Here is a 102,450-nt window from a genome sequence, read left to right as displayed (position 1 = left end):
GTAGTTAGTTAAGATTTTATAAATGTGCATGATTTAACGTTATCTCCATTAGCAATTTAACTGCTTTCTGTTTCATTGAAATGCCTTTACTTTCATCAATATGACTTGGGTATTTAAGCATCGTGTGCTAAGGTAAATTACACATGTATGTAGATAACAGGAGAGCACATTCTACACAGGGCTTAGATAGTGATCATGTGGAAAAGTGCTGGCTTCCTGAAATTTCCGTATTTTGTTTCCTGTGGCCACTGTCCTGCTTTGAACCCGTTCTGTCTCACACCAGCTTCATAGCACTGATGAACAAGCCACCAAATGACCTCACTACCACCAAGATGGGAGCCAACCAGGCAGCCTCACACCAGTGCAAGCTGCTGGGAAAGGCAAGCAGAGAGCACCACATTCTACAGATCAGCAGCCAGCTGAGCACAGCCATGAGCTTGGTAGGTGTTGGTTGAGCACTGCCAACAGCACCACCACACCAGGGCAGGCTGCTGGGATAGGGCCAGGACAACCACTGTGGGTGGCCAGAACATCCCATACCATCCAAGACACCACAGCCTTCCTGGAGACAGTCTGTTCCCCTACTCTGTGAGCAGCAAACTTACAGCAGCCAGAGAGGGAGCAGCACCCTCATGGCTGAGGACTCAGTCCAACAAGAAGTCTCCTATGTGCAAGAGCCAGCATGCCCTTCTTCCAGCTCCCAGGGACTCCTTCCATGTCTCCCCTCCTCCTGCAACCAGGGTGTCTCCTACCACACAGACTCAGCACCATTGTCCCCCACACTATTCCTACTTTGCAGGACTAGCTCTTCTTCTGAGAGCTTAATCACAGGTCTTACCTCAGCATCGCTTCGCTCATAAAAGATGACTCTCCAGGATGTAGCTGTTCAGAGGAGGTAGGAGGAGAAGGCTACTGGTTTAAATACTGCTCTGCCCGTGGGCACACCCTGAAGAGGCACAAGAAGGCACAGGTGTTTCCTTTCACTTAGCTTGGAGCTGCAGCAGAACAACGAGGCAACAGGTAAGTTGCTTCTATGGTGTATCTGCTGTATTATTTGCCTTATAAAAACTGTTCCTAAAGCCTAGCCTGTTAAAGAAGCAGTTGAGTTTGTACTGACAGGCTGTCACTTTGTGAGTAGGAGGTGCACAGGATTTACTGGTGCTTGGTTTTACAGAAAGGCCACGTTTGGGTTGGTAACCCTGAACCATTGCAGCATTTTTGGGAAGGCCTGAGGCATCCTCTCTGCCCAGGGGAGTAGCACTTGGGGGCTGCAGGAGGCTACAGATATGTCGTTGGGTGCAGTATCTGGAGAAGATGGCCCAGCGTGTAAGCAGCGCACGTCTGGCAAGAACCAGGAATCGCCCAACATGATGCGTCTGTTCCTGCTGGTGTCCAAACCTAAACACTGCTGCAGAGTCCAGGTACGCCGAGAGAGGGAGTCCTCCCCACTGAGTTTTAAAAGGCTGTCCAGCATCCAGCTGTGCTTGAAGAGCAGCACTTAAGAGGTGGGTGAATTTTACTGGCATGAGTTCTCAGTAGTCACCTGTGTGTTGGCAGTGGCACAGGGCCAAAGTGTACATCCAGTTGTAGCATTAGGAGTCACTGGTATAGAATGTGGACAAGAGCTTAATGATTGGCAATCCACAGATTTAGGAGCTTACAGTTACAGTGGGACCTGGAATTCTTGTGTGAGAGATTTACTTAAAATGCCCTTGGGGAGCATGTTGGTTTGAAGTCACTGCACAGAGTGATGATACAACATGCAGCCTACATAGGGAAAGACTGTGTGTTTTGGAACAAGGTGTAAATAACTGAAGTTTACAATCAAACTGGCTTAATAATTGGATAGATGTGCTTGTGCTGTGGCATACCAAGGGCTGTGATTTTGTGTATAATGCATTTTTTTCATTACAGTGTAGATACTGTTTATAAATTGTACTGTTCCAAAGCCTAACAATGCTAACAAACACCTATTGGCATGAAACTGGTTCATATAAAATAGACATTAGGAGGCCAACAGGGACTGCACATCACACTGACATGGTCATAAAACAGAATTGGAATGAAGAGGGAGAATGCCATTAACTGGCTGTTGCCTTGGGTGGTTATTCACTGCAACCAGTCATAAATGAATTTGTGCATGTTGTCAGGGTCGTGCTGCACCTGCAGTCATGTGTGTTTGTTGTCATGATGTTGTCATGTTGTCCTGTCAGTGATGTACTAGATGAAGCAAGTGAAGTTTGAAATTCAAGAGTGGTAAACAAAGGAGAATGGCTAGATACCTCCTGTGTTAATCTGTGGTGACTGGGATTGGCTTCCATGTTTGTTACCAAGAAAGAATTCAGCTCCAGTTAGTGGCAGCCCAGCAGGCAGCGAGTGGGGGAGACACGCCATGTCAGTGCCTGCTCTGACTAAGAGGGACATGACTGTCAGAGGGCTTCCAGGAGAGATGTGTATGCCCAACAGCTCCTTTTGACACCTTTCTCCATCCAAACAAGTGGTAGCTGCGTGTGTGTGACTTCAGGCTTCTTAGGCAGGAATGGCATGTTTTTGAAAGAATGCAGAAGGGAACATAACAGCAAAGAAAATTCCAAGCTCAAAGAAAAATCAGGAAAGGTGATGTAAGATAATAAGGAAACTGAAGATCTCTGAACAGCTGGAGATGAAGTTTCATAGACCTATCTCCAAGGTCCTAAGGCTCTAAGAGCATCTGACCAAAGGATAGATGAGAGCATATTATGCATCACTGCTTGGTTTCTGTACCAGTGTATATAGATTACGGGAACTTTTGTCTGCTAGTTGCTGTGTTGCTAACAGCTCAGGTGTCCTCTAGCCAGATTTGCCACTTTGGTGATACATGCTTTTAGGTGACCACTATGCCCAGGTCGTGCTACTCTAAGTGAAGCACAGCTGGCAACTTATTTGAGCTGAAAGTGTTTTTCTGTCATTACTTGCTTTGGTGGTGCTGAAGAGAAGGAATGGAGCTGATCCTATAGGCTGGGCCTTTGGAGAGGATTAATTCCTTACTCTGCTTTCATCATAGTAACTGTCTCAGAACCAACCACTTGAACTGGCACAGATGATATCGCCCACTGACACAAGGTGCAACCCAGCCCCAGAGTGAGTGTCAGAAACTGGAAACAAACCTTCCCCATTGTAGTGGAAAATTATTGTCTATAATTCACCACAAATGCAAAATGTACTTTCAGGAGAAAAGGCTGTTGTGTTCTCAAACCGTTGATACCTAATTATAACTTACAAGTTCTGAGTGTTAGGTATCTGAGTAAACATCTTAACAAGAGCACACAATGTCTGTGACCAAATACAGCCTGTGCAATCCAATAATTTATTAAACTTTCATCTTGTAAAGCCAGTTACAAATTAAAAAAGACAGCAGAAGGAAATCTGTAATAGAAATGAGCAAAATTACAACAAATACTAATGGGAGTTACATTCCCAGCTGGGTTCAAGCTGCCTGCAGCAACCCAAGAGCCAGAACACAGAGCTAGTGCAGAGTTAGGACAGGGATCATCAAGGCTGTTCTGATACATACAGAGATGCAGTCAGTGTACTGACCAATAACAACTTGCTGCTTCTCAGTTTGCCTTTGCATTCCTGTTCTCTCTCACTTGTGACCTGCTCAGCTTTTTATTCTTTGTGACAAAAACAGGGTGGTTGTAGAATCCTTCGGTAAAGCTATTTAAGGCAAAACTCCAGTTGAATCTATGATACACAGTAGTGGCTACTCTCTTAGGCTGCTTATGTGGCAAGTGCACAGAGTGTTTGCACATGCTGCAGTGCAGTGGAAATGAGAGAAAAGCACAGATTATGTACAGTGTTTTTTCTTGTACTGTCAACCTCTAAACTACAGTGTTCTGCAACACAGTATTAGTGTCATGGCACAACTTGACAATGAACCGGAACTGAACCTGTTGCATACTGACTCCTAGTTTTCTTCCCTATGAAATTTCTATTATTTTGCAGCTCACAGGCCATAGCTGCCACTTCTTCAGAAGTGAAAACATCCAATGTTACACCTGGAACAAGGCCCACATTACATATAGCTTGTCAGTTTCATTAAGCAACTGAATAGGCTTTTGTACTCTGGGTTCCCAAGACTAGACAAGGGTCACAGAAAATGGCTAGCCACTAGGTTTCTGATTGCTAATGCAACCAATTTATGGTGTGCCTGATAGTAAATATTGTTCTAGACAATGAAATCGAGTTTATGAAGTCAAGAGACTGAAGATGACTGTCATCTTTCACTAAGAAGAAAAAAAATTATTCTTCTTCAATTTGCAAGTAGCTATAAAAGCCTCTAAGAAGCTAGAAGAACATCCAAGTTGTTTTGGCAAAACTGCATTGTTTTCAGATTTTGCTGATGACTAGGGACCTAGGGGAGAGAGGAAGGGGATTTGGGGATTCAGTGATGGGAACAGTTCCAACTAGAATTTGGAGGATGAAGAGTTTGGCATCTGCTTACAGTAGTACAGAGGAAGTGAAATTCTTGCCTATGACCATTTATCTAGGCACTCAGTAGGAAACAGCTCACTTAAAACTGAAGTTCAGGGACCCCCAGTCATCCTAAAATCCCATATAGACAGAAGAACTTAATGCAGGCAGGCTGCTCCCCATAAAAACCCCTGACCTCCATCTAACACCTGGAGTTTGAGAGGAATGGCTCTTCTGGCAATGCAACTTAATCAATCTCATCTGCTGGGCTGTATAGGTGAAAGGCAGTCATTAATTTTTAGGCAACAGGTGCTGCTTGGAATGTACCCAAAATGGCACCTGATTATCTATTTCAGTGGTGCCAAAGATATTCCGTCCCAAAGATTTTCTCCAATGTCGAAGTATTTAGAATTTTAACTGAAACTGCTGCTTTTTACAGTCACGTACCTGTGAACTTCTATTGGAAGGTAAAGAATCACCTCACATGGTTTTCTTTGTTGTTTAATGCTCTCTCATGTAGGGTTTGACCTCTTAGTTGGACCACTTGGCTTCAATTATACAAAGGCATTTTCTTTTAAGACCAGATCAGATCATTAGTATATCCTGAAAAAAAATCCAGTGACTTACATTTTAGAGCCACTTGCAAAATAAATAATAAACAAATACTCTTTTTAGAAGACCATGCTGTGATCTCATGATCCTAGATGTTTGCATGTTGAAAATTGCTAAGGAAGCTTAAGTTTGTCTCCTGTAGTGCAGAAATTATTCCTGTGATTTTTTTCTGCCATTATGACAGGTAATGGTGAAAGCAGCAGAGAGGACAGGCAGAAGGAGGATGCTTCCAACATTGCTTCTTCAAGGTACTTTGTTCATCAAATGAGCAAGGGGAAAACAAAGTTTTGGGCCATTGCCATTTAACACCAGTTGTTGCTGTTTAGTGTCTTTGGGCAGAGGTGCAAATCCTATAGTGCTGTAGATGACACTGCAGTTTTTAAATACAGTAGTCAGTCAAGTGGAGTTCTTAAAAAATATCTTTGCTACACTTGTGCTGGCACGTTGCAAATACCAATCATTAAACAATGGCCTCTATCTCGTGGCAGTTCATTCATATCACCTAGTCCAGATGCTTGCATGACTGTCCACACTGGTGGCTGATTTGACACTGCAGCGTTTCTTCACAATCATGTTGATGTATGCTTTCATGATCTTTATTATCTCACCCACCTAGAGGGAGAACACAGTAACAGAGGGTAAGCACATTAAAAACCCGATTTCATTCAGGCATACAAGACATTTTGCAGGAAAAGATTCCCCTTGTCCAAAGTTATGGGACTATAAATTTTGAATGTCATACTAAATGTGCACGTAACAGGTAAAGAATGCTTGACAGGTTTGTGCTCTGTTGTAGCAACACGTAAAGAGCTTGTAGCTCAAAAAAAGCAACTTCAATGCTACTAAACTTTTTTTTTTCCTTTGGAAGTTTGTGAACTCCTCATTCCTACACTGGAAGAAAATAAAAAAAAAATAGCACACCCTTGAGCACCCAAAATTTGAAATTCCCAGTGCATTGGAAGACCATTCAACCTCCTTCCCTTTCTAACCAGCAACTGTTACTTTTCCTGTTCATCCCTGTATTTAAGAAGAGGCTCAGTGGCACTTTTGGGTTAAGCACCCTTAATCTTTTTCCTTGGCTGTCCCATCTGCTCAGCAGGAGCTCTCACATATAAACTTGTCTAGTCCATGGAAATTAGAGCTTTATTGAAGTGCTAGTAAAACTGCATATAGAAGAAGTCTTGTGTTTTCGTGTACCTGGGATGTTTCAAAGAACATTTCTCTCTCATCCACTGTAATTTTGAAGGTGTTAGGCTGTGGTGCTCCAAAGAAAACAATGTGTTCATACTGAAAAGTTTCTAGTGGTTTAGGATCCCCTCGTTTGTAGATGGACACATTCTCTGTGCTGACTCCAAGCCAAAGATCATTTGGAAATCCACCCTCTTTGCACTGCAGGAAGAGAAATATGAGTTTTTGTGTTAATGCAGTGGAGGATCAAACCATCTTTGATTCAAGAAAAGCCCTCCATTTCTGGCTCCTACAGGGTATTTCAACTCTTCACCCCAATAGAACATCTGCAGAAGGAATCTTGTAAGCACTCCTGCTGCAAAGATTTGGAAGTGACATTGCTGTGAGTCAAATTCGAGTTCGGTAATAAATAATTGTAACACCTAACAGTTCTCATCAGGTTTTAAAGTGATTTAGGAAGTCAATATTCCACTTATTGTTTAATAGATAATACAGGGAGTGCAAGCAACTTCCCATGGTAGTCTACGTAGGCAGCAACAGAACTGATAAAACTGGAACTGTGGATTCCTGCTCTAGCAGGCAAAGCACAGTGGTCTGAGTGGTTTCTTTTGCACTGCTACCAAACAGGATTGTACTTTTTGTTGTTGGGGACAACAGAGCTTTATCTTACTTTCATTTCCACTCACTACAATCAGAAAAGCCGAGAAAAAAATCCAAAAATCCTATTGCTCTTCTAATGAAGTGGGAATCCATCATCTCCCTCCAGTTACTGGGACAGACCATTTTGTTTGCTCTGTGCTCTCTGCATAACACCTCCTTAGGTACGGAGAACTGCAGGCAGCCAGTTCCTGAAATTCCCTTCTGTTACTGGGCAATATAATACACACAGCTTTTTCTGTTCTCCAGACTGACACTTGTCCTTGGCAGTATCTACATGAGTTCATACGCTGCTTACCTCAACATCAAAGAGGGTTGACCCATAACCCGGCCACTCCTTTACAATGGACATGTATTTCACCATGGCCTGATGCTGAGAGAGTCCCTGCAGCTTGGTCCATTTCTGTGCTATGCTTGCCCGAGCAGCTGAAAGCTCTTCCTTCACCCACATCTCCATCATCTGCTCCTCTTCTACCTTCTGCTTCTTTACAGAGCCTGTCTTGAAGCTACGTTTCAACGTCCCTTCAAGGAAGCTGGTCCGTCTCCTCTCCAGAGTGTGACTGGTAGTGCCACTGCTCTTTGTTGACTGCAGTATTTTGGATTTCAGTCTGTTAACTGGGTAGATTCCATCCAGGGTCCAACTTATTTTAGAATAATTTCCATGCAGGTACTGCAGCCGCAGAGCTGCTAAGCGTTGCAGAGTGTCCTCTGGCGCAGGAAAATGACCATCTATGAGGCTTTCGTGAGCCTACAAACAAATAAAAAGTCCCCCAACTCATTAGAAAGCAGAAGCACACTTTAGTCACAGCTGGGTCCAAGTACAGATTCCTATGGCATCTGCCCATCCCAGCAGGAAAGTCAACCCCAGCAGAAAAGACATAATTCAGGAGGTCAGAGAAGACATTACAATAGGGAAGTCCAAGTCTGGTCGATGTGATAGGAACACCTCTTTCTGCAAGTGTGGACAGGACAGAGATCTCTGAGGGGCCCTATCCTGTAGTGAAAGTCTTACAATGAGGACTTCTTAGGTCTGGAACACATGGGAGAGACTGCAGTTGAGGCAATTTGTTTTGTGCTGTGCCAGCTACAGCTCCTATGGGGAGATTAATTATTCAGCACCAGAGAGTTAGATGTAATAAACTCAAGACTCTCAGTCTTGTTGCACACCAGCATGTCCCACCTCCTCCTCTTTCATCTGTTATCTGCCCCAATCTTATTGCTTCCCTTTCTCTGTTTTTTTGTAAAAATTATTTTGGGGGGGTTTTGCTACATCCAATGTCTGGACTACACCTCCTCTCCTACTGTTACTTCTCTACCACCACTCCCTGCTAGAGAAAGCTGACTGAAAGCCTTGTCAGCAACGACTTTGGTACAATTGAGTTTCCCAAGAATACCTCAATGTCTTGTTCCTGTCTGTTTCCTAGACATTCCATAGCTAACAATAATTAATCTTCATTTTGAGAAAGCCCTCTCAGGGAACCATTGTCTGTATATGCCATCCATTTGACAGCCAGTGAATTTCAGTCTTCAGAACACTGACCCCCTTTAACACATGTTAATTAATTTTCAACAGCTAAAATTTTCTTCAGCAAGCTCAAATTGTTCGTTAGAAGTAAGAGAGATGGGACAAATCACAAAGCTAGGTACTCCAGTCAGCTCAGTTATGCATCCCTAATTACAAGGTTATTTCACAGCAGTGTGATCTCTGGTCTAGCCAGCACCATTGCATGGAGTAGAGTGACATAAAAAAAGACTACATGGCAGATAAATATTATCAATTACTTTCTCTTTTCCTTTTTCTCTAATACTCTTCTAGTACCTCTTTGTTAATCAAAAGAAACTGCCCAAAATATGGGGTTTTAGTCAATTCCCGTAACACCTCAAGCCTATGCTTTTCTTATAAGCTGATTCACAGATAGCAAGATTTTCCAGTTTTCTTTACACCTGTGTTCTGCAAGCAGCTAATTTTAATGATTCCTCTTAAATCATTATCCAAATTTCTGTATCTTTTATACAAGATAAATTTTAAAAGTATTTCATTGTTATTCGTCTTCCATTTTTTTAAGCTTTTGTTCATTTTTCTTGCTTTTGTTCTAATACTCCTATTCCATAGAGAACTTCACAGTGTATCTGCTTGGTAGATTCCAGGCAAAAATCGAACACAGTCAATTCTTCTGTTCAAACCAGCATTCCTACTTCTACTACTAAGGTAATCCAGTTTTCTGTACAGTCCTGTGTGCTTCTGCCACCCTGTAAACCAGTCGCTCTCCCAGAGCCAGCTTACCTGCTCAAACATGAAGGCAAACTCCACTCCATCTTTGGGAACGTTCTCTATATCCAAGAAGCAATAAAGCTTAAAATACAGCTGCCACTGTCCTTCCTCCTCTTCTTCTTCAGAGCCAGCAAGTCTGTAAGATAGGAAAGAGAATGAGAGGGGGAAAAAACAGTAACCAGAAGCACAATGGTACTGGGACGTTAAAAGTGCAGCTCACAGTATGAAGATACCCCTGGATTTCTGCAACAGGGCATACAGAGCAACCTAATTTACCAGGATAATCTCAGGGCATGAGGCTTTTCTGGTGACTTCCATTTTTTCCTCTGAGTCACATGAAATTTTGATTCAGCGGGACTCAAAGTTCTCATCAGATATACTTGATCAAAAAATCAGATCAACAGTTCTAGATAAATGCAAGAACTGGGAGCAGGACACAAAGTATTCCCCATTTTCAAGACTGTTTCCATGTAATCTTGTGACTCTGAAAAGCATCAGCCTTGCCATCATTTTGAACAACTTTATTTTTGTCTTCAATAAAAGAGACTCTTCTTTCATAATTTTTTACTTTCTTTGTGTGTCTGGCCATAAAATCACAGTCCACAATAAATAATTAGAACTGCATTTCCATGCCCAAACCTTTGCTCTCTCTTCTGATAAAGCTATTATGATGTAAATCGACAAGATCATTTTGAGACTTAAGCAAACCTTCACTGAGCTCTGCTAGTACATCATGAGTGTTTGGTAAAGGCACCACTGACTTTGTCCTGACCAGCCTGATAAAGAATGCCCCTTTGTCACTGAAATAGATGTTAACATGGTTTTCCACACACTGAGAAAGAGCACTTGAACCTCACCAAAGAGAAGTTCAAACCAAAGTGAACAGCTGAAACACCAAGGCTGCTTTGGATAAAACTACCTGACACTTAAACTGGTGTTACATCCAACTAGGAGTTAAAGATTTTATGAAACATCCTTCTACCTTTCAAACTTGGCCAAGATATCAGCCACAATTACTCGACTCTCAACAGCACGGTCCACCTGCTGATTGTGTTCAAAGAGTGCAAACATGTTACGGCTGTCCTCCATTGCCAGACCTCGGATCAGCTTTTCAACCACCTGCAACGCCAGAGACAGATCACAGAGTAGCTATTAAAACACAGACTTTCACAATGAAGAATCAGTACCTCCTCAGGACACCCATAATTTCTTATACCTCCACTACATTTCTCCCTTGGTTATCTCTTTTCAGATTAAAGAATTCTAACCTTAAAAGATCACTTCCTGCAAGGAAGACATTACTTATATTTTATGATCCTCGCTCTTCTTCTCTGAAGCTTTTCAATCTCCACTACCCTTTTGGAGATGGGGCAGTTAGAACTCTGCACAAGATGGAGGAACAGAATGGATTCATATGTCATGGTGCTATTAGCAGTTCCCCTAGTAACAATTCCCCTCCTCACTACTATTTTTACTCCTGTTTAGCACTACTGTTTCCACAAACATGCTTACTACAACCTGCAGTCTTGCTTCTGACCTGCTATCCATTAAGTTACAGGTAGAATATTACTTCCAGAGGGATTACATTATTAACTGGAATTTCAACTTGCCCAGAGAACTCTGTTTAGCAAGTCTTCAGACTTTCCAGTGGGCGGAACACCAAAAGTGTTTTGATTTTGCAACACAATTGTTAAGTGATATTCTACAACCCAGGCATAGGACTTGTATAATTCTGAACCCATAGAGTAAGTTGAGCTTTCTCTCAAGACTTAGAGATAGACAGATAGATAGATAGATAGATAGATAGATAGATAGATAGATAGATAGATCTAAAAAATTGTAATTAAGAGAAATTGGAAAAGAATGGGAAAAAGGAGTCCCTTCAACAGACCCCGTGCCAAGAGACAGAGGTGTGCTTGCAAATGGTTAATGCAACTAATCTCTTACCTCTCCAGCACTTGTGTGGGAATTGATGGTTATTTTACAGGAGCCACCACCATGGCAGTACACTGTTGTGGTCATTTCTTCACGGGTAAGAAGAGCCTGTATTTCCTCTTGGGAGGGCACAAACTCCCTTGTCTTTGTTCTCTTCAGGGAATCACTTATGAATTGCGCGTATCTGTCTATTTCTGAGCCTGGAAAGAGGTCTTTTACCCTAATTGTAGTGAGAAGCAAAACCAAAACAAACCCACATTACACAGAGAACCAGAAAGCACACACATTAGAATATAACTTGGACTACTTTATGTAGGGATAGAGATGTCAAGAGTAACCACAGAAATAATGAGCCTGCTCATTTCCTAAACCATACAACCTGCTTTTACTAGACAGTCTGAAGTCACTTCAGTGGCATTTCTCAGCAATGTTTGAAACAAGCAGTTCAGACTTTCAGGAGTTTAGTACCAGCTGATGATAGCAGGACTTACTATCTCAATTTAGAAAATTGAGACTAAAATCTATGAAATCAAATGTTAACTTTTTTCATTCATTCTTAAGTGAGTTTTAATTTGCTGGCTGTGCTTGAGACACTTTTATAATGTTTTTCAGAATCAAGAAGGTAGAAAATAGATGTTTATGTGTGGTTCTCCTCCTTCCAGGGCCAACAGTTCTATGTATAACATGATCTGCAACTCCAGTGACAAAACCATGAAATGGCAAAATGGAGTATTCCTCAGCACCTCTTAGAACCAGGCCTTGGATGTAGTTATTTGGTGTACTGGCATAAATTTCACCTCATTACTGCCTAGCTTGGAAGGACTTAAATTGGTTTTATTTATCTTTCTCATAATTAATAAAGAGTGAGATTACAAGGCTGCAGCTCAGCCCTGATGCAGACTGCTTTGGAAAGCTGCATTAGATCCTGAACATGAATTGGAAATGTAAATTATTTAGTTCATGAAAATTGGAGGTTAAAGCAGATTAGAGATAAAAAATGTAAGCATTATGTGCTTAGTTAAACAAACAAATATTGAAAAATTACAAATTGGAATTACAGTATATCTACTACTCCACAGTACACATTCTGACTGTGGCAACTGCAGGGTAATACATATTTCAATTAATATGAAAGTGCAGTCCTCACCTTTCCTGCAAGTTAAGCATGTTTCTAGGGGAATTAGTAAAAGCAGGAGACAGGCTGTAAATCCACTTTTAACACAGTTTCACAGCATTCTGTTTGGGTAGCCTTAACTTTCCACATCCTTTCAATGCAACAGATGGATGGCAAGGGGGGAGTTTGAATACAACAGGACAAGTGGTAGCAAGAATTGTGCATGAAGGCTGCGATACCACAGGAGAAGGGCAAGAGAGAAAATTACAACAGGCAGTGGAAGATAAGCAGAGGGAAAGGAAACAGGCAAACAAAAAGGATGTTTACCTTCTAAGGTGGAACTTGAGGTAGCGCAGGATCCCTCGACTGGGCAGGAAAGTGCAGCTCATGCATGACATCAGCTGCCAGTGGTGCAGGTTCCCAGCACTGTTGGGATGTGGCATGTGATTTGTTTGTTTGATGAGCTGGCAGTAGACTTCATCACGAAGGGGCTTTAAATCATGGCAGGTCTGTAGAATGCCTTGGATAATAGGTATGGGGTCAGACACTGTCTCAATTTCCTGAAGGGAGTTAAAGATCTTCACCGCTTCATCCTGTAAGCTGCTGTAACCCTTCTCTTGTTGCACTGAGAAATGATCACAAAAGTGACAAGAGGTGAGACTTTCCCTCATTTTCTACCGGCCCAGCAACACAACAAGCAACTGTACTAGTCTGTCACAGAAAAAACAGCAACCTGAGCATTAGCTCTCATCTCCTGAACTTAAACTCAAAATTAATACATGCTTCACCTTTAAATGTGCAAATACAGCTTTAATTAGTATTTGCCAACATCTAACTTGTCCCCACGGCAAACCCATTTTTTGAGATACTGTGCAGAAAAGCACAGTGATGTTTTTAAGGGAAACTAGCACTGAAATCTAGCATAAGCTTCTGTGCCTATAGATGAGGTGCCAAGAGACAGCTTTTTGCACCACATCTGTGGGCACAGGTGAAGGGGAGGCAGAAAGTCATCTCTCTGTAAATTGCCTCCTCAACTGAGCAGCTATAAAGCAGAGGGTCACTAATGCAGTTAAGGCTTTAAATCCTTAAATGCCTGCATGCAGACATGGAAGCCTGGCTTATGTACTTCATTGTGCCTGTATTAGCTTTGACCCCTGAGCCAACACAGAATTTTGCCAAACTGCTGTACCACAGATGAAGCTTTTACCTATTGTAAAATGCCTATGCCAACATCAGTTACATTTTTTAAGCACCTAAATGCCTGCTTTGCATAGCTCAGAAGTATGTGATACTCCCATGCTGCTGCAGGTTGCATTCTTCTTTGCACATCTCTGGGGGTGTAGGCCCTTCTGAATCTCTGACAGCTGTTGCTTCCCCAGTGGCCATGCATTAGTTGTATAATACAAATACACAGCCCTGTAGCAATACACAGTGTAAATACTTGCTCTGTAATTTTTCTGTATTTCAGAATTTTTCTGTGCTTTTATTCTGCCACTTTTTGAAGCTGAAGAGTCCTGCTCTGTTTACTCTCTTAATTGTAGGCAATTATTTCTATGCCTTTGATGATCTTTGGGTAGGTTTTTCCTTCTCCTGTATCCTTATTAAGATGTTGAAGGCCAAATTGCATCCTGTATTCAAGATGCAGATGTGTGATACATCAATACAGCAACACAAAAACTTTCCTTTTCTAAGCTTTCCAAACCTTGCATTAGCTGTTTTGTTTCCATGCTCAGCACGAGAGTTCACATTTTCATAAAGTTATGTACATTTGTGTTCACTTTTTCTATGCAGAACTAGATCCCTCAGCCTCATTCACTGCCTATGTGGCAGACTGTTTTTCCCAAATGCATTGCTTTGCTTATCCAGATTGAAATTGATTTCTGAGAAGATTTTGTGGCCCAGTCACTCTGCATTAGAGATTCTCCTATAGGTGCCCAGCAGCAACTTTCAGCTTTAGTATGCCAAATAATCTGGAACCACCAGCAAATTACTTCAGTTTCCCAGTGGCCTATCAAACAGCCTAGCTCTTTCATGTTCCTGAGGCCTCTGAAGAAAGGGCTAATTTAGGGGTTTTTTTGTTTGTTTTACAGCAGCTTTCGTATGAATACTATTCCACTGTCATTTGCATGATGCGCTTGTTGTAGGATTTGCACTGAAGCCATTCGCAATTCAGTTGTAGCCCAAGGATGAGAGGCTGCACGTCCCCTGGATGGATGATAAACTATCTGCCCCCCACTCACAGTGTTCCTAAGATACAAGGTAGCAGACACAGAGTTCATTCCAGGTAGGGGAAGGGACTGCTCACTCTCTCTGAACACTGTGTTCTACTTTATGCCAAATGGACTTCACCTGCATAGACAGAGCTTACAGACCACTTCTGTGGTGCTCAGGCTCCACACTGATCCTCAAAATGTGAGCAGATTCAGTCACATGGGTAAAATACTTACAGTTGACACTAACATCTCCATATGGTAGTGGGAGCAATGGGGAATGCAAAGGGTGCTGGGTATATCGCAGGATTGGGTTCCTCCTGTACGTCTGTTCCACTACTTCAAAGTTTGTGCTGTTTTCCTGGAATAAAAAAAAAAAAAAAAAAGGCAAGATGTCCTTTCAGGTTCAAGCACAACCAACTTTATGTTTCTGGAGGTCCATAGAAGTACTAGGTGACCAAAGCATAATTCACATATGAAAATTACTCTTTACATTATTTCTGAAAATTGAATATAAGAATAGCCATACTGGGTCATACCAAAGGTTACCAAGAACAGGATCTTGACTTCTAATGTGGTTTGTGGCTGATACCTAATGCAGGCATGTCCTAAGTATTTTTGGCATGACTCCTCCCCAGCATATCCTTCAAACTTTCAACAGTAAATGGTTAATGGACTTTCTGACCATAGATCCGCCATGTTTAGTATGTAGTAATGAGCCTGTTCTCCTTGAATCTGTCTGGTTGTACATGTCTACCTGTCTTTATAGAACAGACAACCAAAAATCACATGGTATTCAAAATCTGGGCCTATCACTATCATACACACTGGCACCCCATTCTCCCACATTTTGTCCTATATTCCTTCCCTAACAATACTGTTTGTTCCATTTTTCCTTGAACCCTGAGCTGAACTTTTCCAAGATTCTCCACAAACACAACCAGCTTTCTTCCTGAATAGCTGCTACCTAATTGCATCTAGTTTAGAACTCACAACAATGTAATGTTTACACACATATTTCTTCTGTAACATGCGTTAGTCTGTCTTCTAATATGATTCTGAATTTATTTCACCAGGGTTTTTGTAAAGAAACTTTCAAAAATTACTCCTGCTACAGTGGCACAGTGGCTTTTTTAAAGGATATTTTCTTTCCACCGTTTACTTCACTATTTAACCACACAAGCCTAAAGCACAAAGAGGACTTTAGAGTACAGCAAAGTCACATGGCTTGTAGGAATGGAAATTTTTGTACTTGTGTCCAGAGGATGCTTAGGAAAAGGAAAGGATGCAACAGTGATTTGCAAATGCTTAATCATGTAATCCTGCACATGATTTGTAATTACACAGAAGTTGTAGCCTAAACTTACACACATCAGTTAACATGCTAGTTCAAACTAAATTTCACATCAAGATTTGATTATTTAGATTTCTACGGAATAGTTAATTTTTCTTTTTTTTTTTCTTTTTTTTTTTCCTCCACTAAGACAGCAACTCGATTTCTTGGGAATTCACAGGATGCCACCTACCCTGATGTCACGAATGAGCTGCTGTGTAGGTGTTTCTATGGGAACCTTGCTGTCGATGACACCCTGAATGGCAGAGGCCCAGCGCATGGCTTCATTCAGCAGCTTGGTGTACAGCCTGTAGGAGTGCTTTCGCCCATGGACAATGATGTTCCAGTAGCCTGTGGAGACGTAAAAGCTGAACATGAAACTTCCTTTTTTGTTATCTTCTCTTTTTGTCTGTAGCACGTGGCTGAGGAAAACTTGCTGCTTTGATAGCAGCATATGGTGCGTTTGGTTAAAATTGATGTCCTCCTTTCCCAGAACCTACTTATCAGCAGGATGGTCTCAATCTAGGTTGTCTCACAAAGACAGCTGTCCAAGATACAAGTATCTCACAGCATTAATGTGAATACCTCCCCACCAACCAGGCAGCTGACTTTCATTTACAGGGCTACACTGTGGTATTAATTACTCGGAAAATGACCAGTCTACACTGGTCCCAGTCACGTTGCCAAATCAATTCTTGTAACTTTAAAACACAATATATTTGACATAAACTGAGAACAGGTCAAGATTATGACAATTCATTCTGATAAGGTTACCTGAGACATCCATTGAGATAAAAGAAGTGGAGAATTTCTTGTGAATGAGCAGAATAAATTTCCCCTCATCTGTCTTTACTACAAGCTTCCAGCTTTCTTCCATCCCTTTTTTTAAATATCCCAAGTAACTCCAGTATTCAAATGGCCAGTATTTCACATCTTGTTCTAAGCTTCATTGTCGTTACCAACAGGATTCACCCCTCACCTTTTAATCCTAGTTCTATCCCAAACTCATTAAGTAAGCAATGGAGGATCATGCCACATCCTGCCTTCCCAGAACTGTGTCATGCTGAAGAGAAAACCAGCTTAGGCCCTTGTCATATTTTGGTTCTAACAAGTTTAGTGATGCTACAAAAAACACTTACAGTGCTTGCCATTGCTGTTAGGTAAGAGAGTAACATTGACAAATGCAGGTTATTCTACAAAGTGACAGTTATTTATGGAGCCGTACTGATAATTACCATGTTAATTAGTATTTACATTTCAACTTTAAGAACTCAACCCTTTCCCAAATTTAGGAAACACTTAAACAGTCACCCTACTCAGTGAAAAAACATCAACACTGTGCATCTGTGGTGGTTGTGAGGGAATTAGCGTCCCTGGCACACTGTTCTCTGGCCCTCTGCAAGTCTCTGACTGTTTCTGTGGGGAAAGATGTTTGCAGTCAGAGTCTTAGATGACATCAAGACCACCTCTAAACATGACACCCCATTACATTCCTGCACCATCCCCTCTTCAGGCAACTGCCCACATAGACAGTCTGCTCATTACCACTTGCCTCCCCCTACCTGTGTCTTTGAAGACCCTCTCATCCGGCTGCACCACAGAGCAGAGGCTGTTAAGCACCAGGGTGCCAAGTTTGGCAGCTGTACGCTCAGATGACTTGTAGTAATCAAGGGCAGTGTTTGTCAGAACAAACCAGCGTTTCTTCATCTTCAGAGAGGACATCTTGTTGCTGCTCTGAACCTCTTTATGAAGCCAGCCTAGCAGAAGAAAACAAACTTGTCAGTGGTTTCAGCACTACAGCAATCCTGTCTCTTGCCTGGTGGCTCTCTAGTTCTGGGACCACAGCTCCACCTCTCTGGAAAAGGCCCATTCTGAGACCTACCAGCTCTGCTTTACTGGCTGTAGCAGTATCCTGCACAGTCACTGTACGAGATTGGCCCAGATTTTCCGCAAAGATGTTATATCCTTCAGCCCTTCAGCCTTTTTATCAATGATCTGTGGTTGAGTTTGCCATTGTCATGAGGGTATCCTCTATTCAGGATGCTTCCCTCAGAAATCACAAATATCTGAATAAGTAATTTACAATTCATCCTTCTGAAGTGATGCCAAATGCCTATCCAAACCTTGACGGAAGAGGCTTGGTGATACATGTCTCCTAGTAGAGAGGTCTTTAAGCATTACATGCATCTCTTCCTCTTATGTTCAGGAAAAATATTTTCTCTCTCATTTTAGAGTACTCACAAAAAAAAGAAAAAAGAAAATTCAATACTATATATAAAAAAGACAATCTGTGTTGCTAAAGCTGTCAAAAAGACAATTTTGTATAAAAAGCTGTAAAAATCAGTGTCCCCCCACAAGGCAAAAAGCTCAAAGAATGGGGGAATGAGCCCAGAGGTTCCATACGAAGAAAAGATAGACGGATCTTCCCGAATATATGCCTTTGTGGCTGTACCACTGTCACACAGCTATCTCAGTGACAATACAGAGCCTACATTGACTTGAAAACCTGGAGTGTTTTCTTCTTCTTTAACAAACGGACATCATGAGATAAAAGGAACTGTTGCCTCACAAGTATATTGAATTTAAGGTTGTCTGATAGTGCTTTATATCACTCAATCTCCTTGTAATGTTTAAGACTAGGATGGAAGGCTTATTCTACTTTTTGGTGACTCTTTTCTTCCTGTCCTCCTGCCTTGCCATGACCACACTTAAGATTTTTATTCCCTCATAGATGCTTTCTGGAAGACATAAGGCAATTTGCTCACACACTTGCTTTCCACAGATTGGATGAGGAATGTCTCACACATCTAAGACCATATGATGAGCTGAAAGTACCAAGAAAATTTTAAAATATTTGAGACAAATGGAGGAGTATTTTGTAATATGTGTGTGATCACTATTCATGCATCAGCTCCTCCAACTCCAACTAGGCACTAACCAGAGACATAATTTACATCTTTTGCTCAGCCTCAGAGAATTATTCTCACCTCACTATGTCTACCATAATCAGGTTAATTTGTTTAGCTGAGGACAGCAGCAATCCCACAAAGCTCTCTCTCTCTCTGTCCCTCTCTACATGACAGGTGTCAGAAGGACCAGAGCTTTCTGAAAACAAAAGCTGCAGTGTCATGTTATAGTCAGTTTAAGCCAGCTGCTCCTAAACAGCAGCCATGCTCCCTCCTATTCCCTGATGGCATTTGCTGGACATGATGAAAAAGGCTATGGAACTAACATGAGGAAAACAAACATATAAAGAAGTACTTATTTTTTTCCAGCTTCAACTTTCTGAATCCACCTGTTAGGGATGAGCCAGCACTAGCACAACGCAGGAAGTGGACAGAAGGTGGAGAGGGACAGAGAACGATTTTTTGGGGGGAGCAGCTAAACCCTAGGTTGGATTAGCTACAATCAAACCTTACTTTCAGATGACAAATCAAAGGTGAGTTTCACATGTCATAATTGCATCTTTTTACCTCTCACAAGGAATTCCTGGCCATCAACTTTCGATTCGCCTTTCGGCTTCTGCAGCAGGGAGATCCAGTGATGCATCTCCTCAGGGGTGTCGCTGTTGCAGTGGATCACCCGATTTGCTGTGATGATCACAAAAGAATTTGGTCTGCCAGAAAATAAAAGCATTAAAATTGGCTGTAACTACACAAATATCTCAACTCACAGCAACCCCAAGCCATGTCCTCTGCCTCCCCATAAACAATGCAGATTTTCTGAATACAAACTACAGAGAAACACTTTAGAGCATCTCCTGTGCAGCTGGTCTGCAAACTGATGAACGCAGAGACCAGATAAATGGAATTAAACATCTATTTCCAAAGCCTAGAAAATATTAATTAGCTAATGAGCAGCTGTAAAATGTCCTGGGTTCATAAACAAAGGACTTTGTTCTGCCTTCTGACTGGACTGAGCTAGTGGAAGTAGTACTGGGCTGAGATAGTACAGCCTTCTGGTACTTATTAAAACCAGTGATGCAGTAGCAAATGTAGGTTGCACCAGGGTCAGTTAAAATGGGTTTGAGATTGGTTTTAAACAGGATTAGCTGATTCTGACAAAACAGGAAAAACTGTCATGTTGCTCCTAGATGACTTTGTCCTTCTCTTGCAATGGAAAAATGTGTCTTTCCAAAAGAGTATTCACAATTCTGCACAGACGTGATGCTTTACAGGAAAATGGAAAAATTAAAATATGACCAGTTCCAAGAGGATAGACTCAAAAAGCTTTGAAAGCTAACACAGATTTCGATGAGAAAATTCGAGAGAAATCAAAAAGTAACATGAAAGTATGAAGTGAAAGGTAAGAGGTGTGAATCAGAACTGTCTGGCCATTGTCTAAATCTATGGAAGATAAAAATGAGTTGCATAAAATCCTTGGTTGAAAACCAAGCATTCTCTTCAGAATTTGTTTAACGCTGATTCAAACACTGATAATCCAGGAGAGCATGTCCCAGCAGATGCATGAACAAATTTTGACTGTTCAGCTAACAGTTTGTGCCTAGTCTTTTACTGGTACACTGATCAAGTATGAGGAGCCCAGGCTGAGAACTGGCTAAAACATTTTGATCAATGAAATCTTACTTCGCTAGTGAGATACACATTTTCTAAACTAGTAACTCCAAAGTCCTGGCAATCTGTGTAAGGGGAAAAAAAAACAAAACACAACAGACCACAGAGGTAAATAACTTAATAGCTAATATTTTACTTCAGCTCTGTAGTAAGAATCTTTGCCCTGGCTGAATCTGTTAACACTGTAGGAAATAATTAAATTTCATGTAAAGTGATATGAACTGTCCCATAATCTATTCTTTGAAACTAACCAATCTGTGGACTAAAGGTCTGTGGTCTGTTGAATTGCAAAGATTTCAAGAGGGGTATAAATTTATAAAATCATCCATTATTCTTCCACAATGCTGTTTCTTTCCCCTAAATTAAACAAAAATACTTCAAAATTACTGTGCTAAAAAACTGAAGTACTGCTTTTGCTGGACATTCTCATTCAGTGTTAATTATAGGTGAGACTATAATTTATAGACATTGAGATTATGCTGTTTCCAAATTTAAGAGGGAATGGAGAAATCTTCACTCAAAGAAAATACGTGTGAATTGCACGCCTGTGAAGTGACACAGCTTGAAAGAAGCCAAAGACTTCAGTTATGCCTCTTTGTTTGTAGTTAAATTCTTGTGAATTAAAACAAATGCAAACCCCAAAAAAAACCTGGACCTACCTGCAAAGATAAGTTAGATCTAAGTGATGGTTAGGTTGCTGTACCTACCTATCAGGATTGTCAGAGGCACAGACAGAGTCAATAAGCCCAACATCCAGGGTTCCCTGTACAGTGAGAAAGACACAGATAACAGGAATTGCTTGCAACTTAAATGACAGAGATTCTCCTTTGAGAAAACAATTGGAAGTGAAAACATTCTAGTGAATTCCAATAGTTTGAGTAGAATTTGACATATGAGAAAGGCATAAATTAGTCAACTTTGCTGCCTAAACAGCATGCAAGCTGGTGCAAGGGCTCCACACAACTGGAGCAAAAAGAGCTACAAGTTTCCAAAGATCCTTGTGAAAGTCTGAAATAACCTTTGCTAGCATCTCAGTACGAGCAAAATACATTGTTCTTCCCAACTGCATATTTTCTGTCTGGAATAAGTATGACCCAGACTAGTTCCATAATCTCATCCAAAGACATTTTATTTGTATGAGGCAGCCCCCTCCTTCCCCTCAAACCAAGGAGAGGTCTCAGTAATCAAGCCAAGCCACCCACCACAACCACCATGTTCCTCACTGCTTTCCCTCTTTTCTATCAGCTTTGCTCTTTCTTTATAACAATAGTTCAATTTTCTTATATGGCTCATGAACTACGTAACTGCAAGTGCTGGAACAATACACACAAGAGTTAAACAGAGGGCTGTAAGCATGCCCACAGAGTGGTTGCACAGTAACTCACCACAGCATTCTTTGGATTGGCCTGTTCATCTTGCATTTCCCTCAGCTGCTGCGCTGTAGCGCTGTGTACTCGGCTCAGCACATTGAACCAACCACTGCCAATAGAAACAGATTCCAAGTTAAGATTTGTGTAGTGAGGCTAGCTCTAGAATATGATCAAGGAACCTGGAAAGCTGCCTGTGGGAAAATTTCTTCATTCACAATTTCCTGAGGACTCTGCTACAAAATATCTCTTGGGCTGATCACACCAGACTCTTAATGTCTTCCTTCCTCCTTATTTACCCATGAAAATTCTGTGCACGTTCTCCAACCCACTAACAGCTGTTCCTGCAAAACCCAGTTTTCTTCTTGCTATTCAAGGCACTGTAAGCAGGCAGTGGCCTTACCAGGGAGCGCACAGCAGCAGACTGAGAAAAGCATACAGCAGTTGTAAAGACAGGGTCAGCTGGGAATCCTCCTGGACTAGAGTCCTAGAGACACCTGGGAGCCTTCTTGACTAGTCTCTCTCTGATCTGCTCATGGACTTGAAAGTCATATGGCTGTCAAATAATCATGGGTTTTTTAATAAGTTAATTTGTAGTTACTTGTCTGTGAAAGGGCTTTTCATTACAGACATATCTGGAGGCTAATCTCTGTTGCAGAACAAGCAGATTCTTATCTGCAGCTTACAGTGAGATCAGAAAACAGCTAGACTTCATGGAAGATTCTAAAATTGGTAACCTACAACAACTGCTAATCTGCCCTTTGCTAATGTTAAGTAAGTGTTGGTGCTTTCTTCTCCTTCAGAGCAGAGACTGGTACGGCCACACTTGATTTACACTTGCCCTAGCAATTCTGCAATGTTATCTTAGGGCATGCCTATTCCAGTTGTGGGAGTTCTGGGTTAAGAAGTTACTGTTTCTTCAGTTACTGTCCCCTTGAATTTACCCATTTCTTGTTCATGTGGCTGCTCTTTAGTCTATTTCTGTTCATTTATTTGTGACCAAACACTTTCTCCCTTCTTCTCTCTACACTCAAATGAAGTAAGAGAAGCCTTGGTAAGAGTGGGAAAGTGGGAACACATGAGGAGTTAAGGACAGTAACTTCTAAACTGGGCTTTGCATAGCCAGAACAGGTTGTCCAACCTGCCCTTAAACAACCGATTCCCATTGCTTGGCCAGGACACCAAGAAGGAAGGACATGACTCATTTGTTTGCTTTGCACTGGGAAGATTTTATCAGATGACACTACAGATTCTGATAAGCTGCGGCCTTTTTTCTGTCTCCTGGATAAAACCCAGCTGCTCTCACAATCATTTACAGACAACATGAATAGACTTTTTGTTTGATTCAAGATTCCATTTAATAAATAAATCAGCTATTAGATGTTCCAGTTTATACTAAGGTTTAAGTGTCTCCTGAAGTAACCCTTGAATTCAGCAATGCTCACAGCCACATACAGTCCCTGTGACTGACCCACAAGCTGAACCACCATCTCGGTAGCTGCAACAGAGTGTCTCCACAGGAGGTGTGGTACCTCCCAGTAAGCACAAAATTACACTCTGGAATTAATCCCCTCTTTTCTCCAGCAAAAGGGAAGTAATTATATTTCCCAGGCTCTCCCATGAGGAGCTGGATCAGACCCGCACTGAATGAACAAACCTAACAAAACTCCCTCTTATACCTGGCATCTTCTGGTGACTCTGCGACAATGTGATAAACTCTGTCTTCTGTCACAATGTCCAAGGCATTCTCCTTTTCATGAATGTCCACAATCTCCCTGGAAGACAGTAAATCACAAGAGCCAAAGCTGAAAAGTTTTCACAGGCATAAATTCCATCTGGCCTACTTTTTCACATCAATACCATTCACCATACAGCAGGGAAATCACTGGTTCAACTGGCTAGTAACTCTGAGAGAGTAAATAATTCCTCTAATACACATGAAGACTTTTACAGTCCCTTTAAAAAGATGTGTACAGTTAATTGACTACAATTCAAAGCCTAAGATGTTAATGGATTTTCTTCAAGACACCAGCTGGGTAGATTGGAGAAGAGGTAACAGGGAGGTTAATTTAGAGGCCTATTTACAAAGTTGGGCATGCCACTCTCTTTGGCACTTTACAGACTGAAATAAACCTAATAGGTGACTAGTCTGTCTTACAGCAGGAGTTGAGGAATTGGCTATGGCAGCAAAAAGAGCATCCAGGGCTCAGGAACAGGCACAGTGCATGCTGCCAAATTCAAGTCCTGCTGTGTGCTTCATGCCAGCTCTGTGAAATGCCCGGAGAAGCCAGGAAACAGATGGAGTCAGGGTAGGGGAAAATGCATGGGGTATGTACTTAATTAGCCCCTCCTGATCTGGCTCCATCCATGGCTCAGAAAAAATTGCTGAATTATGAAATGCTGGAAAAAGACAACTGGAGAAAGAACTATCAAGTAATTACAGACTCCCTCCAGAGTAAAACTAGAAGCTCTGATTGTCTTTCCATTCCCTTACATTTCTGATTCTCCTAGCCCTATAGGAGATACACAGGCTTCTGAACTGGCAGCACCAGACATTTCATTACTGATTTAGAGAATTAATACTAAGGATCAAAAGGATTTATTTCTTCACTCACTTTGCCCTTCTGATATCAATTGTCCCTTTCAGCTTTTCCTCGCTATCATTCTCAAAGTACATCAGTTTGGATTCTCGAAGCACAAACCAACGGCGTTTCCAGTTGCGGCGTGAAAGTGTAGACATGCCTCCACCTTTTTTGTAGAGCCAGCCTGACTTTAGTGCCTCTTGTTTGGTGCGGAACCACATGAAGGCCTCGTTCTTCAGAACACACCAGCGCCGCCTCCATGGGTTCATGAGACCTCCTGCAAAGTGAGGGAGCAAGATTTCATCAGACATGCAACAAGATTGGTGTTTCCATACTGATTCTGCTTCCTGGACAACTTACTTGCCACAGTTCCTACATGGAACAAAGGAACTGAGGGAGAGAAACCAGGTTATGTTTCAGTTTGGATGGAGAAAAAACAGAACAAACTAGTGGAACAAACACAAAATATGGAAACATGCACTACTCAAATATTTTGTATTGTCTGTAGTTTCATAGCTCAGAATGAGTCATTTAAACCCATACCAAGTGGGCACAATGAGGTCTCAGTGGAAAGATATCCAGTCAAATTCCCTGACATCCACCTCCTAGCTCTTCGTTTTAAATAAAAGAAGAAGAAAAAAATGAGAATAAACAGAGAACTAAGAGCAGGTGAAGAAGATCACTCTGGAGAAACAGAAGAGGAAAGTGAATTTCCTGGATTCCATCCTTCCATGGTTTTGGCTAACATTGCTTACCCTTCATGTAGAGATAGCTGTGAAAATAGGGTGGTCCTGAGCCATTGAAGATAGTGACTCGTCCATTACAAAACTCTTCATCTGTATCAATGTAAACATCCACTTCTTCTTCACTGTCCAGAAACTAAAAGGAAAATAAAAAATTGGGGCTTTAAGCAGCCTGATCTAGTGGGAGGTCTCCCTGACCATGCAGGGGGGTTGGAACTAGATGATATTTAAGGTCCCTTCGAACTCAAACCATTCTATGAAATATAGGCTACTTAAGTTCTTCTGGTTGCAGGACTGGAGCAAAGTAACAAGCTTGAGAAGTCCCATAATCAGGAGGTGCAAAACTACACCTACTCCCGTTACAAAAAAAAGCAATACAGTAAAACTAGAGGCTTGACAGCTTATCCATTAATGCCTAAAGCAAGAGTCTCCAGAGCATGGAATTTTCATACCAGAAAGCAGAGTGACATTCAGCAGTGGCCATGGCTAGAAAACTCCAGTTCCCTGCAGTAACAAACTTTCCTGTTCCAAGGCAGAGGCCACAGTCCAAAATCTGATTTAATGGGATTAAGAGAGAATTTTTCATTTTGGAGGAGTTTTCTGATTTTTTTTTTTGGCAGACATGCCATGATTCTGGACAAGATGGAGCGCTAATCTAACTCCAGCAAGGAAATGCCTTGCATTGAATTGATTAGAAAAAAAAACACATTCAAGAATAACTGCACCCTAAAAACAAAGATTTAAATTACTGAAATAATAGCACAGTATTTAGTCATCCCTATTCTCCAACTAGATAATAGCCCACAGCCATAAGAAAGTACTTCACACATTAAATCCCAAATTACCCTGTCATTTCCTTTACCTTAAATACAACTTCAATCCATCAGCTTCATTGATTTAATACTAATTGGATATTAGGAAGAATTTCTGCACTGAAAGATAGTCAGGCACTGGAACAGCCTTGTCCAGCGAGGTGGCTGAGTCACCATCCTTGGAGGTATCCAAGAAACATGTGGATGTGGCACTTCATAACACAGGGCATGCTGTGGTGGCTGAGGTTGTAGGGGTTGGTTTTTTTGGGAGGTGTTTTTTGGTGGAGTGTGTGTGGTTGTTTGTATTTGTTTAGGGTTTTTTTTTGTGTTGATGGTTTGATTCAGTGATGTCAAGAGGTCCTCTCCAACCATGATGATTCTGTGATTCTGTTTTCATTAAGTTTCAAAAAGCAGGTTACTCTTGCATCAGCAGCTGCTGATGGGATATTGACACAACTGCAGTTGCCTCTTACTGTGGCTCATATCATGATGTAGTATCAACCAGACTTTTCATGAGTCTTGCTCACCGAGAAGCCAAATAAAATCCTCCACTTCTGTTTACATTTTAAGAAGAATGGTACAAACTGGCCTAGGCTGTGACAGAATGATTAATGACTTGAAAACTACCTGACAGTGATCTGTGAGTACCTGCCCACAGAGAAGGGACCTTTACTCAAGCAGATCACATCATAAAATATTCTGATGGCTGGCAGCTGACAGTAGGGAAGTGCAAGCAAAAAAAACTATGCAGCTTTTTAAGAAGGATCATAATATGCCATTGGAAAAGAATAGCAAAGGTAGTAAAATTAATTCCTTTAAAAAAAAAAAAAAAAGATCAGTCCTTTTCTAAAAGATATTTTCTAGTTCAACTCTCTACTCTCAGGGACATAATTTATGTGAAGTATTTTTATTGCTGTAATTGGCTTCACACCTGAACTTCTCACCATCTTATGTGGGCTTATCTGACATCCAGTCCTGCAAGCAGATTTATTGTTTCATTATTAAGCAACTACCCTGAGGGCACTCAGGAAATTCAGAGCCTAGTGAGGAATGTAAACTGAGGTGCTTCAAGTGTGAGACTTAATAGCCCAGCTTTACTTCCCAGTCATTGTCCCTGCGGTAGGAATGAAAAGGTTCAGTGGTCTTGGTCGTGTGCACCAGGACCCAGCCTGGATCCGTACAGTAATTTCGTCAAGCCTTCAAACAGCTTAATTTGTACACAGCACCTGAAAATAAACCCTTGCCTCTGAACAGTGACAGGACTAGAACAAGAGAAGTTTTAATGATGGAACCAAATCAAATCCCAGCCTTTCCCCTTTCCTCTTGTCATTGTCCACTAGAAACTCAGGCTACTTTTGTGAAATCTCTCTGAGGTAGAACACACACCTGCAACATACTAGTTGCCTGCTTTCAGTCTTCCTACTGGGTGCTGCATTAATATATGGTGATGGAATCAATCTAAAATAGCCTAGGTACAAATGTGCTAGCTTCTGCACCAGTAACACTTGACAGTCACAAGCCCTCTGGCCTTCCGCCTATCTATGCCTCTTCCCTTTTTATCAAGCTGATTATTGATGTAACAGACAGTTATATATTAGTAACAATACCCAGAGCAAGCAGGCACGCAGTAAGAAAACAAGGATGTTATAAATATCAACAAAGTCAGACTAATGTCTGGAAAGGTGAAGAGAGAGATTCTTACTGAGTCCAGGCTGCCACGGTTGGAGTCCAAGCTGGTCCCATGGGAGTGTCTCAGACCTTCCTCGCCATTCAGGGGCTCAGCAGAGGCGCTACCTGCATCTCCACAGCCATCAAACTCCTCATGGTCATAGTCAGACTCCACATCAGGGGGAGAAGCGTAGATTGGCTCTCCCACCTCTCCGCTGTTACTCCTCTGTGTATCTGAGACAGCATTGTAAATGCTTTCTGCTGGGTCAGAGAGGGCTCTCTGCTCCTTGGGGCTAGTGGTTCTTTCCACAGCTTGTCCTGGAGCAGGGACAGCCTCTCCCGCTTCCATCTGGACAAGTGAAAGTCTTGTGTCCACACCCTTCTCTGAGTAGTTACCACTGTTTCTTGTGCTGTGCTGATTCAAGACCACTGAACTGGAAGTTGGCCGTCCTTCGTCATCAGCATGGAAACCCTCATCCACTTCTTCTTCAGCTAGTGGTGCCACCAGGCTGCAGTCAATGTTGAGCGTCCCCTCACTAGAAAGTGAGCGCTCTAAATTCTGCACACTTTCATCCAGATTGCCAAAATCCAACAGCTCCAAGAACTCCTGGGCAACCCTAGATGCCTCCTTTTCCAGCCTTTGGATCTCCTCTTCTCGCTGCCGATTGATTTCATTCCTGGTGCTTTCACAGATTATAGACATGTGATCCTCTTTCTGTTGCTGCAGCTTCTCAATCTCTTTCTCCAGTCTTAAGATCTCCTCCATCTGACGTCTCTCTTCTTCTTGCAAGGGAATATCTACTTCCTCAGTCTTTACTGCTTCCACCTTAAAAAAAATTGTAATAGTGTTAAAGCACTTTCTTCAACCTGTACACAGTTCCTTGCCTGGAACTTTCAATCTTGCCACCTCCTGTGCTTGCCTTGTACTTCCCAACTGCAAAAATACAACTCTATGCATCCTCTCCTTTTCTGATCAGCATCTGCACTCATCCGTGGTGTAAAAGCTAAAAGTAGAACTATGGAGTCTTTAGGTGCCTCCTTACTTCAGCAGCCTATCTCCTTTTGGAATTATATAAAGTACCTGACTGGGATCAGGATCCATCTGAGTGGATTTTTAGAAGAGCATGTCTCTCTGCTGCTCATGTTACAGCCCTTTGTACACTACAATTTCTCTAAAAGCATTCTGAAAGTTTGTCCTCTCTTTTTTAACTATCTCACACACATATAGAAGAAAGGAATATATACAGGTATATATATGCATAGCCTGCTTAAGCTGAAATTTCCCCAGAAATTCATTAAAACATTTGAGGATTTTGTTGCTTCCCAAGTTGGGGGTCTGACCATCAGAATCTAGGTCTGGTGGGGATATTTGCCATGAAGCAGGACTGTATCCACTCCAACCCCACCAAAACTCCACCCAGAATTTCCTGGCATTCTTTAGCATCACTGGATGGATGATAAGTTGGCTGGGTGATAAAAAGGCACTGTCTTTCTCTATTCTCCCCACTGAAGCAACAGGAGATTTCTAGCAAGTACACAATAATAAGAAGACAGAAGATACTGGTAACTTTCACTGATGTTTAGCTATAAGATAAAGCACCCTCCCCTCCACGGAGGATGTTGAAAACATGCACACACAAGAAAAAGCAAAAATAAATTCCAAAAGGATTTAATGTACTTCCTGATAAGAGTATGCCAATGAACGGGTCCACTTACGCCACAATCCTTGTTTTCTTTACAGTTACCCCATTGCTTTTTCTCTACTTGACTCTTGCGGACAATTGCATTTTCATACTCTAATCTGTCATCTCTCCTGAAATGAGGTGGCCTGAAACTGGGTAACAAGTGGCTTGGGAAGAGAAATAAGAAGACAGACAGCTGTTTTCACACACCTCAGGGTAGGTGGTCTGTTCTTTGATATATCAAGTACCAACAAACAATAAGATCAGTTACAAGGGGTTTATTTTAGTCATGGTAGCAGCCGTCTGCACTCTTATTTTTGCTGTTACAGGCAACAATCCAGCAAAACAGACTGTGTCACAGAGTAGCACAACACAAGGTCATGTAATAATAGAGATAAAAAAGGATGTGGCATGTTCAATACAAAAATTTTCAAATAGGAACTATGCAAGCTGGTACATGAGCCTTAAAAGAAAAACAACCAACCACATCTATGCACCTCTGCCAAAGCCAAACATCTGCAGGTTTTGAGTGAACAAAGTCAATTTTTAAATAGTGTTGCCACAATAACAATATGAGTTCAAGACGAAGCTTAGGCAATGAAGGACCCTTCACAGATATTCAGAGAAGACATATGAAAAGAATAATTATTAAACTTACCTGAGCCACCTGGTGCAGTGCATTCAGTTGCTCCTTTTCTCTGTTAAAAACCAAGACATGATAATCAGGCAAACCCAGCTCACCTACATGGGGCTTTCAGAATTACATGGACACATCATCCCTCTATGGATAAGGTTAAAATAAGGTACCTGTTGTAAGACTGATTTGAAAGCTTTTGTCATTTAGTGAAAAACCAATTAACTGTTTGTTGGCATGACCTTTGTGGATACAATAGATTTCCCCACGCACTTAACTTTCAGATCAATCAGGAAATGGGATTAGCTGGAACATACTAGGAAGGACACTGAAAACAGTGACAGAAAGGCAGATCAGTTAGACTCATGATGAATTTAAACAGAATCTTCTGAAGAACTTTACATCCATTGATCTTAAATGAGTTTGTACATGCATAATTGCACATGTCGCGAAACTGTGTTTGTTGGTTTGTTTTTTTCAAACAGACCAGAATTATTGCAATACCAGCATCTACACTGTGTTTTGCTTTGCTTTTACTGTATCAAAGCCCCCAAAAAGTTACCAAATTTTTGTACTTTGTTAAATGACAAAGCTGAGGACTCTCTATTCTGAAGACCTGGGTACTCCAGCTTGCAAAACTTCCCAGTGGCATGCAAAATTTAGTTTACTAATAAAGGCTGTAAGAGACACAGTTTGTTAGTAAACACGAGTAAAGGACAAAATCTATCCCACAGTGCTGCATCTCCACTTGGATCAAAAAGGTTGTACTCCAAGGGAAAGCTTGGGAGTCACTGTGGCTAGTTTCTCCATAGCAAGCAGGGTACAAATAATTGAGCCAGGAGACAGGGATAGGAAGTGGCTGGATGGAAGAGTAGCAACCGCTGTGCAGCTAAATTCAGACTGGCAGTGGTAACTTTCAAATTTATGATTCAAACTCAAGCAGAAGGGCAACAATATTTATTTCCCAGGCCCTGCAGCTTTTCCCAGCCAAATTCCAAATAGCAGTTGCAAGTCACAAAGTCCTTACAGCTCTCCCTTGCACATGCTCTGTCTCTCAAAAACAGTAATAATAATAAAAAAATCCAGGAAATGTTTGTAAATGAAAGCTGATGTAAGTGAGATCCAGATGGTTCAAATTCTACTGAAAGATCTCTACTAGGAGTAATGAATTAACTGCCTTAAAAGATAGGAGGATTCAAGAAGAAAAGCTGTTTTACAACAAATCAGGAATACCACCTACAATATGCACACTAATCCCTGTAACTGTTCCTCACAGATTTTAGACCTCTGATATTTCTTGCTGCTTTACATCTATCTCCAACTCATCCACACTCTTTCTGAAACATGATACTCCAAACTAGGGACAGTACTCCAACTCAAGCCTTACCAGTGCCAAGCAGAACAGAAGAATCACTCCACATCTCACAGAAACAATCTTTTTTACAGATGGCATTTGATTTCTCTCACACAGCATGACACTAGTGACTAATACTCAACTTAGCCTCCAGACCTCTTTCCTGCTGTTGAAGTAGGCATTCCTCCTTCTCCCTCCATGCATTTGATTATTCCTAACCGTAGGTCTGCATTTGTCTGTATTGAATGCTACCCTATGTTTTTCAGACCATTTCTTTAATTTACCAAAATTATTTAAACTGTAATCCTGTCCAGCTATATACTTACAGCCCCTCACCAAATGGTGGAACCATTCAGTGTTGTTCAATGACCTCCTTGACCAAACTTCTCATCATCGGTGTCCCTGACTCCATGTCTTCTCCCCGCTGATACACAACATGAGGAGTCTGCATGAGGAGCAGGATTCTCAATAGGCATACTGTCACTGCTCAAGGATTGCCTTTTTTTGTCATACTCTTCCTTTCTGCTCCTGATCTCTCAACACATCTGTATCCCTGCTGAGAGACTGACAGGAGCAGGAACAGGGAGTGGACATGTATTCTCATGAGTGTAAGAACTGCAGTGGCAGCACAGGTGTGATGCCTGTCTTACTTTCTGACCCAGCTTACTGGACACACCAAGACCCTGAACTCCAGTAACTTCTCACACTGCTGTTCCCTCCAGATTTTGGAGGACTGCATAGAACGTCCTTTTACCAGGACAAAGGCAAGGAGGAAATTATGCATCTCTGCCTCCTATCATGTCCATTGCAAAGCAGAAAAACACTAAACAGAGGTAAAAATACACCAGAATTAGCTTTCCTAAAAGAAGCAGGACAATTCTTTTCCACTCTGCTTTCAATTCTGAGCTGCCCACAGCCCACCCCAATTCTGCAACCTGACACTGGGACACTGTCGCATGCAACAGCTGCTCCAGCGTGACCATCACACCAGTGCCCCAGGCCCACTTTTCCACCTCAGCAGCTTTGGTGCTAGGGAGCTATGAGCGCAAGATACCATCTTGTACCTTTCCTTCACCTCTTCCTCTTCCCGCTTCCGCCTACGCTCCTCCTCTTCTTGCCATTGTCTTTCCTCTTCCTCTCTTCTGATCTGTTCTTCCTCTTCTTGCCTCCTTCTCTCCTCCACTTCCTGCTGCCGCCGGAGTTCCTGCTGCAGCAGGTGCTGGTAGAGGCTGCGAGCCAGGCGGCCACGCCAGTGCTTCTGCAGGGTGACTGCAGAGGCCTTCAGTCGCAGCAGGCTCTTCTTCCAGAAGTATGCTCGGTAGTTCTTTTGGATGATAACAACACTGGCTAGCACCTTTTGATACTTCTTCCTAAAAACAGAACCAGACACTTTATGCACTACATGCTTTGCGTTTCCCACGCCCTGGTATATTGACCCGTCTTACCACATCCACACAGAAATTAATTTGGAAAAATATTGCTCAGAAACAACACAATCCGTGTTCCTGTACTGCCACTACCCATAAATAATTTTCTCCTCATTGTTCTCACTCCTACATCTGTCACTGGTTTGCTTCTGTGGCCATCCACTGTTGTGATGACTTTCCAAGGCTGAATGACAGATATTTGCCACATGGAAAGTGAAGGTCCACGGGCCCGAGGTCTCCTTGCACTGCACGTACACATAGCCACTGTGCAATTACCATAATCACTCATTGTGGATTTATTATAATAAAAACATACAAACAGACTTACTGTATGAGAACCAAGTTGCATATTGTCCCATCTTTTTAGTGGCAAAATGCTAATTACTCCCAGAAAAGCAAAAACAGGGCAAGAACAGATCTGGTGACATTAATCTCTCATTGTTTGGGAGAAAACAGTGATACTACAACACTGACTGCCATATGTAACATTGTAACAGGCTGCCATAAACATTTACTGCTATTGCACAAGGTTTTGCTTAAATACTACTGATATCAAAATAAAAACTTTGCCATACTTTAAAACCAAAAAACATGGTAGGGCCCCAAAATAAAAGAATCATCATTCAGTCTTTCTGTAGTGCAGTGAAGTTCTAGAAAAGTCAATTCTTGCCTCTGCAATACAGAATATTTTTATCAAAGACCTGAAAAAAAGTCACTGGTACATGATGCACAAACTGGGCATATAACAAAACAGTTACTATTACACAATAATCTGGATCAATTTGTAAACTAGATTCAAACAAATGTTAAACAATTCAAAGAAGCCAAACCTAAGGCCTTCTGTTGAGGAACCAAAGGCCAAACAAACCTGATGTGGGACTATGTTAGGAAGGAGGAAGTCAAAAAAGAATTTAGGAGCCACAGGGATCATCTGGTGAAGACGAACTCCCCACAAAATACTATGGAAAAAAATGCTAGTGGGATTCTTACACCTGCAAGCAGAAATACTGCACTGGTACTTTTATCCTGTGTCCAGTGTCAGCACCTTCATTGCAAGAACAATGTTAGACCCTCAGGTGATTCCTGAGGAAGCAGGTTTGGAACCAGAAATCCTGGCTAACAGACAGCGTTTTCTCTTTAACCTTAAGCAAGAGAAGGCTAGGAAAAGGCTCAATCCCAGTCAAAGTTCCTGTGGTTTTGGGTGGCATCTCTATTTATCCAACAGAGGACATAAAGATGAAGTCTGTCCGGACTGGAAATAAATGGACATTTTCAAAAGTAATTTAATATATTCAGATGCCTTAATATCTTGCTGTAGGAAAATTAGCATTAGTAGTATTTAAATCAAAGCCTTCTTTACTCCAAACTAGAATTTGCAGAGGGAAATGTTATGGGGCTGTTACACAGGATCTTCAGCCAGCAGGCTACAGTAGCCCTGTGAGGTCTTACAGTCCTAGAAAGCATGCTGGAAATAGCCCAGTATTCTTACATATCCTTCCCACAGACCTTCTGCAACCCCCTGAGGAAAAAGCACACCTCAAAATCCCCTTCCTGGCAATCAAATCCCCTTCAAAGGGCAACAGGGACCCATGCTGACAGCTTGTCACCTCCCTGAACATTAGATACGTCAGCCTGGTCAAAAAAATCAAGAGAGGGATGCTAATAGTGGTGTGCAGAGGTCACACTCTTTTCCGTAAGTATTAAGTCAAAGAGAGGAAGCAGAGAGAAAAGAGGAGGAAAGGGAAGAGGTGATAAGAAGTGGGAGGTTTTAAACCAATTGCTCCTTGGCTGCAGTTCCCTCACCCCTGCTCCCTCTGTCCTGCACAGGGGGTGTGAACAGCTGCACACACCCCTCTGCTAAGGCAGATACAAGTGCATCAAAAAGGGCACTCTGACTTTTACAAAATTCAGCTGCCAGAAACTCTCTCAAGTGCAACATGTGCCAAGCCCTGCCCAGCTACAGGGCAGGCTCTGCCTGCTAATCTGCCAGGCTGAAGTGCCCCCTCATTCCTCATGACCACAGCCAAGCCTGCAGACGCCCTTCAGCTGGAATTGCTGGACACAGGCTGCGAGTTGCATTCCCGTTGTTCAGCGTTCCACTCACCCTCTTGCACTGGCCAAATAAATTCGACCTGCAGCCCATGCTGAGGAGCTGGGAGACAGCCTGGCCATGTATCAAAAAAGAAGGCGGGGTGGCTGCAAGGCTCCAGTGCTGCATTTGGAATTGAATTAATTATTCTGTCCATGAGCTGTAGTTAGCAGTCATGCCTCTACAAACTAGAGAACACAGGACTATGGAGTAATTTCCTATTGTCTTCTTCCCCTGAGCAATAAGGAAGGTCCTGCAGAATCCAGGGACACAGCCAAATTTGTATATGGATCCTGCAAGCCTGCAAACAGTTATGCCTATTTTAGTTGGTGAAGCTGTTACCTGCAGCTCAGAATTCCACAGATTAGCTATGAAAAATAGGGTCATTTGAATGAGCTTGACTTTCTTGTCTCACATTTTAGTGATTAGTCAGATACTAGGCTGTAAGGAGTGAGAGCAAAGAAAATGTTCTCACCCTTAGGACTGGTTCTCCATGCTTACAGAACAAGTTCACAATGGGGCAGAAGCCAGCAATATCCTTCCTGGGGCATATATACCCTTCTTTGCCAACCTATTTTGCATGAGACCAAATTATTTTAAGTACACTTGTCCCTTCAAACCTAACAGAAATGGTATCAAGCTGAAGGCAGCACGAAGTGGTACTCCTGACCTCTGCCCAACTCTGCACAGTCCATTCACCATTTGACCAGATGAAGTCCCTCTTGCTGGACCTTCTACAAGTGCAGTGCAACTGGAAATTCTTCCCAGAAAAGTTTTCTAGTCTCCCTCCCTAGCTGTTTCCTCACTCCCTGCCTTCCTCCCCTGCAAAGCCAGTTACCTCCAGCTGCTTGTGAAGATTTCCACTCTGGCTGCAGAAGCACAGCTTGTTGCTCAGAAGGGCAACATGTGGGATGAGGAATTCAGATCTGTGGAGACCAGAATACCACAAAATTTCCAGCCAAGAGGAACACTACTGCAACACTGTCTCCATCACAGCCCTTCAGGGAAGCAGCTACCTTCCCAGGAACTCAGAAAAGCAGTAATTCAGTTTGCCTGCAGTGATGTTTCCCAGAAAAATCAATTTTCCTGTGCTAATCCCTAACCCTCTCTCCAAATGCTAGACAGAAAATAGAGCAGAGGCCCTGACACAAAGAACTTGCAATCTCATAGACAAACAACAGAGCTAGTTCATTTGTCTTCCCAGAGGGAAACAAATAAATGAGTAAAAGCCCCCAGGACCAAATGCGTATTTTGCTGATATTCCACACTGGCAAGGCAGGGTCCAACCCATGCATACATTTCCCAACACAAAATGAGCTACCTGGTGTAACTGGAGCTCTAAGAAGAGTGTCTGCTGGAACAGCTCTGCTGGCTAAGGATTCCACCTCCTCACAGCCCTGACTGACAGGTGTCTGGAGCACAGACCAGCCAGGAAAGAGCATCTTATTGGGATTAAGTGTGCATGCCACAGCCATTAAGGAGTCAGCTGTTAAACTGACTGAGAGGGGCAGAGGAGGGGTGGTTTGTCTGCAGTTGGTTCTCCCAACCCTCCCCTGGTCAGGTGCAAAAGGGAGCGGCAAGAGATTACTGGTGCAAAGCTGGCCAAAACCCAATTCTGAAGAGTTAATTAAAAGGAGAGGGAGATCACGAGGCAAACAGGCAGGGCGAGGAAAGAGGGTGAGCAAAAGCAGAGCTGCAAGTGAGGAACAGTTTGCAGGGGGAGCAGAAGAAAGAGTTTACAGGCATAAGGAAAAGGAGGGGATCCAAAGCTTATGTGGAGCCCAGCCAGGAGCGCCCTGAAGGCAAGGAAAAGGTGTCATCAGCGGCAAGCCATGGGTACAGAAATCCCTGCAGAAGCCTGCTGAGCAGCGTCGAGGGAGGGTGCAAGCGTGCACAGAAGTGAAGAAGAGGTGGCAAAGGTGCTGAAAGGTTTCAGCAGGAGTGATTCCGGCAGGGAGGGCAGCCACTGCAGCTCCCCCTTAGAATACATGAGGGGAAGAAAGGAGGGATGCCAGGGGACTGGAGAGCAAAGCGGGGGTTCGGGGCAACCCAGGCACGCAAGCACAGGGATGGTGGGGCAGCCCCCAGCACTGACCTTGCCATGTAGCCCAAGACGTGGGCCCGGATGACTACAGCTGCTTTCCTCAACTCCTCTTCCCGATCCTTCTCCAGCTTCTGCTCAAGAGCTTCCTTCAGGAAAACCTGACGCCACGGGGAGGAGTTTCAATAAACACAAAGAGAGGAAAGAAGTCAGTCCCCGGGAGAGCCGGGAGATTTCATCCCCGGGTGACCAGCACAGAGCGCACTCTGTGCCCGGCGCCGCAGCCGCTCCAGCGCCAGCCCCGGCGCCTGCCCCGGAGTGACCGAGCTCACGGCACCAGGAAAAAGTTTTGCAGCGACATGAGCCAAACTCCGTGCCCAACCCCCGCCTCCCTCACTCTGTGGTCAAGACTTAAAAGAGAGAGAGGGAGGGAGCAGAGGAAGGAGGCAGAGGAGGGAGGAGGAGAGCCTGTGCTTGCGCCTGTGTTAACTCTTTCCCGACTGACAGCTTTTCCCTGCACGATCCAGTACCTCCTTGCAGCAAGCACTGATATCTACTTGGGTGATTAAATATTTTGCAAGGAAACCCCTCCACATTTCAGGGAAAGGGAGGAACATGTAAGTTTCCATACTCCAAGGAGTCCGAACAGCAATCCTAGCAACGGAAGGCAGACGAAAGCTAAAAGCCCCGCCGAGGTGCAAAGCTGAACACACAGTCCACCGGCTCTGGGTGGAAGCTGAAGCCTTCCACCAGGCTCCAGAAACTCTGAGGTGGAGATGTTTCCTGGCTGAAAAGGTTCAGCAGTGCAGCATGCACCATGAGGAACTGAGCCCTGATGGGAGAGGTCTCCAAATATTACCGAGTACACTTCAATGTCCAGTATTTTAATTCTCAAGCATCTTCCATCACCTGAATTTCACACCTCAGCTCAGTGCCTGTGTGAGGCATGATGGTGCTATCTTACAGTCAAAAGGCCTGAGATGCAAGCAGGATAAGGGCATGTTTACAGGAATTTTGATGACATATCTGAGCTACTTTAAATCAGCTGGCTTGCATCATCTTAGTACAGAGCTCAGCACAAATTGCTGAAATACATGCTGTTCTTTTTCACAGGGACTGCAGCCTGTATGGAGCTCTGTGGTACTGTGGGTACACAGCTAGCAGCACCCAGCCTAGTTGGCCAAGGTATGTCCATACAAGCTGCAGTCACAGCAGTGGCTGCCATATGGCCATGCTGGTGTGACCTGCTTCCTGACAGTAGCCAAATCAGTGCCAGGGCCTGAACCAGAATGGACTGCACTGGGGAAGTGCTGCTCCATGTATTGCAGCACTGCCATGGGCACAGACTGTGAGCTGACATTCACCAACCTGCAGAACTACATTAATCAGTAAAAACTCCTTACAAATGTATTGGATCCATGTGGCTAGCTGAGAGGTCAGTGAGATATTCAGAGATTTGAACACTTGCTTAGTCGTGTGCTGCACAAACTCTCCCCCTCCCCACTAACTTCCCCTTATGTCAGTTACCTTCCTTCCAATTGCTGGTTTTGGCCTCATCACTTACTTATGTTCTTTTTTTTTTCCCTCTGCAATGACCACCATGTACTTAAACCTCTCCCTGAGTTAGTACTCATTGCCAGTGGCTTCCTTGGACTCAAATTTCTCCTGGGGAGCCATTTCCATTAAGATGGCCTTAAGAAATTAGCTGTTTTGTAATGCCTAAGTAACCATGAGTAGCCTTAAGAGAAGATTTATTTTCAAGGCACTGCCAATCATGAAGCTGGCATCCTTCCCTGCAAGTTGTACATCTACTCCCTCTGTCAACTCAACAATCTTTTAAAGACTTCATTGAGGCAGGGACTGCTCTTTCCATTACATTCCAGAACCAAGCAGCAGTAATCCATTTCAAGAATGCAGCCAGCAAAATGCTGTCTCAGACCTTTATCTTCATCAAATTGCAAAAATATTCAGTCCATCAGTGTTTCACTAGCAAGCGTAGACTTTGCTGTGCCAGGAAGGAGGAGGGAAAAAGCTAAATTGCAAGCATGCAGAGTTCAAGAAGACCCAGCCCTAATCCTACAGGATTTTATATATATGCTTAAGAGTGATGGGTTAATCTCAAATGGCATAACAATATCTAGTTATAAGCTACTGACATTTTGATGGGTTTTTTTAGACTCCTGTAGATGACAAGGAACAGTAAAATGTCTTCAATTCCAGAAATATTTTTGATGCCTTGTGGAAATAATTTGGAAGGTGGCCATTTGTCATAATTCATGGGCACTTTCTGAAAACTGGAGATGACTTCCATCTGGTGAAGGACTGATGAAACAAAACATAGGAGGTTATTTCTATCATATCTGCTCCTATTAGAGACTGGGCAAGTTTTAAACCACAGTGCTCCTCACACAACCTCAATGCCTACAAGCACTCTCAGTGCAACAGTGAACATGTTAAGGTTACATGTAGATCAGCAGATACAAATGTACCTACATGTGCACCCATGTGTACATAAATGGGATCATATGATTCTTGGGGACAACACTTGGAAAGCAGGAAGTGGGTCACTGTGACCTGGATGTCAAATTGTCTACAGAAACCTCCTCTGTCACATAGGCCCTGCAAATCAGCAAGTTGAAATGTGGAAATTAAACCAGCAAGGATTACTGTGTTAAGCATCCTTAGGGAATCTGTGCTGTAGGTATGGCCAAGTATGGCAGAAGGTCCAAGTGGACTGAGGAAAGGGGACAGAAGCTGCTGCTCCATCCCAGCACATCCCCAATGAAGACAAGGGCACCTTAGCACAAGCTTTTCCATCATCACACTGCTTGTTTGCATCCAAGCCCCCATCTCTGCCATGCCACCAGATAAAACCTGCCTTATATACATTAATACCTTTTATAAACATTAATTTGACAATTGTCAGCACAGCAGCTGCTCTATTCTTAATGAAAAACACAAAGATCATCCTGCCCTTCCTCCCCCATTTCCTTTCCCAAGCTTCACAATCCCTTGCACTATTTCACAGAGTGTTTTCCTTCCTCCTCCAAACAATTGCTAGGGATATAATTATCCTTCCATTCATTCTGCAGGAAGTATTCCCCCTTCTGTAAGCCCTGGTCTTCAACCACCCCTTATACTTCTTTCTAGGTTACATCCCCATTGGCCTGTCACACCTTTTTCAATAGCTACTCCTGACTCCATAAACCAAGGTTAGTGCTGGGAATCAGCAGATGGGTACCCAGAGCTGCACCTGTAGCAGCAAAAGTGGCAGCAAGGGCACACAGGGGACTTCATCTCCAGTACAACGACCTACTCTATGGGCTGGTAGCTTCACTTCACCCTTACCTGAAGGCCTCTGGAAAAATCAGGGCTTTTGTCTTCACTAAGCCAAGTATTGCAGGCCTGTGTTGCCTACCACCAGCTAAAACATACAATCCAAACCCAAGACACAAGAGCTGGGTACAGGCAGCCGGAAAGGGCCTACCAGGTAGCACCACTGCTCTGCACAGCCTCACCTTGCCATATTCTTTCCTAGGGGCACTGTCACACAAACCACAGTTGCAAGAGGGGTCTCCAAGGGAGCAATGAAATGGCTTTACTGCCATCTGAGTGTGGGAAAGAATGTCAAGCAATTCATCTGAAGAATGAAATGGCAGGGCAATGGCAACAGCACCTCTGAGCAGCCAGGGGTTTGCTAGCCATTCAGCATGGCAGCAAGGGTGGAACAGGGCAGGACAGCCTTGAAGTGACATATTCTTTAGAATAAATAGAACTGCTCCCCTGTATCAGGACATACATCTCTAATCCAAACTGTGCCAAACATAAAATAACTTCTACAACCCAACAAGATGGCTCAGCTGCTTCCCCACGCCTTTCACTTTTGCTTCTCAGTCACAAAGAAATAGATATGAAGATTGCCATTTTTGGTAATTTCTTTCTTCCCACACTATTCAGACCCGGCAGCAGCCAGTGCCCGAGCAGAGACTGCTGTTTACCAACAGGCTGCATACAGCTCTTCAGCCAAGTTTTAGTTTATAGGACACAATCATTAAAAATAAATTGCATTACAGTACGTCAAGTGTTTTGGCAAGATACAAACACATTTTGTTTGCCACAATTTGCCACCTATATTGTTTTTCCAAATTAATTTGCTTGTGCAGTTCAAGGAGAGTAAACAGACAGATGGTCTCAGTCCTTCTGGATGCACAACGGGAACTGAAGAGAAATGGGATCCTACTGCCATCAGGGGCTCAAAGAAGCCTGGACTTCCTGCTTGTCTTCAGTCTGTCACAGTCCCTGGACTTCAGCTATATAGCTTAGAACATTTTATACTCTAAAAGATGAGTATGTGCTTGTGAGTTTGGTCCTAACATGCATTTCCCTGCTGCACTTTCTGCAGCCCAGCAATCTTCCATCTCTTGTCATGATAGAAAGTAAGTTCAAATTCCATGTTTGTGAGCTCTAACCACCACTTTCCTAAAAGTTTCCCATGCACAAGAAGCTCTGAAACATACACACACTCCACACAGACTTTTAACACTAAAATGCTGTGAGACTGACAGCCAACCAAGCAGTGTGGATTATCTAAGGACAAGAATTAATTAAATAGTTCCTGGTTTGCAGAGACCAGTGAGGAGACACCAGATCCCCAAATCAAAGATGTGGAACACCTTAGTCACAGAGTGGAAATACAGCTAAGGGATAAAACCTTTTTTGAACATCAGTGGAGGAATGTGAAGGAAAGCCTTAGAAACTTGAGGTTAATACATCTCCTTCCCATAGCAATAGCCAGTGGTTTGCTTGGTTGTCACACAGATTTCACAACTCAGACTACCCACTGGGCTACCACCACTCATCTAAGAAGGGGAAAAAAGGATCTCACTCTCTGACAAACATTAGAGTCTATCTACTCATTAAGAAATGTTTGCTCAAAGCAATAAATATAATTATCTGATCTCCTGGACAAACTAAATGTAAATATTCACTAGAATCACTTTATCATAGAATCATGGAATGCTTAAGGTTGGAAGAGACCTTAAAGATCATCAGATTCCAACCTCCCTGCCTTGAGCAGGGACACCTCACACTAGACCAGGCTGCACAAAGCCTCATCCAACCTGGCCTTGGACACCTCCAGGAAGAGGGCATCCACAACCCACCGTGCACTTGGCCTTGTTGAACTTGAGGCTGGCATTGGCCCACCTCTCCAGCCTGTCAGGGTTCTGAACTCCTTTTTTAAAGGCTTAAGGGCAAAAAATGCAAGATAGTTGCTTTGATGGACAACCATTGGCTCTGCATATGGACTGCATACCCACTACTTAGAAATGCTGTCTGCACTGGACATCATCCATCTTGAAATATTACTTGAATAATTTACTTGAATGTGTGGAAAGTTGTGATAGAGACAGCTTCTCACTCCCAGATTTCTATACTATTATACCTCACAACACTCACATCTATTTCTGTGTGAAGCTGTCTCAAACCTTGAAAAAACACCCAGAGTAAAACATCCAGCTCCCTCCCCATTAAATGAAAGATAATGGTACATTTTCAACTGGATGTCTGGAGAAAAACAAATAAACAAAACAACAACAACAAAAAACCACAAAAAAACCCCAAAAAAACCCACAAAAAACCCAAAACAACAACAAAAAATAACAAAACAAAAAAACAAACAAACAAAAAACACCCAAAAAACCCACAAAAAAAACCCCCACAAACAAACAAAAAAAACCCCAAACATCACAAAAAAAAAACCCAAACACCAAAACACAAAAAAACCACCCCAAAATCCAGACTGTACCAGGCAAGAGAGAAGTATTAAACATTCACTGAAACAGAAGGAAAATCTGAATTATGCAAGTGGGGAGAAGTATTTGGATACCTTTTCCTAGAAAATGTATGGTGGCATCTGGGCTAACTATACCAACCACCATCTGAGCTTCCACAGTAGAAAGCTGTCACACATCTGGTGATCCAGCTACCTATTCACAGTTTAGATATATACCAAGCAGCAGCTCACTGCCTCCTGCAAGAATTTTGATTAGGCAAGCAGAGTAAAATATCTGGCACAAGGGGCAAGAGTTAGTGGCACATATTTCAATTGCATAAAATGAGACCCATGCTTGTTCTCTTTAAATTGGATCAGAGACAATAAAATCAATCTGGCTTGGTCAATAAGAAGTTTAGACAAAATCAAAGTGCCTTCTACATCTCTAGGTACATAATATAGGAAATATTTGGGATGCTACAGATCAGTGGGATAGTCCAGTGTATTTAAAGGGTCACCACTACTTTGCCCTTTCTACTGGCTTCAATCTCACCAGATACAATCACATCCCCTTGCAGCTGGAGCAAAGCCGTACCCTGCCCCACACTGGTGAAGTACCTTGGTTTTACCCAACTGCCATTCTTTCCTGCTGCTGTCATAGGTCTGCAGAAAGTCTGCACATACAGCTTTGCTGTTGTCTGAGAAACTTGGCCCCTTCACCAGCATCTTGTACCTAAGAACCAAAAAAAACCTCATGAGATCATGTATGACAGTAACCTGCCCCCACCCCCCAATCTTGTATGTCTAATTATCCTCCTCCCATTAGTCCTTCTTCCTCTGAGACCTCTCTTCTTCATGTTTGCCTTCCAATTTGGAAATTTTCATCCCCTAACCTTTATCTGTTCCTACCACCCTGGCAATTATTGTTGCAATCCTAGTAAGAAAATACAAACTCAACAGCATTTTTCAGTAAGGAACAACTGTCTTTCTGAAGCATGTGCTTTCATCAGACACAAGTTATTTTGTTCAGTATAGGGGTGGCATTTGATACTCCAAGAGACAAAGCAAGCAATGTTCAATGGTCCCTTCTAGCCTTAAACTTCAAGAAATCCTTTCAATGTGGCTAATTAAAAGAATACCATTCTTTCCCATATTAATCATCAACTATACTGTCCATTAAATTTTGCTTCAGATTAAAAGTTTCAACTATGATATTTTCTTTTTTACGTATTACGACCAGCAGGGTTTCACAGCATCACACAAGCAAATCTGTGGCAAAGCTACATAACAGAAAATAAATTAAAAAACGGACCATCTGGCTATTTTTTCATTCTGACTTGTACCCTAAAGGCAAGTCTCCAAAAGGACTTCCAAATCAGTGCATGATACAGGCAATAAGGGCACAGTTAGAAAAACATCTCGCAAATGATCCATATCAGTAACAGCAGTTATGGAGGGAACAAATATATAGAAGTGTATACCTTGGGGCTGTTAGAGCATGCAGTACAGTGAGAGCAATTACCTGCCAAGGAAGTCCTGGAAAAGGCGCCGTATGGGGAAACCTGCTCTCCGAACTTTCACTGTCTCCAGCATCCCTGAGTACCGGAGCTGATTTAGCACCACATCTGGATTGAAGAGATTTGGTGCCTACATAATGATCCAGATTCAAAAACAAACAAGAAGTGAGCCAGAGTAAGTGTTGCCCTTGGTATTACTTCTTTTCTGACATGAACAGTGACTGTTGCTCTGAGCACAGTCACAGGCTGCGTATCCATTACTCTGTAGAAAGACAACCCTGCATATTTGGACATGCCAGGTGAAAAGGGGAAAGTTTGGGTCAAGGGGAAAGCAACCCCACAATACTCCATGGTGCAGAAAAAGATGAAATGGAGCTGGGCAGATCTTGGAACAAAACAGTCTGCAGGCTGCTGTCATAGTCCGATCATGGCAGTAAAGCAATGACATAATAACACATTAACACATACAAAATGCAGAACTCTGACTCAGTTCTCTTTGCAGTCTCTCTCCAGTCAAACTGGAGACAAACTGCAGAATACTTTTCTGGAATAAAACCCCCAGCAGGCTTTTCTCTGCCATATTGCTCATAGCTTCAAAACACACAAAGAAAATGATCAGTTCAGAGCTCCCCACACAATCTAGTTAACAGCATATCCTCCTGTCACAGTTTAAAATACAAGTTAGAGCCAGCCTGTCTCTAAGCACTGTGACTTGCTCATGAAGAGTCCACATCCCCTGTGTCAGAGCCAGGGATCTGCAGGACATGCTTCCTACTGCACAAGCCCTGCATTCCAGAACAAATTGTCTATAGACACCACAACAGGAGTTGTGAAGCCTGGTTCATCTTCCAGGCTTCAGAAGAACAGAAAGAGGTGGGAATGGCTGTATCACATCATACTCAGCATGCAGTTTTTTCTTCTGATTACCAGGAGGGTGTATTTTTCTGCAACTATAAAAGAGCTAGAAGGAAGGAGGGATGGTGAGGGGGAACTGCTCTTTTCCTCAGTTTGGAGCGTGACAGGGGCACCTGTGAGGCATTTGTGCAAGTGAGCAGCTCATGAAGGCCTGTGTGGCACGCACACATCCTGCTGGCAGACAGACTTGCCTTTTCGGTATTTGGTTTGATGCAACGGATGAAGAATGGATTGGAAGTACTAAGCGTGGCCATCAGGGAATGGAGGGAGTCCTAAAAACAAGCAAGACAAAACCCAAAGGATCAGTCAGTACAGGAGAGAAAGGGGCAACATTTGATACAATAGGTTCTTCATGCAGCCCTCCCATTGCTAATGTCTTTCAGCTCTACCTACCTAAACTTGAATAAGCCAGGAGGTGCCCTTCTGCCCATAGCATACCTCCAGAATTAGTTGCTCTAACACTCTTTGCATGGCCATCTTGTTCTCAGAGCTCTATAGCTGGTGCGAGTTATTTTTACAAGTCTCTCAAATTTTAAGTTAGGAAACTAAAACTGAGAAAGTAACAGAGGGTTTGCAGACAATCTAGGGGGATGAGATTCATTCCTGCAAGGTCCCCTCCATAAAGTTTTATTGGAATTGCCACTGTATCTCTAAAAGATGTGGCCTAAAAGGACACATGGACTTAGCTGAAACACCAACCAATGTGAAAGATCAAAGAACCTCAAGAACTTGATATACTTAGCAAAGCATTCTTTTCCTCTGCCACCCTGCCGAGTCTTATCATCTTGCATTTACACCAGACAGAAATCCTTGGGACAGTGGCACTGTGGTTTTTTTTTTTAGCACTGCAACATTCCTGCACATTTTCAGTGCTGGACACAAAACAAGGATGAATGACTCCTCTTGGCTGCAGGCGTTGCTTTACCCATCTGCTCCTAGAAGCCTGCTGCTCTCTTGGAAAACAACCTACCCTGAACTGGGAACTGACAGTCGGTCTGCGCCTCTGGGTGCCCATCTTCAGTGTCTCTTCACTGCAACGACTGCAGACTCTTTCGAAAAGGTCATAAATGAAGTCCAGCCTAAGGGAGAAGAATTAAAGAAGATGCAGGACACTCACCACCTGTGAGAAGATGGCTCTTATTCTCAGATGTTGCCCTGTCCTAGTGTGAAACACCTAATTTTTATTCCTGCTATGCTGCAGAAGACAGTTCAGCTGGGCATTTCAGTGAGGAAATTAATATTTCGCATGTGACTGCCCAGACCCTGTAGGGTTGCCCTGAATGCCACACTTGGCTGCAAAGCGAAAAAAACCATCTCATACTATGAAGCAGATTATTACACAAAGGAAGATCTCCATTCTGCACTGGCTAGGACACCTCATGCCCCTCCCAACCCAGCTCTCATGGCCAGCACCCATGACATGCTCATTGCAACCACAGCCCTTCTGTGGTTGGAGGATTTCAAGAGCTACCCTCCGTGCAGGTCAGCTCTGGGAAATCTTACACTATTCTGCCACTCCTTATACAGTGGTGTTGGTTCTTACAAAGTGGCACAAAGTTCTCCAGCACTTCTTGTGCCAGTTTATTGTTATGAGTGCTTCTAGCAGAAATCCCCTTTCTGGCTTATTGAAAAACCCTGTGTCCTTCTATTATGCTGGACAATGATGCCCATAATTCTGGCTTCAAGCCTCCTGTAAAATGTTCACCAGATGCCACTGCCCAAGTAAGGCAGCTCATACTCTCAGCTTCTTCAGGTTGCTTCTTACAGAGCAAACTCTACAGCAGTCTTCAGAGAAGATGCAATTTTGAAACAGTATCATCAGGCTGGAGCCCAAAGGCAATACATGGACTGTGGTGAGAGGCACGTGGTAGATTTGCTACTCAAAAACTTCTAGGGTCTGCCATGCTATTAAATGCCTCTCTTCTTCTACTGAGGCCCCACTCTGTCTTCCAGACCTTGCTCAAGGCCAAAGTCAGCTCATTTCTCTAGGGTCATGTTGCAGCACTGGAATATAATATTAGTGGCCATGCCTGGTCCCACAGCAAGGGTTCAGTCTGGCTCAGGATAAGGACGGAAGCTTTCCACTAACAAGCAGCCTGGAAAACAAGCAACCTCTGTGCAAAGGCTGGCACTTGGCAGCATGGCAAAGAGCCTTGACCCATTCAGGGGCAAATGGGCAAATTTGCCATTGTTGGGACAGGGAGGTAAGAGGAAGAAAGGGAAAGGGAGAAGAGAGGAGAGAGAAAATCAGCATTGCCTGGAGACATTTCTGTCATGCTTTTATAGCTCGTTTTAAAATTGGGACAACAAGACTACTGATGAAATCTGTGTCTTATCTGACTTCTCCAGCTCTCCTTTATTTTGCCAGGACACTTAAACACAAAGAGAAGAATGATAAAGAATGATGCCTGTTGCTCAGACAAAAGCAATTGCTTTCCTCGGTCTGGTTATTATATGAATGTGGCTTAGTCCAGCCCAATAGATGTGACCTCCTCAAAAGCATATGGGGGGTGTGGGGAGGTGCATACCTGCTGTCTTTCAGCATGTTTAGAATGTCATCTCGAAAGGTGTCTCTGTTCTTCTCCAGAAAGCCTCTCACATCATATAGCACCTGCAACAGACAGAGCCCCTACAACAGTGCAGTACAAGTAATTAAGCACGCCTACATGAACATGCCAAGGTACAAGACCTCCAGCAGGGCGACACAGTTACACTGCAGGCAGGTGCCAAGATCCTAACTTTCAGAGTCAAAGAGCTCCAGAGCTCTGCACTTGCCAGCAAGAAAGTGGCTTTTTGCGGTCAATAAAAAACCCAATTAACCAACCAACCAACAAAAAACCAACAAAAACAAATGAAAACCAGGAGCCAAGTGAAACAGCTGCAGAGATTTGCCTGGGGGGTGTGTGTGGAAATCCTCTGCAAGGTGTGAGGTGCTCCATTCTCTTCAGGAAATACTAACTATGCCACCCTGACCTCCCAACCTCTAGAGCTCAGCAGATGAGATTCTAGAAGGGGGTTAGCTCTTCTTTAGTGTGCAGGTGCTCTCCTTTGGCACACCTTCATATGCTCCATATCTCTCCGCAACAAAGAGCAGATTTAGCCTTGAAGGCTTGGAGATCTTTTCCTTTTTGCAATGGGTATTTAGCCTTTCTTCATCCTCTCCTAAAGTCAATTTTTCCTTGTGACTTTTGCTTTGGGTTTTGTTTGTATGTGAATGCCCAAGAAAAGACAACATGAGTAAAAAAAGTAAGATGGAGTTTATATCCCAAACCAAAAAGTTACCAAAGGAACTCAAAAGTCCCAGCAAAAAATCAGTGAATATAATACTCAATAATGACATGCTATTCTAAGCCCATTGCAGCTCCTGCACTCTAGGACAGGGCACTCACTAACTGTGCAGAAACACACAGTCCTAAGAGATATTACTGACTTTTATAATCTTGATTTTTGTAATCTAAACAAGCCCAAGAGACAACAAACATCTCACATGAACACCTACCTCCCCAGCATAATGTTTTATGCCAAACTGATTGTCTGTTACGCGAGGCTTCATGTAGTAATGGTTGCTCTGAAATGAAAGGGAAAAACGGCTTCTTATAATGGCAGAATAAATAGGCTTAGTCAGGAACTCTGCCATGACTATGACAATGCTGGGATGGGCAAGGACCTTAGCTGTTGCAGAGCCTGACCCCATCTGCTGCAATCATCTGCATCTACATTACAAATACATTATTCTAATAAGATGGAAAAAATCCAGCCCTTCAAGGCATGTCTCATGTGAGTAAGGGCTTGCAGAATCAAGGTTGGGCAAGCATGCCATGGATGAAATGTTAATTCCAGTGTGTCTGACACCTGAGGGAACTAGGCTCCCCACAAACCATGTGGTGCAGGACACAGGATCAGGATGGAGGGAAGATGGCAGCTTTGCAGAACACCTACAGATATTTTCTTTGTCAAAGGAAGTATGATACCAATTCTGTCTTTCTCTAGATATGATCTTTCTTTGCATCTCTGTTCCCCTTTTTCAATACTATATTTTCCTTTCTCTTCCTAGCTGTTATACTCTCTTGTTTGTCCCCTCCTTTCTTTGTTCTATGAAAACTGTTAACTGTGTAAGAACTGCCATGCCACTCGAGGCCAATGGTCCATCCAGCTGAATACTCTGCCTCCAGCAGTGGCTACGCAGGGTAGAGTAAGAACGAGGCAAGTAAATGACACTTTCATCCTATTACTCCCTTAGATTCTGACTGTTTTCATGAGATCTTCCTAACTAGTAACCCCAAGTGGACTTCTCTTTGAAATATTTGCCCATTCCACATCTGAACCCGTGCAGATTTTTTGTATTCAGAGTGTCTTTTAACATAGTTTTCCATAACACTGAAGCTGTCCCACCAGTGGTGTACACTGTTCAAAGTGCAGGTGATGCATGGATTATGCAGTACCATAACCATGTTTTCTGGTTTTATTTTTCTTCTTTCTTAGGAGTTCCTAAAATCTGATCTGGGTTTTTTTATTACTGCTGAGCACTGTGCTGGTGCTTCCATGGAACTTTGCATCACAGATTCTGTCTGGGTCTTGCTTCTGAAGAGCAGCAATTGGCTCAGGGCCCATCATTTCAAATGTGAAACTGGGACTGTTTTCCTTCAGGGTCACCATTTTACATTTAACTACACTACCTTTCATCTTCATTTTACAATTCAGTCAGTCTTACAAGGCCCTCACAGTCCAGCCTTTCCTCATAAATCATAAGAAAACTGCCACCTTGATGCTCATATGGGACAGTGTGTTACAGGACTCCCTCCACTGAGGTAACTGACCATTTACACTCTGTGAATTTATCCCATAGTAAAATAAGGATTACAGGCCTATAATTTCCTGGGATACTTTCTAACAATTAAAAGATTTTCTCAGTTTCTGAGAAAAAAGAACTAAGAAAATTTTAAGTAAGATGTTGCACAATATTAGTAATTCAGCTCTTTCATCTTCAAGTTATCGTAGCAGTACTGGGTGGCAGTAATTACTTAACGCTATTGAAAACTTTCTCCTTGCCTTTTTTTCTTTTCATATTGACCCAATTTCTCTGCTCTTCTCTCAATTCTGTCACCTTTCTCCAACCACAAACTTCCCTCTCTTCCAAGCCAAACGTGACTGTTAATGATTCTCTCGTGTCGATTGGCACCCTCCCCTCCCTCTCTACCAAGTCCATATATCTCATCCACGTCTACAGCACTTCTGGTTTCTTCTCCCATCTCCCCTACTCCTGCTCTCCCCAGCTGTCTCAGAGGTCATATTCTCTTAAATCCCAGCCCTTTGCTTTTCCTCCCTAAGCAATCCACAGGAAACAGGGCTTGTTCTCTTATAAGGTCCTTCAGGCTTTCCAGCAACACTGGCTGGGTGCCTGCCAGTGCTCTTCCAGGCAGCACTAGAAACTTTAACTGATATAAGAAATACTTTTGCCTTCAAAAAATGCAAACTCTAGGGAACTATCTACTCCATCATTCCTCCCTGAGCTCCAGCTCCTCAGCCTCTTCTGTCTCTTGTAAGCTTGCTAGGGTTCCACGTTAACTGCTATCCCCTCAAAGCAGACAGAGGTGACACTATGAACAGCTTAATGAAAAGGCTACTCAATGCACAGAAATCACCAAAATAGCAACCAAAATGTTGTGGGACATAAAGGAATGCAAAATAATACTGAGTCTCATGCTGCTGTACAATAAACCACAGTTACGTTCTTACCAAGGGAACTGCATTCTGGTCTGATTATTTATCTCAGAAAAGAATAGAGAAAAGATGTAGAGGAATTCAGAGACAAACAACAGAATGGAAGAGGAGAGTTGAAATTTCTCCATTTGGAGAAAAACTGAAGGGGTTAGGACAGTTCAGAAAGATTCAAAAGAAGTGATGTATCAAAAGTATCCATATGTTCTACATTAAAAGGTAACAAAATACCAACAACATACTCACATACCTTGACCTATAACACAAGGCCACAGCAGACTAATACATGTAAAATATAAATTTAAGTCTAAAGAAGGAAAATACTTCCACAAAACTATGTATAAATAGCCAGAGAGAACTCATTACTCTTGTGTCCAATTTGTAGTCATGAGTATTACTAGCAGAGTTAGATGCAAATATGAAAAATAAGAACATCTCCATCTATGCCAATTAAAAATAAAGCTGGATAAAAGATACAAATTTCTACATTATCAGACTTAGATGAAGCCTGATTCAGAGGACTAAGAAAGGTATTAGCTGACAATGTTCTTACTAAAGTAGTAGATTATTCCATAAACCCTTGCTACAGGGTTTAATTTGCTTTGTTTTCAGTCTATTTACTATTAGGAAGAACAGAGTGTTGGCTGTACCAGAGACAGGGCAAGAGCATGCTACAGTGCTCTTACTGTGGTTTGCGTCCCCCGTTTAACTTTTTGACCTGCATGAAAAATCCCTTCTACTCCCATGTCCAAAATACAAGAGGAGGAAAGAATTTAATTAATTAGGAACAATAAGAGAGCTTTCATTAAAAGTCATGAGGCAAAAGCTGTCCCCAGCCCCAGGAGACAGAGATTTGATGTGCTCTGGAGCAGACTGCTGTGAGTCAGCTGGCAGGAGAAAGCCACGCACGCTGCGCAGCCACATCCTGTGCCTGGGGTGCTGCCCTGTGTCCTGTAGCAGACCAGCAGAACCCGACCTCCATCCCATGCTACAATTCAAATCTCCTTCGCCTATAGCCTGTGGAATGCACACTCCCTCTCTCTGTGTGAGCAAGAGGCCACTTGCAGGTTTCTTCACATATCACTTTTGTTCCGTGCAGCTTTATTAAATACTCGCAGGTTCGTGCCTGAAGCATTTTAAATTTCCTGCACAAAGCACATACTTTACATAAACAAAACCTTCACTTTCAGTTTTGAAATGCTGATGGGGCTAACATACTGATCATTTGCCTGCTGGGTTATTCTCTTACTTACCATATGCTGGCTGTGAAGTTTTTCCAGAAGGGTGTTGTCTGTGCCTTTGGGGAATCGACTCTCTTCATTCACCAAAGCCAGCAAACCCAGTTTCTACAGCCAAACAAGAGACAGGCTTTTACAGTCAGCAAAAGCTCTTAACTACACAGCACCAAGCCAAGAACTGGAGATTTGGACAGCACATTGATCAGTAACCCCTGAAATACACCCAGCAAAGCTTAAGATGAAAGCAGAATTCTGCCCAGTCAATGCATTCTGTAAGCAGAGCATAAGTGGAGATTATTTATAAAAAATTCACATTAAGGCTTTACTTAAATGCTGCTCCCTAAGATCACTCTCAACAATGAGACTCAGAAATACACATTCTTGAGCTGGGACTACAGCTAGAATAGCTCACACTTTTGCCAGGTCATGATGGGAAGAGGATCTAAGAAACTACCTGTTTTTAAAACCAGGAACTCCCAGGGAAGGTCTCAAGACAATCAGTAGTCCCTGCTCTGACCCCTGGGAACTGTCACAGATAACTGCTCACCTTCTCAATAAGGTCCAGGCACTCTGCATTATCCATCCAGTCAATGGCTTCCCAGCTTATCCCTTCCCTGAAAGTCAAGAACAAACATAACAAAGACATGAAATGTAAGATCCAATGTCCTGAGGTGCAGGAGAAGAGAAGTAGCTGAGCACAGCAGCTGTTCCAGGGCTCAAGACAATTGGCAGGAATTAGGCTTTGCCATTGCTGAGGAAAAAGGACACACAATGCACTGCTAACAAAAGGAGATGGAAGTAGGATACAGCATTTTTTATCCATCCCAGCAATTTAGACTGATGCTCATCTTGTAGTCATTGAGCAAATTCCACTCCAAGCACTAAGAAATTATAGTTGCTCTCAGTTTCTCTTTCAGGAGTTATGAGCATCAGCTCAAGGGGTGATGATGATGATCAGGTTGCTACACAGCTTCAAGTGTCAACTGCTGACTCACCAATCTGGAAAGCAGGCCTAAAGCACACCTGCCAGAAGACTGAGTCACAATTCATAGGTCCACCAAGAAGAAACAGGAGTAACTTTTCAGGGAGACTTTTGAAGAGGATGACACACAAGCTTTAGCCTGATGTGCAGGGGACCTACAGGGTGGCCCTGCAACTTTCAGAATGGGAGCTGATGTAGATACAGTGGTGTGGTAAGTGTGCTTTGAAAATCATCCACGGAATTCTGTCAATCTGTGCTGAATGTGTTTTCCCCCCTCTTAACACCTTCTCATACTCCCACAATATGGGCTGTTTTCAGAATTCAGAGAAGTCTGGGAATAACTTGCTCAGAAATCCAAGGAAGACTACAGGCTGTGTGTGAAGCTACTGACTGACATTCTGATACAGACATCTTTCAGGTGAAGGCTAACATTTGGAAGACAGTGAAGCTGTTGTCTACAAACTTTTCAGCCCAGGCTTCATACTTTCAGGTTCAAAGCATTCAGAAACCTGTGGGCAACAGCTGGAAGCAACAAACTGGTATAACTTCTGAAGAATGGAAAGAGTTATCTGTCCCCCACAGGAAACAGAATATCTTAATGACAAAAAATATCAGTTTGCAGTGTTTCAGATTTTGCAACAATGGATGTCAGAAAAGCCATAAATTTTTACAAAAAGACCTCTTGGATTCCTTCTACAAAGAAGAAGACCTTCCAGAATTGAAGGGAGCAGAGTTTTCTGAAACAAATCAAATCACAAATGAACCACAGACTCCTCATCTAATTGAATGATGAAATACATGGAGGTACTTAGTAAACCTGAGGAAGTAGAGCTGATGCTGTGAAAGATGAGCTTTAATCACATCACCCTAGAATAATCTGATGAGTAGTCAATAATAAAATTCTTTTGTTCTTTCCAAAGTTCAGCCACAGAACTTAAACTCCTATATAATCATCAGGAAAAAGTCTTTTGTTATGATGATACCATTCTTAGGACAAGTTTCCTGCAATGGTGGAATTGGCCTGAGAAGTGAGTGCATAAATATCCTTGCAGTTCTGTAACCTTTAGAATTTCATGAATCGCCTATTCAACTGCCTCCCTTTACAAGGCTGCTTTCATTTGCCCTCACTGACCCTATTCAATTGCTTCATTCACAAACACAAAAGCTTCTGTTTCAGAGCAAGAACTGAAGGATTTGTCTAGCAGCCTTCTCTAGAAGCAGAAACACTCTAGAACATCCCAGGTACTTCACAAAATACAATCCATATGAAGCCTGCAGAAGAGAAACAGCTGTGCAGAAGGCCTCATGCTCTTTAAACTCAGGAAACAGCCTTGCTGAGGAAAATAGCCCTCTTCACAGCATAGGAATCTCTAGGACAGAAAGAGCTGTTGGATATCTATCCATCTTTAGGGTTGCTACTTTTTGCACACCAAGATTCCACCTGCATAACAACACCACTACCTTAGGTAAATCATTACTGCAGTCAGTAATAAGGCCAGTGACCACATGTTCTAATGGTTTAAAGCCCATGATCTTCCCATTCAGCTGAAATATAGAAAGGGACCTGGACTTCCTAATGCTACAGAGGAGAAAGCTTTTGCTTAAAAACAAGTGACCTGTGCTGGCAAAGCACATGGACAGTGCTTACAGAGACACATCCACAGCCAGGGATGCACTACGGTCCAGTTCCCTCTCCTGCCTTAGCAGTAGGGACTGCAGAGCACAAAGGAGGAATTACATCCTCCACTCTACCATGAAAGCAACAGGGGGCCATTCTTTCCATTTGTTACCTGTTGTACTCCAGCTGCTCCAAAGAGAAGATATGTTTGTTGAAATACTCCTGGAGTTTCTCATTTGCATAGTTAATGTTAAACTGCTCAAAACGATTCACCTTTAAGAAGAAACAGAGATTATAAAAGTTAACATTCTTGTCCCTGGGCTCTAAAAGAGTGTAAAACAGCAATGGGGAAGGTGCCAGGCCTGAAATAAAGCCAGAGATCACAAAGGTGAGGGGAGTCTGATGGACATGAGGAAAACAGTATGGAGAGGTCCACTAGGAGAACATCTTTTGTAGCTCATGCAAAGTTAACTCAGTAAGCCTCAATGGTAGTAAAGGATACTAATGATAATAATATTCCTCTTCTTCTTAGGAAGAAAGAAATAGAATTCCCTAAGTGTTAGGTCACTGGGCTTTCTCTTCTGTGAAATGTTTGAAAAGTCACTATACGGCTGCTCAACACACATCCCTCATCAAATGCAATCAGAAGCACTACACACAGGTTTCTCAACACAAGACAAAACAGATGTAAACAAATAATGTGCACATAGGAGTTAGATATTTAATCTCTATACAAGTAAAAAATCCAGTATTATGCATCACAGCACATATGCTTAGGGTCCGTGTCACAAACCAGACCTTCAGCATCAGCCTACATGAATACAGGTGGCAGAAATGGACAGCTAAATGCATCTTGCTGCTCCCAGAGGGAAGTGGCAGTGGAGAAATCCTAGAACGCCCTGTGCTAACCTAAACAGGATACAAATCAACCAAAATTCCTTCCTATATGCACTACATGTTCTAAACCAACCCACCCTGAAAAGAGAAAATCCTTACCTGAAAGTTCTCAAAACCAAAGATATCCAGGATGCCCACAGACTTAAAGTTTTCTTTGCCTTTGATTTTTGTGTTAATCTTGCTAATGAGCCACGAAAAACACTGGGAATACAGTGCCATGGCGAGGGAGTCCCTGGAGTCAGCTGCCTGTAAATGCAGAGAGAAAAAAGAATCAGAGGGAGAAGAGAAGGCATAAGGGACACCACAGATCTGTATGGGACTTCAGGGTCCTCCACTCCTCTTTAGATGCCTCAACTTCTGTACTGGTTGTGCATGGTGCAGTATTTATAAGAAAAGTCAATATTCAAGTTGGCAAAGAGTCCAGTCACATGTAGATGTACCATGTCTGACCTTTGGGTAACTGAACTTGAGAGACTGAAGGAAGCAGCAAAATCCTTGACATGTTTTGGAACAACTGTTGGGGCAGGGAGCATCACAAAATACCTCCTGACTAAGCCTGTATCAGTCATTTGCATCACATGACCCAATATTTGCCACGACAGGCAAGGTACCTTGGTTCAGTACTCCTGACAGTAGAGCTGTCAAATGGGTGTCCACTCAGTTTTTTAAAAACTGGTAGGGCAGGATTTAATAGAGTATTCTGTCACCAAGTTAGCCTCAAAAATGCCCTCTCCAAAACTTCCCCGCAAACAGCATTATCTTACTGGAAGACAGGGTAGGCTTGCCAACAGCCAGGACAAATACCCCAGAAGAGCATGGGTTGAGAGACCTTTCTGGAGCTGACCCAACATCCTGTGCAGTGATCATAATCAAGTGTCAGAGGTGGAAAAAATGACTTAAATTGTGATCACTAACAGGGAGTAGATAATTTGGTGTATGCAAATGTGTGGATGAATGTCCAAAATTGAACATTTGTAAAATCTCAAGCAAATGCCTGCTACTTGATAGCTGTAACAGAAATGGGTTGTCTCTATGTTTTGATAATACTTGGACTAAACAAAAGTGGCATGACCCAGATCCTCCAATGAATAAAAAGACATGAGACAGAACCACATATCAAGGGGCTGGTCACATGTTGTCCTGTACATACACTAGACTGAGAAACCAAGGTTTCTCAGAAAGGGGTTCTGGAAAGAAGAGGAGGCGAAAAAGAAGAGCTCTCAAAAAGAAGACATGACCCCAAAGAGTAGAAAAAGAGGCCAGGGTAGAAGGCAGCAAAGATCTTAATGAGAAGAAAGATGCTGGAGATCAGAGACATGTCAAGACAAATGTCAGGGTACAAGTCTGAGTAACACAACCTCTTCTGTTCTGCTTTGCAAATGGCACAGGCCAACTGCCTCTGAATTCTCCAAGCCCCTCTCGGCAAGCTTCTGGAGCCCATCCTGCAAGTTCCTTCTTTCCACCCAGTCTCACTGTTTTTCTCCTCCTTTCTCTTCCTGGGTACTATCTCCTCTCCAGTAGCCCAAGGCCTAGGGCACATGGCAACTTCCCTTCTCTACAGAAGAGAACATTTCAAAGCATGGGCACACATGCCTTTTCTGGGTTTTTCTTCTTAACATCAGATGGTCTGTCTTATTAGTTGGGACTGAGAATGCCCTCAAGGCCATGCCTCTGTAGTGTCTCTGGCTACACAGTAAGTTGGACTCATTTTCCCCATCCAGCTGTAGGCAAAGCTGCTTTCCCCCAGTATGGCTTAAATGAGATTCTTAAAGGCTCCTTTCATCCTCTGAGCTTTGCCTGCCTCCAGGCCAGTTCATCTCTTCCCACTGAAATGTCAAAACTCAGATGAGCAACAACCCTGTTACACCCTGAGAAATCCCTGGCAGCTTTATCAAAGCCGTCCTGGAAGAACAAATGGGAATAGGTGGGCACAGGACATGAGGGTTTAAGCAGGAAGAGTCTTCACAGGCCTTGTGTTCAGTGCAACAGGCTCATCTAGTGAAGACAGCTAAGCAGCAGCATCCACTTCCTTAGAACAATTTTTGTGGTGTCTTACTACTTCACTTGGCTGCATGAATTAAGTGTGGGATCCAACATGCACAAATGCTAGGAATAGCTGGGGAAAGCTCTCTTCAGGGAGACTCTTGTAAACCCTGCCACTGCAGACTGTTGCTCTGGACTGCATCAAGTGTCTCTGGCATCATTTGTTATCCATCCTTGTGCACTGCGATGTGGCTTATTTAGGTCAGACAACTGAGAAGAGAAACTGTGCCACTGGATACTGAGGATATCTACTACAGATTATAGGCTGAAAAATAATTTTCAAACAATTTCCTTCAAAGATATGTCACAGACTATGAAAAACTACAGTTTCTTGAAGGCAAAGCTTAGTTTGTGATATATTAGCAGGTGTGTTCACAGCAAGAAAAGAAGTGACTACCCTGCTGCAATGAGCTCTGCTGAGACTTCAGCCTGAATATGGTGTCCAGTTACAGGCACTGCACTTCTTGAAAGATGTGGGAAAACAGAGACAGGAGAAGAAGAGATTTAGAAAACTACTTACAAGGAAACATTGAAGGAACTGGATTGTTTAGCTTAGAAAAGAGAACAACACATGAAAAACTTCACAGAAGCAGAAGCTTATAAGGTAGACAGCTAGGATGTCAAAGCTAATTCTAAATAGGAGGAAAATCTTTTCAGGTCCAGACTCCACTGCAGCTGAAGCAGCATACTTAAAGAGACTGTGAAATTGCTTCCATGGGAAATCTGAAGGAAAGTTAGACAGACACCTATCAGAGACAGCCTAGTAAATCTGGTTTCTCTGTCAGTGTAGGGTTGGATTGATAACCCTCTGCAGTCCGTGCTGGCACAAGATTTCAATTACAGATGTTCATTTTGCTATAACGTGATGCTTCTTCCTTCCTAGCAATATTAATCCTTGTTTCCCAGTGTCCTGCATTTCATCAATGACAGAAGATTTTCTACAGTTATCTGTGCAGGGACCTAAAACATCAAGAGTGCCCTCAAGCGATCAGCAACACCACAAGTTAAAGTTTGTAGGCACAATGGTTATGAACCACAGAGAACTGCAACAGATAAGCAGGACTGGTTCCAATACACAGTACAGGCTCAGAAGATGAGAATTACATATCATTTTATTTGGTCCTCCTTTGTGGTTGGATGGACACAAAAAGCTACTGCGGGGTAACAACCTTCCATCTGCTGGATGTTTTGTGGTAACTGTGCAAACTTTTATCTTCCAGTAAATGCAGCGTAACTTGGGAGTTCTGCAAAGTAAAAGCATGTACACATGCATTGTCACAAAGTATCTGATGTACCTTCTGCATGACACAAGCATGACCAATTCCTGGTGAGTGAAGGTGACTTAAAACCAGTATTGGGCATTGCCATTTGCAAGTGAACTTCCCTGTAAAGCCTAAAAAGCAGAGTCAACATTGGGACCTGAACTACCAGTAAGGGCAAAACACTTGAGGACACAGCTGAGCATATAGGGGATGTAAAAGGAAACCCTAAGTTTGAATGAGTTATACAGGAGGGAGACAGAGGGCCTGGAAATGCTGAAGTGGCAGAAGCAGTAGCATATATTAGGACACTTACCTGCTCCACAGTGAGAGGGGAGCTGATCTCTTCCCCCCGCAGAATCATGGACCTCTGCGTCAGTACTTCAGAAAGCTGGAAGGTGTCTAAGCCCAGGAGGTCACTGGCAATGTTGAGCACTAACAACAAAGGAGGACACACATTTTTTTCCTGCATGGATCCCCATGACTCAAGGGGATCCATATTCTGCAACTCAGCGATGCAATCCCAGGGACTCCTACAAGGTAAGTGACTAAGCCCCTTTACTTAATTCTCTTTGTCATACCCAAAGCTGTAAGCTCATGTACCCAGTCTGAGGCGGCAGCAGCACTCATTATGGGGCACAGCCAAACAACATGTAAGTCAGCCTTTCTGCTGACAACAGGAAGAGCAAAGCACTGGGTAAAGCTCAGCACCAGCAAAACATTTATTGAATGAGATTTGTTTTCCTAAAGGCACAATAATGCAGTCTGAGCGTGGGATTGCTATACTTGGATGTCAAGAAAAGTGGCAATTAACTCAAAACTTGAAGCACTTGTGATATATAATTATTGCTTCTGTCTGTTTAGGGCTTCACTTCAGCAGACCAGCTCAGACTGGATGACTGTACCAGAGTGAACAGTAGCAGGTGCTTCAAAGGAAGATGTGGACAAGTCTGTAACAGGCTGCTTATATCTGAAACTCCTCCCTGTTCCTATTTCTTCCTGCTCTTTCAACACAGAAGAGAATCTCTGAGACTGTGGACACAGCCTGACAGTATCCGGGACAGCAAACAGATCACAGGGCCACAGCCCAACTAAATCAAATTGGAGCTCTGGAGCTATGCACCCTGTGGCAATACCTTTGCAGAGTTGCACTGCAGGGCATCTACTGGCAAAGGGACTGCAGACCAGCATAGAAGAGGGAGAAAGGACAATGGAGTGAGCTTTGTTGGGGGTCTTATGGGCCTTTCCATGGTGTACCAAGTTGCTAGGGTCTTGCTTACCTGCTTTTGTTGTAACTTGGGCCCCACCAGCTGTCATGAATTCAATGTTTCCCAGATGAAGTGTGCCAGATAGAAGTTTGAAGATGTCTCTGATTTCTTCAGTGCTGAAGTCCACCACCTTCATGGCAGTCTATGCAAAACCATATAGCTAATGTTGGCTGTACATCCAGTCACAGTACAGTGCAATGACCACACTCATGCCCAGCCTATGTAAGATGTAAAACTCAGAATTATAGTCATCATGAATCAAAATGAAACTGGGGATGACACAGCACCTCTCTCAGCTATACATCTGTAAATGTCTCCTGTTCTCTCCTTCATTTACCCTGTATTCTCAAACAAATACAGGTGGGCATTTATGCTATCCTTAAGTTGAATTTTGCTGCTGCCATTGCCTGTCATGGGAAGCAAGTGTTTGTCTGGGCCTGAGTGAGGAATTCCTTCCCTGAACACTGGCAGTACAGGTTACAGATGTCACTGGAGTACTTCCACTTTCTGCCCTGTTGTCTTCCCTGAAGGACAGATCCATATGATATACTTAATTTACTCCAATCCATGTAACCCTCTTAATTTAGAATAATAGATTTATGCAGCAAGATTTAAAATTAGGCTTTCAGCATTAAATGCTGGAAGGTTAGAAACAAATTACCAGATAATGGGGGAATATGGCATATTCACTATGTCTTAGTGCATCCAAGCCTGAGTCCTGGGTTATAAATTGACTTTGAGAGCTAGGACCTACTTTTCATGTATTCATCCTATCAGTGGGGCACTCCACAGTTCTAGTTCTCTTCTTTCCTCTGGCCTCTCCTCAGCTGAAGTATAAATGCCATGTTGCTGTTGAAATCTCTGCTGTACAGGAGATGTTTCCTTTCCCTTAAATCATATCTAAGCAGGAGCTACTGAAATCCTAAGATGACTCCTCTCACCTTGTCTGTCTGGTTTTGCCTACATTACTAGAGCCCTCAGGCCAATAAACACTTTTCAAACAAAACACAAATTGTATATTTGTCCCACTAAACCCATAACCTCTGGTAAAGCTACAGATGTCTATTGAAATCTGTGTTGTATTTCAGAATATGCCCTTTGCACAGGTGATCCAACTTCATCTGCCAATGAGATCTAGCCTCTGCAACATGTTTAGCCCATGAGACTGTGCTCAAGACATTCAGGAGGAGTTAGAAGAGGACTCACCATGACCTTACTGAACATCTCTGCATCATTCAGGTTCTCATCAGTCACACAGCCAGACTGGTTCAAGTAGTGGTAAGTCTCTGGCTCAGAGAGGGAGAGGCTCTCTGCAACAGAGGGAAAAGAGGCAGAGAGGACAAAGACAACAATTTATTTAGCAATCAGCCTTTTCACTCTTTGATCTTGGTCCCAAAAATCAGTGTGCATGTTTATAATAGCGAGAGTTCATCTGAAGAGATTCCATATCCCTCAAAAGCCACACCTAGATGATGAAAGCACTGGGGAAGGGGAAGAGGCTGTGCAGTAGCAAAGCTTGCAGATGGTATGCAAAATTATTTAGAACAGTCAAATCCCAAGCTGCAGGTCGAAAAGAATATTTCAATATTTCACTGACTCAGCAAAAACACAACAGAAGATTAAATTCAATCTTATAAAGCATACAGAAAAATAGTCTTAATTATATACTCTCCTAAATTAGGAATCACAACTTGAGACAGAGTTCAGAGAGTCACAGTAAGATTTCTGATCATATCAACTCAGTGCTAAGCAGCAGACAAAAACTGAGCATAGTTCAGTTCCTTCCATTTTAGAAGGAACAAAACCAAAACATAAACACAGAACCAGGTTTCTGCACTTATCTTTTGCACAACCAGATCTTAAATACTGTCTGCATGTTTGATCTCTCATTTCAAAAAGGATCGTTAACTAAAAGATCTATGGAGAAAGGAGACAATTACAAAGAGAAAGAACCACATTACAGGTGAGGGAAGTGAAGCAGCCTGGGTCATCAGCTTGAAAAGGGAGATTGTGAAGAATAACAGACAACTGAAGAAAAAAATCTGTTTTATATGCTTTCCCTAAATACCTGCCCCACCTCCCAGGTGGGGACCTGATAACCATGGTCCCCACTATTTCCCTTTGCTTCAGATGGATCTCTGAATTGATGTACCATGCCTGCATGTGCTCCATAGAACTGAAGCCCTGCTCCCTTCCACTGTGTCAGGCCCAGTTCATCCATCTGATTATTCTAGTACACTGAGAGCAAAGGCACGAAGAAATTCCCCAGCCTCTCAAAACCAGAGTGCACTGTAACATGTTCCTGTAGATCTATCTGACCTCCCCAGTAGGCCATTAGAGCTCAGCAGTTCCCAGGGACAGGTACACACAAATCTTATTAAGGGAGTGCTGCACTGTAAAGCGGAGTCTCCCACAGCCTGCAGCTGCTGCTTTCTCAGCGTGGCCTCTTCCAGACCCATCTCTCCCTTCCCCACATACAGAGCTAGAAACCCCTTGTTCAGACACTGGGCATGTTGTGACTCTAACCATACCACTGCACTGCAGGTCTTTGAATTCTTATCCCTTCTATTACCTACACTGAAGGTTTGTTGTAAAAGTATGTCTGTCAGTCCAACCTTTGAACTCCTTGAACATCTCCCATCAGCATGTAAATCAAAGCTCTTCAGTGTTCCTTTGCCTCTAACCAGTTTAATTTCCTCTTCACTTTGCACAGACTTTTTCCTCCAGCTCAGAGTAACTCAAGTGCCTTTTCTCATATAGCACTTCTGTCACCCTCAGCCTTTCTCTCTACTCCTCTTTCTGTGTTTCCCATGAAATCTTTACATGGTCTTCAAGAAAAAGTTATGTATCAAGTATCTGAAAAATCCATGCTCTATTTGGCTTACACCGGCTTCACATACTGAACTGGAAAGAGGACAGAGCCATATCCCAGGAAAGGAAATTACCTTTTTGCTCCCCATTCACACCAGCTAGCAGAGCATAAAAGATGTGGTAATTCCGCTCTCCAGGGTTCTGGTGTACCACTCTGTTCTGGAACAAAGAATACAGGAGTATCCAGTAGAAAGAGATCACACTTGTGTTTTTGCAAAGGCAAAGAGAGGACCAGGATACAGGTAAATTTCCAGGGCCAGTACACAAGAGAGGCTTCTTCCAGTTTAGTGATGGTGTTATCTATATAAGATCTTGTCACATGTGGCCATTCAACTGAGCACATACAGACTTGTGCAAAGTCAGTGTGCACACATGGACCAATTGAACCTTGTCAGTTCTGGCCCTGCTCCTCAGTGAGTTTCTGAGTCCAAAGTAAACTACATCAGGGCAGAGATGCGTGCATTTGGAGTTGTACCCCCATATTCCTCTCTATGAAATTGAGTTTCCATGAACTTGTTCTCTCTACCTTTCCCCTATGGTAAACAGATTTTCTTGGAGTCTCTTGGTAATGCACAGTATTTATCAAATACAGAAGTACAGGCTCTGATAGATATAGAACAAACATTGTCCTTCCATCATCCTCTTCCTCAATTTGGACAGTTGCAGTAGTAGCACCTGAAGAGCTAATGTCTATGTGCTGTGACAGAGGCAACATCATCCAGTAGGAGAACTGGCACTGCCCCACCATACTATGAGGAGGGGTCTCACCCAGCAGTCAGCAGAGGTGACACTTACCTTTTCCAGTAAATCTGAACAGCACGTTAAGGAAAAAACATTCAAATGACATATGCACAGATCTCCTGAAGTCTAGCAAAGAATCATTTAGACACATTGGGATGAACCCTGTAACAAGCAACAAATCATTAAGTAACTGATGCTTTGGGAAATGGACAAAGAGCGGTCCCAAGCATCATCTCAAATCCTCCTCTCTACTTCTCATCCATGGAGATATTATGTGACAAAGAGACATTTAAAAGGGCATGGTAAGATAAAGCATAGGACCTGCACAATGCTGAGGTAACCCAACAAAAGATGAGCCACATTAGGGATACCTAGAAAGATTAGAGAAGCCACTCTAATCTAAAAGCCTGTATTGCACATGGCAAGTCTTGCATCAGTTCTCATTGCTTCTTCAAGAGATCACTATCTTTAATCTACCAACAGCACAAAGAGCAGAAGGTAAACAATCCAACCCTGTTATTTACAACAGTAGTAAATTCATCTGGATGTTACTCCAGTGGAAATTGTTGTGGTTTGCAGTCATCAGCAGCTTTGAACATCAAGATCACGAAATGTAGGCAGGGCAGCTTTAGCTGTCTCATGGAGACAAAAGATATATCAAAGCCTCTGGGAAAGGGGTACATGGGCATAGAGGGAAGGAAGCAGTCATGGTACAACATAATTTGACTATATCCAGTCTTCCCTGCCCTTGCTGTCACTGGAACAGGCTCCAGAAGGAAGCAGTCACAGCACCAAGCCTGTCAGAGTTCTGGATGATGCTCAGTCTTACGATTTAGTTTTAGGTAGTCCTGTGAGGAGCAGGTTGGACTAAATGATCCTTAGGGGTCTCTTCCAACTTGAGATATTCTATTATTCTATGATTAGGGTTCCAAGGTCCACTGGAGACGGGCAGCCTGAAACAGGGAGTCATAATTGGTCTTCTAAGTTCATGTTCTCCTCTGCATCCAAATATTGCACAGAATATATTGGTTCTTAGCCTTGTCTCACTTTTCTAAATCATGAATTCATTGGCAGAGCTAACAACAGGAAACAATCTTCTGGGAAAACCAGGATGCAATCAACATGAGGCATCTTCCTAGGCAGCCTAGCCTAGGGATTTAAGTATCAAGTGTTGTGATTGCCAAAGGGAAAAGTCAAACTATGTCCCTACCTAATGAAGTTCAGTGCTGCAGAGCCACAAAACAAACACTTCTTCCTTCTCCAAAGTGCGTATTTGTTCACAGTTATAAACTAGCTTTGAGAAACTGTGATGAGGGATTTCCTGACGCTCTTTGAGCTCCTCCTTATCTTCACTCACTCCATCCATTTTTGATCCACCGAACAAAAGGATACAGTCAGTTACTCGTCCTCCCTGGATGTGTCCGTGTTGGGAGAAGTGCAGCTGGATGAACTTGCCAAAGCGGCTGGAGTTGTTGTTATAAACTGTCTTGGCATTTCCAAAGGCCTCCAGAATGGGGCTGTAGAAACAAGGCAGTGAAGATATGGTTGATGATTTGATATCATTACAACAAAGATTGTGCCCAGCCTTTTGCCATTTGCACACCTGGACTGCCATGTGAGATTAATTTTTTATAGCACCAGGCTGGACAAGCAGGAAGAGCTCAAAAGCAAGGAAGGATGGCAAGAGCAATTAAACACGCTGTGAGATGATTTTAAAACCTTTGGGATTAGAGTTAATTAAATCAGTCCCCAGTCAGTATGAGCAGCTGGCATTCATGATGTTGAGGGCATTCCCCACCAATATGACTTCAGGAAAAGAAACGTGGCAAGAGCCAGCCAGGTTGTGTGCTTAACATAGGAGCATCCCATGAGATGGGCCTGTATTTTTTTCAGGATTTTCCGAAGCATCAGACCTACAGGGCAAAAGCTCTGTAGCTTTAAACCACATAGTTCTTTGTTTCTGCATCTACTTTTGAAAGAGAAGGCAGTATAAGACATTTCTTAAAATTACAGGTAAACATTTTCAAATTAGTAGACAAACATAGTACTAAACTGATTTGTTTGGTACTGAAATTTGATACCAGAACACACAAACACTTGTTGTTACTTAAATCTTGTTTAGGTTGATACATGCCACATAGTTTCCAAGCAGAGGGAATATACACACATTACAGATTAGAACATTTCAATCTAAAAGGGTCATATCACCTGCTTCAAGAAAAAAAAATTGAAAAAAATATCCCAAAACTATCACTAAATTTCAGATGGGTGATGAATTAAAGAATTCAGGTCACGTTGCTGTCTTCAGGAGGTTCATACAATGTGAAAAATTATGAGATAAAGTGTAGCTTGGTTCTTGTTCCACAGAACAGTAAAAGGGAAAAACCTAACCCATTCAGACTGACACACTAAAGCCAGGATTAAGATATTCATTTTTGCAATTTAGCCAACTCCAAAATAATCTGAAGGCCTGACAAGGAAGGAGTCAGGAAGATGCTACAAGAACAGCCTGTACATTGTCATGTTTAATTTTAAAACACACATATTTTTTAACAAAAATGTTTGCTGTCATCGTTGCTGTAAAGTACTGACATTTTAAACACCTCCACAGTGTGCCACTTCACTGGCAACAGGGGCAGATAGAGGATTATTCACAAGTTAATAATTACAAGATGACAAGTAATCACAGCTACAGATACCACTGGAGTTTGCTGAAAGCTTCAGGCCTTGCAAGCATTGTGCTGTTGTGGGAAAGGCGCAACAACCTGAAGGAAGCTTCACACAGTGTTTTCCTAATTTATCTCTTGAAAATATCACTTAAAAAAAAAAAAAAAAAAAGCATAAGAATGAAATTTCTCTGTTATAATAAGCTACAAGCATAGGAAACCCTGTCCCAGAAATCTGTGTGCACACATCAGGAGGCAAGTTCCTTGCCTGGAAGAATTTGAACTCCAGGACCCATGCCTCTGAAACAAGTATGTAAGGACATTGCACAGGAATATCCCACTGAGCACACCAACTCCACGAATCTACAAAAATTCACGGGGACAACCCGAAAAAGGGAAAACAGAGTTATGTTATGTGACCTAAACAGTTGCAGTGAGGGTGCAGTAACCAGCCACCCAATGTTTATGGCTCTAAATCATGTTTAATTAGATAAGCAAAGCACAAGGAAATATCTCTATAATTTAGTTTGGCAATGGACTCACGCACATGAGTGCTGAAGTCTTCAGGGATGGGGGAGGAAACAAGCATGTGGGTGTTTGAGGCTGGCAGCAGCTGCAAGGCAGAAGAGTGGAGGAGCTGGTACAGCCAGGAATAAGGGCAGGTGCCTGGGACAAGCAAACTGCCCACACCAGCAGGCACATCACACCATGGCTTTTGGTGCAGCAGGGAACTGTGTGAGGCAGAGCAGCCATCAGGAAGGTGAGGCTGGTGGCTCGGCTGGATGTGGGCAGGGCGTGCTGCAGGACTCAAAACAATGGGGACCAGTCTCAGCAGAAAGTGAAGCCTGAAATTTAGACATATTTCAACATATGCAGCTCTAGGATTCAGATACAGAGCTGAAGACTAAAAAAGATTCAAAGATTAGAAGGGTGAGTAACAGGCAAGCTCTACAGGAAATTTCTAACAGGTGACACTACTATGCTGTCAGCAGTGTCATTCAACATGGAGAAGGGACCTTCAGAGTCAAGCAAGCAAGAAAAGAAGCTGAGAGGGAAGTTAACAGGATTTTTGGTGGACTGATGGATATTTTCAAGAAGGAAAACAGACCAAATCAACAGTTCCAAGGGAGTTTTCAGAGCCTGATTTCTAAGAAACACAGCAAACATGAATGTTACAACACACAAGTAAATGATAGAAAGCTGATATAATGCTTTGTTTGTAACACTGTCTGAAACAGAGAAAGAATAGAGCATTGTACCTGGGTATGGGCTGGGGTGCAAAGGATGAAGACCTGCCATAGGCTAAACCAAGGAGAGCCACTGGCAGAGCAAGTGAAGCTGAACTGCAAACATATGAGGTAGACTCTTTAGGAGTGGCAGCAGATTCTGGCTCTGGGTCAGGTTTTCAGCTTCACTTCTTCAGAGAAAAGGTGAAAAATAAAATTCTCTTGCACTCACACTGCAGTAGCTCACTTAGCACTAGAGATTTATACAAAACAGGTCCTGAGCTCTTACTTCACCTCACAACTGGGGGATTTTGCAAACTCAGGAACCACCTGCCTACCATCGTAAGCTTTCTGGATCATAGTCAAGTTACCACTTAACTGCTAATCAGGCTTAGCCTTCTAAGCAGCTCTTCTTAATGCAGATTTTGCAGATCTTGAGTCGTGATTGCATTGCACTTAAGAGATTTTTCCAATTTGCCAACATCCCTGGTAAAATCTGCACACCTAAATAGAATAAATCATCCAACAACAGTGTCTCAAGTACCAGGTCCAGAGGCAGCAACCCTTCTGCTCAATGCTACCCTGCTTACATGGAGTCTAAAAGAGTAATGCTCTTGTAGCTGCCATGTTAGACACTGCATGTCTGCTTAGGCTATTTTCACCACAGTTGCTAGTAACTTCTTTGAGTCACCATGTTCAGGAGACAGTCCTTCTCACTACTTTCTGGACACTGAAATAGACCACTTGCACGAGGGTCACTTTTACACAGATGGTCCAAAGTCCTGCAGCTTATTACACAACTAGATCCTATTGCAGACATCAGATTTATTCATCCAGAGGTTTCCACAACTGTCACAGGCTCAAACTGGGACCAACCTGCAGCCTTGCTCTTGACAGTACTGAACTGCAAGACCTCAGCGAGGTCCTGTAGGCACAGACAAGACAGTCTTGTGGCGGGAAAAATTTTGTTTAATTAAATTTACTCCTGATTAGGAGAAACTTCTAATCATAGATTCAGGTGTTAAGAAAAAGGAGAACACAAACAACAAGATGGACACTTAAGGAAACATCTTTTCTCCCTCCTCCCAACAGTTAACTTAAGTCAAATACCCCTCAGAGGTGTCAGGACCTACTCTGGCATGAAGTATCCCTCGCAGAGTGCATCTTCATCCCCTCATGGCTGCCAGTTTCTTTCCCAAACACATTTGATCCAGGCACAATGTGATTCCCTGCCTGCCTAATACCTTGGCACAGTTTTAGCAGGTTGATGGTTATTCCCTGGTGCCAACTCCAGCAGAGATGGCTCTGAGCAAGCCAGGGACTGCTCCTACACATTCTCTGCTGGAGCCCCCAGCAAACCTCTTCGTTTGTGTCCCTTACTGCTCCCACAGACATTTATCCTGCCTGGACAGCAAGAGTGCTGCAAGGTGGTCCACAGGACCTCTGAGGGCAAGGCACACTGTCAGCCTGAAACAAATGGAGGCTGAAGTACAGTTGGGGCTAAAGAAGGAGACAAGGAGATAGAGTGTGATGGAGACTCACAGGGAGCACAGCCACAGCTGAAAGCTGTGAGAGACAGGAATGACCTGGGACAGCCAACCCTACAGCAGGGAGGCACATTACCCATGTCCTCTGCAGCCACTGCCATGAGAGATGTGGGACAGAGAGCTGGAAAGAGGGATTGCATCGTGACATGCAGGTGAGCTCAAGGGTGCAGCCAGGCAGGCACAGGGCATGAGTTACTGAAGGAAGGAGAAATCCCAGCCTTGGCTAGAGCATGAATTCCCTGTCTGCCCCATTCTACTATTGGAAAGAAGCCTAATTCATCCACAGGCAGCTGGGAGTGCAGCCAACGTGAGACAACCCAGCAAGACCGCAACCTCCACGTTTCCCTGACACAAAGCAGTTCAGCTGCACGAGCCTCGCTGCCCACACTCAGCTCCATCCGTGGCCCGGCTCCAGCAGCCCAAACGTGGACACCGTGCTATTGGCAGTGCCCTTGCCAAAGGCAGCCTGCCCCAACACACCTGTGTCCCCCCGCGTGCCTGGGGGTGACCGTACCTGCTCTCTAGGATGGCTTCTTCCACTCGGGTGCTCTTCTCAGATGCAGGAGCCCCAAGGGAGGTCTGGCTCATGGCTGACAGAAATTTCAGCAGCAACTTGGTGCTCTCAGTCTTTCCAGCTCCACTTTCTCCACTGTTAAGGAAAAGAGATACATTCCAGTCACAAATCCAGGACAAACCCAGCTAACGACCATCCCACCCACAGCAGAGAAGCGATCACCAGGAATAAACACACGGCATTTCCACTGCGGCAAGCAAGGGCCAAGCAAAGGATAGGGTAGGATGGTGTGAATGTTCAGGCAGATGTCATTGCAAATGGAGCAGCGGGAGCAAGACGTGTAATGCAGGCAGGGAGTAGCTGGATCTCCCATTTCTAACCTTATCAGAACACACTGGCTGTCATGACGCTTCCACAAGCAGCAGTAGCACTCGTTAGCAGTGGCGAAGATATGGGGAGGCAGCTCACCCAGGCGGTGCTGTCTGTACAGGTCTATGGCATCCACACTGTACAGACCAGGGATGGGTTGGTAGGGATTTACTGATGCCAAGATGGAACCAATGTTTGTCTAGGGGGAGAAAACAAAACACAGCAAGGAAATAAGGTTCTTGAAGAAAAAAAAAAAAAAAAAAAAAAAAAAAAAAAGACAAACCCAGACCCTGAAGTAGCTCATGGTGATGGGAGAAAGCCCAAATAAGGAGGTTGGGTTTCAGCAGAGAACGCCCCAATTTGGCAAAGAATGTCAAACCCCAGGACAGGGGCTGCATGACTGGGTATGGATGGGGCAGTTTGAATTTCACTGCTTTACAGTAAAATGCGCTTAGTCTCTTGCCTTTGCTAAATTAAACTTTAAAAATGTGAAGTCACTTGCATACCCAGCTGCCTTGCACTGTGCTCAAAGCTGAAAAGCAGAGCAGGACTGCAGGAATGGCAGGGAACCCACAAGTTTTAAGTGGGACACAGAGGCACACGCATGTGGGAAGAGCCAGTAAAGGCTGAAAAAAAGCTGTTTAGAGCAGCTTAAATCATTTGGTAAGCCAAATCAAACTTGACAGTTGAAGATGAAGCTCAGGATTTCAACTAAAAATATTTCTACGTTTTCTAAACATTTATTTTGAAAATATTTATTTTTAAAACCTCACAGCTCAAGAAAAGACTAAAGTTTAAAATAAAATACTAAAAGCCGAATATTGAATTTTGATATATTCTTTTGTTAAGTTGGAGGAAATTAGTTTTGGTTTCTGGCACACAACTTTTTTGGTTCAGTCAACCAGCTCAAATCCAGTCAAAGCTGCAGTTCAGGGCAATGGTGCCACCTCTCTCCTGCCAATGGCTTTATGATATGGTCAATATCCAGCTTAAATCCTGCTGCTGGTGCAATGGCCTCCTTCACAGGGACATCATGGGCTGCTGTACTCCAGAAATATCCATTCTCAGCAGGGGTGACAGAGGAAACACTTAGATTGCTGCAGTAGGTGCCAAGCTTTGTGGCCAGGGACATCTAGTATTATTTCCAAACCATGAACTACGAGTCACCACATACATATCCAAGGATTTGTGTGCATCTATTGGAGAAACTGTAAACAAAACACTTGGTGGCAAGAAAGATGCCTGCCTTCTCTGCCAAATGAAATCTGAGGCAATACTGCAATGCCAAGCTCTGAAGCCAGAAGCCAGACTAAGATGCTGTAGTCACCAAAATATTTAAGGTTTATTTATTAAAGCAGCAGACACATCATCGGGGGGAAAACATCACCCAACTGCATTATCGGTGTGAACAGGTTAGCATGGAACAAGTCCTGAGGAACCTCAGACATAGACCTTTGTGGGCAGAAGTATAATTAATAGGTGATGAAAGCAATAAGCAAGCAGATGATTTTTGGCAAGACAGGTGGGAGGAAATGGAGACAGAAAATTGAGAGAGAAAATACAGATTGGGGAATAGCACTGTACAACCAGTTGAGCAACAGACATTGTCCACAGATTGCAAGACAGAAATGTCCATCCTGACGCTTCTCCCAGACCTTCATAGCACTTTTTCCTCTCAGATGTTTTATTTTGCATTTCCCACTCTAGTTTCAGTTCTCCCAAGGAACAGAGGTCCTACTGCAGTCTTTTCCAGAACTTCCTCCACTACAGCCATCTCTTTCAGAGGTGTCTGTAGGAAACTTTTATCTCTCCCACTTTCAGTCTCATCACCTGCAGTACCACACAGACAAATTTTATCCAGTTTTAAATAGTAGTAGCATTTGTGCATCAACCATCTATATACCAGCCACTCTATTAGCAACAAGTACTTGTCCCCAGATAACTCTGTAGAGCAGGAAAAGCCATGTATGGCACATCTGCTTCTTAAAACAACAGATTCTACTTGGGTGGTTAGGCATGGCAGAGCTAGGGACAGCCTCTGACTCATTTATCCATTACTCACATTATGCTGGGTCTACTTTTATTAAGGGATACAGGAATTGCAGGAGTGAGGGTGGAAGATACACTCTTAAATGCTACAGGCTGTTGCTGTGCTCACATAACCTACTTTAACAGTTTGGTAGAACTTGAATAGTATTTCTTTGAAAAACAAAAGGTACTGTTGAGATTTTCAGTATTCCTGTAGCACAATAATGATGAGTTCCACACCAGTCTAGATATACCACTACCTACACTCCCTGACCAGAAAGGATCCCCTTTAGGACCTCATGGTGGGATGCCTCCAGGCATACAGCTCAAAAACACACTGCTCTTTTTCACAGCCATTGTCCGCTTCATGTTCTCTGTTTTCAATTCCCTCATTACTTATTTTTTATTATTTATTTTTAATTATTTTAATTATTAATTATTTATTATTATTTTTAATACTAGTTACCACTATTCCAGGTTACCATTCCTTCAGGTCAATTTGTTTTCCAAAATATTATATTTCTCACCTGTTTCTAATCTCTCTGATTTCCTTCCAAATATTTTTGGCCCTGACGGACTGGTGTAATTCCACCAAATACAGCTTCATTTGCAACTTTAGCCTAGTATGTTCTATCTGTGGAGGCCATTGAGGATGACATTAAATGAACTCAAGCCCTGTAACATTCATGGTATTCACAGATCACTACAAGTAGTTGAGAATGTCAGCTGTAGTGCCACCTTATTTCTGCTTAACTGAAAACTATGTGCAGCTGGGCTATGGCAAAAACTAATAGTTAGTGATAAGGTAATAGGTAGTGATAAGGTAAGTGCAATAACAATGTCTGCACTGCAGAAATGAAAAACAGCACTTGTATAGTTTGAGTCATCCAGGTCAGACATTGTGCAAACATATACCCAGATCCAGTTCCACTCAAGGAGGGGCTGACAGTCCTTCACTAAGGAGTTCTACCCAGTGGTGAGCATGTTACAGGAGTCAGACCCCTTTAGAAATCTCTGAAAAATTCAGATCTGAGGTTCACAGCTGACATTCATGTATTACACACAGGCAAAAAAATGACATACTTAAACTTCAGCAGCTTTACAGACAGATGGAGAAGGCACTAATGCTGAATAGGAAAAGGAATGACATAACAGAGCTCAAGGAAAGACTTACAAAGATGCAGCTGCTGTGACACCATCACACACAGTGCTGGTGTCATAGTGTTTCTGGGGTAGGAATGCTGCACTGACATGGAAACTGAAATGCAGACTGAAAATTGAGAGAATCCTGCCTCACATTTCAAAACATGAGGAAGAAGAAATGGGAGGAATATACCCAAATGGACAAAGAGCTGCACAAAACATAGCATGTGTCAAACAGAGGAACAGCAGAGAGGACAAGGGCCATCAAAAGTTAGTGTGCCTGTGGGGGTACTGCCACAGGCTCACAAGGCTATGTTGATAGGCAACAGGCAAGGGAGCCTACAGCAGCAAAACAGAGAATCTGCAGTCTACTCTGCATCCCAGTGCAGGAGATGGTTCAGAAACAGGGTCATTTTTTTTTATATAATTTCCTGGAATAAAGGTGTATATGGTTTGGTTGCCTTGGTAACAGTTGCTGTGCAATGCAGATAGAGATGTACATTTTTCTTATCATAATATGGAAAACTCTGGGTGCACATAGCACAGAAACACAAGGTAAGAGTAAAGCAATGTAAGATAGCTTTCATAATACATTCTCCTAGTCCCTTCTAGGTCTCAGCAGAGCACGCTGCCATTCCAGCACTCCAGGGATGCCTGGTCCCAGGTGTGCTTTTCCTCACAAGTCCTTTTCCAGAAACTTGCTTCCTTCCTGGGGGCCCAAGAGGGAAATCAGGAGATGCTTTGAGTAGTCATCTGTACAAGGAAAGCAAAGCAACTCAGGAAAAGCAAAACTGCATGTAAAAGCAGAAGAATTAGGCAACAGGTTTGCTTTCCTAGTTTTTTTGAGCAATAACTTTATCCAGATCAGGAGGGATGCTCAAAACCAGCCTGTGTACACCGCACTTTCCAGTCTGCTTGGCCATATAAACCTTTGAATAGCAATAATGGGGAATCTGGGGAATGTGAATGCCAGCTTAGAAAACACAGATGGTCATAGAGGATACAGAGCAGCACAATTGCCACGAAGCCTAGAGGTGACCATTCATTTTTTGGAAGTTCTATAGATGCAAAGAGGCCCCTCTGGTAGGGGTAGGATCTCACAGAGCTGGCAAGGCAGAAAAATCCTCCATTTTTATCCACATGAAACAATGCTGAGGAAACAATGCTAAATTCAGTATTTCACATGCAAAATGGCAGCCCTGAAGCTAAACAAAAACCATGAGCCAAAAGGTACATGGCCCAGCTTGAGCACTTACATAGATGTTACCCTGTTGGTAGCGCTGGTGCAGGTTAAGTAAGATGGCAGCTTCATGCAGATCTCCCAGCATAGACATGTCTTCTACCCCATCAATGCTGGTCTGGTGCATTGGCAAGACCTTTTCTCTGGAAAGTGAGGCCATGGGGTACTGGAACACCTGGAAGAATGGGGAGGAGGACAAATTAGCTCATGAAACCTGGGCACATGGTCTGATTTCCTACCACAAACACACCCCCTTCCACAGCTTTATGCTTCAGCCTGAAAAAGGAAATTACTAAGGCACAGATCTGTTCCCTATTTTTACAGTAATTCTTCTGTTTCTCTTCCTACCTCTTCCAGCTTTCTGGCCAGAAACCACACAGCAAAACTCCCTTCTTTTGCTACAGAGTCAATCTCTCACCTTCACTACTGACAGGGATGGATCAATGCAAGCCTACTTGATTTTTACCAAGTCTCCTTAGCAGGAGCAGGGCACTAGCCTCCAGCTGCACTAGGCCAAATGAGATGGCCAAATGAGATGAGAAGCCAAATAAAGCACTGACCTCCCGTGTGCATGCTGACATGTATGAATGTGATGTAGCTTTCAAAGTGTTTGTACAGTGACAGCTATGAACTTCTACCCCTCTAGAAAGTGCCCTCTTCTCTCTCTCTGCAGTTGCATTCTTCTTGCTTCAATTGCTGCATCCTTCTTCCCACTAGAACTTCCTTCTCCTCAATAACCCACTCTTCAGCTATCCGGTCATCTTCTTCACCCCTTTTGAACATAGCTGAGATTCTGTGGCTGTTCCCCTCCACCACAGCCACATCCCAGCCATTCTTCCCTCCTCCTCAAGCACGATGCTGGCATTTCACAAAAGTTATTTCAGATGCTTCCCACTCTTGGATTCAACCATGTGCCATCTCCCACCAGCATCCTAAGCTGCACTGCATGGTAAGACCCAAGATAGACAGATGGAAGACTTCATACAAGCACACTGGCCTGCAGTAACCCTTCCAAAGAAATGAGGGCTTTTCCTTCCTTTCTGAGGCTCTGGTCTCTATCTCATTTCCAGCCCTGCCCATCAGCTCTCCAAGGTGCCAGCAAGAAAATGATGGACTCCATAGAGAGTGAACCATGATCTATAGCATTGCTATAACTGGTTTCTCCTGCCTGCTTTCTTGGAGTCCTTGGGCTGCTGTAACTGCTATGGAGAGGCCATCCACGCAGCTTCAGGCTGCAGACAGAATGAGGTCACCCTGCCCCCTCTAGCAAGCCACCCGTGTGAGTCCCTTGCAGGGAGCTCACTGCTGCAGCTTGCTGCAGGTGCCCAGTGAGCACCCCTTCTCAGCCCTGAGCCTGCATGCTTGCCAGGGGGAGGGGAAGGAATAACCTGGCAGAGGATCTCTTTATGAGACCCCCACAATGCCTGCAAAAGTCTGCACTATCAGGCAGCAGCTCTGTTCCTAAAGGAAGCTGGAGAGGAAAAGCAGGCTCATTTTCCAGATGTGTTTGCCCCATGTCTGCCCAGTCACACCTAATGTGACATGGACTCAGCCTATTGCACTGGGAGACTGCCCCAATTTTCTGCCAGCCAACTGGCTTTAAAAAACCCACTTGGTTCATGAACAGCTTAGAGCTAAGCCCATTCCAGCACACAGGCTCTCTGCAGACCTCCCTGGTCTTCTCCACACCACTTCTGCACCTGGGTATCAGGTAGGTGTGAGTCTACCAGCAGCAAGAAACTCTGGAAACATGGCCCCAGAAAATATCAATTATTTTTTCCTTCTTTAGAGCAGAGGCCTCAGTCAGGAGAAAACCACTTTCAAAGCATAAGGCAGCAAACCACCTTGGCTCTCTTTTCTCTGCTGACTTGGACAACTTTTGGAAGGGGACAAGTCCCAAACTGTATGACGTGATCCTATTTTACATCTCTCTAGCACTTACTCATTTATCACTGCATAGTCAGCACTTGTGGCAATTTGGATCAGAAGAGAAACATTAAGAAAACATCTAAGGAAAAAGCTGAGTGGACAAGTGTTCCAGAAGAGACCAGGCAGTTGGCAGCACCTGGGCCAAGAAGGGCTTATACCTGAAAAATAACTGTGTGATGGGTCAGAGCTTGTTTACTTGTATTTGTAGACAACAGAGGAGAAAACGGGACCCTGGAGAACAACAGGAATCCTGAGTACCAGAATAAATGATCTGTAGGGATTAGATCATCACCTGTTAAACTGGTCTTGAGACACCTCATTGGGACTATTCAGTCACCCCTCTCTAAAAAAACGTCTCATCCAAGGTCCTCAAAGAGTTAAGTAGGTGCTCTGTCAAGAGTGCAGCAAAAGTGGACTAGGAGCATTGGCTCTGGTACCCTCTGGACAGAAATACTGCACAGGTGAAAAGTACTTCCTGGAGGAGAGGTCTGATGACACACTGGCACCCTAGCCAAGGGCAAGATGTCACCTATCTGTCCCTGAGGCCAGGGAGGCTCGCCAACTATCCTTGCTCATCATTGCACCTAGCAGCTCACCCTTCCTCAGGCAGAGGCTGGGGCCTCTGGCTCCGCACAGATTTGGGAGGCAAGGTCCCTGTGTCTCTGGAAGGCACGTGTAACATGCAGGAGAGGTTTCAGGCCTTCCCTAGCACTGGGAGAGAGCTGACTTTCAATCTGTCCACTGCCCTCCAGGGTAGACAAGTTTCCAGTCTCTGTATCATCAACAGGCTGCAGGGATCATCCAAAGTCCTGGAGATAAACGTGGTGAGTTTTTTTGTTCCAAAGATTGTGTCAAAGTGAATTTCCCTGAGGTGAGAGACAAAAATGATCCAGACATGATGACCCTTCAACCCTTAGAGCTTGCAAGATGTTGTGCTGATCCAAGCCAGCCAGGTCCTTTCCCACGTCCAGCCACACCAGTGGCTTCTAGGCCCCTTCCAGCAACGTGGAGTAGAGCACTCAGGAGGCACACCCTCCCCACTGTCCTGCTCCAGGTACGGTGAGCCAGCCTGCTGTCAGCATCTTGCACTACTGAGCTGAATATCGTGGCTGATTTTGCCTGAAGCAGGTGAGAATATAGATTAACTGATCTCTCAACAGAGCTGCCTCTGGAATATCCCTTTTATGACAAATTAATACTTAAACGGAAAGTCATAGGCGTTAATAAGCAGATCTTTATTCTATGGGAAGAAATGACATCATCTTTCTGTCTAACTGAAAACAAGCCAAATACCACACAGGCACCTCATAACATAACAATACTTTCCTCCCAGTAATGAACTGATTGTCTCAGATTTACCCCCCTGTCAGAACAAAATGACCAGGACTCCCTCAAAGCCCCTGAAATGGACAGGAATAAAACCAAACCTGTCTGGCAGACAAGCCAAACTGAGGATTGCCAATCAAACCAGCTGAGTAGGGGAGAAAATATTCCTTCTCAACCTCAAATCCCTCCATGAGCACAACCCTGAGCACACAAGCAAAGCTCCCATTCAGCATTTAAGTTGTTTATCCACAAAGTATTCAGCTGGTCCGTCTGGACTGTGGTTTCCAATCTTGTGTTTCTCAAGTGTCAGCTCCTCCTTTCCTCCCAGGAAGTCACATTTCTCATGGATATTTTGTTTGAAGTGTTATTAAGGAAGTGAGAATAAATGGCAAAAACCCTGAAACACAAAACTGGACTTCTTACCTCAGAGCTGCAAGAGCTACAGGGATGCTGGGCCACAGCAAACCCAATGATACCACATTTAGGGATCCTAATATCAGAGGGATGAACTGAACCATCGAGCCCAAAGTCAAATGAGTAAGTTTTCACCTGAGTTCTCTTCTGACATAAAACAGCCAGTCCCTCTTACAGTTATCAAACAACGAAGGTGGCAGGCAAGGGAAGCACATAGGACAGCTACTGTGGAGGAAACTGAATAATGGCACCTCAGATGTGCCAGGTGGGCTGAGAGGATTTTCCAAGGCCACAGCACCATATCAGCACAGACAGAAGCAAGACAGAGTCACAGGACTATTTGCCATTTGTTCAGCCTTCACAGGTGGCTGCATTACCTGGGATGAAAGCCTCTGTGAACTCTTAGCATGAGTTAGTACCTGTCCATCACTCCCAAATCAAGGCAACTCCTCAAGAAAGGATTTAAGAGACTTGAGTAACCAGATGGAAAACCTGTGTCTGATGAGTTTCTGCCCCTGAGAAACAAATCACCCTCTTTAAAAAGGAACGATGGTTCAAAATCTAGCCCTGTCAAAGCAAGGCTGAAAAATATGACAGTCCTACCACTGACTCTCCCGAAGCTGGAGTCCTAAATCCCCTTTTCCTGTGCCCTGCTTTGTTTGCCAGGTAAATGGCTACAAAAAGACATCCAATTTTCTGTAACAAAGAAGCTGCCTGCAGAGGACCTTCACCAAAACAGCTGAGCATATCAAATTGCTCATTGCTGGAAGGCACAGTCCTGCCCATTTCCCCTTTCTCCTCCCAGTCCAGGCACCAGTTTGACTCACTGAGAAGCTCAGTGAAGGAAGTGAATAGTTTTCCCAGGGTTAGGGAGCCAAGCTGACTCACTGAGGACTTGGATGATCCCCAGAGGTCCCTTCACACCAATATGACTCCACAGGCACTGCAGCAGGCACACCAGGGAACTACAAGGAGCACAGGGAAAAAGAATGAGGGGCTTCTTCCCTCTCACTGATGGGGAGATCTGCTCTCAGAGTAGCTCAGCTGTCTTGTTGAACTGTTCCATGCATAGCTGCTCCCCCTGCACTGCTGTCTGACATGGGGAGCTGGCTTCTACATGCCCCTGACCCAGAGGGCTGATGGCAAAAGCTGCTGAAGCTGCTGAGCCCACCAGCCCTTACAGCAGCCCAGCTTGCAAGAAGCACATCCCAGCAGAAAGGGCTGCTTAGTTGAGGGAGATGCCTCCTTCTTGCTAATACCATGGCTTTGCTAGTCTGCTAGAGCAACTTCTTCAAAGATGGCACAAGAAAAACTAAAGTGAGGTGGGCAGAAAAATGAACAGAAGAAAGTGAACAATCTTCTCAACTTTTGTTAGACCTTTGGCATGGTTTGTAACAGAGCCTGTCACTAACTTTTCAGAGAGAATTACAGCATTTCAGTTGATACATTTCCTTTTAGCATGAAGGTCATGCAAGACCAGGAAGTCCATATTGCAACTTGGCATAAGCCACAGCCTCATGCAAACTTCACTTACCATGCCATAATCTGAGGTGAAGAGCACGTTTCCATTGGGACATGAGCCAACAGTGCATGGCTGCAGCTGGTCCTGCTCCCGCAGCCATACCCTGGCACCCTGCAAAAACCAGAAGACCTCCCATTAGAAAGACCTGGAGCCTGCAAGATCTGTGCATGGGGTGCAAACACCCAAGGAAAGCTGGGGCCAGCTGTGGTGTTCAGAGGCTACTTCCAGGCTACTGCTCCTTGACATTTTTAAGCAAGCCGTACTCGCATTTTCAGAGAAACTGAAATTTTTTGATATTTATAACCTGATGTGAGAGGAAGAAAAAAGCAGTTTTAATCAACTTCATGCAGAAGTCAATGTAAGGAAACACCAGTTTTTACAGAAAAAGTCATGGAGAGATACAAACACACAAAATAGTGGGTTTGACTGTCTAAATATTTTCAAATTTGGAATAGCTGGTCATTAAAGTCATGGTATAATAATAGCAAATGTAAATAAAGCATGATTACAATTTTATACACCCACACACCATTGTAAATGAAAATGCTTCCAGAAATCATCAGCAACAGCTAAGCAGACTTCACAGAGCTTTGTTTGCCTCTCTTGCAAGTCTTTGGGTAAACGACATGGCTTGAGTGTTTCTGATGTATATATACACTGATGTATACATACACTGATGTATATTATGATGGCCCTGATGGATACACAGTTTCACACACACTATGAGGTCTTAAATTGCTCAGTGGCTCTCAAGGCAGCCCTGAGCACAGACTTCTGGCAACACATACACGGGAATCTGCAGGGCAAGCAGATCTCATAGCTCACCTATCAAAGAAGTGCAGTGGAAATCAGTTGCCCTGCCTGACTGAGGGACACTGTACAGGGAAAGAGCAGGAGCAGGCAGGCAAATCAGGGATAGACTGGCCTGCACTTATGCAGAATTAGGTATAACGTCACACTGCATTTCAGTTATTGCAAACTAATCTGTTCACGTCTTTCCATAGAAATAAACTCTGCTTAGATAAGTATTAAGAAAAAGCCAAAGTGCTGAACCATTGAGCAATGTTAAAGCCATCCTGCTTTTCATTGATTCATAGACCTACTTTCTTCCTAATTTGTTTTCTGCCCTAAAGTTATTGATTATAAAAACCCTTCCTATCCTCTTAAACTCGTCAGCACCATTAGCTCTTTGCTTATACGCTTACTATTTTTTAAGATATGCAAATGGTATTTCTATATTACATTATCCAGAATGTGGAACACTAATTCTATTTTTAATTATTTATTTTAGTTTAGGTGGGGCTTTTTAGACTACTTTGGTCACTTTAAACACTTAAGTTCCCTGGATTTTCCTTACTGTGGAAGATACGTCTATTGGACAAACTCCAGTCCTCCCAATAAAGGAACTGATTTTAATGACATTTTTTAAAGTCTGCATAGTTCTACTTGTTCTGCTATGTTCTGCTCTAGAGTTTCCACAGCAGGCAAATCTCCCATTACCAAGTGAATGAAAAGCACCAGTGCATCTGGTCAGTACCCAAACCCAAGGATGGTGTGCAAAGATCACTCTCATGGCCAGTGAGAAACAGCAGTAAGAAGAATTGTTTTCTTATATTGCAGATTCAAGATCTCAGAAAGTTGGTAAGCAATGCATTCAATAGAGATTTTGAGGAACTATATTAGAGCTCTTCACAACATCCACATAGGTTTTTTGAAACTCTTCATGCTCAAGACAAAGTATCCTGAGGTATGTGGGCAGCACATTGCTGTTGAGAAACCATCCATTCTCAACAATGCATTTCCATGCCTTCAGACACCAGTAACCCAGGAGTATATAGATGAGAGCTTGAAGGCAAGCGCAGCATGAGGAGCCAGGCCCACACCCTTCCACATACACTGCACCCCGATGCCATGGCACACACACAGGCACACACACACTCCAGCATTGGGAGTGTGTTATGCTCACAGAGCCCTACATGTGTCTGGGTTATACACACTTTCCACGCCCTGAGCTCAGAAACTAGTTCGGAGATAGAGGCAGTTGAAAATCTGACACACAAGAGATGCTTCATGGGCCCAAACACTGTTATTCATTAGGTACCACTTGAAGGGAAAATGAGGGGAGAGGGACTATGAGAACCCTCTGGTATCTTCAACACCTAGAAATTATCAGGAAGTCCAGACTGATGCAGACCCCTTTTCCAGCGCAAGTCCATGTGCAAATGAAGTAATAAATACACCCCAAAGGAGATCTGGTTCTTTTGTACCACATTGCATTGTTTCCTACAGCCTTATGGCAGTTCCTTCTGTGAGAGCAGAAGGCAACAGGACGAAACCCCAGACACTGTGGCATTTCAGCTGCCCAGAACTACTTACTTCAGTTTACTTTGATGCAGCTGTTTTTACAACTGCAATTGCCTCTGCCCAGTAGAACAACTGCACCCATTTATGTTATTTCCAAAAGAAACATCATGCTAAGACAGCCAAAATAGGAACCACAGAGCAAATAATTATTGTAACTTCTGCCCAGCATAGCTCCCATTTCCTGAAAGGTCGAGTTTGTTTTAGTGCATCTCCTTCCATCAGCCCTTTTTTCTAAACATGAAATCCCCCAAGGAGCCTTGACTAAATACAGAAACAGATGGTGACACCAAAGAGATTGCCCTCACATCATTCCCCTCTCCCCCAACACATTTCATTGATCAGTTGAAAGGATTAAATTGAGCAGAAAATTTCCAAGAGCTGCCAGGCAGCAAGGCTGAACTTCCATGGGAAAAGCAAGAGTAGTAACACAGAGCCTAGGCCAGCACTGCAGAGCAGCGACCTGCCAGTCCTGGGGGGTCCCTGCAGATGATGGGAAAACCCCTGCTCCCCAAGCACAAGAGTAAAAACCCTTCTGTTTTCAACCTGGGATACCAAAGGTCTCACCCACATCCAGAGGCAAAACAGTTTAACGAGATGAAACAATGAGCAATCACTGTTTTGAAGAGAACACCTTAGAAGACAGCTAAGGAACAGCAGAGTTGTGACTTTGTGGAATCACTTCCCATTGAATACAGCTGGCTGAATGCCAGTGGCACACTCAGCTTGAGCCCCTTAAGGAACGCGAATAGTTCCTCCCCTCCCAATTTGCCTTTTAACTAGGAGTTTATTAGGGGGGTTGTTTTGTCTTTAAGGGGAGCAACAACAACAGGCACTGAAAGAAAGAATAAAGTAGTAATGCCCCAGAGTTCCTGTATCAAATGAACTCCCAGAGACCAGCATCCTCATTCCTATGGTCTCAGTGACAAACTGCCGAGGAACTGGCCTTGCCACAAAGTGCATAGCAAAGCACAATCCTGAAAACTGATCCCAGTGGTGTTATAGTTTAGAAAATAAAGTTGCTTGCATACCAAGAGTTCTGCTTCATCAGTATTGCCTCACACTCGCACCATACTGTCTTCCACTGTAGATTCTAAACTCTAGGATGCCATTTTTCTCTGTTCACTTAACACCTGGCACTTTAGGGTCTTAGACTTGGAAATAAGTAACATTTCCCAGTATCCATCATATCAAAAAATCAATTGAAGTCACAGATACCTTTGACTTTTTGTGTATTTTTTAGGGACTGACAACAGGAGTTACTTCTTGCATCCACACACCTGGATGTCAGCAGCAGAAGCAGGCTATGTCAGCAGGGAAAGGATGAGGGGATTCAGTGAGATCCCGGTATCCCAGGGAAAGGGCATGGAGGCAGACAAGCAAAGCACCCGGGCATTAAAGCAGGGTGTGTAGCTACCAGTGAGTGCACCCCCCTCATCAGCTATCCATCTACTGAAGGCAAAAAGAGCACCAGAGGATGAGATGCAGAAGTCCATACCTGCAGATGCCTTTGCCTCTGCGAAACCTCCCAGCCCAGCAGAAGACACGTTCAGGGATTAACGTGAGCAAGCCACTGCTCTGCAACTGTACCACACCTCAGAAACAAGTCATCATATATCCTGCTCTCTTATTCATGCAGTCTGGGCTCCCCTTGAATCTTCATGTTCCCTCAGGCCCTCTTCCAGAAACTGCTTCTTCTCATATGTGAGAATGAGCTGCCTCAGCTGTACAGGATTTTAGGAGACAGGCAGTAGTACTGCCTCTGTCTGACAGCTCTCATATTCCCTATTCCTCCTTATGCACAAACCTGACCAGCTCCCAGGAGTAACATGCTCCATGGGGGCTACAGCCATGATGGGTGCATCAATTTTACAGGAGTTATTCAGAGAGGAGAGGTGGGTTTGGTTGGCAGACACCTTAAAGATGCACAGAATTGTCCAAGTTGTTTTCACTATTGGAGGGTTTTGGTGATGACTTATTTGTGAATGAACATGGTACTCTCAGTCTCCAGATCTATCTGCAAACATGATACTATGACAGGCTCTTGCAGTGCTTTGGTTTGGGTATGTATTCCCAGTCACTGCTGCAGCAACAGGCAAGGATATCTCAAAAATGGACCCCACTGCACCATGAGTCCAAGTCAAAATTGCTGTTGGCGCTACAAGCTTTTTGGCTATAAGTATTGTGTGTATACATAACCTTTGCCCTCCTGGCACACTGAGGCTGTTCAATGGGTATTAGGCATCCAAGCCTTGTGTTTTTTCTGGAGATGGATCCCTGTGTTCCTAGACTTGGAAGCAGCATTGCGCTACGCCAGCTCTCTTCCCAGTCTCAATGGGCCTTGGGGTTGCAAACCACACAACAGAGATAGGCCTAGAAAAGCCCTTGCAATCCAGACAAAGCCAGGATCAGGTTTCAATAAATGCACTTTTCAACAGATTGATCTACATGATCATGAATAAGTGATAGCACAGATATAAAGAGACTTAGCTAATGGATACAAGATTGGTGGGGAGGGGGAGCTCCTGACACCTTAGACCCTTTTGGGAAGGAATATAACCTTGCTGATTTTTTCTGATATGGGTCTGAAATGAAGTCATACAGCCAATCCCTGGGTTATATGCGATCAGCAAAAGCTGGACTAGCTGCTGGGAGGGAGGGGGCAGTCCAGAAGGCCACAGGTAAGAAGAGAGACAGTACCAAGAACAGCTGAGCTGGCAGCAGCCAACACGGAGCACCTGGGAAGTGGGAAAATACCTGCAACAGCTGAGTGGATAACAGAAGTAAAAGTCTGCTTCTCTCAAGGCACAAGGATGACATGCTGCAGAGCAAAAACAGATGGATTTCACTCAGGAAGAACCCATGGCTCCCATACAGTAGCCTCTGCAAGCCAGCACAGTCCACAAAGCTGAGCACAAAGCTGCAGCTATGGGTCCTGCTGCTCTGGAGCTGCAACCAGGCTGAGCCCACAACTCAGACTAATTCTGCCAATTAGCAGCCCCATTCCTTACTAATTAAGGAGCAAAGCCCTCAGCCTGCTGGCAGCTCTGCAGATTAGCAGTATCAGGAAAAGGTTTGTGCATTTTAAATAATCTAAGAGCAGTTTGTCACTTCTGGTCACTGATGTATGTGCTCTGCTTCCCACCTCTCTTTTGCCTCCCCCTTCCATCTGTTCTGTTCCACTCTCCTCCCCCAGTTTGGCTGCTGCACAGCTTCTTTTCTCCCCACTCCCCTGCACATCTCAACTTCAGATATCCCCCAGGAAATGCATGGTCCTTGAAGGTAATTCTTGATCTTCTCAAAGAAGCAGCTACTCACTATAGCAACCACACCAGCTCCTCACCATGACAGTGGACAGACTGAACCCCCAACTGCTTTCACATGCTTCAGGGTTGCCCTTTATTATCAGTACAAGATGTACAGAAAGGATGAGGAGGGGACAGGTTTGCCCCCTTCCAGACTTCACTGCAAGAGCTCTCCGGGCCCAGTTTGAGATGAGCTCTCCCCACTGCTGCCCCGCCCTCCCCCCCAATACCACCATGGGAACTGGTGTCACTGCCCTCCTCGGGTGAAGCAACAGTCCTACAGAGCTTGCAACCACCTGGCAACTTCTCACCAGCCTCAAAAATGCATACTAAAGTTCAGTTCATAAAAGCTAATGCCACTTTCATGCCTTCTCTACTAACCCTTCCCCACCTCAAACTTCAATTAAAACAAGCCACTCCCTGGGGCATGTTATTCACGTGAATGTGATTACACAGGGACAGATGCGTATTCCCTGTCTCTGAATAACCCTGACACATCACAGCAACACTGGCTTACCCACATCTTCTCTGTAGCCCTGAAAGGAAGGAGGCAACATGGCATGTGCAAAAGCACAGCCTGGCCCTAGGAAAGCTTTCACTGGACAGCTAGAGGCTCCAAACTGAACAAGAGAAGAGCTATCCCTGCCCTGCCCACAACTTGGATATTGCTGTGGGTCTCCTCTCCCTCTTGCCACCAAATATATAGTGAGGCAGCTTTCTTGCAGCCCTCTCCCTCAAATTTAGCCAATGGCATCAAGGCTGAAGCTGGGCTGATGGATGGCTGAATGGCATTCAAGGTCCACAGAGGGGAGAGCTCAGGGCCTCAGGAAGCCACAAGGATACAGTCCATGGAAAATCCATAACAGAGATGCCAGCTCCAGCATCCTGCCTCCAAGCAGTCACAAGGCAATAGGTTTTGTACAAATCTCAGATAAGAGCCCTGAAACAGCATTTCTACTGCAATGTTTGTCACATGTAATTTGGGATTGTTTAATGCTTTTTTGCATCTTTCCACATCCTTGACTTCAATAGTTCCCTGTCATGTGGAGTTCTACCACCTACTCACACATTCTGTAGAAATGTATAGTTTTTATCAATCAGTCTCACCACAGTGAAGAAGAAAATCCCTTTTTCTTACAGTTAAGAGGTAAAGGAACAGGAATCCAGTTCACCTTCTCTGTCTCACCCATTATTTTCTGCTCTTCTGCTGTGTCTCCCCATATTTGTCATTTCACTAATAAAGTGTTCTCAGGGGTTTTAAACTCTTCACATGAGACACTTTCCCGGTGTCTGATTGTTCTCAGTGTCCTTCCTTCAAGCACTCCACAGAAGGCAAGTGGAGTGCCTCTGGGATGGCATGCACTATCAGCCAGTCCAAAATAAGAGTGAACATGGGGAAAATGAGGGAAACAGTCCAAGCAAGTAAGAAGGTGGGGAACAGTAAAGACAGTGGAGTCCATGTTTCACTATTTTCTGTTCTAAAAATCACTGGGGACACAGACATGTGCTAGTAGCAGCATCCTCGTTACTAGATGGGGATGGTGCATCACGAGTAACAATGAAGACAAGCAGAAGTTTTAATAAACATCCCTGTAAAGTACTCCTCCTACATCCCACTCACATGCTGAAGTCAATATATTAGAAATTGAAAGGACCTGAACCAATTTAAAAATCAACTGGTCCAAGAGTTCCCAGACAACTGTTAAATAAAGTTTCTCACCAGCTGATACTCAGTTTTGCTAAGCCTGGAAGTTCTGAGGAAATTCCAAGAGACTGGAAGGGTCAGAGCCTAAACAAGGGCAATAGCAGGATTATCCCAAGTAACCATGAATTGCTTAGTCTGACAACCTCAGGGAAAATATGGATTTTTTTTTGCCTTCAGCTTTCCCAACTTAAAGGTACACTGTCTCTAGTCATTGTCTAGTGCCAGTCAACTTGTGGAAGAACTCTAGTCAAAAAGACGTCATTCTTTGCATGCAAGCATAAGAGATAAATAGGACAGTAATAGATTCTCATGGGATTGATCACATAAAATAAAGTAGTCTGATAAAAGTCACTCCTTGAGGAGCAAACAGCAGCAAAGGAATCTCAAAACAGTTGTTGTGAGCAGGGAAAATAATGATTAATTGAGGGAGTTTCTAACAAAACTCAGCAGAGAGAGGGTCAGTGCTACTCCATGTTCTCATCAAGGACCTAAAATAAAAAGTAGTGCTGACAGTACCAGCAGATGCCAACATCTGGTCGATCAGTAAGTATCCACAAGGATGAGACCATCCAAGCAGTGAGGGTTCTACAGTCAGCTTGTTTGAACAAAATGGGATTAAAACACAGCCAAACTGAAAGGTCAGCTTCAGGGGAAAAGGAATGCAAGGAGCACTTCAAATGGAGGAATGTCTTCTGGAAAGTCACAGACCCAAAGAGGATTGTGAACTGCTGAACAGAAACTCCCAGGACATTTGGCTGCAACAAGAGCTGATGCATGCCTGGGATATATAAACAGGAGTAAGAAAGTTTACTGCTTACTTATGCTTTGAGGTGTGAGAAAGAAGCCTTTCAGAGAAAATCTAAAAAAACTCAGTCATTTTTGCTATTCAGAAAGATCCCTTGTAATGCAAAAGTACTTGTGAAAATGTTAATGTCATTATGTAGATTTACCAGAGCTAAGTCTGCCCTATCTATCCCAGACAGTGATAGCATGGGGACCACAGCAATATGTGGCCCAGCATGGGCTGCAAACCTCACCTCAGTCCCTGCATACTTAACTAACTTTACCCTGAGGAGAGGACACCACTACCAGCAGTGTTGATGCCATGCTCAGCTACCTGCTGCCTCACCTTTGTCAACAAACCAGTGCTGGAGAACAATTTCTTACAGACAGAGAAGTTATTTGGGACAAAACAACTCTCATGAAGCAGAAGTAGGGCCCAAAAATGGATGGAGCTGCCAGACACTTTAGAAACGAAGCCGGATTTATTTTAAAACAAGGTTGTGTAACCACTTGAAGAAACTGCAAAAAGCGGGGGATCCTCCAGAAATAAGAAGCCTTTCCAGAAAGTGTGATTCAGCCAAATCTTATCATTGGCTCAAGATGCAGGTAGCAGGAGTAAACAGGAATAATAGACAGCCCTGGTCCTAAACCAAATTTCCCCCCTTCTCATCAAATATACTGATCACTCTGTCTAAGGGAGGACTCTAAGCTGTCTCCATTGCTATGATAATTATTGCATTTATAATGACAGGACTCAAGAATCCCTGGATGCTGTGCCAAGCACTGCATGGCAGACAGGCTCTCCGTAGGTGTTTTGCCTGGGACTTGGCTCTACTGCATGGCTCAACTGTGTGCAATCTCAGATGGAAATGAGGAGACAGAACTGAAGAGCTTAGGGTAACTGGAGGATAACCAGTAAACCCGGACTCACAGAAGTTTCAGTCTTAATGATCACATTTAAATAGCTCACACGTTCTCCTTAAAGCAAAATGGGTAACAAGAAATTGCGAAACAATTGTGACTATTATGTTAAAAAAAAAAAAAAAGTGAGGCAAGAAGTGAAACCAGAGTAGTGTGAGGTGGGTTTGGAGGCAGTGATGGGGCAGCTGCAGGCTGGCCCCAGGAGACCCAGCTTCCCTTCACGGGGGGGTTCCCATCCAGAGCCAGCCCACGCTCATGCCACTGATAGGATCTGACAAGGTCACAGCTCACACAGCCTGGCTCCAGACAGATGCCCCAAGGAGGGAGCTAACAGGACACTCTCTCTTCTGCCAGACGCTTCTTCATGTCACCTTTGGCACAAGAGCTTTCTTCCCTGCAACTGCTGCTCCAGAACAGGACAACCAGGCCCTTTTGCCCTACATCTGCCTCTTCATCACTCTGAACAGTCCTGGGGAGATGCAGCCGGGATGGAGAATTCTGCCTGCGTGCAGGAACATCCATGCTACACCAGCCTCATGGATATCTTCAAGGACAATGGTACTTCTCTTTAGCTGAACTATGGAGACTAATTAAACAAGAGAGGGGTTGCTCTGTTTGGTATTGACTCTGAGACCATTACACAGGCAGCATGGATCTAACAGTCAGCATTTCTCTGTCTCTTTCCAATCTCTCTGGATCCTCTTTTCTAAGAGGTCACAATATTTTCAGTAAACTAAGAGGAGGTCATCAGGGAAAGTTGGCAAGGCGATCTTCCTCAGGGGAGAAGAGAGGCTGGTGGGGATACTCCTTCATGGAGCAGCCTCACTGCTGAAGATGATGAATCTTTATCTACCATTTCTTTCCAAGAAAACATTTTCCTAAGACAACAGTTGTTAACACATGGGCACTCAGCTCACTGTTATCTGGAAAGACAGCACATCACTCATGGTCAGCATCATCCAAGTCAGCTGAACCATTTCCCTCATCTCAGACAAGAGTTTCCAGAAGGATTCTTCTGGACATCCAGCCACACTCCTCTCTCACAGGAACTCCAATGTCTCCTACCTGCACAGAGTGTGGGGAGGGCAAACCAAGCTGTTGAGAAGCCTAATCCAGCATGCCATATAAGAGCCCTCCCCACCCAGCAGAAGCTGGGGACACTGATCTCTGAATTATGAAGCCAGGCAGCCTCAACTGAGAGCTCAAAGCTGGTGAAAATTGCATGTGCAAACAAAAATCAGGCCAGTCCTGTACCTGCTGCACCCATGAATAAGGCAGGCTCTGCACTGCAAAGATGCATTCACAGACAAGTCCCTTCAGTTCTTCTCCTTACTCACATACTTGGTCTGCAAATGTTTACACACGCTAGTTTACATCAGGAGTAAGGAGCCATCAGACACCTGGAGGACAGCATGTATAGTTGAGTATCACATGGCCAGCCAAGGGCCAAGCTTTACAGACTAGCTGATGGCTTTGTGGGGTAGTGAGACACTTCCCAATTGCATCAAGCAGTCAGTGCACCCTTCCAGCAGACACAGCAAAACTTCCAGAGCAAAAGAGAGCTGGCAGAGCTGCTTGCTCCCTACCTCAATTTGGGGCCAATAACGCAACTCAGACACATGCATGGTGGCAAGTCAGGTAGTGCTTGTACTCCTCCATGGACTTGACCCTGAGACTCCCCACTGATTTGCACATGTCTCTGGGGGAGGTGGCTCCTCTCCTCACCTCCATGGCAGATATCCCAAGCCACAAAGAAGAGATGGGCTGTAGCCAGGGAAAGATGGGGGACAGTAAGTGAAGACCAGCTGTAAGAAGGACAGCTCCAAGTACCGCAGCTGTGCAGGACATGAGCACAGGATTCCCTCTGTCTTTCTCTTCCTATGTCAGAAAGTTTAAGGATTTTGGAGGATTTATTTTACAACACAGATGAAAGCATCGCATTTCACTGAAAGAGCAATGAGAAAAACTGTTTAATGCTTAAAATGTCAGCATTTCTAGGACAGGGGCATATGAGCAGAATGGCATCTGTGACTCCACTGCATGCTGCTGCTCAGTGCAGGCTGACCATGGGGCCATGCTGGCTGGTCACTCCAACAGGACAGCAGAGAGGGATGGGATGGGAGAAGTGTCTCCTTTGACCCCGGCCACGACATTCCTACTCTTCAGAGGGAATTGAAGAGCGAGTCATATCCTCTGTGTCACCCCACATCCTGCCCACACTCCAGACAGGCAGGGAAACTATCATCCATCACAGTGCCACAGCCCTGGCCTCTAGGCCCCTCCTCCCTCTCTGGGCACAGGACTCACTGCAGCGGCCAAGAAGGGAGATGGCAGAGCACACACACCATCTCAGCTCCTCTGCTCATACTCAGCTGAAGCAAAGGCAGCAACTGCTACAACCCCAAGCCATGCTGCACACCAGATCTCAGAGTGCAGAGGCACACATCTTAATGCTGTACCACTTGCTGAGGTTCATGGCTTTCTAATCTGGCCCACTTAGGACACCGCAGGGGAAGAGGGCAGCAGTGCACATCCCACCTGATCCTGTCACAGGAGGGCACAGCACATGAGAAGCCCATCAGAAGTTTCAAGCTGACACAACCAGCCAAAACTATTTCTCCCCTTGGCAGAGCCAGAATGAGAAGTAGGTTGAATCCGCTATACCACTTGCCACAAATGAACTTCAAAGACTAGGAACTGCTTTGGCCTCCAGCATGCCAACAGAGGAACCAGGGAAGCTGAGAAGACCCACGGCATCCCCACCTCACCCCAGACACTGACCACACCAGTGAGTGTGGTATCTAAATGCTGCAAGCACAGCATGGGAGTCTGCTTAGGCAAGACCAACAACACATTGGGGTTTAAGCTATTCATTGTAACTGATGACATGTACCCCTGGGACAAGCTTGGCTTCTGCTGCAGAAGAAAGAGGTGGAGCAACTCCCTTCTGCTCAGGCATTGCCTTCCCAACAAGAACCTCCCATGGAGAAGGAGGAAGAGTGGTCAGGGTGCAGCAAATGCCAAACATTCCCGCTCCAGGGAAGCCACGTTGCCTCTCTCCTGCCCCCACTGCCTTTTCTGCACAGCAAAATTTTATGCTTTCCCATGCATGATAGCTCTGGCTCTCTAGCGTTGGTCCCTTGCTTCACCAGGGTTTAAGCCCATGATTTACAAGACATATAAGACTGTTAGGGAGTCCCTGGCTTCAGGGCTGCCCTTCAGCAATTCCCTGGAAATCCCTGTTTCTCCAGATGACAGCAGAATCACACCTGGACAAGCATTGCTGGTCAAAACAGGCAGTTCACTGCTGGGTGCTACTTGTTGAGACATGCACCTCTGGGCACCCCTCTCCAGCCTCCCATTTCCATCAGGCTCTTCAGGCTCCACAGAGGCTACTCCTGTTAAAAAAAGGCCAGGAGGTTCCTCGTGATGGAGGGGTGGGCATAAAGGCTCTGGTGAAATGGCCCTTTGGGAAACCCTGGCCTCCATCTGATTAGATACAGACAGCCCAGGCTTCCAGGAGCAGCAGGTTAATCAGTTAATGGCTGAAAGGATCCTGGGTGATGTGCTGCGCATGCCGCGGGGCAGCCCCAGGGGCAGCCACTCCTTCCTCACTGGGGCCAGATCTGGGAAAACATCTGTTCTGATAAAGAAAGTGCTTCACCAGGGAGGGGGCAGGCCAGAGCCCATCAGCTGCACTAGCCCACCCATAGCAGCCTGCTCTAGAGGGCTGCCAGTTTCCCTGCTGCACCCAGAGCACAGCAATGGCCAGACACTGAATTTAATGGCCTGGAAACCAACCAGAGGTTGGAGGAGGGGGATATCTGAAGCCCCTGGCCCCAAACAGGAGGCTTTCCAAGCTCCGCCACAGACCTCAGGATGGCCTCATTGTCCCACAGAGCCTGCTGTGCCCACTGCCAGTGCCATGGGCACCCACTGTCACCCATGAAGCCAGCAAAGGCTGTCCCAGCCTTGCACCCACCTGCCCCTCACAACCAAAGGCAGCATCAGGCTGTGCAGGAAACTCGGTTGCATTCAGGTAAATAAAGAGGCAGAGTGAATGTAGGGAGCACTGGGCCACGTACATTAAGGCTGCCCGTCACTTCCCCCCTTCCGCCCGGGGCAGCACAATGCCCCACGTGGCTGTTGTCAACCCCTAAAGAAAGGGCACTGCGGGCACACATGGGACCACAGCCCAGGTCTAATAGGTACGGGCCCGGCTCTGGAGGAACCCGTTCTGTCCACCAGCGTGAAGGTGACTGGGCAGTGGCACCGAGGAAGCAGGGGACTGAGGGGGACGCTCCCTCCCATTGCTCGTTTGACTCTGGCCCGGGCCCGGTGCCACGCGTGGCGAGCCGAGCCGTGACATGCACACAGAGGCAGCAGCAGGCTCCGGACCCTTAAATCGCTCCAGGAGATTAAAGCAGCATGCGAGCCGTCTCTGGGCAGCCATGACTATCATGCGACAAATCCTCTCCTCCTGCAATCAGCCCTCAGCCTGAATTGCTGGAACCGCACATCACTCGGGCTCTGGCTCCCATAACCCCTTCGGCTCCTCACAAGGGCTGCCCGGTGCCGCACGCGGGGCTCGGGGGACAAAACCCACCGCATGTCAGCGCTCAAGCAAAGTACAACCGGGACTGACCCGCCGAGGGGCAGCGGGGGCGCGGAGATCCCGGCGGGGACCGCAGCATCCCGCCGCTCCCGGGGCAGCCCCCGCTAGCCCCGAGCCTGGCCACGGCACCTCGGCGCTGATCCCACCCTGGGCCCCTACCCTGCCGCCCGGTGACCGCCGCCTTCCCCAGCCCCGGGCAGGGCCAGTAGGCAGGCGGGCAGTCCCGCCACCGCCGCGTCCCGGTCCCCGCCGCTGCCCACCTGGCGCAAAGAGGCGTCCATCGGCGGTGCCGCCCCGCCCGGAGCGCTCCCGGCCGGCTCTCAGCCCGGCTCCCAGCCCGGCGGGTACGGGCACGGCTCGCCCCCCCGCTCCTGGCTGGCTCCGCCTCGCCGGCCGCGGGCAGCGGGGAGCGGCCGGGCAGCCCCGCTCCGCCCCGCTCCGCCCCGGGGAGCGCGGCCGCTGCGGCGGGGCCGGCCGTCGTGGTCTGTACTTGAGCGTTTGGGAGCAGGGGAGGTGGGTGACGCTTGCTGGGGAGGAGCCAGCATCTCGAGAGAGGGGTGCTGAGAAGGGTTCGGGGTGCGGGAGGCGCCGGCTGAGCCCGAGCGGCCAGTGCCACAAACGAATATGCAGCGGGGAATCATAGAGGAAGACCTTTAAGATCATCAAGCCCAGCTGTCACTAGCCCTTCCCCGGGAAGAGGGATAGCCTCTGTATACAGCCACAGCAGCCAAGCATGGAGTTTGGAAGGACAGCTGTTTTTATCTGAAATAGGACGTATTTTGGGTTGACAGTCCCCTTCAGCAGATCAACGTAGAATGGTAGAGTGAGAGGCACGGTTAACAGGAATCCTGACAGCATGTCAGAATTTTCTCGCTCCTATCTGGAGCAGCTGGCATAGAGCAAGAGGCCAGGTGAAATCTGTCAGAAAAAATGTGGCCAGATCATAGTCCATGAGTACCTACACTGTGGGGAGTGTTTCATGCAGCAGTAAGAAATCATATATTTATTACGAAAGAAAGAAGGAGGGCAAAGTCTTTGGGATTGGGATTGTTATTTTTTTGGGTGAATGATGTGCCCTCAGAACTTCTTAAAAGATACGGTGTTTGGAGTGAGGTGACAGTGAGGTGCCACAAGACAGAGTCACACTTAGGCCACCCAACAGAGACCAGTGACTACCACCATCACCAGCTTCTTCTACCTTCATTCTCTGGACTTTTTGGTAAGGTTTCCTGATATGTGCTGCTGTCATGTGTCCTTCCATTTTTGACACCAAGTCACTGGGAGTTACCCTGGCCATGACTATGCAACCTCTTTGCTACTTGCACTAGATTAGCCTAATCTACACAACTTTCCCTGCTTTACTAAAACATCATGCAAGACGGCACCAGAGCCTAACTGCAGTCCTTATCTCCCATCTAATACTTCTATCCGCAAGGCCAATTACCCTGTTAGTGAAGGGGATTAGATCACTCAATAGTGATGTGTCCTTGACAGTCCCCTCTGCAGCCATGCATTTGTCATCAGGTGGTTTCTGCCACAGCCAGCCTTCTCCCCATAGGAGGACAATTCCTCCTCTGCTATAGCTGCTTTTGCAGATCATTTCAGCTGTCCAGCTGCTCCCTTTTGGGTGGTCACCAGGGGGCTGTGGAGCTGCTCACAGTCATAGGAAAGTTGAGGAGCACACATAGGCTTTACCTCTTCTGCCTGTCTGCCAAGGGTGTCCACCAGTAGGCATCTCTCTCCAGCATCAGATGTCCCTTCCCAGACTTCTCCAGTGGGGACACTTTGGCGGTAGCTCCTGTCATCCAGGGCTGGATTGCCCCTCAAGGCATGACCCTCACAGCTGCATGTTAAGAGAAATCTGACAATGAAGTGAAAAGGCAAGTTAGCAGCAAACCTGTTCCCAGCAAACACACCAAGCAACCCAAATGCATTCATCATAAACTCAGGGCCTTACCCTTGTTTCCCAGGCTAGGGTCCTTGGGAGCTCCCTTCCCCATTCATCAGCTCTCAGACACACCCCATGGAAAAAAATTTCTAAGCCTGTAACTGCTGCAGTTTTCAGCACAGTGAGTGGTGCAGCACATGCATTGCTGGGCTCCAGCCTGCCAGATTGACTTGCAGCTCTGAGTCAGAGGGACAGCAGGGCTTGAAAAGCCCAGGCTAAGGTAAAGAGCAAACCTTTCAAAACACACAGTTTTTAGTATTGACAAAACTGTCAAGTGACACATTATGGGAGGGAAGAAATAGGTAGCTTGACTCTGTTCTCAGAACAAAGTAGCTTTCCAAACTGTCCAGGCAGTAAATGTTGGATTCCTCAAAGACAGCATCAGTGACTGATGCTGTTATCCTTGTGCTCCATCTGCCTGGTAGGAAAAGTGGCAAGAATCTTAATAAGAAACTTATGCCTGATATTAGCTCCTTCCTGTTACAGGATTAAATTGTTAGTCTTACATTCATGCAGCCCAGCTGGAGCTGAGGACGACTTAATTGTCTCTTGATTCTCTTTAGGTGCTGCTTGCTGGGGAGGGGTGGCCACCACCAGCTGCTTCTTTGTAGAGCTTTGATAAGCAAGCAAGTGCTGACTTGCTATGACTGTCTGCCCAGACTGCCATCACCACATGTCTAGCACCTCACCTCTGCACCCCAGCAGCTCTGGGGCTGCCTGTCACATCAGCAATGTGGCAAACATGAAGCAGTCACTGAAAGCTGCCATGGACTCCCTGCCCAGGAGCAGAGGACCCCCTCTCCAGCCCATCAAACCCTCTCCCTACCTCAGGGCTGCCTCCTGCCCTAAGCCTGGTGCAGCAGTGCTGCCTGTGTATTTGGCAGTGGTGCCAGCATCCCAGCAAGCTCCCAGTCCTTCTGCTAGCCCAGGTGCAGATGGCACAGAAACCAGGGCACCCTGGCTGTTGTCCTCTGGCTGTTGGCAGAGAGCCGGGTCCTGGAAGAGGAGAGCCAGGGCAGGAGGGTGCTGGGGGTCTGGGCGATGAGCTATGCCTGCATTTGAGAAAAGTGGTGCTACAGGCAGCAGAGCCCCACACCCAGTTGTGGCAGCAGCAGCAGACAGTGAGTCAGCTTCCTGCTGGGCTTTCCACACCGAGGGAAGGTCGACGGAGGACTGGCAGGAACAAGCTGAGGCAGGAATTCCTGCTGGACACCAGACAATATCATAATTTCCTCCTCTGCCACGGGTCTGGCACATGGCTGGGAGGCAGGCAGGCCTGCATGCCCTCACTGCTGGCAGCGAGGATCTGCTAGCCTTGCTCTCCCATCACCTGCAAGGAGGTGAGCTGTGACACCTCAGCTGTGGGTGCCACCTCCCCAATGGTGCATCAAAGCCGCACTCATAGTGTGGGGAACTGATCTCCTTCACTATCGTCCCTGAGATGATCTCACTAGGGAGAGCTGGCAGCAGAGGCAGGATACTTTGGACCCAGCTGGGGGCATGGGGAGGCATGGATGCAAGAGGAGGGCAGCCATTGCAGCCCCCACTGGCAGGTCCTGCTCCTTTGCCAGGGTCATCAGATCCCCCCTGGCTCAAAGCACATCACTCAGGCTCTGGCCCCTGTAACTCATCCAGCTCCTCAGAAGGGCTGCCCGGTGTTGCACAGAGCAGTCAGGAGAAGGTTCTCCAAAGGGTAAGAACTACTGAGAAGCAGTGACCAAAAATGAAGCTTGTCCCCTTGCAGAAGTGGCTTGACCCTGGCAGAGCACCAGACACTGAGATGCTCTCCCGCCACACACTGCACATGTGTGAGGGGAAGAGGACACACAGCAGGGCAAGCACTGTCCCCACAGCCCTTACCCCCTCCCTGCTCCAGTTTCACAATTGCTTAAAATCGGTTTAAAAATGACCAGTTCCTCCCTTCTCCTGTTCCCAGCCTGCAGGGAGCCCAGCCACAGCTCAGACCTGGGCAGGGTCTGCTCAGACCAGCTCAGGGCTCACACTGCCCCAGTTCAGCACAAAGCTGTGGACCTCCCCTCCTTTCCCAGCATTTGCAAGCCAGCCCTATCCCTGCAAGGTGAGGATGGTGGCAATCAAAGCCATGCTGAAGCTCTCCTTGCACAGGGCTGCTCTGGAGCTCTGCAGCAGGAATTAGCCTGAGCTCCTTGGGGACAGGATCATGTTTGTACCAGATGTGTCCCAGCTCCAGAGGAATGTGATTAAGGTCACCTGGAGTGGCTTTCATGGGGTCACACCAAGCACTGCAGCACCTGCTCCCCCAGAGAGTGGGAGCAGGAGGGGGTATCCCTCCTTGAGAGGGGGACCAATGCAGGGTGGGGGGTATTTATCTGTCCTGGGCACCCTGCTGGCTCCTGTCTCACTTCAGCCATCAGCAGCATCTAGCCTGTCACCCTGCAGCACAGGGCACTGCCCTTGCGTGCTGCAGAGCTCAGGCCAAGGGTGGCTGTGCCACTGCTTAATCTGACCATAGCAGGAAAACCTTTTTATCCTGTCCAGGCACAAGAACGGCCTCCAGGCCTGCCCTTGCTCTGTAGGTCAGGAAAACAGGAGGTCTTCTTCATTTTCAGCCTGAGTACAAGAGCAGAGAGCTGGAACAGACGGGCTCAGAGGGCGGCTGCTGGGAAGGTGCACCCCACTGTCACTGCATGCCACCGCTTGGCCTCTCAAGTATCCTTCTGAGCTGTGCCATTGGGGCCAGCACCAGCTGTGACCTTCTATCAGCCCCATCTGCACTTGGCCATGCTGGATGGACCAAAAGCATAATCAGGTATCTCCAGCTTTCTCTGCAGAAAGGGGTCCCAATCTTGTTCCCCTAGCCAGACCCTTTCCTCCAGCTCCCAGCAGCAACAAGCCAAGGTTCTCTACCATGACTCCCTTCATGCTGCTGCAGATTTGCCTGGGGCCAAAATGTATCCATGTGTGGCTTTTACACCTCGGTCACAAGAAATGCAGTTCTGGCGGCAAGATGGTTGAATAAGAGAGCTGAGCTGCACAAGGCTATAATTACAGTAGGAACGAGCGAGGATGAGGCCAGCCAAGCACATCCACCTAATTTCCTTTCCTACTAAGCCTGCCCTGCTTTTGTTTGACCCAGACCAAGCCTTGCTATTAATGGCATGATGTTGTAGAGGTCACAGATGGCTCTGTTACAAACGGCATTACGAATTCTGCTTAACTGAGTGTATAAGCAGGGCTTTGCTCACAGATACCATTACTGCCAGATTCAAGCTGTAGAAAGTGTGTCAGCCAGCTGTGGTGCAGTTGTTTCTGAGGCTGGGCTGTTTTACCAGGCATGGGTAGCTCTCTGTCTCTGGCTGCACGATAAATCCAGGCAGGCAAGCAAGGAGGTTAAACAGCATCTTATCACTACCCCCGGCCGTGGCCAAGGTCTGCTGATGGGTGCTGGAAGCCAGAGCTCAGTACATTTCCTCTTCCTGATCTCTCACATGCAGCTTCAGCCTGCAAAATAATTTCTGCGCTGTCTCCTGTCTGTCAGAGTGCCCAGTTTCAAGGTGCATTTCAGGGCTGAAAAGTGAGTCCACCTCAGAGCACCAGGAACCGGCCCCAGCATCTGACTGCCTGTCCTTGCTGGGGATGAGAGCCTGTCACAGCAGACACCTGCCACTCCCCAGCCTCTCCTACCCCCCACCGCCCCGACCCTCCAGCCTTACAGCAGCATTGCCCCTCTCTGCAGGGGAGCTCACATGAACTGTCTCTGCACAGCAAGGTCAGTGTGCGCTGGGACAGGGGAACCTTGTACTGTCACAGGAGCAATGTCCTAGCATTGTCCCCAGTTTGCAGCCAGGGGCCCCTGGTTCCCTCCAGGGTTCTGACTCCTGGCAGGAGGGCTGAGCAGAGCCCTGGCCAGCTCTCCAAGGCCAGAACTTGCTCATGGAGCAGGGCTGAAACATCATAGTAAAGCCCCCACTCCCATGGTCAGCCAGGTGGAGGTACAAGAGGAACTGTCAGGGCCAGACCCAAGTTCCAGGGAAGCTGTCCCTGTCAGAGGTTTCTAGCAGGATTTGTTCCCATTTCACCTTCTCACTCCTTTGAGGCACCGTTTACTTCCTTAAGGGTCCCTTTGGGGAGCAGTCCCAGCACAGGCACCTCAGAGAGCCAGAGGGCAGAAGAGCCCTGCAAGGACAATACACCCGGATTGACACAACAGAAGCACAAGGCAGCAGGCAGGCGGTGAAATGTCCAAGACTATGGAGCAGGGGAGCTTGCCAGGCAAGTTGTTGGGACAAATTCAGGGCTGTGCGCAGGAGTACTCACTTGTATCAAAGAAACACACTATCCAAGCCCATGCCCAGGATCCAGGCATTCCTGTGAGAGAAGCATCCTTTGCGAACACCTGTATGAGGGAAAGGGGCTATAGGGAGCTGCATCTCTCCCCTGTAACTCTGTGACAATGCCTGTGGGGCTGGCAACCGGCTCCAGGAAAGGCTGGCTCTGTTGTGAGGAACACGTCTGAACCTGCCGTTCCCATGGGGAGCAAGGTTTGTGTCTGTGACTGAGGAGGGCAGGTTCCTTCCCTGGCAGGCAGCAGGGCCCATCTCAGCCCTTTCTTCTCTCCCTGGTGCCTCTCCTGATGCTGGTGAGTCCCTTCTTTTGAGTGATGCAGAGGGGAGGTGGATGGAGAGCAGAAGAGGGCAGAGAATGTGGGGCTGGAGCCACGGCAGGGGTGTGCGCTGCTGCCGGTGCTCAGCAGTACTCCCTGGTGGTCCTCAGCGTCTGCTGCAGTGACGTGCAGTGCTGGATCCCCGCTCCCGCGAGCTGGGGATGCTCTTTAGCTGGTCTCTGGGGCTTCATGCACAGGCGTCTTCCCCCTCAGCATCAGCTCTGCTCCCCTCAAACCGGTGCAACTCACTTTTAAACGAAGCCAGTTGCAGACAGGTGTTGGAGAAGGTGAATGCCACTGAAGCTGCTCTCTCCCCTGCCTGCTCACAATGCAAGGAATGTGCTGTGCTGTCACCTCATGCCATTCTTACCTGCCCTCTCAGGTGCAAGGCTCACAATCTCCTCCTTACCGGGAAGAGGAAAAATGAAGAAAAATATTTTAATGACACTTGGGTGCCTGGAAAGCAGACAGAGCCCAGGGAAGGACTACCAGGCATACAGGGGAAAGGGGAAACTTTGCCAGTGGCACTGGTTATCATTTTTGTTGTGGGATGGTCTTAGCCAGCAACTTCCTTAACTTCTCAGCTAAATAGCCATGGGAATGGGTGCCAGTGATATCTCACAACAGAGAAGTGCCAGTCCCTCCTGACTGCAGAGAATAAAAATAGCTGGAGAAGATAGCTTGAGCATACTTGAACCCAGTGGCAGAAACACAAACCCAAATAGTTTGCCTAAATACACGATAGTTTAAAATAATACACTTGATAGTTTTGGAACTGACCTCCTATTTTTAGTTTTCCAGACAGTCAAGGGTGGCTGCTTATTCTTGTAAAGATAAACCTCTTCTTTAACAGCAAAGAGGTGGGAGAATCTGTTAGTCAGAGTGCAGATCTGGTCTGGCATGATCAAGTCCCCTTCTACAGAGCAAGAGGACACTTACCCCTCCCCACAGCATCCCCCAGAGCAGCTGGAGGTCTGCAGACATCCAGGCTATTCTCCACTCTGCATCCCCTGGCATGCCTCTCCCTGTGCTGCACCAGCATGATCCCTGGCGTGGCAGCACCCAGCAGCCTCTACCTCTCAGGTTCTGCAGGAGTACCCTTCTGAGCTCATCCCTTGCAGCTTCCTCACTCCTTCTGCCCCAACTCATCCCTGTTGCCCTACTCCCCACTCACCTGCTGTCTTCTCTCCAGCAGGTGAGAAGTAAGACCAAGACCAACTCATTTGAGCTGGCCACGTGTTCCATCCTTCAAAGCAGCACAGCAGCCTTTGCTAGCACTGTCTGGTGGCTAAGCCCATGCTCATGAACCAAACCAGACCCCTGCAGCAATCCCACCAGCACCAGCCCGTGCATCTCATCCTGGTGCAGTGCATGTTCCAGTGCATCTGGGGCTCAGGTCTGTGTGGGTGAGCTGCAATCCCAGCTACCTCCTCTCCATCACCGTGTTCACCCATGGAGGCCCTCTACTCTGCCTTGGAGGGGGAGATCGGCGCCTTCGTGGGGCACGTACAGCAGTGCCAGCAGGGCTTTGACCTGCGCAACCTGTACCAGGTGCTGCTGCTGGTGCTGCCACAGAGCCCGTCAGGGCAGGTGGAGAGCTGGCAGCACCTGCAGAGACTCTCCCAGCACCAGCCTGGCTCGGCCAGCACTGATGTGGCCAGTTACGTGGGCTGGCTGGCCTCCTATCTGCAGCACCTGAGAATTCTGAAGGAGAAGTTTGACACCAGGGTGGTGGCCCCGCTCTGTGAGAATCTGTATGTGCATGAGGAGCCCGCAACTCACCCTGCCCAGTTGTCCCCCAAGACATCCATTCCGCATCTGGCTGCACAGCTCTTCATGCACCGGCGCAACTGGGGGCTGCTGCTGCAAGGGGGGCCCCTCAGCGAGTGGGTCTTCAGCCCCCAGAGCCTGTGTGACCTGCGTGGCTTCGCCAGCATCGGGCCCTTTGTGAAGGTCTTGAGGCTGGTCCCTGATGTCTTTCACCAGAGCTTGGCCACAGCAGAGCTGGCCCGGCAGTGGGTCCATCTCCACCGTAACAGGTACAGCCTCTCCCTACCACCATCACCACCATCAGCACCATCAATATCACCACCACCATCACTGCCACAGCAGCCAGCACAGCTGGCTCCCAGGACTGTGCAGCTCCCACTGCATGGCAGAGTACCCTGGCAGCCCAGCTCTCCCCTGCTGCAACTCCAGGACATGGGCAGCAGGCCTGAGGTGCTGTGGGCCCAGCTGCAGAAGAGCCGGGAGGAGCTGCTGGCCCTGCTGCACCGTGGGGAGCGGGCAAACACCCTGTGTGACCAGGTTCGTCATGTTGTCCAGCGCATCCATGCCCTGCGCATGCAGCAGCAGAACAAGGGGAGAGAGCTGGCCCTGCCTTGGCAGAGCCCGGAGACAGGAGATCACTGGCACCAGGCTGCTCTGGCTGAGGAGGTGCAGAAGAGCCTGGAGCTGGAGGAGTACCACCATAGTATTCTGGAGGCTGACTGGCTGCTGGAGCTGGAGGTCAGGCCCATCCTTATCCGTAGGATCAATGTGGTAAGGGGCACACATTGACTCTGCTTGCACTCCTAGCCCTGTGTCCCAGGGCAAGAGGGGGGGTCATTGCCATGGGCAGGTGACTGAGTAGGTTGGTGGAAAGGACTGAACATCAAGGT

At 44.9% G+C, this 102,450-nt stretch overlaps 1 protein-coding gene across 1 annotated transcript; it reads right to left on the bottom strand.

Annotated features, from left to right (window-relative positions):
* Positions 1-3,327: 3,327 nt before the first annotated feature.
* On the bottom strand, positions 3,328-93,548 carry LOC127386757 (unconventional myosin-X-like). Its single transcript, XM_051624282.1, has 41 exons — positions 93,461-93,548; positions 79,523-79,621; positions 74,336-74,494; positions 69,920-70,107; positions 69,540-69,674; positions 64,979-65,103; positions 63,641-63,654; positions 62,920-63,004; positions 61,181-61,284; positions 59,987-60,116; positions 59,023-59,141; positions 55,504-55,650; positions 54,680-54,780; positions 52,455-52,521; positions 51,923-52,015; positions 48,451-48,519; positions 47,480-47,562; positions 45,922-46,030; positions 45,143-45,223; positions 44,042-44,166; positions 43,138-43,252; positions 36,801-36,907; positions 32,254-32,559; positions 29,860-29,899; positions 27,554-28,345; positions 25,052-25,175; positions 24,330-24,573; positions 23,394-23,489; positions 21,733-21,826; positions 21,055-21,110; positions 19,247-19,389; positions 17,336-17,530; positions 15,967-16,124; positions 14,678-14,801; positions 12,558-12,855; positions 11,129-11,336; positions 10,164-10,300; positions 9,194-9,317; positions 7,208-7,657; positions 6,262-6,453; positions 3,328-5,676 (listed from the first exon to the last, which is right to left on the bottom strand). The coding sequence occupies exons 1-41, from the start codon at positions 93,479-93,481 to the stop codon at positions 5,563-5,565; spliced, it is 6,171 nt and encodes a 2,056-aa protein (XP_051480242.1). The 5' UTR covers positions 93,482-93,548; the 3' UTR covers positions 3,328-5,562.
* Positions 93,549-102,450: the final 8,902 nt, after the last annotated feature.

This window comes from Apus apus, chromosome 6, assembly GCF_020740795.1.
Source record: "Apus apus isolate bApuApu2 chromosome 6, bApuApu2.pri.cur, whole genome shotgun sequence".
Lineage (NCBI taxonomy): Eukaryota > Metazoa > Chordata > Aves > Apodiformes > Apodidae > Apus > Apus apus.
This window is presented reverse-complemented; position numbering and strand designations above follow the sequence as displayed.

Bases quoted from the DNA above. Each gene is read 5' to 3' on its own strand.
- LOC127386757 (XM_051624282.1), bottom strand. From the start codon at position 93,481: ATGGACGCCTCTTTGCGCCAG. The intron at 65,104-69,539 runs GTACGGTCACCC...TTGTTTCTACAG, and splicing joins GAAGCCATCCTAGAGAGCAG to CCCCATTCTGGAGGCCTTTG. The intron at 10,301-11,128 runs GTAAGAGATTAG...CTGGCGTTGCAG, and splicing joins CCCACACAAGTGCTGGAGAG to GTGGTTGAAAAGCTGATCCG.